Below are 144179 nucleotides of genomic sequence, written 5' to 3'. Positions count from 1 at the left end.
TTAAAACATTTGTGATAGTAAGAAATGGATCGTAGTGTGACTTGTCCCAAACTCATGACGGTCGTTCATGTTCTTTCAGTGCTTAGATAAAAACAGGAAATGAGTCTACCTGACAAGTTGTTACCATAGAGGGTGAAGGAATTTATCTAGAGACCACTGGGCATTCCAGCAAAATTCTGTAATTGCACAAGAATTCACCACAATACACAGAGCTATTTGCTGGATGGAGTTGTGTCCATTTATCAAAATATGTACAGTTTCTCACTGCAAGGAAAATACAAAGCAGCGTTATCTAATTGGTTCATCTTTATGTCCCTACATATTTGGTCATTTTTTAAAAAGCTGACTTACGTATCAATAAAAATGCGGGGAATTGTATTGAAAGAAGAAATATGTAAACATCTTGAGTCTGGTTTCTTAATGATATTTTATTTTTTGTTTACTTATTAGTAAGGATATAAGCTTTGGTCTATAGATAGTAAGCAAAATTTTTATGAAAATGCTTGAAAACAGAGTTAACTGATTTATTCTGTTTCAATATATTCAAACCAAAAATTACGCTCCTCTAATAAAATTGGTGGAATTCTATGCAAGCTGTCTTATAGAACGTTATGAGCTAATTAAATTAAATCATGGGATGGGATATGACTCTTCCCTCCACCTTTCATGCCCCTGCCACCACCTCTTCTTTCTTCATTTTTTAAAGTACTTTCCTAAACTTTGGACATCAAAGTATGAGAGCTGAAATACCATATTCTGGGTTAGCTGGAGAAATCTATCATTGCTCAAAAATTCTCTCTATTTTAAACTGCAAACATATATGATTTAGTATTAAAGGGGTTAGAAATGTTCCAGTTAGTATTCATTTTGTGTAGGAAGACTAAGGAATGATATCATTTATTAAATTATTTTATGGAAAAGAAGCAAGTTTTAAAATAGTAAATGTTTATCGGGTGCTTATTTTCCACATTTAGGTTGACCTAAATTGCACTTGCCAGCCTCATGAGCTAAAAAAACTGAACATAATGTGCGTTTTGTGTCAGATATTACACAAAAATATGTCTCTCTTGATAACTTCCTAACTAAATGCTTATAAGGATATTATAGTTATCTACATTTAATCACAATAAATCAAGTGGTTTTCATATTCTAATTATCTTTAAAATCTAGTAATTAATCATTTCAAAATTAAATGCTGTGAGTACATGGTATAAGGGAGGGGGAAAAAAAGCCACTGGGATTCAGTGTCTTTGAGTGACTCAGTCTATTGGCTCTTAGTTTCCTTACCTGTCAGATGAGGGAGTTGGGTGTAAGGTCCCTATCCTCTCTGAAGTTCAGATTTCTAGCAAGCTAAGGTAAATTTACTGGTTCAGAAGATGGGCAGTTTTATCTATCGGTATCTTTACATGTGCATGCAGCTGTTGTAAATATAGTATATACATGTATGGAGGTTCCTTAAAAAAACTAAAAATAGAACCACCATACGACCCAGCAATCCCACTACTGGGCATATACCCTGAGAAAACCATAATTCAAAAAGAGTCATGTAGCACAATGTTCACTGCAGCTCTATTTACAATAGCCAGGATGTGGAAGCAACCTAAGTGTCCATCAACAGATGAATGGATAAAGAAGATGTGGCACATATATACCATGGAATATTACTCAGCCATAAAAAGAAACAAAAGTGAGTTATTTGTAGTGAGGTGGATGGACCTAGAGACTATCATACAGAGTGAATAAGTCAGAAAGAGAAAAACAAATACCAAATGCTAACACATGTATATATAGAATCAAAAAAAAAAAATGGTTCTGAAGAACGTAGGGGCAGGACAGGAATAAAGACGCAGACATAGAAATTAGACTTGAGGACAAAGGGAGGGGGAAGGGTAAGCTGGGACGAAGTGAGAGAGTGGCATGGACATATATACACTACCAAATGTAAAATAGATAGCTAGTGGGAAGGAGCCACATAGCACAGGGAGATCAGCTCGGTGCTTTGTGACCACCTAGAGGGGTGGGATAGGAGGGTGGGAGGGAGACACAAGAGGGAGGAGATATGGGGATATATGTATACGTATAGCTGACTCACTTTGTTATAAAGCAGAAACTAACACACCACTGTAAAGCAATTATACTCCAATAAAGATGTTAAAAAATGAATTAAAAAATATAGTATATACATGTTTTTAATCAAATAATATAAGAATATCTGCTATGTTTTAAGATTCCCAAAGTTAATGAAGGACCACAAAATATGAGGCGCATGTACAGTGCTTGCAGTACAGCAATCACCCACTCAGACCATTGAAAATATGCCTGTGGGAGTCACAGTGGCAGAGTTTTCTTCCCACACCAGAATGTCGCGTCTTGGTATAAGGGACTGCCCACTGCTGCGTGTTGCTATAAGAACAGGACCTAACAGTGATATTCAGCTATTTAACACATCATATGTGATGAATACCGATCAATCAGAATGGACTCCTGCCATTCTGGAACCGGGTCCTGGAAGCCCTTGCTGCACCAACTGTTCATGCTTTAGTTGCTGGCCAGTGGGCTGTCTGAAGGGTCTATTGGGAGGAGGCCAGGGCTGCAGGAGGACGTTCAGGGTAGTTGGGGCAGAGGCTATTTACCAAAGACTACATAAATATTTCATTATTTTGATAACCATCGTGGCTATTTTCCTGTGTTAGGGCTGTGTATCAGTGGGGTACAGGTGGCATAAAAAGCGTAGCCTGAGAGAATCTTGGGTCACTCAGTTTTCACCCACCGTTCAGACCAGTCTGTTCTTTCAGAAAATCTGCCTCAGATGTTCTGAAGTTTCAGCAGAACGTTCTTGTTCTTTCTAGTCCTCTATCAATTCTGTCCTAGCCTCAAGATCTACTTTCCTACAAACAAACAAATGAAAACAAAGAGAAACTGCCCAGGATTTGGGGCCAGAAATAACCGCTTTAGAACTGGCTTTCCTACTTATTCACAAAAATGCTTCGGTTTTGAGTGATGTAATTCATCTCTCCGAGCCTTCTCTATCAGTGTAATGGGAACACCCCTCCAGCCTTACCAGGGGAGCTGCAAGGATTAGTGATCACGTACATAATGTGTTTAGCATTGTGCTTGGCATATGGAAGGACCTAGATGAGGAAAAGCTCTTATTATTGGTTGCAGAAGTATTCCATTTTGAATATAAAAGGGTGTCAGTAGACTACCCTCCTGCCATCCCCTGAGCCCAGGGGCTATACCAAGTATCTAGAAGTCCTTGGAAAGCTGCTTACTGTGTTCTTCGTGCTGCCTTGTTGGGCAGCAATCAGGGTGGCACAGAGGAAGAAGCCAAAATGGAAGGACTTGCCTCTGCTCCCAGGGCTGGCCGTGATTTTGTAGCTAGATAAGTGCTTGGTTAAGACCATTCGCTGCTTCATTTTTCATTTAAAGTATATTGGAGCAAATCACATGGTCCCTCTGGGCCTTCTGTATCTTCATCTTCAGAATGAGAATAATACCTACCCTATCTACTTCTCAGTGTTATTGTAATAATAAAGAGGAGACCACATGTTCTTGATGCTTCAGGGAAAACCTATATGTAGATAGATATGTAAATGCTTGGTAGTGGTATTCTCTGGGCAAGCCTGATTTTACAATTTTTTGTATGTCTTTGTATTCTGGCCTCCTCCTTCCCCAGTGCACAGTGCCTAATCAATGAAAGTCAAACACCTCAGTGGATATTTATTAAATGTTATTGAAAGATTATTAGTCCATCTTATTGCTTTTTGGAATAATGTGTATTTTTCAAATCCTTGTCAAAAATACCCCAAACGTATAGGAACACATACATCAAAATCAAAAGGTAAATGCTGGTTTTATCATTCTTAGGGTCTAAATTCCTCTCAGTTCAGTTCTTAAAGAAGTATGTTTGCTCTGTCGGGCCACTGGAGGACTATTTAGCTTTCTATTTTTCTCTTATAAATAAGTTAGTTTAATATAGGGGTGAAATAAACACTACAGAGGTTCTTCCTGAATATGTGGTTGAAAATTACTTGTGGAGTCTCAGATTATAATTTTGAAAAGAAGATGACAGCCACAGGAGGTGAGATGGAGGAACTGATATTACCATGTGATCTTTGGAATGTCCATTTCATTGGGTGCTTTGCATTTTGGGTACTTTGCATTCACTTCGATAGCTCATTTGAATGGCCGTAGATATCACTTGGCAATTATACTATTATAAAAGTGGCTATTATTCCTTTGTTTGATTTTCCTATACGTTAAATATTATTTTTGGTTATTTATATATTTCATTTTCAGATGTTTGACGTTGTGTTGATCTGCGACAGAGACTCTATTTTACTTCCATTTCTGTCCTTTATGCATTCGTTTTTTGAATTTTCTTCCTTTAAAATGTCTACTTGCTACTGTATCCCAAGGAACTGGGAAAAAGACCAAGGTCTTTTCCCAAGTTATCATTTATATATGGGTGTGGAAATCACTTAAGTCTTTTGCCTTTCATCTTCTTTCGTGCTTTCAACAAGTGTTTCTTGTGTTAGATTTCTTCTGTGATAAACCTTTCATCATTAAAAACTGTGCATCTTCCTTACTGAAGATACCATAATCTAAGAAAGCAAGATATATCCCCTTTAACCAACCAAAATGATATTTTTGTTTTGTTTTTTTTTGTTTGTTTTTTTGTGGGTTTTTTTGCTGTATGCGGACCTCTCACTGTTGTGGCCCCTCCCGTTGCGGAGCACAGGCTCCGGACGCACAGGCCCAGCGGCCATGGCTCACAGGCCCAGCCGCTCCGCGGCATGTGGGATCCTCCCAGACCTGGGCACGAACCCGCATCCCCTGCATCGGCAGTCGGACTCCCAACCACTGCGCCACCAGGGAAGCCGCAAAATGATATTTTTAAAGATGTAACATTTGTGTTTTCTGATAGAGCTTCTAACTCACTGAACTTTTCTCCATTGATTCTTGTCATAAATTGTCATAAATAACTTGACATTTGTAGTTCTTTTCATTAATATCCTTCAGTGTTTGGCCTACTGATGGTCTCAGTCCCATCCTAGTAGAAGTCAAGCAGTTTTCTTCCAAGGACATTACTTTTTTGTTACTCAGTGATTCACATTTGAGTAAATATCTTATTTTCTTTGTTACTAACATTGTAAAAATGCAAGAGACTATATCTTTTTTGCAGGAAATTGCTTAATTTTTAGTTATTAAAGTAAAATTTAGGAATCCTGTTTTGCAGTGAGTACAAACAGATAAAAAGGAAGTGTCTACTTTGCTATTTAAGATTTGATAGTAAGTAGTATTTAGCTTTCTTGGAAATAAGCACATTCTGGTTTATAACCATGATTCTAAAATTTAATTTAGGTAAATAGAGGAGACTCAGCAGTGTTATAAAATTATTAATTTTCATTTCCAAAGCTTTTACTCAAGATATAGTTACATGATAAGCAAAAATTACTTAGTATAAATGTTAATTTCTCAAAGGATAGATTGCAATAAAGATACTGATACAGAAGTAATTTTTTGTTTTTTGTTTCAATTTTGCTCCCAGTTCCAACTGCCTGATCAGAGAACTTGGGTAAGTTTCCTACTTATATTTTTGACTAAAATAACGTAGAATTAAAAGAAAAACAATTTACAAGTTGCCATACAGACAAGAATTCTGAGCCCTTTCCATAAAATGATATGGCTTCAGCAGATAGATTTCCAGCTTTGTCAAGCTGCAGTTATAATTGGGCATTTAGTGTGCTATAAATTGTTTACAGAAAGAAGTTTATTCTCTAAATCTGACCCATTCCATGTAATTATACCTTGATGTAGAACTCTTTCTGGGCACTTTAGAGCATGTTGTTAAAGGGGACTTCAAGATGGGTCACTAAGTGGAAACAACCATTATTTGGGGGAGCCTGACCAGCATGTTAAAGATACTTATGATAAAGCCTTCAAAAGGATAAAACCTGAACTTATGTGTAGACACAAGATGACATTGGAATTCACATTCATATAACCTGGGGCAGAACTTGGTTCTGGCTATGTGGAGTCATAAGACTAAATGTTTAAAAATCTTTATCTAACTAGTGAATGTATCCTTTCGCATTGGGTCCATTTCCTCAACTCTCTTTTTTTTTTTAAAGTTTAAAAAATTTTTATTGGAGTATAGTTGATTTACAATGTTGTGTTAGTTTCAAGTGTACAGCAAAGTGAATCAGTTATACGTATACATATATCCATGCTTTTTAAAGATGATTTTTCCATATAGGCCATTACAGAATATTGAGTAGAGTTCCCTGTGCTATACAGTAGGTTCTTATTAGTTACCTATTTTATATATAGTAGTGTGTATATGTCAATCCCAGTCTCCCAATTTATCCCTCCCCCTCAACCTTCAATTAATGTTTCCAGATACAGTCAGCTGACATCAGTAGGGGAAAACTTTATTTTTTATTCAAGATACAAAGAATACTATTTATTTACTTTTCACTACCAAATAAACCTTGAGTCAATGGAAATATATGTAAATAACATATATTACAAAATCTCCTCTAAGTGTATGTGCTTTTAGTCCTTCATTCTCCTCTTCACTCAAAATTATCCTGATTCTGAAGTATGGGCAGAATCTTGGAATGTAGTTAAATTTTCCTTTAGTCACCATATAATTATATATAAATTATTTTAAGTTAGAGCACTTTGGCAGTTACCTATTTCCTCTATCTGATGTTAGTTTTCCTTTTAGAACAGAAGTTCTTCTATTTTATTTCTTCTGTGGAATATGTGATGAATTGTGATTTTTCTCATCCTATCAACTTTTAAGGATTAAGTTCACTTATTTCCAAAGTATAAGAGTAGAGAGACAGAAACTTCCTTATTAGGCAAAGCTGTGCAGTAGACAGCGTTGTTCTTTCATTATCCTGGCTTATATTTCCAGTGTTTCTTGTCTGCCTCTCCTGGCAAAGGTCTGTCCAGAATATCGTACGTCATCGTCCTCATTATTTCTAACGTAGAGTATTACTTGCTAGTAGCTTTGCTGTTAGGCGCTTCAAGCATAAGGTGCTGTATCCTACACAAATGGCCAGTGCTTCTACCAACTTACAAAGCCAGTTCAGATTTTAAGTTAGACACCCTTTCCTGATAGTACAATGGTATAGCAACGGCCATTGCAATGCTTTGGAAACACTCCCATTCTTTGGCTCATAGGTTTTTCAAAGCAATAATTTATATTTGTACTGTAAAATATAGATATTAGTGGAAAGTAGTAAAATATTAAAGTTTATAATTTTGAGTGGTTAAAAAACCCTATAATTTTATAATCATGACTGCAGAATGTGATATGTGGAATGAGACAACCATAAAATATGAATATGTATTTCTCCCCCAAATGGCCATGATTTTAAGATTTCTCTAGATTATCAAGTGAATAAATATAGAAAACTACCAAATCTACAAACTTTCCCATCATAAGTTATTTATGAAAAGTTAGTTATTTTATGATAAAGCCATGTGTAATCTAATTTGTGAAACATTAGGTCACATAATTCATGGTGCCATTGGACATATCATTTTGTATAATCAGATTGTCACTTTAATAGTTTTAATGAGAAACTTCTTTATGTCATCAATTATTGGCTGCCAGATAAAAAATGTTAAGCTAAGTGCTTCAGACCCAGTTGATGATATCTTGCCTGCTGAAATGTTTTTACAAATACTAACTTTATTTGACGAGAGAGATAGCTACATTTTTTGGTAGGAGCTAGGGAATTGTGTCTAAATATTAGTTTGCGTCAGTATAAAGTTAATAGCCCCTTGGGGACTGGAAGGGGGTGAAATGACTTCCTTTTCCAGACATCTGGCTGCAGATACCATCAACAACTACAATATATGTAAATAAAAATTACTGTTCCATAGGAAAAAAGCTGTCATTTACTGATCGGAGATTAGCCTACGACATTAATAGGACAGAGGGCAATACGTTTTTAAAATATATGATGTGATTTTTCCTCCTTTTTTCCCCCATTCTCAGCAAATGTCCTCTTCATTGTAGTACACCTTGTTCCCCCTTCATTGGTTTCTTCATAGTTGAAAAGTATATCTAGCTAGATTCTGTTTCATTTATCCCAATTCATCTTGATTTTTAAAATACCAAGTCAGACTTTAAAATGAATGTCAAAACTTACCACTTCTACAAAATGCATGTTATTCCAAGAGGAGTATCACATGAGTCAGCCCAGATAGCTAGAGAAAGTTGAGGTTTGGACCCATACATTAGATAAAACTCATCTTAATCCAACACCTTAATCCAAGATATGGACCAGGGCTGATTGTTGGTCACAGAATGGCTAAACTACCCCAACTAGCAGATGTCTAAGTCACTTTTTTTAAAAATTAATTTTTATTGCAGTCTAGTTGATTTATAATGCTGTATTAGTTTCAGGTGTACAGCAAAGTGAATCAGTTATACATATACACGTGTCCACTCTTTTTCAGATTCTTTTCCCATATAGGTCATTACAGAGTATTGAGTAGAGTTCCCTGTGCAATACAGTAGGTTCTTATTAATCTATTTTATACATAGTAGTGTCTATATGTCAATCTAAGTCACTTCTATCTGTCCTAATGGAGAAACTTACTCTTTTCAGCTGATGTCAAGTGCTGTGAGAGCAAATCTTTGGAAGATGAGAGGAAGGATTCAGTGATGGCTTTTATGTTGTTTCGGTGGTTGCTAGCCGGAAAGAAAGTGGAGAGGGGGTGTGTGTCTGCGTATGTGGTGTTAATAGCTACCCTCAGCTCCCTTCCCATCTTTCTTCTCTCCCTCTTCCCCACTCTGACTTAATCCTCTTTTCATTTGACACCCCAAGCCAAAGGTGGGGGGTGGCTTATAAGAAAGGCGCTTGGGTAACCCCTATTCTTTTTCTTATTATCTTTAAGAATGTTGTTACTTAGTCATCAAGTCCGTACTATATTTTGTTATTTCTTAATGCTTTTCCCAAATTGAAACAGTTTGAGGTGAAGTAATCACAGTGATCTTCCTTTAAAAGGAGCTATTAGCAGCTACTAAAGCAAGACACATTTCTCAACAGCCAATTGCTCTTAAATAACTTGAAGGACTTGTAGTTTATACGTGCTGGAGATGAAAGCCGAGAATAATGATAGTCATGAGTAAGCTATTTTCCATATAAAAGGAAAGTGTTTCTACAAGATGTATTGCCCCAGGAATCCGAGTGTGTCGGCAGGGCGGACACTCAAATGATTTAAAACCACTAGATAATGAAACTTTACTCAAATATTAAATGTACATAAATAAAACATTTATAATCATCACCCATGCACTTATTATTTTTCCCAATAAATATATGCGGTCATGCCCCTTACCCCTGCTTGTTACTGCTAATCAGCTTGAAGGCCAGAGGTCATTTTTCACTCAGACAATTTATTCCATGGAGGGTGGAATATCAGAATGATTTTCTGCAAGCAACAATTAGAAGGAATAAATGCAAATAAAATAGTATCATAAAATATTTCTGGATTGATTTTTAATAAATAAAATCCAAAGTAATATGAAAATGCTAATGCTCTGGTTAGAGGGGGATAATGACCATATTCAGCAGGGACAGAGTTTCCTTCAACCTCTATGAACAGCAGCATCATTTTATATCTCTGCCCTGTGATCAGTATGTGTCAAAATCCTTCATAGTGACAAATGTGCTGTCCGCTTGCATCTGTGGAGAATGTTTTAGCAGCTGAGTGATTATGAATCAAACCCCTGAGCTTATAGCCCCTACCGCCTCCCAGTGCGTTCACATTTGTCGTCTGACAAGTAAATGTATCTTGACTTTCCTCTGAGATTTTTTTTGCACCGTGTTTGATGAAAGACATTTGGCAAATTGGCAGTGGTACCCTGTACATTGCAATTTGTAGCTAGCATTAGGAGTCTGGGCATGAAATGAGAGGGCAGGCTCCAGGATAAAGGGAAAAGAAAGAAAGCTAACTACAACATGAATAGTCATTTGAAGAATCAAGCATACAATATTCCCTTTGTAAGAAGAGAATCATGTTTAGGCCATTCGGTTAAGATTTTGCTCCAGTTTAAGAAGTCAGTGGTATTCTGTCCAGCTGTGTGTCCGCGGAGTATAAATTTTGTTAATTTTCTTTTTGAGTATGAAGTGTTGCCTTTTATTTTTAACCTGGACTCATAATAAATTGGAACTCCAACTCTGTCTTACCATCTTATCAGCAAAAGAATCTTTTTCTTGGGTTGATCGGTTGCTTGAATGTATAGTTGTTAACATTTTTAATCCTTGCATGGGGTCTTCTGGTCTACCGCCCCCGCCTTTTGAGAAACAGAGTGCAAACACCTTTTAAACAGCTTTGTGAGTTCTCCAGTGGCATAGTGCCCTGAGAACCAAATAAACAATGGGTGAGTTGATTTTACAAGATGGCCTGAGAGTTTGCTTTTTCTTCTTAAAAATTCAGTAGTAAGCAGCTTCCAAATAAAATGTGAGCATGGGGGAAACAACATTTTGGGAGGGTTGAAGGAAAGGTGAGAGAGTCTGTCTAACTATAGACAGGATCAAGCTGCCTTTGAAAGTAAATGCCACCCTCTGTTTGTGACTCTGTCGAATATGTGTGCAGGAAGACAAAAACTTGAAGATTATAAGCAAAATAAATTAGGTTTTTTGAGGGGAAGAACCAGGCAGGATAGTTTTTCTTCAAGAATACTGCTCTAAGAGTTTGGTCATACTTACAATGCCCGTGCCAGGTTATGTGAAGTTATGATAATATATCATGAACTGTCATTTCAACTTAATCTTTGTCCATGACAAATGAATATTTCACCAAAATTCTTTGTACATAATCACACTTAAAAATCTAGTATATCCAGATATTAATTTAACATAAAGGACTGTTTACACATTTAATTTTTTCTTTCTGCATTGCATACATTTGGCTAAAGCTATAACTTTGGAACACCTGATGTTTTTCATGCTGTGAGTTCTTTTCATGGGACTCCCTACTTCCTATGTTTTTTATTACCTAGACAAGGCATACAGGATCTCTTGCTATAATTTCCAGTTTACTATTTTTTTTGACTGTTTATTCGGAAATCTCACAGACCGAGAAGATGGTGGACTTGTGTCCCAAAGAACCATCTTGCCAGAGTTAGATTCAAGCTTCTTTTATACTAAAAAAGGAGGGAGTAAAGTCAAACATTTCCTGGTTCCAGCCAGCCTCTGGAGGGGATGTATTAATTTCTTCCTTCCTGCAGTCAGTCATTCACAGGTGGGCCTGGTGATCGTTGACAGCATGATACTAATGCTGTCTCTTAATTTAATAAAAAAATCTAACGGTTTTATTCTCTCTCATGTATTTCATTGCTCAATTGTATATCAAATTATTACAAAATGGTCTAACTAAGGGCTTATGGAAAAGTTCACTTGGCACTTTGTAAGCTTAATTCTACCTTTGTTATCTTTGAGATCAATGAATTCTCTCATTTGTTTAATATTGGGACACTACAGTCTCTTTCTACAGCCCCTTGCATTCAGCAGATTTGATGCTTCCCTCTTATTAATCTGTTCCTGGTTTGCTAGAGATAATTACAGAAGGAAGGATGTCTGCCCCATCCTTCATGGTCTTGTGCTTTTGCCTTTCAGATGTCAGCTATTGAAAACATGGCGGAGAAGCTGGAGAGCTTCAGTGCCCTGAAACCTGAGGCCAGTGAACTTCTACAGTCGGTTCCCTCCATGTTCAACTTCAGAGCTCCTCCCAACACCCTGCCAGAGAACCTCCTGCGGAAAGGAAAGGAACGCTATACCTGCAGGTAACTGCAAAGTTAATCATGGCCTGCTTTCCAAAAATCTCCCCTCTGATTTCAAAAGGCCCTGCTGTTTGTTTTGGAAATTATTCTTGATTGGATGATTAATAGCAACCATGATAGATCTCAAGCACTTCAAAGTACTCTTTATTTAGTGGGATATAAAAATAGTGGTTTAAAAAAATTATTATTAAATGAAAATTTTAACACAGGCCATTTGGTTGTGATAAATGAGGTTGGAAATGGTCCAAATGCTATCTACTTGTTTCACTTTGATATTTATGAATTTTCTTTCACAGTTAATTATTTTCATCCAAAGGTATAATACTACTGTCCTCAAGCATATATTTATTAATTGTCATGGCATTGAAGAATAAGGCTGTTAATGAAGGACAAATAAGGTCGATAAGTGAAGAAAACTAGTTAATAAGTTTCTTGTTACTCATCAGTAGTAGAGTAAAGCTCTTTTTTGGTTTCTGTTTTCTTTTTTAATAAATCATACTTACAATTTCTGAATTGTCTTCAGAAATTTGTGGCATCTGACTCAGGCATATCAATTTATCTGCTGTTTGGAAAATGTGTCACTTTCTTTCCAGAAAAGCTTTTATAGGAACATACCTTGATGGATGAGGTCTTAGAATCTTGTCCGATCTGATACCACTCAATGTACAGAGAGTTGTCACTGTGCCTAACATGTAAAATGAGTTGAAACATTTGAAATCTGTTTACATCAACCCGGAATCACAGGCTCTTGTCATTTTTTAATCCCCTTGTCTGGTTCAGTTTTGTGAAGGTAAAGATACAGAGTTAATAAAAGAGGAGCATGGGGGTCATCAAAACTCAAGTCTGTTTTCATAAACTGCTTGCTTATGCATGAGCAAATTCAACCGGATCTCATAACGCAGTCTTTATTTGTAGAGTTATTTATATCTGTAGAATGGCTTTGTTGCAAATTTTAAATACCAAAGACATGTGAGTTCCATGCAAGATTAATTAATTCAGGAATAAGCATCTGGCTTCTATGCAGCTTGAGTGGAATACAGTCAATTGTGCTGACTTTCTCTTATAAACATCTTTTCATAATAGATACTGTGGCAAGATTTTTCCAAGATCTGCGAACCTGACACGGCACTTGAGAACCCACACAGGAGAGCAGCCTTACAGGTTTGACAATGATTTTTACTAAATGTCTTGATAAATATTGTAATAAAGGAGGCTCATTGCCACAATTTTAAAAGAGGCTATTTTTGTGAATGTCTGTCTGTTCAATTTTGAGTCGAAGAAGAATTAACTAATGGCTGGGGTTAAAATTTAGAAAAGTCCTAATTTCTTGAATCGTCTTCTTATATCTCAGTTTAAAAGTTCTAGCAGTGTCTAGTATAGAATAAGCGTTTAAGAACTGTTATACATTTTTAAAATTAAGTGCTCTCTCTCCTCAGTGATTCATGCCTTTTTAATTGTCAATAATCATAATCTTGCAGCCTTCCTCTTCCAAGCCTTAAATCTCTGCTAGGAATTAACAACCCGGATATATCTTTGTTTTCCCAGTACAGCTAAGTCAATGTCTACAGGTCCCATTAGGAGGTTTAAAGAATAAATGTTAAACCTGGAGAGGAGGAAGAAAAGGGAGCTAGGGGTAGAACAGATAAAATAGAATATATTATAGGAAGGGAGCAATTCGGTCAACAATTTCTCAAGTGCTTCTTAGCTTATTCTCTTAAGTGTCAAAATTAGCCATATGACACATGGCACCTGTGTTTAATTTTAATATTATTGTTTACTAACAAACGAAACTAACCACCATTCTCCATTCCAGTTTTAAAATATCACCTACATTGTTGAATGTGTATGCCTTGCACACAGTATTAGGTACTCATGAATATTTCTTCAAAGAATGAATGTTATTTATTTATTACTTATTTATTATTTATTTATTTATTTATTTATTTGAAATTCTTATGCATTGCATATGTGTAAAATTATTTTTGTCTGAATGCTTTTGTCATTAAAATAAACGAATTATCAGCTTTCAAAGACTTTTTTACATACGAGGATAAGAAAATGGGCAGACCAATGTTCATTTGAAGAGTGTTCAAATTTTAGGAGAAATTTTAGGAAAACTGGAGGGACTTAAACTCAGAAAATAATAAAGTATTTTCTTAAATTCTTTGCTTGCCTACATGTTTTGTAAATCACTAATCATAAGTGATATTTATAAATGACTTTATATGTGATAGAATGTGCTTGATATAGTAGGTCTCAGAGAGATATAAAAATGGGAAGTGTTAGATGATTTCCCTTTTTTGAGAAAATGTCACATCCAAGGAATTCTGCTTAAGTGGAGGAAAGGTTTCCACACTTACATTTTGTTATGGCCAAGGGTCTGGTATGCGACTATGATACCATGCTCATTTTACTCTTTTTTTGTACCTGAATTCAGTGGTTTCATTCTACCCTGTAAACGGTGCTATTATTGTCCGTATATTTTTAAAAACGCAAACCAGAATTTTTCATAGCTGAAGACCTTAAACAGTTATTTGTCCAGCTCTTCTGTTTTACAAGTAAAAAAATTTAGATCCACAGATGCTAATTGCCTTCTGTAAAGTCTGGTATTAATAGACCCCAAATTAAAACCCAGTTCTGGAACTCTCAAGTCAGCGTTTTTAATCTCCTACCATGATCTGAAAGGCTCCCTTGACCCCTGTGTTTACATCCAGTAACCAGGAAGGCTTAATCGTGTATGCTCACGCGTGTGTTATGTATTGCTCTTTAGAATTTCTGAAACTTAGGCTCTGAATTGAGCTGTTTCTTGACCACCAGCTAATTTACTGGAATAGAATGGAATGATTATTATTTAGGAGCACTCAGACATTTGGCCAAGATATTAGCAGAGGAAAGATACAAAGTAACAGATGGTTTTTGGTTAAAACTTCCTTATTGACTGATTCTGTTAGAGTGGATGATATTTATTGGATTTACAGCTTCTGTGCCTATAAGCAGACAGTTGGAAGCATGTCAAAGACAAAATCTCTCTTCCTCATGATTTGTGCAGAAAGTATTTTGAGTGAAAATTTTTCTAAAAAGTTTGATGGGAGTTTAAGTTTTCTCTATCAGTGTTTCCTAGGTTATTCTGCTTAGGACAACACAACTGTGCTAACTGTACCATGGTTCTCCTTGCAGTGGGCCTTGGAAGTTCAAAGAAAGCCAAGAGTCCATATATATTTTTTTTCAAAAACAGAGGCTTAAATATTACAACTACTATCAATGTGGGATTTTACCCATTTTAAAATTAATATTATTCATTTAAATTTGAGGAACCTCATGATGCCAGAATGGTTTTTTAGGAGGGAAGTTAAGTCAGCCCTTGAGTTGGTTTACTGATACTATGACAAAGTAACTAGTTTAACAGATTTATTTCCCCACCGAACTAACTGGACATCTGGCATCATGTAGAGACAGCCATAAAGCCCAAACACTTTGAATGGAGTGGGGCAGTTTCTGATGTAGAGTCCCTCGAACTGCTGAGTCTGCATTCAGAAGTGGGAGAAGGGCCCTTCACACACGGAAGAATGAGTTTCGGATTTTTTGGCTGCTAAGTTAGAAATTTTCACTTGAAAGTTATCTAGAGAAAGTTGATTTTTCCTTTTACGCAACACACGTACCAAAAAATCATATAAACAGACGATGCACCCTTTAAAATGCCAGAGAAGAAAATCTTGTCATTTATCACTTTTCTTCCTCACCATAAGAGCTGGTGGGAAGGGGAGAGGGTGGGAGGCTACATTTTTATTTTGTGACTGAGGGAGAACTTCAGTAATTTATGATTTTTTGTCTTAAATATCATGGAAGGCAGAAACAATTAGCCAGGCAATAATATGTACTTTCCTGAAAAAACTGACCTGGTTCAGAACCACCACAGACTCTAGGAAAAATAAAAGTGGAAAACTGGGGGGAATCCAGAGAGGGGGGGTTAGCAAAGACCTTGGGTTTTTATCCGAAAAGGAGAATTTAGTGGTACTCTTTCTTTTGTGACAGTTTAAACGTTAACACAATAAAGGCTTTGGGGGCCCCTAATAACTATAGATTATGAAAATCAGTATCTTTGGTATCAGACTAAACTATTACATTGCCCCAGTTTTAAGAGTTTGGAAACTTTATTGTTATTTTGGAGAAGATAACAGAATTTCTCCTTCAGGATTAGCAATTGAGAAAGTGAATTTACTAAGAAATTATTTAATCAGGCTCAGAAGTTTCGAATTAAAAAATGATCTTTTTACTTTATTTGAACAATATGTGAATCTGTTTCATGTTTGTTTACAGAAGATTTAATTGTATTGTCCTAAGCAGAAGGTAAAACAAAACTACTATTTCTTAATATTTTTAATTTTGTGAGCTTTACTTGAAGTATTAGAACTGATTACCTTCATAAACTTGTGATTTTATTATGGTGTTTTATGAAGTATTTTATTATGGTTTTTTATGAAGTCGTGAACATCTTTAATGCAATCAAAGTCTGTTTATTGGAATTGAAGTTTTGGCTGTGTGGATAGTAATCTTCTCTACAGTGATAATTTTGGAGATCTGGTTTGCTTGTCTTGAGAACTCTCTTTCGATTTGCTTGCGAATATTTGTTCTGTGTTTGTTTTTCAGATGCAAGTACTGTGACAGGTCATTCAGCATATCTTCTAACCTGCAGCGGCATGTTCGCAACATCCACAATAAAGAGAAGCCCTTTAAGTGTCACTTGTGTGATAGGTGTTTTGGTCAACAAACCAACTTAGACAGACACCTAAAGAAGCACGAGAATGGGAACATGTCTGGTAGGTCATCAATTGTGTTTTGAGGAGGAGACGGTAGCTTATTTTTCTTATTTTAAAAGACAGCTGTGATCATTCTCCCGTTCCACTTTGACACGAGAATCAGATCCTGTTGTGCAAATTTGCAGCACGTTTCCCTTGAGATTTTTGAATGAAGTGAATGATGTGATCGTTGAATAATATACAACTCAGAGCTTTATGTGGATGATTTTATTTTCTCCTGGATTCATCTCAGTGGGCAGTCTCAAGCGAAGAGAACCATGACCCGAACTCACCGGAGACTCATGAACCAAGATTTCCTAAATTGCAGAGAACGATCTTTCCATCTATTGGCACAGAACGTGGCCCCCAGCCTGGCAGGATGACCACAGTGGAGCCCCAGAATGCCACGCTCTTGAGTATTAACCTAGAAACCATGGCTTGCTTTTGCAGAAGGCTTGCAGTTCAGAGGACCTCTCCAGGGGACCTTGATTAGAGATGAGTGATTGAAGACTGTCAACATGATCAGAGTAACCCGTAGCGAATGATAGTGGTGTGTGGTTTTGGTCACAAATTCCAATGTAGAATTAAGTTAAAAGTGGCAAAAAACTAGCCTTCCCTTAACCCAGACGTACCAGCGCATAGTTAGCAGAAGACATGGTAGGTTTTCTTGCCTTTGGCTTCTAATGCTTAGATAATAAACGATTAACGAATGCTTAGCAGCTGGCATGTGTGTGTGAAACCAACTTATGTAGCCATAATTTGTTTCTAGAGAATTAAGGAAATGACTTAGAAGTGAGGAGAGGGGTTGTGCATGCCGCTCCTGAAAAGGATTTTAAGAACAGAGAAAAGTTGGGTTTATACAAAGTAGTAATCTTTACTGAAGGAATTTTTTTTTATTTTTGCGGTACGCGGGCCTCTCACTGTTGTGCCCTCTCCCGTTGCGGAGCACAGGCTCCAGACGCGCAGGCTCAGCAGCCATGGCTCACGGGCTCAGCCGCTCCGCGGCATGTGGGATCTTCCCGGACCGGGGCACGAACTTGTGTCCCCTGCATCGGCAGGCGGACTCTCAACCACTGCGCCACCAGGGAAGCCCTGAAGGAAATTATTTTATTATTAATCCGTCCTCTATTGTACGGGAACATTGCTTATGATTTTGAATGAACTATATACTCTTCGTTTCCCTTAAAGCCAAAAATCTAATGATCATGGTTTTAAAATATTGGACTTTAGAGGCAGAAGTCTAATCCAATACACAAAAGTGGCTACACTTTCTTACAATATAGCCCTATAATTTTTCTAGTCAAAATTATTTCAGAAAATAAATAAGTTAAAGATATAATGTGTCAAATTTGAATACTTGTTTTTTGGTCCAGGTTATAACTTTGTTAAGCTGAGGGGTGTTCTAACCTCTTGTTTTTGTCATCTAGACTATTGTGATGAACTATTAAACTGTAGATATTTTGTGGGCATGCTAAACAGCATGAAGCAAATGTTAGTATAAAGTTTGACCACATGTTATACAGTGTTTATAATTTGTAAATTTATGGAAACTTTAGAATAATCTGTGATACAGGTATTTTGATTCTAATTTTATAGGTAAGGAAGCTGACAATCATTCTGTAATCCACAGACTCAATATTGTCCTCTTAATATTATACCACAACTGTCTCTCGACTGGTGTGTTCTGAGTCTACCCACGGCTTAATCCACCAAATCAAAATGCAGTATTTCCAGCATGTGTTCAGTCTTTATTTGATAACATACTTTAGCACAGGGGCAGTATATACATATTGACTGCAACCAGGTATACAGTTTCTTCTGCAGAATGTATGTAAGACCTTTCTATAATTTGCCTCACCCCATATTCTCATTCTACAAATTAAAATGTTCCCATGTTACAGTGGGAAAAGGAGGAAGCTAGTGGGAGAAACGGCATCTTTGGGTGACTGTATCTCACTATTTCAACGGTTCAAAATAATCCCCATTCCTCACTGGCATGGGTACTGTGGTAAAATTGGGAAGACTTTGACATCCTAAAGTTATCATTATTAATATTCGAAAAAGCCTGTTTTCGGAAACAACACTGATCAAATGAAGAAGGTATGAGATTCAAAATAAGTTGCGCTATAAATAATTGTCTTTTTCACAAAAGGCTTTCTCTCCCCTCAGGTACGGCCACATCGTCGCCTCATTCTGAACTGGAAAGTACAGGTGCGATTCTCGATGACAAGGAAGATGCTTACTTCACAGAAATTCGAAATTTCATCGGGAATAGCAACCATGGCAGCCAGTCTCCCAGGAACACAGAAGAGAGGTAAAGCTTGTTTTTTCCTCTTTAAAGTCGATGATTTCACAAATGAACGTTTTCAAATACATCTGCAGTGCTCACTCTTGTGACACGGCTTTACTCCTGCCACCAATGGCTGGTATTTATTTAGTGCAGATTAAATACCAAATGGTCTTCTAAGCACCTTATATTATTAGTTAACTTAATTACCCTAATAACCCTATGAGATAGCAACTACTGTTATATAATTTTATGAGTGCAGGAATGGAGACATCGAAGGTTAAATAATTTGCCCAAGGTCACCTAAGTAATAAATGGGATTCAACTGGGCTCTGTGGTTCCAGAGCCCAGGCTTTTACCACCGTTCTGTTCTGCCTCTCTTGATAGCTAATTAGAATATTTTATCAAAACTTTCCAACTAGAAGGGAAAGCCACCACAGGGGTTCAGTTGAATCACTGGCTAACAGTGGTTACTATTATAGATCATATGATATATCATGTATACAGAGAGTATATGACTATATATATTATATGACTATATATATATATGTATGTATATATTTATACATACTGTAGATACTTACATATAAAATACTTATTGAATGTCATCCAGATATCTTTTTAGAAACCGTTTGTGACTTCTGAATAAGATTCTATCCCTTCCTTATATGCTGTCAGGTGCATCCTCATTTAATTCTGGCGTGTTTGTTTCAGTGGGTATAATCATCCTTGTTTTTAAGGTGCACTAGCTCCCTCTTGTCATTATCAACATCAAGCACATGTGGCTTAATTCATATAGAAAAACTTTTAATGATGCTGATAATGATAATGAATACTTATCTAGTATTTTACATTTTATGTGATGTAACTGAAACATTATTTTACCCAAACTACTGGGTTTAATTTTTCTTATCTATGTTACAATTAAATATCTGATATTGAGAGCTATGTTGTTCTGAATATAACTATCCAGTGGCCTATTAAATTCGGATGCTGCAATGTACATTTTAATGTAACAGGAAATTAATGAAAGGTCCATGACTTTTTATCATGCAAGTGTTATTGTTAGCGTTCTCTATCTTTGATGCTATTAAAAGTCAAAGTTAATTGTTTTAGATACTTTTTTCCATTAAGGCAAGTATCAAATAAACATTATTTTCCAAGATAACATAAAAATATATGACGACTCTGTTCTTCAACTTGTATAAAATTGTTTCTAAGGGAACAAGGAGAGAATATCTGCTATTGCATGACTCTTCCCAGCCTCTCAGAAGTCTGATAAAACTGTAACTTTGTGCAGTTGGATGTCTTTCCCTCTGCTTGCCCGTGTGTGTGTGTGTGTGTGTGTGTGTGTGTGTGTGTGTGTGTGTGAGAGAGAGAGAGAGAGAGAGAGAGAGAGAGAGAGAGAGAGGTGAGGCAGATATCAGAAGTACAAAGTACTAAGGACAAGTAAGAAAGACAGTCATGATCTTTTGATAATTTTGACATTTTGTTAATGATACTTACATGATACAAATAAGAAATAGCGAACAAAAAGCACCATTTGTGTTCTGAGACTCCTATTCAGATTTCGAGCCCTTAGCTGGAGATTTTGTGAACCATAAAGCTGCAACATCTGGCTTCAACATGTCTAAACAGCATAGAAGTAAGAAGACTGAGTCATCCAACTTTTCTCCGCTCAACTCCTATCAGACTACTTTTGATGAATAATTTAACCCCCATAAATTGCCACATTTGAAAGCATAATTAACAAATAGGTTTTCTTAATCACGTTGGCTTTGTTACTTTTGGTTTTCATCCATGCACTCTTTTGTTCTTTTACTTTTTCTTTCATTTCTTTAAAACAACAATTTCGATCCATTCAAGCTAGCAAGTTGGCAGTGTAACTGGAAACTAATAATTTTTGTCTGTGCAAAACATGTTTTCATCATTCTTTGATAAAAGAGGTTAAGAGACGGATTGTATAAAAAAACTTAATGATGATATGACTTTTTCTGGTCAAATGAATTTTTACTGTGTGCATCTGTCACATCCACAATTGTTTTATTTATGTATTTTTTTGCCCTGAGAAATCTAAGTATTAAATTGTACTCATTTTTTTTAAATGTGGGAAAGTGATGGGGGTCTATCGCTGATACCTGATTTTCCATAATCTGAAAAATAGTTACATTAAATGTGAAAAGTGTACATGACTGTAACAATAATTTAGCAGTCTCAGCAAGTTTTCTGAATTAGTAAATAGGTAAAGGAGCAAGACAAAATTGAAAGATTCTGAATGGCCCAGGAATCAGGACACCTGGATGCCTAGGATGATTTAGTTTCTATCAAGCTTTCTGTACTTGGGCAACCGCCTTAACTTCCCTGATCATATATCTTTAAAAGGAGGAAGTTAGGAGGAGAGATTCAAAACATTTATAATTGTTTTATAACAGTTTCAACTTTAAAACCTTACAGCGAAACTTAAATTCAAGTTACACATATTTTAATGTTTACTTTAAAGCCTGAAAAGCTTATCCTAGTTTCATAAATGCCCTCCAAAGTTTTAAACGGGGACTTCTATGTTATTAAGTTTCTTTTATAATTAAACTTTCGAATCATGTATTGCAATCCTTGCCACCACAGACTCAAATATTACAGATGGCTTTTTAAATATAATAGTCTTCTTTTGCATCATTATGTTATACACACTTGCTAAGTAAGCGTCAAGAGATATTTGTACAATTACATTTTTATATCATTTCCCACCCCAGTGTTATCCTGGGAAACAAGGAATTTTTTTACATTCAGATCATCCAGGGTAATTTGAACAAAGTACGAATAAACGAGCACTCAAACACTTTCAAGTCTCAGTAGAGTGTTTAAGTGCCGTATACCCACCAGTGTCACCTAGAAATAGCAAATACTGGTTAGTCCTTGGCGGTTATTTTAACATTTTCTTTGAACTCTTAGATTCACTTGAAGCATGTGTATTGAAGCTTTGGCAGTGTTGCTCAGGGGTATGAGTTTTCCAGAAATCTATTCTTTTAAATGGTGCATACTTATATGGTAATTAGGTAATTTTACTTAGAGAAAACCTTTGTGTGCTTTTTATATCCTATATAACAATATCATTTATCAAGCAAAGTCCTGATAAGAAATAGGAGACCGAGATTATTTTCCCAGTTCGACCAGAGGCTCTATTTATAATCTGAATAATCACACAATTATTTTTTTTCTTCATTTTCTCATTTGCGAGGTTACATGGTTTTCCCATGGTTGCCATAAAGCCTAAACAATAAAAAGTTTGCTCTACAAATGTTGAAAATTAAATTGTTGCTAGGAAGACGTGATAATAGAGCTAACTGCACGTTTACAAATGATACCAGTAATTGAACCTCTTTCTTTTTTATGCTTTTGAAAGAATGAATGGCAGTCACTTTAAAGATGAAAAGGCTTTGGTGACCAGTCAAAATTCAGACTTACTGGATGATGAAGAGGTGGAAGACGAGGTGTTGTTAGATGAGGAGGATGAAGACAATGATATTACTGGGAAAACAGGAAAGGAACCAGGGACAAGTACTTTACATGAAGGAAACCATGAGGATGACTATGAAGACACCAGCGCCCTGGAGATGAGTTGCAAGACGTCCCCAATGAGGTGAGAAGCAAAAGTAGATCCGCATAGGGTTACCATTCCTGCTGCTCTGTTCTTCCATTAGTGCACTATTCCAGGTGATAAGCAATTTGCGAGCAATAAACTATAAAAACTAAACTTGAATTAGCAAGGCATACACAGTGGATTAATTTTTAAAAGATGGAAACAAAGTGGCCATCAACATAATCCGCAAGCATGAAAATACATCAGTATTTGTGAAACTCTGATTAACCTGAGGAAGGAAGGGTAAAATGAAAGCTACACAAGTACACAATCACTTATTTAGACTCTACCTATTTCTACTCAAAGAAAAATAGAGATTTCAACGTTATCTAATTTATTCAATTTATCTGGTGTGTTATTATTCAAATATTATTGAGATAAATTTCACTTTACTTGATATATTTGGAATCTATATAGATGATAGATATTTAAATGGAAAAAATTAGCCCAATAGTTAAATTGATGGGAATATTATATTTTCATAGGGATAATTGGTGCCAAACGAGTATAATCGTAACTGGCTTTATTTTAAATGGAAATTATAAACATATGAACTCTGTCTCCACTGCATTGCTGACTTCCCATGTCATTGACTTTAATTCTTTATCTCAGATATACTCTTGCTTTAGTCATGAAAAATCTGAAAAGAAATATATTTATAAGATAGAATATTTGTAAGCTTTTTAAAGAACCCAAGAATTGACGCCGGCTACTTTCTACTGCAAATATAACATGTTTGACAAGTGTATAGACTCAAATGAAAAGTGATTTGGTTGGATATCAAACTGAAAAAGAAAAAAAAAACCCTCTGTGCTTTCCCATTGGTTCATTTTAGGTATAAAGAGGAAGAATATAAAACTGGACTTTCTGCTCTAGATCATATAAGGCACTTCACAGATAGCCTCAAAATGAGGAAAATGGAAGATAATCAATATACTGAAGCTGAGGTGTCTTCTTTCAGTGCTTCCCATGTGCCAGAGGAACTTAAACAGCCGTTACACAGAAAGTCCAAATCACAGGTACATACTCTCCTGCAGTATAGCATCCTGATGACATTGTGCCTTTGACACCAAAGGCAGATGCTCTTTGCGATGTTCTAGAATCTGAGCAGGCTCAGGTGCTTTACTCAAAACGTTCAAATCTTTGTCTATGACCGAATCCAAAATAGTCAACCCCTACAGTAATTAATATGACTGGATTCTGCACAGAAATTTCTGTGTCAAACCCTGACCTACAATAATCTTCCCTTTCCTTTGCAATTACATTGCCTTTGTATAGATGGTCCATAATGTTCGCTTGCACCTATTTGTATATTACTTCAGAATTATTTTCTAATGCTTTGTGTCTATAATTTTTGTCAACCTAATTGCATTTTGAGATTTTTGGAAAGTGAATTCTGTCCTCTATTTTTGTTTCTTACTGTACATAATTAATAAACAAGTCATCTAATGATAGAATTTAGGAGTAAACAGAGGGTCAGAGATGAAATGAATTGCCAAAAGTCTGTAGCAACTTAATGGCACACCTGGAGATAAACCCTATCGATTTTTATTGAATGAATGAATGAATGAATGAGTGGTACCCAAGTTCATTGAGGTCTATAGCAATCTATCAGCACTATGGCGACCAAAATAAATCCATTTAAGGATCTATAAATACCACTGAACATAGCCTCAGTTCTTTTTTCACAAAAAAGGGAAGTCAGTCCTTTCTACTTGACATCTGCACTCAGCCAGGTTGTTTATTCAGGTCCATTTCTTTCTTTAGAAAGAAAAAAGAAACTTTCTGTTGTTATATCTGTTGGTCACTTTGGTCTAATTGTTTGATCCAGAGTTCATTTTAGAGGTGGCCTGACATATCAAACCATGTGACCATATTAACTCCTACATCTAGAAATTTCTTATTTGGATGAGATGTTTTGCACTGGTCTTAACAGCAAATGTGGTCATATCGCAACTAAAGTGGGGAAAACATTCCAGTGGGATAATACAAGTTTGAAAGTATCAGTAAAGTCAATAAAAAGTCTTAAGATATCATGTATGGTAATAGGCAACATAAATGTTCTTTCTGAATTGAAGTGAAAGCACCCAGCCTCAACTCTGGAGTTGCCTAGCTTTATGAGCTTGAGAACATCACTTCACAACTATGGGTATCATTTCCTCACTGTAAAGTGGGGTGAGTGGAGAAGATGTCTAATATCCCTTCCTGCTCTATCATTGAATGAGGATAAAAATGAATTTTTCATTTTCTAACATTAAAAGTAAACCAGCCAGAGTAGACATCTCATTTTCACGTGGAGACAGCCATAAGAAGTGTCTAATATATTTTTTTAACTCTTGATTTCCCGTTCTTCCTTGCTAGTGGATCAGAGAAACTGGGGGAGCCAGCTTTTCTTTCTTTTTCTAAAATTTCTTTTAATTATTCCACCCCAAATTATGACATTATAAGGCACAATACCTGAAAATTCCTGAAACTGTCACAGTGATAGAAAGCAAAGGGTCCTGGGAACTTAAAGACAATGGAAATGATGTATTTCAGTACCAGCATTTTGATATATAAAGTCCCGGCCCAGCTGGGCTAACAATTACCTTCACAAGAAATACTTGCATTTTGCAATTTTAGCTCATATTTTTATTATTACTTGATAATGTCATATATATGTCAATCTGAAGATGGTCATGCCTTTTTGCAAACTGACTTTGTTTCATGAGACTTTATTCATTCATTCAGTTGTCATTAACTGTCAGTTATGTGCTCAGCACTGATCCTCGTGCATGAAAATGTTTATTTCCTTTGATTACCAAAAGGCAGACATTCCATATTTATCATTTTCTAGAATCTGAATAGATTCAGATGCTTTACTCAAAACTCATATATTTACTCTGTGATTTTTATAGTGATTGAATCCAAAATAGTTGACCAATACAACAGTGGCTGCCTTCTGTATAGGGTTTTCCCTGAAAAACTCTATCCTACAAAAATTCGTTTCATGATAACAGGTACTATTTACATCAGGGACACTAAGCTAAGCACTTTATGTAAGTTAGTTCTTGTGGTTCCTCCACAACCATTGGAGCTAAGTTTTTGTTATTATTATCCACATCTCATATGAGGGAAGTAACCTTGAAAGATTAAGCAACTTGCCCAAGGTCACGCAGCTAGCTGAATAGAGGCAGGTTAAAAGCCAGGATTAAAACTCAGGATTTCGGGACTTCCCTGGTGGCGCACTGGTTAAGAATCCTCCTGCCAATGTAGGCGACACGGGTTCAAGCCCTGGTGTGGGAAGATCCCACATGCCCCGGAGCAACTAAGCCCGCCAGCCACAGCTACTGAAGCCCATGCGCCTAGAGCCCGTGCTCCGCAACAAGAGAAACCACCACAATGAGAAGCCCGCGCACCGCAAGGAACAGTAGCCCCTGCTCGCCGCAACTAGAGAAAGCCCACGCGCCACAATGAAGACCCAACGCAGGCAAAAATAAATTTAAAAAAACAAAAACAACCTCAGGATTTCAAAATTTTCTCTTGTAATCCCTTTTATTTTTCCACATATCAGAATGAGTTAAAAAAAAAAGAATGAGTTTTGTTAAAACCATTTCAGAATAGTGTTCATCTTGATCTCTAAATGTGGGTATGTCGTTGGAATAAAGTTCAAGGCTCACTTCACCCACACTTTAAACCCTACAAAGGACAAAGACTCTATGTTTTATCCTTGATTCCCTGGGACCTAGCACAGTGCCTGGCATAGAGTAGATGCTTAAGAAATATTTGTAACATGTCTGCGGAGATTTTGTAGAGGTCCGGAAGGCAAATAGCATACATAAAAGTCAAATGTGTACATTGAGAGCAATGACCCAGCAAATCAAAATCAGTCTGCGAGAGCAGATTTTCTAACTGAATGCCATGATTACGGAAGAAACCACAGACCGGCCACATGTCTCAGCACGACTCCCAGAGATGAAATTCTGCTTAACAACGGAGGCATTTTGTCTTTGTTTACCGACGGTGGAATGCCTTTGGCAGGACTTTAATGATTCCTCTTCAGCAGCATTTTGACAAGCAAGTTTAGCAGTGGATGAGACCAACAAATCAACAGTGAAAAGTTCACTCCTAAGTCAAGACCAAACATTTCATTTGAATATTTTACTTGGCAGCAAATGGGGAGATTCTCTGAATAGCTATTTGGACTTTGACGTGATAATAAGGAAGAAAGAGCACTTCTTCACAGAGCACCCCTGTGCACCTTCTGCTGGCAGATACTGGAGCACAGGGGTTAGAACTTTGTTGGGTCTTTTGTGTTGTTTCATTTTTTGGTAGAACCGATTTGATTTACCTCGACTTTCAAGGTCTTTGAGTGTCAGCATTGAATACTTCAAGCGTGGAGGGGAAGTGGGCAAAGCATTCAAAGCTGGGCAGAAATAAGTTTTACTTATGCCTCCTTCCCTCTAGGCGAGTGACTTTGGGCGAGTCATTTCACCTTCAGTGCTCTCAATTATCCAGTGCAGGAGTCCTTGGGACTGTTTCCCCTGGACCACAGTACTGTCAAGGCAGGCCTGTCTCTTATTTGTATTTGCAGTTTCAGTTGTAAGCATTCAGTAATATTTGGGGTGAGTTGAACATGTGCATAAACAGTGGATGGATGGTTATTATAGTTAATGGTCGGGGAGGGGCATGGCTCCTGTTTCTTAATGGGGGCGCTGTTGTCATTCTAGGTTGGGTCATTAATTTTTTGTTCTGCAGATCGTGTCACTATTGTGGCCCCGAGGCAACGAAGGCCAGCAGTAACTCCATGTCATTATAGCACAAGAAAATGTCCCGCACTCTTCCAAACACACCCGTGAGGGATGCTCCTTCTCAGGGTCCCTTCTCTTTGTAACATTCACCAAAGATATCCTTCGAATGAAAAGTGATGTTTTTCAAATGCCATTTACCGAGTCTCTCCTTTTTACCTCAGGCATATGCTATGATGTTGTCATTGTCCGACAAGGAGTCCCTCCATTCTTCATCCCACAGTTCTTCCAACGTGTGGCACAGTATGGCCAGGGCTGCGGCGGAATCCAGTGCTATCCAGTCCATAAGCCACGTATGACATTCCCAAGGTCGACCAGAATGGGACCAAGTCCAACGGTAGCATGGCTTTTTCACATAGGACTATTTAAAAGACTGCTGAGCAGAATGCCTTATAAACCTGAAGGGTCACTCATGTAAAGTCTGGGGACCTTAAACTGAATGATTAAAAAAAAAAAAAAGAAAGAAAGAAAAAGAAACTATTTATTCTCGATATTTTGTTTTGCACAGCAAAGGCAGCTGCTGACTTCTGGAGGATCAATGCGACTTAAAATGATTCAATAAAAATGAAAAACTTGCTGGGCAGAAGGCGTCTTCCCATTCACCTTGCCCCTGGGAGTGGGTGGGTGAGAGGAGTAGTTAAGATGGCAGCATTGATACGAATGAACACTCCATAGAAACTGAATTCTTTTTTGTACAAGATCACCTGACACATGATTGGGAACAGTTGCTTTTAATTACAGATTTAATTTTCTTGCTTTGTTAAAGTTTTATGTAATTTAACCCTTCGAAGACAGAAGTAGTTGGATGAAATGCACACTTGATTATTATAGAAACTGATAACAGGGAGTATTTTTTTCCCCATTAACTTTTGCCTTCTTTAAGTACATTGTTTAAAACGAGGGAACAAGGGTATGTGTATATTGTAAACTATGGATGTTCAATGCTCAAAGAGGTTAAGTCAGTGAAGTAACCTGTTCATCACCAGTACCGCTGTACCACTACGCTAATAGAAGGTTTGCCAAATCCTTGTAATAACATCTTAATTTTAGACAATCATGTCACTGTTTTTTAATGTTTAATTTTTTGTGTGTGTTGCGTGTATCATGTATTTATTTGTTGGCAAACTATTGTTTGTTGATGAAAATAGCACTGTTCCAGTCAGCCACTAGTTTCTGACGTCCGAGGCACACCCCTTTTTGAATTTCAAGGACCAAGGTGACTCGACCTGTGTATGGGAGTGCCAAATGGTGTTTGGCTTTTCTTAACATTCCTTTTTTTGTTGTTGTTTTGTTTTCCTTCTTAATGAGCTAAATACGAATAGATGCAACTTAGTTTTTGTAATACTGAAATTGATTCAATTGTATAAACGATTATAATTTCTTTCATGAAAGCATGATTCTCCTGATTAAAAACTGTACCCCATATTTTATGCTGGTTGTCTGCAAGCTTGTGCGTTGTTATGTTCATGTTAATCCTATTTGTAAAATGAAGTGTTCCAGACCTTATGTTAAAAGAGAGACGTAAATAACAGACTGTATTCAGTTATTTTGCCCTTTATCGAGGAACCAGATTTGTTTTCTTTTTGTTTGTAGTCTCATTTTGAAATAATCGGCAAGTTGAGGTACTTTCTTCCAATGCTTTGTACAATATAAACTGTTATGCCTTTCAGTGCATTACTATGGGAGGAGCAACTAAAAAATAAAGACTTACAAAAATGGTTATTTTTTCCCACAGTGTGGTATTTTCCCTTCTCATGCAATTTTGGTTTCCCTTTGGGATCCAGTGATTTAAAGATATGCTGTCTGGGACTTTGATGCCCTAATAGATACATGGAATGTAGAGCATGTGTGTATAGTTTTGAGATGACATGAAGGATAGCCCTTGGCCCAGAGGGACTTGGACTATCTCCCACTCATTGCTCTGGACTTTCTCCATGTGGTACAAAGTCAGGGCTCAGGTGCAACACCACATGGTCCGTGGGATCACCCCATGTCTGCAGTACCCGTTTTAGTTAGGACAGAGCAACCTACAGTTTTTCTTCTCGATTTTAGCTAGTGCCTGCCAAAAGGTGTTCTGTTTCTTATTTTTGTTGTTAATTACCCAAATACTGTTGATTGATTCCCAAAGGGGTGGGGGGACCCTTTAACTTTTCTATGATCATTTTAAGTCTTTGCCCACATGCAAAATATCATATTTTCATGGTTAGAATCAGAGGGTAGATTTGATTTCGAGTTTTCTTCCTCTACCAAAAAAACCCACAAAAACTGCATATTGCTACAAATTCTTCAAAATAATCATTTAGCAGTTGCTCCGTATTCCATCAGGTTTGATCTACTATGATGTCTTTAACCATTCAGATTTTGTTGAAAATTTATGTTTTCTGCTTTTCACTAGTGTAAGCAATGGTATTTTAATTTTTACGCACGTAATTGCTTCTGTGTGTTCATATATGTACACACGGAGTTGGAATGTGAGGAGTGGTATTTCCATACAATAAATTCGCTGGTGGGGGAGCCATTATGAGTATTTTTTTGCACCTTAAATATAATGCCAACTGTTTTAGAAGATGGTTATTTCAACTTGGCCAGCTGTAGAGGTTTGAACAAGGTCTGCATATTAAATAAGTATGACACGTGGAAGTAGATCCAGACTAATTTCTCCGTTTGTTTATTTATTCATACTAAGCCAAAATGCCAGATACAGGGAAACCTCCTCACATCCTTTCTGAATGTCAATAGTATAAGAATTAAATATGTGGGGTATAAATATTGATTTTTTAAATAGAAAGTGTGCACAGGAAGTACTGAGAAAATATACTAAATCTATAAATCTGGTGTATACAGAAGGAGAAGAAGAATCTAGTGTTTGAGACATAGAACAGCACATTCGAGAAAGTGGAGACTGGGAACGTGTTGTGCATTTTCCTTTGTTTTAAAGAAAATACTTATAAGTTCTGAAGCCATTCTAATACTCCCATCGCTACTGAATTCTTGTTAGACTCTCTGAGCATGACATTTCAGTAGTTTGCTAATGCTTAGTGCCTCCAAATTCCAAAGAGGCTTTCAAGCCTTACGTTTCTGCTTTCTTTTGCATTCATCTCTCCAGCAGTCCACCGCACGGCCCTGTGGGGAGGCCGTGAGATGTGGTAGAGACAATATTGGATTTGGAAGCCGAAGGCCTGGGTTTGAATTGTGGCTCCATTACTTTAGCGGCTTTGAGGTCTCGGGCAAGTCACATACCTTTCAGAATCTCATCTGTGAAACCAGGGTAATAATACCTGCTTCTCCTGCTACTGAACTGGGTTTCTGGGGATGTTGAAAATCGAAGTACATTTTTAGAAATATTTGGCAAAAGTTCTACACATGCAGGCGCTTCATAATTTTTATGGTGGTAGTTAAGAGAACAGAATGTGTGTGTGTGTATACACATGTACACAAACACTGTGCTAAGAAGAAATGTTTAGACTAAAGCAGAAATCTGTTCCAGAGTGTATAAAGGTGGATATGGACCTTTTTTGGGAAAAGATGTTAGAGATGTTTCTTTTTAAGTTTTTTTTATTGAAGTATAGTTGATTTACACTGTGTTAATTTCAGGTGTTCAGCAAAGAGATTCAGTTATACATATGTGTGTGTGTGTGTGTGTGTGTGTGTGTGTGTGTGTGTATATATATATATATTCTTTTTCAGATTCTTTTCCCGTATAGGTTATTACAAAATATTGAGTATAGTTCTCTGTGCTATACTAGGTCCTTGTTTGTTATCTACTTTATATATAGCAGTGTATATTGTTAACCCCAAACTCCTAATTATGTTTCTTGAACAAATATGTAGCTTTGAAAAATAAAGAAAACTCAGCCCTTTGAAAACATGAGCCATGGAGTCTGATTGTTGAGAGCTCTCCAAAAATTCAAGGACAGTTAAGAAAACACATTCAAAGAATACGCACACTCACACTTTTATTTTCAGATAATGACCATCAACCAGTCTTTTTTTTCTGCACAGAATAAATAAAATGAGTTATTCGTTTTTTAAACTGCCTGTTACGCCAATGTCATGCTGGGCATGTGTATATCCATTAGCTTCATTAATCATCACAGTAAGCCTGCATGCAGGAAGTATTATTCCTGTTTCACAGATGAGGAAACTGAAGCTCAGAGAGTTTAAGAACCTACTTCAAAGTCACCCTGCTAGGAACTGGCTGGCTGAGAATCCAGGAGTGCCTGCCTCCTTAGCCCACACTGAGGCAAGCGTCTCAGAACTCCTGGTTCAGGCACAGCTAAAGAACTCCAAAAAGGACTGTTCCAAACCAAGGCTATGTGCCCACAGAGAGTAAGGCTGTTGGACATGCAAATGTGCCCCGGAGAGATTTAGTCGTCTGAGTCTTGGCTGTGAAGAGTTTGAAAGGTGAGCGCCAAGCACTGGTTCCCGGGCTTTTTCTATTCAGGTTATCTCAAGTCAGAACCAATGAAACTAGTGCTTTTAAAAGATCCTAAATGCTTCCTTAATAAAAGAAGGGCCTGAGTCATCTTGTTTGCAAATTTTTAGCAGGTATCTTGAGTTTCCTCCTAATCCTTTTTGAAAAAAAGCTTTTGAAATTAGTAACATGGCATGAGTTAAGCCCTTTTTAGATGGTTAGCGGCCTCATCATGAGAGAAATCAAATGTGAAAGCAAGTATAGCTAAAATGTGTACTCATTTCATTTTCCCCAGGTTCAAAGAATTCTTAATGGAAGGATTGTGGAGAGAAGTGGGAAGAGTAAAATGAAAAAAACTAATAGACTGGGTCCAGGAGCCCCAAAGAGAGTTTAGAGAGCCAGCCAGCTCTTCCCCCAAGTGACTTAGGTTAGAATTTAATTGTTTATTATATGCTGCATAACTCATTTCTGAATACAGGAGACTGTCCTTGGTGCAACATTTAGAAAGTGTTTAAAATATTTAGAAGAAGGATGTAGGGTGGCAACTATAAAAAAAAAAAAAATCCAGAAATTAACAAGTGCTGACAAGAGTGTGAAGAAATTGGAACTTTTGTGCACTGTTGGCGGGAAAGTAAAATGGTGCAGCCACTATGGAAAACAGTATGGCAGTTCCTGAAAATATTAAAAGTAGAATTATCATATGATCTAGCAATTCCACTTCTGGGACATCCAAGAGGAATTGAGAGCAGGATCTCAAAGAAATTTTGTACACTCATGTTCGTAGCAACATTATTCACAATAGCCAAGAAGTAAAAGCAACTCAAGTATCCATCGATGAATGAATTAAACAAAATGTGTAATATACAAACAATGGAGTATTATTCAGTCTTAAAAAGGAAGAAAATTCTGCCACATGCTACAACATCGATAAACTTTGAGGGCATTATGCTAAGTGAAATAAACTAGTCACAAAAAGACAAATACTGTGATTCCACTCATTTGAGGCCCCTGGAGTAGTCAGATTCATAGAGCTAAATGTAGAATGGTGGTTGCCAGTGTCTGGGGGCAGGAAGGAATAGGGAGCTGTTGTTTAATGGGTATAGAATTTCAGTTTTGCAAGATGAAGAGAGTTCTGGAGATTGGTTGCACAATAATGTGAATGCACTTAGCACTACTGAATTGGACACTTAATATGGTTAAGATGATAAATTTTATGTTACGTATATTTTTACTCCAATTAAAAGGAAAAGAAATAATACAATCTCTCTCTCTCTATGGTTCTTTAAGGTGAAAGAACATAATTCTATTCAACTCAAACAGAAGCAAATTAAGGGAGCTCTTAATTGGTGCATATAAGAGAGCTCATAACAATTGAAGGGAAAGCCGGGGACCCAGGCCTACAGCATAACACAGAACCAGTGGGTAGGCAAAGCTGGAGCCCACCTCTTAGGCTGTTATCATCAAGATGAATCAACTACCATTATGTTCAGCTTTTTTTTTGTTGTTGTCAGTCTGGGTCTAGATTAAAATTCTAGAGATAGAGCATGAAAATGGCTCTACTTAAAATCCTACTTGATCAAGAGAACCATTAAACTCATCTAAAGGTACGGGGCAGGAAAGGCCAGTCCCCATATAGCCAAAATGAGAGAATCCTCCCAAATAAGTGGGAATAAATTATGGATGTCAAAACCAACAACTATCCACACCATCTGATTGATAGGAAAACAAACAAATATGTGAGGGCCAGTATTTTCATGGCAGGACACAGGGTTTGGTAATGTCAAGGGTAATCAGAGGCATAACATGATAGCACATGCAAAACAAGAACTGTTCCAGAAAACATAGGACTTAACCATCCTCAAAGGAATACTTGCTTCAATGAATTCTTGAAGTTAGGATTGTTGTTATATTTTTTTAAAGTGCTTCAACTATGACTCCTACTAATGACTGTACCAGGACTGGCAATAAAACTGTAGCCAAGTAGCCACGTGTTACTGAGAATTAAAGTAAATTGATTCATAAAGGTATTTTGCAGACTTCTTTGGGGCACATGCAGTAATCATGGTGAGTAAGTAACTAAAGCATTTGTCTCAATAAAAAACATTCAGTAAGCCAGTGTCTAGAAAGGAAACCAGAAGCCACTCTAAATATTTTAAGCAGAGAGGGATTGAATGCAAAGGGTTGCATACAAAAGCATTGGAAGGGCTTTGACATACATACACTACTATGTATAAAATACATAACTAATGAGAATCTACTGTATAGCACAGGGAACTCTACTTAATGCTCTGTGGTGACCTAAATGGGAAGGAAATCCAAAAAAAGAGGGGATCAATGTATACGTATGGCTGATTCACTTTGCTGTACAGAAGAAACTAACACAACATTGAAAGCTTTGGAAGGGCTGAAAGAGCAAAAGGAAGAAAAGGATGCAAATCAGACTAGGAAGTGGCCTGTGACCCTCATCATGGAGTTGTGGAGCCAGGGCTGCTGCTGCTGGAATCTCCCTTCCTGCTGCCTTCTAACCTCCCACCAGTGCCTTCCATTGCACGTCACTGGAAACCAACCGGCAAGGGAGTCTGAGGAGTGAGGTTTTCAAGCATCCAGGCTCCTGTGATAAAGATGAATGCTGGGAAAGGTGCTGAGTGCCAACAGACCGTATCTGGCATGGGACCACCGAAACTAGATATACATACTAGTTTAATAGGAAAATCCTCCAATAACTTCCCACTGTTTTTAGAATGGATATCAACACATCATGGCCTGCAGAGCCCTCCATGACCCAGTTTTTGCCTACCTCTCTAGTCTGTATTACTGAACAATCATGTTACAAATGACTGGAAGTTATATACGGTAACGTTTTACTGGTTAGTAGGATTTTGCATGAATTTCACTTGTTTTCTTCGTTTTGCTTATCTACGTTTTTACTTTATCTAAAAATAAACGTGCATTAATTTTTAAATAAGAAAAACATTATAAAAACAAACAAAAAGCTTCTTCTAAATTATTAAACAGGACAAAAGAGAACAAAAAGGAGGTTTTGTCTGACGAAGTGATGTATATGCTTCAGATCATCAACTGTGAGTGTTGGATGAGGCCAAACTGCTCACTCTGTAAGTGACAACAGTGAGATCTAGAAAGAGCAGTGATGGTTTGGTCCAAGGTCCAAGGTCACAGAGCTGATGTGGAGTCCAAACTCAAGTTTCTGCTTTCTGGACCACTTCCGTGTGAACCATTCTCAAGGTGAGGAGTGGGGTATGAGTGGAGTGGGGTGCAATTCTAGTGTTCTGTGAGAGAGCTGGGGTCAAGCGTTTCTATAGTGAGTTCAGGGGTTAGAGTACCTCTGAATGTGCCTAAATCAACACCAACGACATAAGTGCTAGACCATGTTTTTATGTTCAACATAAAGAAAAGGAAACATGTCTTTAATGCAACACACTTATTGTACATATTATAAGAATAGAGTTACGGTAGCCACTTCTCGCATGTAGGTTCGTGTCGATTTCATTTCAGTTTCGAGTTCTGAATGCTGGTCAGAAATGGGGCTCATTTGACTAACTAACTGAATGGTATTGAGCTCATCTAGTCAAGAAAGGAGTGGTCAAAGGCATCTTGTTTAAAAACCCTGCCCGAATTTGACATCTCAGAAGGCAAAGCTGACTTTTAATACTTCCTCTGCATTATTTCTCTGCAGGATAAAATCTTGGCCTTTTCCAATCATCTCTTTTAGGCAGCAGCATCTCTAAAACAGGATAAATAAGTCAGGAGAACAAAGAATCAGAGAGTCCCCCAAAGAAGCAGAGTTAACAAAGATAGCAGGAGGCCAGTTAGTGTCATGACCTTGTCAAAAAAGATCTCCTCACCACCAGCATTGAAGTCATCCTGGTCTGTGACAGTCACATTCTCCTCACTTAAAATAATAATGGATTATACTAGGAGGGGTGACATATTAAGTGATTTCAGTCAGCATTATTTTGAATTAGTGAATCCGATCAGCCTTTTCTCTGCGGTAGCAAGGGGAGGCCATATTTTTTGAAGAGGTCAGAGTGGGGTGAAGATGGACAGTAAGGAGACAGATTTGAAGTACTCTCTGCATGGGCAAGACTGGGGCTTATGAAGCAGAAGATGGTAGCTGCAATCCAGATGTGGTTCTGTTGACCCAGGATGGGAAAATGTGTTGTAACAAGGAGAAATGAGTGCAGATTTTTTCGTTTTGCTTTGCTTTGCTTTGTTTTTGTCAAGGACCGATTCTTTCATCAAAATTCATTTGCTAAAGACAAAAGTAAGGATTAAGGTCTTCAACTGACAGACTTAAAAACTAACAGAAGGATAAATTGGAAATCTCAGCGAAGAATTTTTGATAAGCAAATCTATGTGACAGTATAAATAGGGAGATTCATTTAGCTCTGTGTCTTTGTAAACCTCTTGAGAAAAATATAGGGGCCAAAAGATAAAGATTTAAATTGTTTAGCCCTGAATTTCTTTAATATGGTCTTTACTAATTTAGTGTCTACTGTTATTTAAACTAGTAAATGGGTGACATTTTTTTTTACTGTTCTTTCATTACTTAAAATCAATAATTTCCTCTCCATATTCTTCCAATAAGTCCAAAAAAATTTTAAATTGACTAAAAAGCAGTTTGCCCTTCATTTTTTTTCTTAAAATGCCATCCAAAGATATATATTTGAAGAATAATTAGAGAAAGTAGAATTTCTCTCGTTAATATGTTCACATTTGGAAGAGATTTGGGATTATCACATAGGCTTGATTGTCTGCCGCAGTTCTCGGAAAAGCAACAGCAATTATGGGAGGGCATGGAGGTAGAGTCAGAGACCTGGAATTCTATCATTTTTGTCACAAACTTGCTGGTGACCTTATGCAAGAACAGCTATTCCCAATTTTAACAATTTAACTGTCACCACAATTTTTGCTCTATCTGTGTACCACTTGAGTCATTGCTTAGTTTAACTTTCTTTTTCTTGATTTATTTTTTTATACATTGATAATTTTATCTTAAAAGAACATATACATAGAAACCTACTTTTCATAAATATCACTTAGTAAAAAAAATAAATACAATGAAAAACTACAGCAATATTACTAGATTGTAGGGAGATGCTTGTAGTCAACGTTACTACTCTCTGGGTGTTATTGAAAAGCACATGTTCTGGTTAGGGAGGTCCATGTGACTAGTTCTGTCTGAAAGACTGCAAGGGGAAGTGACACATGGCACTCTTAGGCCAAATAATTTAATTGACACTACACGGTTCTCTTCATTCCCTTCCTCTGATGTGACAAGGAAGAAAGCTGCAGGTCCCAGATGATGCAGCTATAAGATGATACCCTCAGCCCTGTCATCTGAGTGGTGACAGCATAGACTTGCTTCCACTGTGAACACCAACCCATTGAGATATGAATGGTGAATAAGAAATATACTTTTGTTCAGTTCAGGCACTGAGACTTTGAGTGTGTTTTCACCCACAGCAAAACCTGACCTATACTGATCAGTACAACACTGTTGCCCACTTAAGACTGTGGTCTCTTTGTCTACTTGTGTTTTGTTAGAAAAGGGGGATATTAGGAAGTGTTAGAATGATGTTAGAGAAATCTTAGCTCTAATTTGAGACTTTCTTCTTGATTATGATGAAAAAGTTAAGAATCATTAAAAGAGAACAATTTCTTAAAATATACTGGAGAAAATATGAAAATTCTTTGATCCTTTGTTCCTTTCTTAAAAAAATGATAGAAAATACTTGGCTCTATGATGATGAGAGAAAAACGTGTGAAGATGGCAACTGCTCAGCATACAATCAAAACATTTTAGTGGGTCTTATTTTAAAGCTGTATGATATTATGCAATGTAGCACAAGGGTATTTTGAAGGGCAAATATTCCTTTAACAATATACAAAACAAAGTGGTACTTGGTTGAGGCAAGCCTGTCTTGGTAGGGTGACATCCCCATAGAGACCTCGTGTTGGAAAGAGGTCCTCCATGAATAGTCTGGGTGAACTGTGTAGAAGGGAGAGGGAGAAGTGTGTTAATATCCTCAGACACCCTGAGATATGTGGTGAAAGAATGGAATAGGGGAGAGCAGATAACCCAGGGAACCAGTGGCAGAGGAGGTGAAAAAGTGTCTCACTTGGGTCAGGTTGTAGAGGGAGAGCCAATAAGGACTTACTGATGGTTTGGCTTGTGGGATATTCAAATAGTACCTAAACAACAATTATTATTTATTGAATCCTTAGTATGTATCTAGCACTGAAGATAATGCTTTTATTTCTTTTGTTACAACGATCCTACCAATGAGTTAATATTATTATTCCCATTTTATCATCTGGAAAACTGAAGCTAAAGCAGTTAAGAAACTTACCCAAGATTGCACAACAGGTTAATAAAAGAGCTGTGAATGCACCCAGCTGTATCTGTCTCCAAAGGCTCTGAACTCAATCACTCTTTTATCCTGGTGGCAAGGGATGCTATTTTACCTTCCCATTGATTAACCAGCAATTACATTTTTTTACAAACACTTTATCCTTTTCCTTTTCTTTTGAATATTTGGAATCTGATCATGAAGACAACCTAAGATATATCCATGTGCTTAGAATTTTGTCTGTGTAAACAGAACAGTTTGCAGAGGAATGCAAGGGTTGAGGGTTGCATGAACAGTCCAGCTATGCAGAGTAGGATGGATGCCACTTAGCTTTGACCAATTATTCACATATGTCTTGAGCATGAAAACTATTTGTTGGTTTCCTACAATTATAAGTGGAACAGTGTAAGGTTCTGGGTCACTTCACGGTAGGTGGTTGCTTTCAAAATAAAGTCATTTCTGTATGTACACGAGTTGAGTTTGTGTGAGCGTGAGGGGGCAGAGAGGGAATTCAGAGGGGCAAGTGAAAAGGTGGATGGATTAGAAGTTGACTAGTGGGATATGGCACCATCAAGTTGGCTTTAAAGAGAATCCCAGTAAAATATGTCATAGCAAGAGAAAGCACAGTGGAAAAAGTTCATGGTTGGAACCAGGCACACTGGGATAAGGATTACAGCTTTGTTATTAATGCAGGACCATGGGGGAATAGTAATAACTACCACATAGGGGGGAAGAAAGTTGCAAATATTGTTACACATGAAGCTTTTGGTACATAATTCATGTGCTATTATAATCCTTTCTGTTTTTTTCTTTTTAATTTTTATTGTTATTTTATTCATCTTTTTGCATAGGCAATATCTGCTCTTGGTAAAAATTTAAAAATTATAAAAGGGAGCAAAGTAAAAAATAAATTTTCTTTCTTCCCTTATACCCCAGCAACCTGGTTCCGCTTCACAAATGCAAATCCTGTTGTACAATTCTTGTATATCTTTCCAGAAGACATGCATATTAGTCCTTTTATTTCATAGATGGTAGAACACTATATGGATTTTTTTAACTTAATTTTTCTTAAAAATCATTGCATCTAAATTCAAATAAAGTTATCTTCTTCTTTTCCTTGTTCTCCCCTCCTGTCTTCTCTTCTCCTTTTTCAAGTACACAATATTCCACTGTACCATAATTTGACTACCTAATCATCTACCAATGACCATTTAAGGGTGTTTCCAATATTTTAGTACTGGAAACAATACTTTAATGAATATCCTGGTAAGGAGTCATAGAAATGCAAGGTCAAAAAGTGTGGGCATTAAATTAATCTCTAAAGAGTTGTCATCATCATTGTGTGAGAGTGTTTCTGTATATCAAAGTAACAAATAATCTGATAGCTTTGTCAATCTAAAGTGATAAAACATAGTGTATTTCTTTACTATGAGTGAGGTTGTGTGAATCTTTCCATATGTTTAAAGACCATTAGTTTTTTTATATTTTATGTAAGGTATCTGTTTAGTTATCTGTTCCTATCCTTTGCCTGTATTTCTCTAGATTTATTCGTTTTGCATTCCAAGGAGCTCTTTATTTAAGTAAACAGCCTTTCATTTGTGATATTATAATTTTTAACTTATCTTTTGCAAAGATTATTTCTGCAGTGAAATTCATCAACCTTTTCTTTCTTTTATGGTTTGTTTTTATGTAGAGAGAAGTTTCCCACTCTGATTATTTTTAAATTATATTTTGTTTTGCCTCAAGTTTGTTTTGTTGTATGATATAAGGTAGAGATTATATTTAGTTTCCTAAACATCATTTAATAATAATTGATCTTTTTACAGCTGATTTGAAATGTCACCTTTTCATATACTAGATTTCTATATGAATTTTGCTTTATTTTGGGAGATCAGTCTACCTATTGAGTGGCCAATAACACTGTTTTAATCAATATAGCTTTTTAGAAGGTTTTATGGTAGGGTCAAAGCTGTTCTGTACAACCATGTAGGTTGCACAGAACTCCTTTTTCAGGACCATTTTTTACATAAATTATAGGGTTAATGATGCCCACCACCCTACTCCATGCCAGAACTGTTCAGTGCACAGCCTACACAGTTAATGGGTCAATCCCATGCAATCGTTTAACTTCTTCAGAATTTGCTAACTATTACTGTTTTTTTTTTTTAAGGAATTTTAGAATTAACTTATTAGTTTTAAAAAGTCCTATTGACTTGTTTTGCAACTGGGACTCATTCAGTTCACAAATTGACTCAGGGAGAATTGACACTTACCTCACACCATACCAAAAAATAAAATTATTTCCAGCAGAATTGTATGTCTAAAAGTAAAAGCTAAACAACAAAAATTAGACATGACATACAGTAAGGCTATCTTCATGAACTTAATGTAAAACATCTTTCTTAAACGGGATGCAAAAATTCTAACCAAAAGTGTAATTGGTTAGAACATTTTGTCTTCCAAATATATGATAAATTCATACTAATCAATACACAATGAACTCCTCCTAATCAATGAGAAAAAGATAGATAATCTCAATAGAAAAATAGGCAAGAGACTTAGATACTTCACAAAAGATGATATCTAAATATTCAACTTCATCAATAAGCAAGGCATACCAATTAAAGAAAGCCTTAATGAGATACCCTTTCCCACACTTTAGACTTACTAAAATTAAAAAGACTGACAATACCAAGTGTTGGTAAAACATAGAGCAATGGTAACTCTCACACATTGCTAGTTGGAGCATAAATTGGTACAACTACTTTGGAAAATTGTTTAAACCTCACCTATGAAAAGTGAATATATGCTATGCCATAAGATCCAGCTACTCAACAGAAATAGGTACACATCTGCACCATAATTCATGTACCAATGTGTTCACAGAAGCATCATTCGTAGTAACCCCAAACTGTAAATTATTCAAGTATCGATCAGAAGTAAAATAGATAAATACACCAATGACTCTGTTATTTGTATACAGGAAAATACTACATAGCATTAAAAATGAAAGAGTTCAGCTACATGAAACAACATGGATGAATTTCACTCAACATAATTTTAAGCAAAAGAAGCTTCTTTTACTTCAAGAGGCAAAAGAATACATACTGTGTTATTTAATTTATATGAAGTTAAAAAAACTAGGTAGTACTATTCTATGAATTAAGTAGTCAGGATAGTGAATCACTATAGGAGGAAAGGGTGAATGCTGTGGTGAGCGTAAAAAGGAACTTTGGGGTACTAATATGTTCTATTTCTTAACCTGGGTGATGGTTACATGGAAGTGTTCACTTTATGATAATTCATTGAGGTAGGACTTATGATTTGTCCCCTTTTATAATTGTGCATTAAAATATATATGTATACCTATGTATACATATAGATATAGGCTTTTACCTTAATCAGCTTATTATTTAATTATTATCAAGTTGAAAAATCAAATTATTACGTACCTTATAATAAATATTTTTAAAAATCCTTTGGCCTCCTGTCTGATTCCCTTTTCCTGCTTTCACATGCACATAATTTCAAGCCTTTTAGGTATTTAAATACTCACCTATAAATAACATTCTTATATTGCAATAAGAATTTATTATATTCTATGCTAATATATAATATTCTTATATTTATTATATTTATATGTGATAAATTATAGTTATCCATTGGTTTCAGTTTTAGATACTATCCTCAGATTCTTGCTATAGCAAATAAGAATTTAACTGTCTCACATAATCCTTCCATACTCCTTCCTCCCATCTCCCCAGCATGGTTATATAACAATTAGTAAATAGCTCAAAAAATTGTGTTTAAAAATTATGATAATGAATATATTTTAGATTGATTATATCAATATTACTCATAGCTGACCCATGCATGACATTTTATTTTGTATTAACTCATTTTCCTGGAAGTAAGACTTGCCCTAAAATCTCTAAATTATATCTAAACTTTTGAAATCTGATAGTTCTTGCCATTGAAACTTCTAATTTAATATATTCACTCTATACGTTTCCTCTAATTTATTTTCCATAATTTATTAAACTCTGAATCCTTCAACTATTGTCTGTATGCTGAAGACTCATCAAATGGTTCTATTTGTGCCAACTCATCACTGTCCTCTGCAAAACTTCCCTCCAGGATGTTTCCTCTGTGTTCTGGTTCAGAGCATCACCTGATAGAAACACCTGCCCACCTGATCTGCCACATGGGATCTTTCACCCAGGTCCATCAGTTCCTCTTCACTAAGTTCTCTTGTATCTGTTCCATGCCTTCTTTCTCCTTTTTTTCTCGTTGGCTCTGCATTATTTTAACCCTCTTCATCTCTTGTCTCTTGCCTAGCTGATCGAGTAGACTTCTGACTGATTTCCCTGGTTCTAGTCTGTTCATACTCCCATCAGCCCTTCATACTATCAGCAACTTTATTTTTCAAATCACTAGCCTGATAATATATTTTAAAGATATTTATAATGCCGTGCTAAAAAAAAAAAAAAAAAAGATAACACGGAAAAATTCTTACGATACCATGATAAAGTAAAATGACAAAAACAGAACTGTGTATGATGTAATTAAAATTTTATAAAAGTTAGCATATACATTGGAAGAAAATACATCATAATGTTACTTTGTATGTGGAGCATGGAAGGATCTTTGAATCTCCCTGCCCTGCACTGAGGAAAAAATTTAGAAATTTTGCTGACTACCATGAAACCATCTGTGGGTATACACGCAGAATTCTTCCCAAGGAAGTCTCGGGATGCTTCACGGATACCAGTAGCATGAAGCATACGTGGTATGTATTGTAGTTTAGCGAGGCAGACAATGGAGGGAACCACATTCTGGATAAAAGAAGCAGCACTATAAGAGCCCAGAGCCACAAGGAAGAATGCTGGGTTCAAGGAAGTGCAGAGGACTGTTTGGATAGGGATGCATATGGGGAGGGAGTAGCAGATGAAGCTGGAGAATCCAGATGACTAAACATCCCTAAAGCTACATGATGACTTTGGATTTACACTACAGTTGACCATGAGAAGTCACTGACGAGTTTAGCCAGAATGTGATCAAATTTAGAACATAGAAAGCTCACCTTTGGGGAAAAGACTGCAATGGGCAAGACTGGAAACTGAGAGAATAATTGGTTCAATTGTTCTCAAACTTTTGCAACTGTTATCCATAGTACAGTCATAATTTTTAATTTGCAATCCAAGGGTGGCATTGCAATTCATAATAAGAAATATATATTTGGTCTTCATCTCCAATTCTGACACAGAGCTTTAAAAACTCTTGGAATTTCCTAAGTGATGAGAGCCAATAAATGTATGTTGTTATGTTCATGAGGTGACTAAGTTTGGACCACACCTGAGGATGGAGGCTGGTTGCTATTGGAGCCAACCATGTGATTAAAAGGTTGGAAATTTTAGTCCCACCCCTGTCTTCTGAGGATGGAAGAAGGGCTGGAGTTTGAAGCAATCAGCAGTGGCCAATGATTTAATCAATCACGCCAAAGGAAAGAAGCCTCCCTGAAACCCCCAAAGGACAGCGTTTGGAAAGCTTCCGAGCTGATGAACACAGCACGTGGGGATTTGAGAAGAGTGGCTAGCTCGAAGAGGACATGGGAGCTCTGTGCCCTTTCACCATCCTTTACCTTATGCACATCTCTTCCATCTGGCTGTTCCTGAGTTCTATCCTTTTGTAATAAAACAGTGATCTAGTAAATAAAATGTTCCTCTGAGTTCTGTGAGAAGCTCTAGCAAATTAATGGAACCTGAGGAGGGGTGGTTAGAATCTCTGATATGTAGTCAGTTGATCCGAAGCACGGGAAACAACCTGAAGTGGGTTAGGGAGCACTCCTTTTGGACTGCACTTTTTTTTTTTTTTTTTGGTACGCAGGCCTCTCACTGTTGCGGCCTCTCCCGTTGAGGAGCACAGGCTCCGGACGCGCGGGCTCAGCGGCCATGGCTCATGGGCCCAGCCGCTCCGCGGCATGTGGGGTCTTCCTGGACCGGGGCGCGAACCCGTGTCCCCTGCATTGGCAGGCGGACTCTCAACCACTGCACCACCAGGGAAGCCCCTGGACTGAACTTTTAACCTGTGGAACCTGATGCTAACTCTGGGTCAGAATCAAGTTGAACTTTAGGACACCCAGCTGGTGTTGGATTGGTGTTGGTTGCTTGGATGTGTAGGAAAACCTCCCTCCACCCCCAAACACACACCCTGGAATTGCTGTCAGAATCCATACTAGGTAATACATATATCTATACTTGTGAATGCGTATATGCATAAATATAAATGAATCAAAAGTTTCAATAAACAGCCCTTGCCTTCAACTCATGCACTTCACTTGATATTTTTTCTTCTCTTCTGTTTATTCCATTTTTTAGAAAGTACTGGTCATGGTCCATTGCAAGGATTTCATAACCACTAATGGATCTCATCCTATAACACGATAAAGACTGAATTTGGGGGGTGTTATAATAATCCATGGGAGAAATTGTGGATGTGTATTAAAAACTAAACATGTCTTAAGAACTGTCTGGAAGAATGAAGGGGAGGGACTGGAAGTCAGTTGGGATTTAAGAAGTAGTGTCAATAGCAGCTGGTGAAGGACTAGATATGAGATAGAAGGAAAATCATAGTCAAGAGTAAGTTCCAGAGTTTTGTTTGGGGAACTAGGGAGAAGGTAGGGCCATTTGTAGAAGTGAAGAATGTAATAGGAGGAACGTGTGTGAAGGGGTGGTGGTGCAGAGTGAATAACTAGTTTAATTTTGGCCATTTTGAGCCTGCGGTGCATGTAGACAGTAAGATGGTATTGCCCAATGAAAAGAATTGTCTGGATATAGGAAAATGGGTCTGGGCTGCGATCAGTTGAGGTAAATTATGGATTTGGTAGTAAAAATCTATAAACGATAGGAGAGAATGTAGAATGAGAAGGAAATAAGGGCAGAATTCTGGGAAATATTACTATTTAGACGATTGATGATGGACTAAGCACCCATGAAAGACCAATAAGAAAGGGCAGAGAGGAAGGAGGAGAACTGGGAGAACTGGGAGACAACTGTGGTATTCTAAGGGACGACAGTCTGGAGGAGCGATTGGCCAATAGTGTCAAATGGAAAGAACCGGAAAAGGATCATTGATGACTTTAACAATAAGTGTTTCTAGAGAACGGTAAATACCGGAAGCCAGCTTACAGTAGCTTGAGGCAGGACAACCTTTATATTCCAGGCAAGAGTATCAATGGAGGCAAACATACTGTATATCTAATATCTATCTGTGAACCAATAGAACAAAACTGTTAAAGATGTTCTACCGTTCTAACTTGACAAATACACCTGTATAACCATCTGGAAGACCAGGTTTGACTTTTTTTTTTTTTTTTGCGGTACGCGGGCCTCTCACCGTTGTGGCCTCTCCCGTTGCGGCCTCTCCCGTTGCGGAGCACAGGCTCCGGACGCGCAGGCTCAGCGGCCATGGCTCACGGGTGCAGCCGCTCTGAGGCATGTGGGATCTTCCCGGACCGGGGCGCGAACCCGTGTCCCCTGCATCGGCAGGCGGACTGTCAACCACTGCGCCACCAGGGAAGCCCAGGTTTGACTTTTGGGCTCTTTGATTCCTCAGAGTTCTGCTCTGGATTGTGGTAGCTTGGAGAGGTCAACCTCAGCCTGCAAGAGCCCTTTTTTGCTCCCACCCCATAATCTCCATACAGTGAGGAATCCTGCACACATAACCTATGTGCGGCCCCAGCCTGTAAGTCAAAATTCCATCCATACCTCTTTCCCTGCCACTATCCCCATTATGGCTACCCGTTGGTCCTTGGGGTGTGCCCAGCAACAGGGGTGGTCTGTCTTCTAGAGAGCTGACTGGAGAAGCACTCCCCAAAATAATGGGTGAGCAAAAACACATTTACATGCTTGCGGGGGAAGAAACTAACCTTGGGGGAATAGTTGAGAGCTTGAAGAGACTGAGTGACTGACAGGGCAAGTCCCTGCAGGAGATAATAGGGGTCAGGATGTAGCAGAGAGCAGGGACCAAAGGAGGGCCTTGGCCTCCACAGGAAGAGAGAGAAATTATGGATCCAGGGTAATTTGTAGGTGGAGAGGGAGTTTGAGAGTGCTCATGCTTTATGCTTTCATTTTCTCTGCGAACTGGGAACCCGTCTCTGTGGAGAAAACGTAGTTGAGGTTGAGAGGGCGCTGAAGAGAGAAACCCTGCTGAATACGGTTGTTTTCTTAGAAAAATCTCCATTGCAGTAGCAGGGAGAGGTGCTCAGAGAGGAGTGAAAGACCACCAAGTGGCCATCAAGACCGAGCTAAGTTTGGAAAAAAAAAAAAAATTCCAGGTTGCTACAAACTGCGTGACTATAGGATTTGGATTTTTCTTGGCTCTAAAGGAACAGGAGACATAATGTTCACTACAAGGTAAATGCAGGATCTTGCTCAGAGGTGGTTTGGTGAATATTTAATGGGTTATTACATGATTATTTCTGAGATTTTTCCTTAATATCAGGTCACAGAAAATGGAAACGGAAAGGATCTCCTTCCTCTCCCCAAAGCAAAACGGCTTACTATAAGGGACTCATTTCCAAAGTCCAACATAAGGAACAGGTCTCCACTTCCCTTAGGAATTATTTCATAGCCTAACAGTTATTGTAGCCAGGAAGCTGATTTTTTTCTCCTCTCGATATTTAGTCCAAATTATATTCTTCTTGATTTCAACCTATTATTGTTAGTCATTTCCTCATGGTTAACTTAGGAATCTCTATCCCTTCCTGGTATTTGCACCTTCCAAATATTATGTCAACTTATCACCTGACCTGGCGATAACTGTTTAAAAATATACATTTTTGGTTTATATATATAGGATGATGGTTTTCCATCCTATAAACACACTATACATGGATGTCTAGGGACTCGAGAAAATACACTTTTGTGTGAGTGAAAATATGTAGGCCATATATACCTGATACATGTAATTACAATCTTCATAATCATTCATTTTAGATTTTCCAACTTGCACATGTGGAAATGTTCAATTTGTAATGTGATTATAACACAAAAACAAAGCATGTTTGATACCTGTGGCTTGGTCGTTTCATGGTAAGTGCAGAAAATTCAAAAAACCGTGTTACATTTCATACTCCTGGCCAAGTCAAACTCTGAAAGTAGCTCTATAATTCTTGGGGAATCTCTTTAAGCAGACTTGTGTCAAGGTCAATTAGAATCCAAACAGCCTTTTTCTAATTGGGGTGAGGTATGCAGCTGAACAATTCTGTCATTAAGCAAACCCCTTATAAAGGTTACAACTCCAAGGCAAACCTCAGCCCCAGGGCTGAATAAACACAGGAGGGTGGGAGTGCAGCATTCCAGGATTGGCACTTTCGCCCCAGAAGCCCTGGAGAGGGGCGTCTGGGATTTCTTTTTATGCTGTTGCCATCCACTTCTCCCTCCACCCCTGTCTCTTCTCATACTGGGAAAAGATATAACAGAATTAAGGGGGTAAACATAAATTTTCCATTAGCTTTCGTCTTGTCAAGAAGCCATATTGCTTTTTCTTTGGGGAGGTGAGAGTATCATTTGAGAATTTTACAGAATTGTTTCAATTTTTGGGTAAGCCCACGTGTGCTGTGGAATTCTAGGCTTATCCCAACTTGAACTCTTCGTTTTTGGATTTATTTCCTCCTATCTCTCCTCATGTCCCCAACCACCAGCCACCATTCACTACTACCTTAAACGAAATACTCTGTACAATTCATCTATATCTATCTGCCTATCTATCTGTCTATCTAATTCATCATCTACCTATCTATATCTTTGTTCATGCGATTGCCTCTGACAACAATTATCAGCCATTCATAATACTTTGCACAGGCTTGAGAAGTTTGCTGACCTGGTTCAGACCCTGACTCCACCAGTTATAGGTGGTGTGATATTGGCTGAGGTATTTAACTTCTCTAAATCTCACTTTCCTCAACTGTAATGGGATATAAACCTTACAGATTTGGGGCGGGGAGGGAAATTAAATTAACTTATACTAAGTGCCTAATAATAATAATTAATACCTCATCCTGTGGTATAGGTTGGGATATTGAGAAAGACTTTGGAATGGAGATTTGTGTGCAGGAAATTTATTAGGGAATGTATTTGGAATCAATACCATTGGGAGTGAAGGAGGTAGGACTGGAGAGGGGAGAGAGAAGTGGAACTGGGATGCAGTTACAATGACGATCTCAGCCCACTTTGTGGAGTGCTTTGGAGCTGACATGGCCTTTAGAGTTGTCCCAAATTGTGTCAAGGGGCTGGTCCTATATATCCAGCATCAACAAGTCATTGGAGGAGGGCTGGTCCCGGGAAGGGAACATGGTCTTGGGTAAGGTGACTCCTCTCATCTGAGGGCAATTTTCAGTAGCTGACAGGCTGAATGATTAATATTGAAGTGGAAAAGAAAATATGCACAGCACATCCCAGCATCCATAGAGACCACTCTTGGCATAGCTCAGATCTACTTTCTGGGAGATGATTCTGATGGACATATTTTCATGGAGAAACTTAAAAGAAAAATGTTAGCAAGATGGACTGCAGCTGCTACTGCTATAACTGGTATTGAGGTTGCAACAGATATTCATTATCTCCCACCTCTGTCACTCATTTTAAAATTCCCTTGGTTAGTCTATATGCTGGTCTAGGCGACTTACCTTGTGAGGATGATCCAGACTCTCATCTCTCAGCGGTCTGATCACATGGTCACCATGACTTTGTCTGTGCTACTTCACTTCTCCATTTACCATCAAAATTGGTGAAGAAGTATCAAGAGAAACCCAGGTAGATCACATGAGTACCAAACATATTCTTCCCTGCCTCCTTTGTGTGATGGCAACTCTCCCTCCCCTGTTGATCAGGGTTAATTATCCCTGCTAGCATAGTCATCTCTTTCCTTGCTGCTGGTCTCTTGACATGATAAGCGCAAAGTGAGTAGGCAGCAGCTGTGGCTTAAAGTTTAATATAACGTTCCCTGGTAAAAGCACTTCTAAAGTTTAATATAATGTTCCCTGGTAAAAGCACTTCCCTCTGGGAATCAGGGCCTCTAAACCTGCACGTATGGAAAGTACAAATTCCCCAAGTCAATGAGAATCATGGTAGCGGGACCCCTCTTACTTCTACTCCTTGGACCTTGGACTCAGGTATTCTATGCATTGAATGTATCATTTCCAAGCTGGTCCCTCAACTACTCTTCCATCATCCTATCAGGCCAGCTAGGTGGTGTGTCATGAGACATACCCAATGGATCCCATTGTCTTGTGCCCAGCGCTGCACTTCTTTTGCTGTTGAGAATCCTTGGTCTTATGCAGTGTTGTGTAGTGCTAGCAGTGAAACTCTGCACAGCCTCAGCTAATGGTGCTAGTTGAGGGCCTCAAGCAAAAAAGGCAAATCCATACTTAGAATATATGTTGAATATAGGTAGAAGTGGTCCAATACTATCATCAACTTCTCCAAAATTGTTCTCCTTGAAATATGGTACCATATAGAGCAGAGGTCCCCAACCTTTTTGGCACCAGGGAGCAGTTTCATGGAAGACAATTCTTCCATGGACTGGGGGTGGGGGATGGTTCAGGTGGTAATGCTGAGCGATGGGGAGTGGCAGATGAAGCTTTGCTCACTCGCCCACCACTCACCTCCTGCTGTGCAGGCCGTGGACCAGTAAGTGCCCATGGCCCGGGGGTTGGGGACCCTGATATAGAGGACTCAATATTATTCTCCAGTGATGACTGTTTGGACATTTGGCAGCAGGTGTAGCTAGATCAGCTTCAGTGAGGGAGAGCTTGTGCTTTTGGTCCTGTGCAGAATCTCCATTCCTCCCATTCTTGCGTGTACTGTGCAAGAATGGAGGCTGCCAGTGACAGGAAGGGTGATGTCAAATAACTGAGTCATTTTTTCTATTTGGTTGTTTAAGGCCTCTTCTCTGGCAGCTGCTGTCTTGTGAGAGACATTATGTGATACAAAGATCTTCATACTTCATGACCACTCACATTAATCTATCCTTATTCCTTTTTCCTAACTTCCCTGTCCCTCACCTGCCAATCTTTCTCCATCAGGGTTCAGAATAACCAGTCAAATTAGTTACAAGGCTGTATACATTCTAACCTGAACTACTTATTTTTTTATACAAAGTGGGTGACATGGTGAACAGGATAACTGAGTTTACGCCCAGTTCTCATTAAGAGAATTTCCTATCACCACTCCTTTTCAGTACTACCTATTAGTGAGGCAGTAGAACAGTTGTCATTTATTTTGGGCTTGCATAAAGAGTCTGAGGTAACCCATCCATGAATCCACCTGATGGGAAGTTCTGATGTGTCCCAGATCACTGCCTCTCAAAGATCTTCACTGACTGGCCAGTCTCCTAATTTTTGTTGGGTTAATTTCTAACCTGGAATGCATGTGTCTTATCAAGATCTCCAATACACTTGCCACTTCTTGATCATTCTGTCTAATTAACATGACATCATCAATATGCTGTACCAATGTGATTTTCTGCAGAATATCTATATGGTGAAGGTTTTTGGATGATCCTCTGACAGCGGGTAAGAGTTAACCCTGAGGACAAAATAACACATATACACTGTTTTCTGTCTCAAGTGAATATGAACTGTTCCTGATCTTCCATTCTGATACAATTAGAAAAGAATGCACTTCACCAGATCAGTGGCCATATTCAATGTACCTGAGGCCTTATTAATCTGCTCTAGCAAAGATACCATATCAGGCATAGCAGCTACAAGTAAGGCTACTACTTGGTTGAGTTTTTAATTGTCCATCCTCCTCCTCCAGGATCCATGCTTTGCCCAGTTTCTAGACCTGTGCTTCCAACATTCACTTGCAAAAGGTCAAAAGAAAGCATTTCGATAACTATTAGATGCTCTCTCACCTGCCTCACCAACATTGGTGCTCATTATAAAAATTGTTGCCAACTTGCTTCTGTTATTATTTTGGTTTCTATCACTGACACTGTTATCAGGAAGCACAGTTCCAAGGTCACTACCAGTGAACATTTTAATGATTGCACCAGGACTACAAGTCAAGTATCACTGGTGCTCTCTTTATCATCCTTGATGAGGTTTTCAATGCTGACTGGTGATCTAGCACCAAGATTCTATTTGTGAGCTTGAGTAGATGATAGATAGATAGATAGATGATAGATAGATGATAGATAGATAGATAGATGATGGATAGATAGTGTCACCTCTCCCTCTCCCTCTCCCTCTCCTCTCCCTCTCCTCTCCCTCTCTCTCTTTCTCCAGAATTTGACTACTTTCACCACCTCCTATTACTCTTCTCCAAGCCACCACTATATCCTGTCATGGTCCATAGTGCCCTCATTATCTGGACCCCAGCTCCCTCTCCACACTCCCCTCTGGACAGGCTTCTCCTGACTCACTCCTCTCTAGCATAAATGTCACCTTAACAGACAAGTCATATCTGCCCAACTTATCCTAAAGGCCACTTCCCAGTATTCTCAATCTCCTTACATTGTTACATTTTCTTTCATAGCACTGTCACTATCTGACACTATACTAGACATGTATTTATTTGCTCTATGTTTATCTTCCACACTAGATTGTACTCTGTGTAAGGGCAGAATTTGTTTTATTCCATTCTTTATCCTTAGTGTCTAAAACTGTACCTGATATACAGTAGTCTTCAATACATATTTGTCGGACTTCCCTGGTGGCGCAGTGGTTAAGAATCTGCCTGCCAATGCAGGGGACACGGGTTTGAGCCCTGGCCCGGGAATATCCCACATGTCGCAGAGCAACTAAGCCCGTGCGCCAAAACTACTGACCCTGTGCTCTGGAGCCTGCGAGCCACAACTACTGAGTCCACGTACCACAACTACTGAAGCCCACGTGCCTAGGGCCCATGCTTCGCAACAAGAGAAACCACCGCAAAGAGAAGCCCACACACCGCAACAAAGAGTAGCCCCTGCTTGCCACAACTAGAGAAAACCCTCGCACAGCAACAGACCCAATGCAGCTAAAAATAAATAAATAAATTTATTTTAAAAATACATATTTGTCAAATGAATGAGTGAATGAATTATTGACTTCTTAGTGTTATCAGATATTGCACTGATGATCTCTGTTGGACATATTTGTGGGTTCTGTGTAAACCAATGACAGAATCCACAGACATTTATTAAATTCAGAATTGTCTTCTCTGAGTTAAATTTGGCTTGGATTTTAAGACGAAAGGCAACACTCTGTTTTCTAAGTGCCCCAATTTCCTTTTGCATTGACATCCCTTTTGGAGCACCTATTGTACTGTGAACTCTGCTCTTACAGAGTCTATTGTTTGCCTTGCAACCAACATAGAATTCCTTGGATTTAAGACAAAAGGGATTAAAAGACATATCGTATCAACTCCTTTTCCAAGGTTTCTTTTCAACTCTTGGCATCTAGATTCTCACGTATCCCCATGACCAATCTGATCTGGAGACTGTTAGGCATCTTATTCTCTCCATAATCTCTCTGCTACCCAGCTGGGTGTTAGAGGAAATGAAGAGGGGCAGCGTCACTAAAATTAACTTATTCTTTGTAAACATTTTGGATAGAATTACTTAGTGTGTGATGCATGAGGATCTTAGCATTTTTGTTGCTTTGAGATGTTTGTTATCCAAATTCAAATAATATTTACATAATTTATTTAGACATAGATCCCTGAATTGGCAAATCTACAAAGAAGTTACATCTACCTGTGCTTCAACATTTATTTAAAGTCTTTTCCTTGTGTCTCTATGCAATATCTAGAAGATTCCCTAGGAGATTAATGGATAGGAGAGAAAACATTAATGTTTCATAGGTCAACTTTAGAAATATTTAAGTTTTAAAATTTTGATCAAGTCTGGGTGAACACCTCATTTCTTTTTCTTTCCTATTTTTCTATATTTGATTAACAATGCTATTCTACCAGAATATAAACTCCCTGAGGGCAAGAATTATTTTCTATTTTTTTCACCCTGTATCTAAAATATCTAGAATAGTTCCTGGCATATATTAGGTACTTGATATACAAATTTCCTGAAAGAATTAAAATCTGTTATTTTTCCTGCTTGTCTGACATGTCTTTATACCAATGTTTAGTTATACCGAACATAACCTACATAAAATTTTTATTGCTTTTCATCCTTGGAGAAATAACCTAACACTTTTTAAAGTACACTTTTGATTTTAGAAGTTTTCATAAAGGGTCTTGCTTTCTCTAATTATGTTTTGGGTTTTTAAGACATGTGAAGTTTTCATCATCTCTGAAAATGTAAGGAAATTAGAATTTCACATCTTCAGAATGCCTGGTATTAGATCTAAATCTTTCCAATAATTCATTTTCTCCATAATATATATTGAGTTATATTTTATGTCAAGCACTGTCCTCATTTGACATTAGTAGGTGTCCTCATTGATTTTATATTCTGGTGGGAAAGACAGACATTGAACTAATGAATTCAACTGAGTTGAAAGTTGCAAGAGTGATAACTGCATGCCATGGGAGCAAACATTCATGGGGCGGGAGGAGGGGGGGTGACCTCCCTGAAAACATAATACTTAATTTGAAATGTAAAGGCTAAGCTGAAGTTATCTAGCCTAAGGGTGGTAGAACAAAAGTGTTCCTGGTACAGGAAGTAGCAAGTACATAAGTCCTGAGGGGATAGAAAACTTGGTAAATTTCCATTTTTGGAGGTAAACTCTATGGTTGGAGCACTGAGAGCAAGGAGCAAAGTGGTATATGATGAGGCTGGAGAGGTTGCCAAACCCAGACTGTGTGGATTCTTGAAGGATATTTGAATTTGAACTTAGAGCCTGATAAATCTTGTTTTAAACATGATGACATGATCAGAACTGGTTGGAAAAATTGCTCTAGCTGCAATGTGGAAAATGGGGTTAGAATGACCTTGGAATGAAATTTGGGAGACATTTGAAATATTTCAGGTGAGAGACAATGGTGACTTGGACTAAGGTGACATTAATAGTGGACATAATAGTGGACTAAGGTGACATTAATACCAAGGGATGATTCTTCAGTCTCTGCTCCACTTCCAGCAGCAGGGTATTCACTCTCATGTTCTAGAGATGCTAGTGACTGTCTGCCTTATACTCTCTTCTAAAAGAATCTGCCCATTGTCCCAGTACTTGGCCAAAGGTCTTGGTAACTGGAACAAACCCACTTAGTACAACAAATTGAATCAGTTGTGGGAAACTGGACTCAAGAGCAACCAACAAAATCCTGTTGGAAAAATTTGAATCATAAAACCCAGAAATGGCAGAGAGATGCTCTTGGGTCCTAGAATGTTGTTGGGTAACAGAGTTGTTGCTATGGCCAACCAGAGCCACAGAAGCCAGAGGCACAGAAGCCAGAAATTTCTGAAGATCAATTCATCCTGCAGAGAGAAGAATGTAGTAGATTTAAAGAGAGAAAGAGAAAGATGAGTCTGTGTGGTTCCCAAGAGGAAGAGATGGGGAGAGGAGAACTGACACTCTTTTGGTTTTTAGGAAGCCTGCCTGTACTGTCTGCAGTTGAGTCCTATAAGTGTCTCCTTACTCTTTTTTTCTCTCAATAATCTACTTAGAAAATTATTCTACAGTAAAATTTTGTTAATTGCAGCCATTTAATACCTATCTCGGATATTTTCATAAAGAAGATTCTCATTTTTACCAGATCTATCCGGTACATTTTTCTGCTATACATTGAGCTGCATTTTTCTTCCTGTAGCTTGTGGGGTTCTCAGGAACCATGCTGAAGAAGTTTAACGCCTCTGCTATATCACTGTCCACTAAAGATCATGGGCCCATCATGTCTCCAAACCTTCTCTTCTCTACACAGCACATCCATAGTTACTTTAATTGTTCTTAACATGATTCAATTTTCAGACCTCTTCCCTTTTCTGTCATACTTATCTAAATACCTTATGATTTGTCAATCCTTTTAGAATAAGGAGTCCAGAATTAAATGAAACACATCACATACAATTTGACAAGCTCAGAGAAGCATAAGGCTATCACTATCCACTGTAACTTTGCAGTTAACTAAAATTTCTTTCCAGAAAATTTCTGTGTTTGAGATATTTTTTAACATAAATAAGTTTCTATAAAATGTACCCTGAAGAAAACGATTCCTTTGGATTAAGACACTGTCAACTGACAACACGAAAATGCTCTTTTACAACATTAAGTTGTCACCAGCTACTCCAGCCTCAGCTTACATTCTTTCTAATGGGTCAGCTGATATTTCTCTCTCAAAATGAATTGTAAAACATACATTTTGAGAGAGGAAAGGGGAGTCCTGAGCCAGAATCCAAGCAGCACTTCATGGAAGTTGGGTGGGGACTAAACTTCTAAGTCAATGAGAACACTGGGTGGATTGGGTGCGTTTGAAAGAGGGATCAACATAAGTAAGGGCAATAAATGAGAGGTGGAAAGATTTAAAAACAATTCATTTCTAGGTAGCAGTTCTCTGCTAACAAGCCACTCTCCAAGATTACTTTGAGATGGCTGCCTTCCTAAGAGCCTGGGGAAAGGAGAGTAAAGTGTATGCAATTTCTGTACTCGTGGTCATAGGGGATTGCCCATAACCAATGAGAATGATAAAAATGTAACAAAAATCTTTACAATGCCAGTGACTGGATGTAGATCTATTAGTCTCTAGAGCCAGGCCTCATGGACTGGTATACCACCTTCAATGTATTAGACTAGGTGATACGTTAATATCTGACCTCACAGATACTTATAGAGGAAGGTCAGTGACCAATTGTTAAATTTCATTTTCTTTGTGTGTGTGTGTGAAACAGGCAAGTGTGAGAAGACATTTTCCACAGTTACAGATGACTCCAGGGGCAGAGCCAGGAATAGACACCTGTTTTTCATCCATATTTCAATTTCCAGCCATGCCGAGCCCTGCCAATTGGAAACTGAGCTGGTGTGTGCTGGCGATCTGTCCGTGCTCACAAAGTGAGCATGAACTACACTTTCTGCAGCGAGGTACTATCATCCGCGTCTGACAGGGTTGCCTGTGTGGGTAGAAGGTCTGCTAGACTGTGGCTGAAGTGAAAGAAGACATAGGGTTTCTCACTATCCTTCTGGGTATGATTAGGGAGAGAAGTGCTTTGTCAAAATAAGAGATGAAAGTAAAACTTCTTATACCTTCTCATGTCTGTCTTGGAGACACTCTGTAGCTGAAGGTTTCGTTTAGCTTTCATAAGGTTACAATGCTTAATCTCAGTAGGGTTATCAGTTCTGTCATGTATTATAAACCCTCCAATCAAGGCAGTGGGAAACAGTGTTTCTATTTAATACCCGGAGAAATGGTGGAAGTCAGCGATTGATACCAACACAATGATGGGAAAAAGTGTCCAGAGGTGCTACTCACATAATCTCATTTTACAACATCTTGAAAATTCAATAGAAAGGACTCCGCTAACAATACCATTACACACCACTGATTATTGTTCTCAAATGTTCCTAAAGCTCTAAAAGCATAACCTAACAATAAAAATGCTCTATAAATACATCCCAACAATGTACTTAACTCTATTTTTTCTTTTAAAAACAAAAGCACACAGTGTTAGTCACAAGTCGTATAATTTCACTTAAGTAATTTCTTGACTAAAATTACATTATCGTTTCTTAAACGTTATATAAATATAAATAAATGAACTATTCCTTGACACTGGAAAGTATTTCCAAATAATTAGGAAACGTGGGGAATATTGCACTTTGGGTTAACTACCTACTTAATATGTGATCTTTTTTGCAAGATACATCTTGTTTATCATGAGCTCTATGTTATTTGAAAAGGCATTTGGGGGAAAAAAAATTTCCTTGCAAAAAAACCCATAAGAATATAAGTTTTCAAATTTCCTACTATAAATGTGTCAGTGATTCTTGGTTTTATCTTTTGCCATTAAGACTTTTTGAATATTTTTCAAATGGGTTAAAATTGTAGGAAGTTACTGCTATATCCTGTCTAAAAAACAAACAAACAGCTGAGAGCCGTACATGCAAAGTATACTCCAGTTCTTAAAAAAAGATTTCAAACTAGTTTAGAAAAATATATTTTGTGCTTCCCGTTTGTGTTCACACCATGGAATAAGGAGAGAGTACATACCAGTCTACATTATTGAGAGAAAAAGGTCAATATTATTTCCCTAAGAATATTATATTATTTCATTCTGTAATGGAAAGAACTAAATATTTTTTTACAAATAAATATTTTTGACTTAATAACATTAAAATATATAACTGTTAATTTTTTAGTTTAACAAATTTCAATTTAAATTATTTTAATACTATTGACAATATGGAACACTAAAGTTAAAGCTATTCTTAAGACGATTTTCAAAGCCATTGGAAAAGTCTGTGTCCTTTAAAAAAATTCATATTTATATCAACACTCATTTTCAAGTGTCTTATGGAACTTCTTAAAATTAGTTGACTTAAAAATGTAATGGAAATTAAAATTTAATGGTAATTTAAAAATGAAATCTACATATATTATTTTTAATAATGTCCTGAAATATTTTATATTATTACATTGTATTAATTTCTGTTGTCAAAGAATCTGGTGTATTATTAAAATATGTATCTAGACTATCTTTTTCATAGCTTGACTATCAAGACAAATTTCTAAAACCTGTTTTCTACTAAGGATCTGCAATATTACCACCTTAAAATTCTTTTGAAAATGATTACTTTAGGCTATATTCTTAGATGGTAATTTTGTGTATTCAGTCAGATTTGTTTACAGTTTTTATAAACAACATTTACTGGAGAATGCAAGAAGCACCAGAAGAGAAAGTTTTCACTCCCTCAAACATAATAAAATGATCAAACGTTTGGAATAGAAGCAAATTGTAAAAACGTGTCTTAAGTGAGCAGTTTTGCCCTAAGGAACCAAGACTTTGTGTTTGATGATTCTTCCGTAAACCTGAGTTTATTTCTAAAAATTGATCCTTTTAATGTAAGAAAGTTGATGGAGAAAGAATTCCACTTACGAGTTTTTCCACTAGACACTATAAAACACCATCATAGCACCTTGCATTTTTGGTCTCTGCAGTTGAACCCCACAGTCGAATGTTGTCAGATCTTATTTTGAAAAATGTTGTTGTGTCTATAGGACGTAAATCATTTGGATGAAAATTCAGGTCAAATAGAAAAACCTGCTTGGTCCTAGAAGCTCCATTTGAGTTGAGCAGTGAGAAGGCCAAAACTTCAATGGAACATAAAGAAAAGAGAGGGGAAAAGGGAAAAGGCAAGAGTAAAAAGAGAAAGCAAAGAAAGCTAGGTTTGATTTGGAAAGACAGATTCCACTATAGACTTTAGTGCCGTTCCACCCAAATGATGTTGGCTTCCCCCCAGCTACAAGGATGGCTGGTCTGCAACGTACCCTGTATGTGATCACCCTGTTGCAAGCATCTGACAGTTAGTTGAGTAATTTTTAAATTTTTCCTTTAGATAGCAAGTATTTATGACTTTTTCTTTGCTGAAGAAATTAAGACTGCCGCCTATCAATAAAGAATACTTTTCTGAACTAGGTGTTTGGATATTTTTTAAAAGGATACGAGAATAAAACTTTTATTAACTTGAAAAATATGGGCAGGAAAATTTTTAGAGAGCTCAGTCATCCTTGATGGCTCATAATTTGATAAAAGCTGGAGACTTTTCTGTTTCCAGATACAATTCTCATAATGCAAAATTATTCTTTACTGTTTTCCATTATATTTGCAGATTCTGTGCCTACCTAAACTCTCATTTTACATTGGTTTATATTAAAACTCTAATGAACGATGTATTCACTTTGCTGAACAACAAAGTCAATCCGGAATGTGAAAGCACTTATGGAGAACTCTTTTTGCATAAATAGGGGGCTCGTGTGGAATTCAGTCTTATATGTGCTTTATCTTTCTAAGGACAACAGTTCAAGACCAGTGTTAAAATCGGCAGGAGAGTACAAACTCAGAAATTCTAAATATTTTATGGATGTGCATGGAAATAATGTTTTAAAACTGGAGTCAGAAGCAGCTGCTGGAGGAAAAATGTTTTTTTTGAGTCACAGTCAACAGCAGTCATATTATGTCAGGTTAGCTCACACCATTGTGTGCATTTACAATGCAACGTTTGTATGCTTCCATTGGTTTGGGAAAGAAAATTTAGAAGACTTAAAACACACAAACAGCAAATATAAAGAATCCTTTCTAGTTCTCGCAGACAGTATGACTCAGTAGTAAGAAACACCGTTCTGCTTGCAGAATCTACACTAAAACATGATTCTATACTTTTAAAAGTAAATCCAAACCGTGAGTCTTAAACCAGAGAGTCCCCCATCCATAAAATAAGTACAAAAAATAAGACAAGTTATAGTTTTCTGTTTTTTCCCTTTGTTTATATCACAAATGTCCCTTACTACTTACATAGATTTAGGATAAATTCCACTGGAGATCCTTAACAAATGAATAACCACTCATTATTCAGGTAGGTCATTCACAATTCTAAAATTGAACAATGGCATAGAAGCAAATTATTTATTTTTCATAATCTCTGGATTAGACATGTGAATGTAGTAATTGAAAAAGGAAAGTAATCAAATGTAGTAATTGAAAAAGGAAAGTAATCAAAACTGAAGATAAATATTCAGGTAAAATAGGATATTCTTCAAGATCTCATTTGGAAAAGAGATAACTGATAATTATTTAAGTGGGACCATTCCTCTTCAATTCATTTAAATTGGTTTTTACGTCAGCACCCTTTTCATGGTAAGAACTGTTGTTCTAGCTCCCTGGACTGACATAAAAATAATACTTATCAATATATTTATTGGATTTGGGTATTAGATGAGTCTAAATTACCCTAAAGTCTCAAATAAAATAATGAACCATATTATTCATGCTTTAAGAAATAACTCAGTAATATCACAACCAATACAGTCTGGAAATTAGCTTTTATATTAATATTTTAAAGTTATTTATACTAAATAGTGTCCTCGAGTGTTGGTGATGTTGACCCAGTAATTAATTGGGAAAAAAAACATATTGTTCATCTTTAACATTCAGGAGAGAACTAGCTTCTTATTTCATATAACTCAATGAAAATTTCCAAATTTGTAAGTCAGTCTCTCTTCCTACCAGAGTGTATGTTTGACCTTATTAAACCATGAGGCTTTAAACAGTATATTTTGAGTGTTTTTAAAGATACTGAACAGACTAAAATAATTTATATTGTTGAATGCTAAATGAAACGATTATATTTTAAGTCTTAATTATCTCTAACCAAGGTTTAGATTTCTTAATTCACATCATTAGTTAACACTCCAATATTGGCTTTATTTTATCCTGGATCTATGGTCAAGCAGTGTCTGAGTCTGAAGTGACTCTTTAAATGCACACCTGAAGTTGCAATTTTCTTTCTTTTCCTTTTAATTATTAAAGATGCTGTTTCCTGCTTTTACTTGTTATTAGTTCTGATACCCAAAAGGAGCCTCTGAGCAGTGGGTTCAAATCAAAGCCAAACATTTCATCTGGTCTGTGACTTCCCTTAATCAGCTGTCCCATAAAATTACAATTTAAAACAACGCCAGCCCCCATTGCCCCCTGCAAGTTGTAGTTCACGTTAAAGCCATAATATACCATATAACTTGGCAGTAGAAGCATGGTGAGCTGGGGGGATATGGAATTTGATGCTGACTTCACTGACACTCTGCATTTCCATTTTGACCATCTTGTTATTGACTTACTCTGTATCCATCAGCCTATTTGGATAATAAAACATGAAACAAATGCTCTACCTTTACATCTCTCTCTCCCTCTCTTTTTTTTTTTTTTAAAAAAAAAAACATGTCCAGGTTGTCTGAAGTCCTGGAGATTTTCCCTCAGGTCTTTCTTTGGCAGTTTATTAAGAAAGTGTTTCTTGTATGTTTATATGAGAAAACTCACTTCCATTTGCACATAGCTCAGGAAGAGCAAGGAGGTTTCATCTCCTTAAGTAGCTTTCATGTCTCTGCAGCAGCTCTGTGGTGAGGTCTCAGGCAGGCTCAGAGAGAAAGTATGCCATGATCAAAGTGGAGATGTCAACTCTTGGTTGCAAAAGTGAAAAGTCTGCCATCCAGATATATGTGCAAAGATCACAAATGACCAGCCATGCATTGCCAAAAATCAGAAAAAGATTTTGAGTTATTTATATGCGAACTTCAACTTGTCTCTGGCTTGGTCTGAGAAAAAGAAATATGTAAAAATAGACAATGTAAAAATACATGTATAAATTTTAAAAATGAATATTGATTTTTCTATTAGCACTTTTTAAAACATTCATTGATGACAGGTGATGCCTTTAGCTTGGATTCAGTTCTGCAGGGAGCATGGTCTGCGTTTGGAGGACTCTATAGACAGAAGAGTGAGGGTGAGGTGGGATACAAAAAAAAAAAAATGGGATTGGAGGAAGATGGTGGAAGAGTAAGACACAGAGATCACCTTCCTCCCCACAGATACATCAGAAATACATCTACACGTGGAACTGCTCCTATAGAACACCTACTGAACGCTGGCAGAAGACCTCAGACCTCCCAAAAGGCAAAAAAAAATGGTTACTCAGTCAAACATTTGGCTTCAAAAAGAATCATCTAGTGGTCTAACACAAATGTGAAAGTATTTCAAGGAAACATCAAAACATTCTAAAATTATGATTAGGGTACTTTATTCTGTGAGATTGAAGACTTTAATTTTAATTTTCATTCTGGTTAGGGTTCAAATGGGGTAACCATCAATTGTCTCAGTCTGAGAAGTAGACTTACCTACTTTTCTCTCCTAAGGTAAGAAATAATTCAAATATTCTGATTATATTTAATGCTTAGAAAGCTTTCCATTCCAGATCTGATTGGTCTTAAACTGTTGTATTGCTTTTTCCTTGGAGGCATAGCTAATGAATAGTTATTACAGGTTTTTTAAATTATTATTTCTGTTTTCTAGTTGTGTTCATGAAGCAAAGAAGAGAAAGGCCCTCCTTTCCCATTAAGGAAGATGTAAATATTGAAATATGTTTTTATTAAGTCTCTCACAAGTATACGGTCACTATTTCTCATAAATAGCGTATGTACAGATACAACAGCCCACAAATGTGTCTGATTATTGGGCCATCAATTTCACTCTTATCAACTAAAGTAGTTTGACTTTATTATTTACATGATTCTTAAAATATGCAGGCCACCGACCACACAAATAAACATGTGCTTTTGGATCAGTAGAAAGCCTGGTGTTTATGAACAGGGTTCTTTGTATTTTTAACAATATCTGGCACATTTAAGCAAAACTCTTTACTGAAACATGGAGCCTGGATGATTGTGTGCTTCTTGATCTATGCTGGGCAGGGGTCCCAACCTCTGCTCTTTAGGCAGACAGAAGTACAAAAATCTGTTATTGCAGTTTGACATTTTCTTTGCATGATTAGGTCAGTTGGTAAATCTCCACTTTGCAGTTCTTAGAAGCCCAGATTTCCTGTTACAAAGCAATGTGGTTCTGATTACAGCCTTACTGAAGTCCAGACGTAGTACCTACGTTCTGCTAGCAGTTCTACTTCTCATTTTCCATGTTAACACCAGCAACTTATGGCCTTACCTTCCTCTTCTTTGCCTGCCACGGTTGGGGAGATTGAGAATCCAAGGGGTCGTAGTGAAGGAGGTGAACACAGAGTAAGTATTATCCACATTATCAGTTCTGGTAAAAATGTTTTTAAGTTGGTAGAAGAGAATCGTAATGAATCGAACTCAAAGAGAAAGTGATTGTCTAGTGCAGAGCTGTAGTGCATCGCTTTTGTGTTTTAATTCTGTCACCACCAACTTCATTTGGTGAGACAGTTGTCATTATCTTTCAAAGGAACATTGCCAAAGACTTCTAGATGCACCATAAAAAGCCCCAGTCCTACCCAATATTAACATGGTGAATCTGGTCCACGGCAGCATCTTTGCTCACCTGAATTACACAGCTTCTTATATAAATTAATATAAGCTTCTTCATAAGCTTATACAGACGTGCAAGCTCACTGATAAAGCTTCCTAACTTGTCTCCTTCCTTTCATTCTTACTCTCTTACAATCCATTCCTCACAGAGGACCCTGAATTTTCTTTAAAAAATGAATGTAAATAAGATGTTTTCTTTCTCCTGCTAGAATCCTTCCTCCAATGACTTTCCATTGCACGCTGATCAACATCTAAACTCCTTTCTGTGACATCAAAAACCTGCTAGAATCTAGGCCGTACCATTTCCCTGACCTCAGTTCCTATCACTTCCTCTTTGCACACTGTATTTTATGCACAATGACTTTCTTCCTGGCTCTTCCTTGAAGACTATCTACTGGTTGTTCCTTATTTTTGAAAGACTTTTTCTCACTCATCACAGTTCTGACTTCTCAGCCATCGTTTAGGTCTCAGCTGACTCATCATATCACCAATGCTAACAGTTCTTTCCAGGGCCACCTTATCTAAAGAATCTTCTGAGGGTTTCTCCTTCAACTACCTTATTTTATTTCCTTCACAGCACTCATTACTCTCTAGTATTATCTAGTTACTTCACTGGCTTACTTATTTTTTGTCTCCCTATACAGGAATGTGTACTTCCTGAGTTTTATTCCTTCACAGCACTCATTACTCTCTAGTATTATCTAGTTACTTCACTGGCTTACTTATTTTTTGTCTCCCTATACAGGAATGTGTACTTCCTGAGGAAGGGGACTTTATCTTATTTTTGGTGGGCCATTGCCTGGCCTGGTAGAGCCACTCAATACATTTTTTGTTGGATGGATGGATGAATGACCAAATCATTGAATTTATTGAAGCCCACTGGCCAGAAAAAGCCCAGGACTGGTCTTACTTAATCTACTACAACTAACTCAGGGCCCATTAACTTTCATCCCCTAGTTTCTATAGTTACCTTAATTCTTGCCAGAGCCCTACATTCATTTAATTTCTATTAGTGCCTAAAGAGAGAACCCAGCACAAGCTAGGTACCTCATGAATGTTAGTGGAATTGGAATCTGACATTTTATTTTAATTAAGTTGAGCAACTTCATACTTGCCATATAACGTATTAGCTCTACTAAAAAAGCCAAGTTTCCAGAAAATTACTGGTCACACTCCCCTTGTTTTAATGTCAGCAAGGTACCTTGTCATGATTTCCAAAATGTAAAGGCTAAGCAAGCTGAGAGATAAAGAGAATAGTTGGAGTTTTTATGGGAACATTTTTCAAAGAGGTTTTGTATATTACTGTATCTGCTCACATAGAATTCCTTTAAGGAAGTATTCTTACAGCCCCTTTGCCAGACAAGATTACTGTCAGGTGACTCACCCAAGCCTGGTGAGCTGGTAGGAAAGGAAGTACCGTGTTTCTAATCTCCTGCCCCACTCACAGCCCTTCCCTTCATCTCCTCTAACTCTGCCTTCCTGCCCATTTGCTGTTTGAATGTCTTTGCTCTGTTTGGTTCCCTTTAGATTTTTTTAAAGTTCAAACTTATTTTCTTGTTTTCAGCATATTGTTTAAAAGCATACATGAACAAAAGACCTGGGAGTGGGAAGAGAGTGGCCTTCGGGGAATAGGGAAGAAAGGGGATGGGGAGAGACTGGTAAGAATCAAGAGATCCTCTGAAGTTCAAGAAACCTCTTTACCAAAGAGGACAAAGGTCAGGGTATGGTGAAGTAATTCCTTTTCAAAGGTAGCCAGAAGGGAGACTGGAAATGACTAGTGCATTTACTCATCACTGATGGCAATACTCTCTTCATTGTGCGGCCCAGACTTTAACGTCCTGCTTCAAAGCCATCCTGTGAGCCATCCAGTTGAGGATATTAAAAAGCGCTGGCTATTAAACACAATTTGATTGGCAGCTAAAGACATTTTCAGATGTGATGGAGGAAACAGAGGCACTTATTTTCTGGTTTCACATCTCCATGACGCATTCTTTAAATTTTTCTAAGAAGGATAAAATCCATTTTTAAGAGGGGTGGAGTTGTAACTGACCCACGAGTGTGGCAACAACACGTGTTCTGATTTTGTAGATGGGGAACCATGGAGTACAACAAGGGGGCGATTACCTCAGGGTGATTCAGGCCATCGGTAGCGGGCGGGGAAGGGGGCTCCCGACTGGCCCACTGGGCTGCTTTGCCTTGCACCCAACCTTACAGCCCAGCTGTAAATTTCCATGAGCATAGGCAGGAAGACAATTACAAAACTTTGAAACGCTGTTCATAAAAGGTACCTCATAGACCTTTTTCGGGGGCATCTGGAAGGGTTCGGGGTAGGAGGAAAATGGGCCTCAAATGGCGGAGGAAATGCTATGAGGAAAAAAGTGTGCAGCTGGGGGGATAAAAGCCTCTACCATGTTAAACAAAAGAAAAATGCAAAACTATGGGGGCCGAAAGAGTGTAGAGGTTACCCCTGTCCTTCCACTGTACCATTTAGCCAGTCACAGGCGATGTACTGAGCCTGTTCACCATCCCAAATTGAAGCTAATACTTGTCTTGCAGCTTGTCTTGAGGTCTAAACTGGTACTCGATTCACAGGAGATAGTCAGTAGTTGATAGTTTCAGAAATCATAAGATAATTTGAGCTGTGTTAAAAATGAAGGTTTGCTAGTAGTTTATAATAGGAAAACCTCAGATTCCTTTCCAAATCTGCAGCAATTGAAAGTTATCCTTATATAGGAGATCTTCAGCCACACAGAAGCCGAATTCAGCAAAAGCCCTTTCAAAAGATATTTCACTATTTTACTTGTAGGTTGAACATGGGCCTGAAAATCAATGAGAATATGACCATTTAGAACATCTGGAAAAAAATGAAATCGGTTGGATATCAGGTCACTGGATTGTTCCTGGGTAAAAGAGGTGAGGAAGATTTTCTTTTCCTCTTAAAAAGCAATGTTATTTACCTTATGAAGTAAATCAACCATGTGAATGTTTGTTTTTAATTTTCATCTACTTATATTAGCAGCATATAGACACAAGCTGCATATAACCTGGTAACTTGTTGCTATGTTGTTTTCTTTCATATAACTGTACTAAAAATATAGATAACCACAGATCATAGTTATTAATCTGTGTTTTCATAGAAAATTTCCTAGATGAAGATTAAACTTCAAACTTCTTATAAATTCTCCAAGCCAACTTATAAGTTTTTCTAAGGATGTTTTCAAGTGTAGAAGTAGCTTTTTGCGTGTTTATGAATTTTATAAGTAACTTGTATAATTGATTAAAAACAAACGAACACAAATGCAGACTATACAAGAAGTTCTGTAGAAGAAAGAAAAAAATCTCCTGAGTCCATTACCTACAGATAATTGTTATTTGGTATATATCATCCAGACATTTTTCTACGTAGTTAGTCACAGTCTCTTCCTATGTGAAATCACACTGTGCTCTTTTCAATCTCATTTTAACTTAAAATATACCAACGGCTTTCAATACCAATAAATGTGTATTTGTAGTATTTTTAATGATTTGCATAATGGTCCATTTGTATGGCTATGTCTTAATTTATTTAACCAATTCTCCTTTTGAGACAATTTAAGTTTTTATTTTCCCAATTATTTTTACTATTAAGACCTATGCTTGTATTTGACTGATTGCTTCTATAGGGTTAATTCCTAACAGCAAAATTACGAGGTGAAAGAAAATTCACACTTTTAACTTTTTGATATATATTTCCAAACTGCCCTCAGGAAAGTTCTTCCACCAAATGCCTCAGTGCTAATGAGTGGCTGTTCTCTCTTGTTAACATTGGACATTATAATTCTTTTAAATCTGTGCTTATATAGTAATATAAAAGTACCCCATTTTAATTTGCATTCCTCTGTTTACTGTGAAGCATGATTCATTTTTCCCTATGTTTAGTGACTGAGAGTCTACATTTGTGAATCGCTTGCTCCTGACCTTTGTCTAGTCTTCTACTGGCCATTAATCCTTTTCTGAGACTGATTCTTAACAATGTCTCGTATATTGGAGCTACTGCTGGTCATTTTGCAGATTTATAATTTTTCAATTTAGAATTCATGGCGTCCAAAATTCCAAGTAAAAAGTGACAAAGTTCGTATGGGCAGCAAAGTGCAAGGGACATATAGAGAAAGGGATGGGCCTTGGGGAAAGATCCGAGGTCTCCCTTGATATTATTCAAAATAGTAGCTAAATTACAACATGAGGGAATAGAATTATGCATAAAAATATATTTCCTGATAGTTAACATTTCAAAGTGTTGGCTATATTCTAGAACAGGATGCTGGGATCTTCTGAGGGACTTTGTAAATGAGTCGCATTACGTTTCTGTCAGGCGTGAATAATCCAAAGGGATGGGCCAGATGACTGCTCAAGAGGTCCCTTTGCCCAGAGTGATTATTTTCTTCTATTTTCACACTTGAACTTGAGCTTTTAAAAAGACTTAGCTCAAGATTCTTTTCAGGAAATTTCAGCTAATGCTATCTATATTGTCCTTCTTAAAGGGCTTTAAAAAATTAAGAAATTCTAAACTATATTTCTAAACTTAAGGACAAATAGAAATAGGTCTGTCTTTCAATTCTTCCTAATAGCAGAACACATACATATAAAGTGTGACTATGAGTCATCTTCCTAAGCTTTAATTTCTTACTGCTCTCTTGTGGCCATTCAAATGAACTGTCCAGATACGTGTTATTTTCTTTTTCTTTTTTTTTTTTTTAACAGATCTTATTAATAGGAAAATTTTTTTCCAGCAGAGTCATCAAATTCTGTTTGTGTAGTAAATTTAGTGTCTCTGACATTTGAACATCAAGGCCACAAAATAATTCTTTATTTTTTTAATGAAGTACTTACTGCAGTGGGGTCGAAGAAGAGGAAAGGCTTGTTTCGCGCTGATTTTTTAGTAAAACCAACCACTTTGTTATTCATCTATAAAGTCACCAAAAGGCTGAAGTTTGAAATATTTCTGACCATTCTGAAGGTAAAATAATGCAATTCCCAGCTTGTTCCTTTATTGGGGTTTTGGGAATATCAGTAGGGTCTAAGTTTAGTCATCATAATATAAAAGTTTCTTTTTATGGAAAAAAAATTCAAAGACTGGCTATGTGTTATAGCACAAATAAGATAAAGTTAAGAAATAAAATCATTCTGTTACATTTTGGCCATGTAATACTGCCCATGAGTAGACAGGACCCAGGAATTGCAGTCTCAGCAGTCTTAAGAAGTCAGAATAAATTGAAATGCTTTACTCTCCCAAGTCTGATTGTCAGTCATGCAAATTATGATGCTGTCTAACAAAGCTCTAATTCATTTGACTTCAATTCCTACGACCACATCTATTCAAACACAGCAGGTTTTACGTACAATTAGTAGATACTCTGCCATAATTAGCATATATATATTTTATTCATGGAGCTAATTCTTCTGTAAAATGAGGTCCATGCACTCCAGGCATTAAGCTATAGAGATAGAACTGAGCTCAGATTGTCCAGGGTTAAGTTACTGTAAATCTGTACTGGAGCAACATTTTTATTGCAGTCCTGGGGATACAACAGTAACCACCCTCCCTCAAGGCATAGCCTCATAGAGTTTACAGTCTAATCTATGAGACAGACGTAAGCTGTGAAGGAATGAAACTGTGAAGGAATGTGGAACTACAACCATGATAAATACTAGGAAGAAAAGAAATGTGAGCAATCTATCTGACCAGGAAGGTTAGATGAGGCTTTCCTGATGATGTAATGATACAGTCAAGATGTCAAGAAGAATAGGAACTGAGGCGTCATAGAGTAGAGAGAAAGCAGAAGGACCAGGGTGTGCAAAGGCCCTGCAGTGAGAAGGAGCAAGGAACTTTTAATGAAATGAAAGAAGGGTCAGTGACTTGGTAGTAGGAAAGCAAGAGGAAGCATGAGAAGATTTAAAGCTGTTGAGATATGGTTTTGTGGCTCAGTCAAGGGGTTAGTCTTTATTATAAAAGTATAAGAGGGCTTCTCTTGTGTTTGAGAGTCCGCCTGCCGATGCAGGGGACACAGGTTCGTGTCCCGGTCCGGGAAGATCCCCCATGCCGCGGAGCGGCTGGGCCCGTGAGCCATGGCCGCTGAGCCTGCGCGTCTGGAGCCTGTGCTCCACAACGGGAGAGGCCACAGTAGTGAGAGGCCCACGTACCACAAAAAAAAAAAAAAAAAAAAAAAAGTATAAGAAAGACATCAAGATGCTCTAAGCAGATAATGACCGTATCTCCTTGTGTTTGAAAAGACCACTCTGCTTGATGTGTGGGGTCAGAGTGATGAGAAGATGACACTTTGAGAGCTATTGCACTATTCAATAACACAGTGACTGCTGGTTGTATTTACTAAGAGAAATGCCAGAAGGTGACAAGTTTGGGGGAGAAAGATTGGGTTTAAGTTGTATGTGAGATACACAAGTAGAGATATTAAAAAGGAAGGTGGCTATGTCCACCAAGAATTCAGGGGAAGGATCTGTCATGAAAATATATATTTGCATGAACCTGGTATTCTAATGTGTGACTTTTATGAATTGCTGAGGGATAGAAAAATGATACAAATAATCTACCTTGTAAATAAAACAGGAAGAACTTAAACAAAGAAAAAGAGAGAGAGAAAGTGTCTGCAAAGAAGAGTGAGAAAAATTATTGGAGCGGATAGAGTAGATTCATGAGAACATGGTGCCACAGAGATCAGTGGAAGACTGTGATCACAGAAGAAAAAAATTGTTGCTGTGCTGAGCAGCTTAGAAAGTAATAAATGGTAACAGCCAACACCTGGAGCATTTACTACTATGTGTCAGATATTTTTTCAGGGTTTTACCTATATTAATGCCTTGAAGTCTTCCACCTGTATTATGATACAGATACTGTCATCACCCAGTCCTGTGGGAGAAGAAAGTGAAACATGGAGAGGTTAAGTACCTTTTTTGAGATCACAAACAGAGGAGTTAGGATTCAAAACAAGGCAGTCTGACTGCAGAGTTCTGTGTTTTGTTTACCGCTACGTAGTTCTGCCTCTTGACAAGTCAAAGATAGAGAAAAAACTGTGTTTGACTTCAGTGACATGAAGGTCTATCATGACCTTACCACAGACTGTTTGAATGGAAGGACAGGGCCAGGCTAACAACCACACTGAGGTGAATTGCAGAGTTGAGAGAGCAGGGGGAGCGGAAGAAGTGGACACTGCATTTAGACACAGCTAGAAGAGCAGCTGTCCAGAATCATGGCTCTGGGAAATGTAGTTTCGTGTGTGTGTGTGTGTGTGTGTATATATGTATTTCATTTCTTTATTTTTTATTTGTTCTTATTTTATTTTATATTAAAAAAATTTTTTTTTGGAGTATAGTTGATTTACAATATTGTGTTAGTTTCAGCTGTACAGCAAAGTGAATATATGTGTGTGTATATATATATATATATATATAGGTATACATATATACATAAAAAGAATATACATACATATGTATATCCATTCTTTTTCCACGTAGTTTATTACAGAATACTGAGTAGAGTTCCCTGTGCTATACAGTAGATCCTTGTTAGTTATCTATTTTGTATACAGTAGTATGTATATGCTAATCCCAAACTTCTAATTTATTACTTCCCCCCACATTTCCCCTTTGGTAACTGTAAGTTTGATTTCGAGATTGAGAAATATAGTTTGAGGCAGTCCCAAGATAGAGTCATGCAAATAGGACTTTTTGAGGCCAGGCAACTATGGAAGATTCCAAAGATTCCTATCATCTCTAGCTGGATATGAGGGAGGAGTTCTGAAATGCATCAGGCTCTTAGTTCTGTCTTAAAGTCAGACAAAAATCATTGGATTACCTCTGATATTAAATTCCTGAGGTTCAAAACTATTTTATTCATCTGAGTATCACTCCTATTCTCAAACTCAAAGCCTTATTCCAGTGCTTTACCTTTAGCATGGAGCAATGGGGTTCTGGGGAAAGTCATTCTGGGGTTAGAGGACTTGAGCGCTTACCCTGCTCTCTATGGGCTGTGACTCTAGACAAATCCAAATCTCCTGGTTCTTCAGTTGTACAAGAGGAAAAAACAGCCCCTTCCCAGTATTGCTGTTAGGGTTAAGAATCAAAATACTTTGTTAGCTACACAATTCTACACGAACATTGGGTGCTAATATAGTAAACTTATTGGAAGAGAGAAAGAAGGAGAGAAGGAGTGAATGACCCTGGTCTGAGAGTTTCATTAGATGAAAAGAAATATAAATCTATTAAAAATGTGGGTACATAGTAGGTGTTCAATAACTATTTTTTTGGTGGATTAATTGATTTTTTTTTTCCCATTTGGGAAGGGTTAGAAACAACAGCATGCATCCAGTGGGGTCAAAGATCACCCTGACTTTGGCCTGAGCACCATTCACATGAGCACATTGGCCAACAGAGGAGGAGTTTCATGTCAGCAGTAGTGATAGAACAGGCATTTCACATAAATATTTGTTGGTTGATTGATTGAACTGGGCATATCATCAACACTGCAGCGCAAAACATTTCGACAAGTGATCTTGGGAGATTTGCAAGGAACAGGCTTGCCAGCACTTGGGCAGGCAGGCATTTCCTGAATAGTCACACTGCAATGCCCCTAATGAATTGCCCACCAGTGCCAATTAAATATAGTTGTAGTTAAACCTTCAGCGTGGTAGAAAATGATCTTTAGGACAGCTTCGGATTCATGGGGAGTAGCCAGTTCTACAATGCTATAGTTTCACCCATAATTTGAGGAAAGAGAGGTGGCGCAAGATGAAGGACAGCTGATTGATGTCTGCATGGACTATAGATTCTTCCTCCAGAGCAAGTCTGAGAATGTTTAAATTTTTAGAAAGAGAGAGACTCCTAGCTCTTTCAGATGTTACACAATGTCCTCTGAAATTTTTTCTTCAGGTTTTTAAAAATATCACTTTTTTAAGGTATTGACTTTTCAAATGAACAAAACAAACACACAAGAGCAACAAAAACAATGAACAAAGCAAATGAACAAAAGAGAAGAATAATGAAATTAAGAGTGAGTACCTGTCTATATTTGGGTCTTCAGGACCTGAGAGAGTTAATGTGAAACATGAAAAACTAACAGGAATTTTCTTCATCACACCTCTGGGGGAGATTCCATGAACCCTTCGTCTTAGAACATACCCAGCTTTCGCTGACCATATTCCAGATGTCTCCAAGTGCAAAACCACAGGGATGCCTAGTAAGATCAGGCACTAGAACACGTCAAGGTGAAACGTAGATTTTCTATGTGGTTGCTGATAGGAGTAGCCCAGAGGAAGGTTGTTTCTTTTTACTTTCTCTTAGATGTGCATATGCTGTGTGGGCAGGGGCCCTTGAGATAGTTGCTTTTTGGAGCCTGGTGTCTTACTCCATGCAAATTCCAATTTACAATGAGAATATTTGGACATAAGTTGTCCACTAAATTAATTTAAGCCTGGAGCTGGGAGACCTTCAAGTAGGCATAGGAGTAAGACATGGAGATTAACTTCCTTCCCACAAATACATCAGAAATACATCTACATGTGGAACAACTCCTACAGAACACCTACTGAACACTGCCACAGACTCCTAAAAAGGCAAGAAACTCCCCACATACCTGGGTAGGGCAAAAGAAGAAACAGAGACAAAAGAATAAGGATGGGACCTATGCCTCTGGGAGGGAGCTGTGAAGGAGGAAAAGTTTCCACACACTAGGAATCCCCTTCACTGGCAGGGACAGCGGGTGGGCGGGGGGGGGGGGGGAGCTTCGGAGCCACGGAGGAGAGCGCAGCAACAGGGGTGCGGGGGGCAAAGCGGAGAGATTCCCGCACAGAGGATCGGTGCCGACCAGCACTCACCAGCCCAAGAGGCTTGTCTGCTCACCCGCCAGGGCGGTGGGTGCTGGGAGCTGAGGCTTGGGCTTCAGAGTTCAGATCCAAAGGAGAGGACTGGGGTTGGCTGCGTGAAGACAGTCTGAAGCGGGTTAGTGCGCTACAGCTAGCCAGGAGGGAGTCCGGGAAAAACTCTGGACCTGCCAGAGAGGCAAGAGACCATTGTCTCAGGGTGCATGAGGAGAGGGGCTTCCTGTTCCGTGTACCCACCGATGACAGCACTGTCTAAGTGAGCTGCAGAGACAGGTGCAAGCTATGGCTATTATCTCTGACACAGAGGCGTGCATGGACCACTACCACTGCCACTGCTGCCACCAAGGATCCTGTGTGCAAGTGCAGGTCACTACCCATACCCTCCCAGGAGCCTATGCAGCTTGTCACTGCCAGGGTCCTGTGATCCAGGGCCAACTTCCCCAGAAGAACACACAGCATGCCTCAGGGTGTTGCAACGTCATGCCCTGCATTCCAATTGTGACTACCATACTCCTCCCTCTCCCCAGCCTGAGTCAGCAAGGGAGCCCTAATCAGCCACTGCTTTAACCCCCTTCTGTCTGGGCAGGGAACAGACATCTGAGTGCAACCTACACACAGAGGCGGGGCCAAAACCAAAGCTGAGCACCAGTAGCTGTGTGAACAAAAAAGAGAAAGGGAAATTTCTCCATGCAGCCTCAGGAGCAGAGGACTAAATCCCCACAATTGGCTTGGTAAACCCTGTATCTGTGGAATACCTGAATAGACAATGAGTGTTCCCAAAACGAGGTGGTAGACTTTGGGGGCAACTGTGGACTTAGGGTTTGCTTTCTGCATTTGATTTCATTTTGGTTTTATGTTTATCTTAGTTTAGTTTTTAGTGATTGTTTTCATTTGTGGGTTTGTTTATTGGTTTGGTTACTCTCTTCCCTTTTGTTTTTTCTCTTTTTGTGAGGGTATGTGTGTATGTTTCTTTGTATGATTTTGTCTGTTTAGTTTTGCTTTTACCATTTGTCTTGGGGGTTCTGTCTGCTCATTTTTTTCTTTTATTTTGTTTTGTTTTTCTTCCTTTTCTTCCGAGCCTTGCAGCTGGCAGGGACTTGGTGCTCCGTCCGGGTGTTGGGCCTGAGCCTCTGAGATGGGAGAGCTGAGTTCAGGACATTGGACCACCAGAGACCTGCTGGCCCCATGTAATATTAATCAGTGAGAGCTCTCCCAGAGATCTCTGTCTCAACACTAAGACCCAGCTCCACCCAATGGCCAGCAAGCTCCAGTGCTGGACGCCCCATGCTAAACTACTAGGAAGGTAGGAACACAAACCCACCCATTAGCAGAGAGGCTGCCTAAAGTCATACTAAGTTCACAGACACCCCAAAACCCACCACTGGATGTAGCCCTGCCCACCAGAGGGACGAGATCCAGCTCCACCCACCAGGACACAGGCACCAATCCCCCCTCACTAGGAAGCATACACAAGCCACTGAACCAACCTCACTCACTAGGGGCAGACACCAGAAATAAGAGGAACTACAAACCTGCAGCCTGTGAAAGGGAGACCCCAAACACAGTAAGTCAAACAAAATGAGAAGACAGAGAAATATGCAGGAGATGAAGGAGCAAGGTAAAAACTCACCAGACCAAACAAATGGATAGGAAATAGGCAGTCTACCTGAAAAAGACTTCAGAGTAATGATAGTAAAGATGATCCAAAATCTCAGAAATAGAATGGAGAAAATACAAGAAATGTTTAACAAGGACCTAGAAGAACTAAACAGCAAAGAAATAATGATGAACAACACAATAAATGAAATTAAAAATACTCTAGAAAGAATCACTAGCAGAATAACTAGTGGCAGAAGAACAGATAAGTGACCTGGAAGATAGAATAGTGGAAATAAATGATGCAGAGCAGAATAAAGAAAAAAGAATGAAAAGAATTGAGGACAGTCTCAGAGACCTCTGGGACAACATTAAATGCACCAACATTCGAATTATAGGGGTCTCAGAAGAAGAGAAAAAGAAAGGGTCTGAGAAAATACTTGAAGAGATTATAGTTGAAAACGTCCCTAACCTGGGAAAGGAAATAGTCAATCAAGTCTAGGAAGCACAGAGAGTCCCATACAGGAAAACCCAAGGAGAAACACACCAAGACACATATTAATCAAACTATCAAAAATTAAATACAAAGAAAAAATATGAAAAACAGGAAATAACATACAAGGGAATCCCCATAAGGTTAACAGCTGATCTTTCAGAAGAAACTCTGCAGGATATATTTAAAGTGATGAAAGGGAAAAACTTAAAACCAAGATTACTTTACACAGCAAGGATCTCATTCAGATTCAATGGAGAAATTAAAACCTTTACAGAGAGGCAAAAGTTAAGAGAATTCATACCACCAAACCAGCTTTACAACAAATGCTAAAGGAACTTCTCTAGGAAGGAAACAGAAGAGAAGGAAAAGACCTACAAAAACAAAAACAAAGCAATTAAGAAAATGCCAATAGGAACATACGTATCAATAATTACCTTAAAGGTAAGTGGATTAAATGCTCCAACCAAAAGACACAGACTGGCTGAATGGATGCAAAAACAAGAACTGTATATATGCTGTCTACAAGAAACCCACTTCAGACCTAGGGACACATACAGACTGAAAGTGAGGGGATGGAAAAAGATTTTCCATGCAAATGGAAATCAAAAGAAAGCTGGAGTAGCAATTCTCATATCAGACAAAATAGACTTCAAAATAAAAACTATTACAAGAGACAAAGGACACTACATAATGTTCAAGGGATCAATCCAAGAAGAAGATATAACAATTTATGCATCCAACATAGGAACACCTCCATACATAAAGCAAATGCTAACAGCCATAAAAGGGGAAATCGACAGTAACACAATAATAGTAGGGGATGTTAACACCCCACTTTCACCAATGGACAGATCATCCAAAATGAAAATAAATAAGGAAACACAAGCTTTAAATGACACATTAGACCAGATGGACTTAATTGATATTTATAGGACATTCCATGCAAAAACAACAGAATACACTTTCTCGTTCAAGTGCACATGGAACATTCTCCAGGATAGATCATATCTTGGGTCACAAATCAAGCCTCGGTAAATTTAAGAAAATTGAAATTGGATCAAGTATCTTTTCCAACCACAATGCTATGAGAGTAGATATCAATTAAAGGAAAAAATTGTAAAATATACAAACACATGGAGGTTAAACAATATGCTACTAAATAACCAAAAGATCACTGAATAAATCAAACAGGAAATCAAAAAATACCTAGAAATAAATGACAATGAAAACACGATGGCCCAAAACCTATGAGATGCAGCAAAAGCAGTTCTAAGAGGGAAGTTTATAGCAATACAACCCTACTTCAAGAAACAAGAAAAATCTCAGATAAACAGCCTAATCTTACACCTAAAGCAGATAGAGAAAGAAGGACAAAACCCCCCCAAAGCTAGCAGAAGGAAAGAAATCATAAAGATCATATCAGAAATAAATGAAAAAGAAATGAAGGAAACAGCAAAGATCAAGAAAACTAAAAGCTGGTTCTTTGAGAAGATAAACAAAATTGATAAACCATTAGTCAGACTCATCAAGAAAAAAAGGGAGGAGACTCAGATTAACAGAATTAGAAATGAAAGAGGAGAATTAACAACTGACACTGCAGTAATACAAAGGATCATAAGAGACTATACTACAAGCAACTATATTCCAATAAAATGGACACCCTGGAAGAAATGGAGAGATTCTTAGAAAGGTACAGCCTTCTAAGACGGAACCAGGAAGAAATAGAAAATATGAATAGACCAATCACAAGCACTGAAATTGAAACTGTGATTAAAAATCTTCCAACAATAGCTGATTCACTTTGTTATAAAGCGAAACTAACATGCCATAGTAAAGCAATTATACTCCAATAAAGATGTTAAAAAAAGAAAATCTTCCAACAAAAAAAAGCCCAGGATCAGATGGCTTCACAGGTGAATTCTATCAAACATTTAGTGAAGAGCTAACACCTATCCTCCTCAAACTCTTCCAAAACATAGCAGAGGGAAGAACACTCCCCAACTCATTCTATGAGGCCACCATCACCCTGATACCAAAGCCAGACAAAGATGTCACAAAAAAAGAAAACTACAGGCCAATACCATTGATGAACAAGGTGCAAAAATCCTCAACAAAATACTAGCAAACAGAATCCAACAGCACATTAAAAGGATCATACACCATTATCAAGTGGGGTTTATCCCAGGAATGCAAGGATTCTTCAGTATATGCAAATCAATCAATGTGATACACCATATTAACAAATTGAAAGATAAAAACCAGATGATAATCTCAGTAGATGCAGAAAAAGCTTTTGACAAAATTAAACACCCATTTATGATAAAAACTCTCCAGAAGGTGGGCATAAGGAACCTATCTCAACACAATAAAGGCCATGTATGTTAAAGCCACTGCCAACATCATTCTCAATGGTGAAAAACTGAAAGCATTTCCTCTAGATCAGGAACATGACAAGGGTGCCCAATCTCACCACTATTATTCAACAAAGTATTGGAAGTTTTAGCCATGTCAATCAGAGAAGAAAAAGAAATGAAAGGAACCCAAATTGGAAAAGAAGAAGTAAAACAGTCACTGTTTGCAGATGACATGATACATAGAAAATCCTAAAGATGCTACCAGAAAACTACTAGAGCTAATCAATGAATTTGGTAAAGTAGCAGGATACAAAAGTAATGTAACGAAATCTCTTGCATTCCTATACACTAACAATGAAAAATATGAAAGAGAAATTAAGGAAACACTCCCATTTACCATTGCAACAAAAAGAAAAAAATACCTAGGAATAAACCTACCTAAGGAGACAAAAGACCTGTAGGTAGAAAACTATAAGACACTGATGAAAGAAATCAAAGATGATACAAACAGATGGAGAGATATACCATGTTCTTGGATTGGAAGAATCAACATTGTGAAAATGACTCTACTACCCAAAGGAATCTACAGATTCAATGAAATCCCTATCAAACTACCAAGGGCAGTTTTCACAGAACTAGAACAAAAAATTTTACAATTGGTATGGAAACACAAAAGACCCTGAATAGCCAAAGCAATCTTGAGAAAGAAAAACAGAGCTGGACGAATCAGGCTCCTTGACTTCAGACTATACTACAAGGCTACGGTACTCAAGACAGTATGGTACTGGCACAAAAACAGAAATACAGATCAATGAAAGAGCATAGAAAGCCCAGAGTAAGCCCACGCACATATGGTCACCTTATCTATGATAAAGGAGGCAAGGATATGCAATGGAGAAAAGATAGCCTCTTCAATAAGTGGTGCTGGGAAAACTGGAGAGCTACATGTAAAAGAATGAAATTAGAAAAATTCCTAATACCATACACAAAAAAAAGTCAAAATGGATTAAGGACCTAAATTTAAGGCCAGACACTATAAAATTCTTAGAGGATAACATAGGCAGAACACTCTATGACATAAATTGCAGCAAGATCCTTTTGTGACCCACCTCCTAGAGAAATGGAAATAAAAACATAAATAAACAAATGGGACGTAAGGAAAGTTAAAACCTTTTGCACAGCAAAGGAAACCATGAAAAAGATGAAAGGACAACCCTCAGAATGGGAGAAAATATTTGCAAACGAAGCAACTGATAAAGGATTAATCTCCAAAATATACAAGCAGCTCAATATCAAAAAAACAACCCAATCCAAAAATGGGCAGAAGACCTTAATAGACATTTCTCCAAGGAAGATATACAGATTGCCAACAAACGCATGAAAGAATGCTCAACATCACTAATCATTAGAGAACCGCAAATCAAAACTACAATGAGGTGTCACCTCACACCAGTCAGAATGGCCATCATCAAAAAATCTACAAACAATAAATGCTGGAGAGGGTGGGAGAAAAGGGAACCCTCTTGCACTGTTGGTGGGAATGTAAATTGATACAGCCACTATGGAGAACAGCATGGAGGTTCCTTAAAAATCTAAAAATAGAACTACCAGCATCCCAATCCTGGGCATATACCCTAAGAAAATCATAATTCAAAAAGAGACATGTGGGCTTCCCTGGTGGCGCAGTGGTTGAGAGTCCGCCTGCCAATGTAGGGCACACGGGTTCGTGCCCCGGTCTGGGAAGATCCCACATGCCGCGGAGCGGCTGGGCCTGTGAGCCATGGCCACTGAGCCTGCGTGTCCGGAGCCTGTGCTCCGCAACGGGAGAGGCCACAACAGTGAGAGGCCTGCGTACCGCAAAAAAAAAAAAAAAAAAAAAAAAAAAAAAAAAAAAGAGACATGTGCCACAATTCAAAAAGAGACATGTGCCACAATGTTCATTACAATAGCCAGGACATGGAAGCAACCTAAGTGTCCATCGACAGAGGAATGGATAAAGAAGATGTGGCACATATATACAATGGAATATTACTGAGCCATAAAATCAACAAAATAGAGTTATTTGTAGTGAGGTGGATGGACCTGAAGTCTGTCATACAGAGTGAAAGAGAAAGAGAAAGAGAAGTCTGTTTTCTCAGAAAGAGAAAAACAAATACTGTATGCTAACACATATATGTGGAATCTAAAAGAAAAAAAATGTTCTGATGAACCTAGGGGCAGCGCAGGAATAAACACGCAGATGTAGAGAATGGGCTTGAGGACACGGGGAGGGGGAAGGAAGGATAAGCTGGGACGAAGTGAGAGAGTAGCATTGACATATATACACTACCAAATGTAAAATAGCTAGTGGGAAGCAGCCGCATAGCACAGGGAGATCAACTTGTGCTTTGTGACCATCCAGAGGGGTGGGATAGGGAGGGGGTATGGGGATATATGTATTCATATAACTGATTCACTTTGTTATACAACAGAAACTAATGCAACATTGTAAAGCAATTATGCTCCAATAAAGATGTAAAAAGAAAAAAAAGAAAAAGAAAAAATAATTAAGCCTGGAGGTCTGAAATTAAAAGCTGGATGCTGCAACATAGCTCCAGTTGAATGTAGGACTAAATGTTATATTTGAAATATAACAGTGTGATTAGTTTTAGCAATAACATTTTAAAAGACTAGTATGTTATTAGTGTATGGGCAGTCAGGCCCCTAAATACCCTTGCAAAAATATTCATGATGGGCTTCCCTGGTGGCGCAGTGGTTGAGAGTCCGCCTGCCGATGCAGGGGACACGGGTTCGTGCCCCGGTCCGGGAAGATCCCACATGCTGCGAAGCGGCTGGGCCCGTGAGCCATAGCCGCTGAGCCCGCGCATCCGAAGCCTGTGCTCCGCAACGGGAGAGGCCACAACAGTGAGAGGCCCGTGTACCGCAAAAAAAAAATTCATAATTATACCCGGTTACCTGCATGATGACAGCATCCACATTCCTTCTTGTAGGTAACAGACACTTACCGGGACTTTATACATCTGTTGGAACCCACTGGTGAAATTGCTGCTTCTCCCTAGTTGGGGGAGTTAAACGCAGATGCTTCGGACACACAGGCTTTCAGAAGATGACTCCATCCTCCTCTTTTAGCTGCAACACCCTGCCTTGCTCAGTCCTAAGACTTTTCCTTAGCCTACAGAGTTTTCCTTTTGCCCTCTTCTAATGTGGCAGTGTTAACTTTAGCTTGCTCTTGTTTGACTCATATCTGACAGTTCCGTATTTTCTGTATAAAATTTGCATTAACTTATATGAAAGAGAAAACTGCACTTCCATTTTTAAAACCAGACAACTAGGTGATTTGTCACATGCATATCCAGCTATCATGGTCATTTTCGGCATAGTTGGTAACATTTCTTTCCCACTCCAGAAAATATCCGAATGAAAAATGGTAAGAATGATGTTATAACAGAGATGACAGTGAATCCACTTTAATGTAAAAAGAAGACACATATAAGCCTTGGAATTTTGGTATGAGTAATCACCAGTGACACACTTCCCAGTTGGTTGCCACCATAGCTGAGTACTGTTTCCTAGAACAAGTGCCCCAAAGAGAGGTTTGACTCAGAATGAAGAGTCAGACCAGCTAATGGGTTAATGGCTCTGTGCCTACCACCTCCTCATAACTCTCACCTCATAAGCCTCAAAGACCTGGACTGAGGGGCTAAGGCAAGAGATCTGTGCATGTGGACTGTATGAGAAGCCTCAGGCTAGGGAAGGAGACAAAAGTCAGGCAGACTCTGACATTTCCATGGCTGTCCTGACAGCGTTCATTCTAGCTCATTACTCTCTAAGTGTTATTAGATTATTTTTCTAAATAAAAGTGTACTTCAGTAAACATTAATCTCTTCATTATAATTGTGTCAAGAACTCTTAATTTCCACTAAATACTTTTTTAGTACTTTTCGCCTCATTTCAAACTATTCATATATCCAAGTCTTAAATGAGTATTTAATAAAATATTTATTGAGCATTTACTACATTCTAAACTCTATGCAATCTCTGCAGATGCAACAATAAACAGGATAATTTCTGTCATCACAGAGTTTACATTCTTAATGGGGAAATAGATAATTAAAAGCAATTATAACACAGTTTTATAAGTGTTATAGAGGGTAAGCACGTGGTACTGTTGGGGCAAATAATAAAAGGCACCTAATCCCATCTGCAAGTAAGAGTCCCCTGACTTCCTGGAAGACATGATAACTCAGCTGTTGTCTGAGGGATGACTAGGCGTTAGTCAGGCTAAAGGATCAGTGTTAAGGAAGTGAGTTCCAGTCAAATGGAATGCCATGTGCAAAGGCCTCAAGACAAGGGAGAGATGGTGCATGCAAGGAACCACAAGACGTTACCTATGTCTGGAGTCAAAAGTTCAGGATGAGAAGGCTCAAGATTAAGTAGAAATCAGAAAATGTAAGACCTCTAAGCCATGTTAAGAATTTGGACATGGACTTCCCTGGTGGTGCAGTGGTTGAGAGTCCGCCTGCCCATGCAGGGGACACGGGTTCATGCCCCGGTCCAGGAAGATCCCACATGCCGCGGAGCGGCTGGGCCCGTGAGCCGTGGCCACTGAGCCTGTGCGTCCGGAACCTGTGCTCCGCAACGGGAGAGGCCACAACAGTGAGAGGCCCACGTACTGCAAAAACAAAATAAATAAAAAATTTAAAAAAATTAAAAAAAAAGAATTTGGACTTTATTTTAAGGGCAATAGGAAGCCATTGAAAAGTTACATATGTGGTAAGATTAGATTTATATTTTAGGAAGATCACTTGGATATTACTGTAGAGGATACGGGAATCCCTTGTTACCCACATTATCATTAGTGCAGCTTATATTGTCTCAATTCAGGGGTAAGGAGACTCAGATAAATTTTTATATAAATCTGCCACTATCCAAACCTTTGCTGATCACTATGCCAAATAGATTGAGAACTTAATGTCCTTCTCTATCTGAATTCCTGCTGTGCAAACTGAGGAATCAAACAGATTCAGAAAATGAAGAACATTTGTAAATTTATGTGGAGTAATAATGGAGGGTAGAGCCTAATCAAGGTAGTAACTTGGCAGTGGCCTGAGGATTTGGGGGGTATTTAGAATAGAGCATCAAGAGGCCATTGTGATAGATTCTATAGAGAGGGAAGTTCGAGCATTATGAAGGCAGAGAGTGAAGAATGATGTGAAATTATCTGTTTGGGAGGAGTCTATGGTGTTTCTACTGCTGTGATAGGGAACAAAAGAAGAGGACTCATTTTTGGTGAAGGGAGTATGGAGATCACGGGACACAAAAAAATATAGATTCTATTTGGGACACACTGAATTTCAGGTGTCAGTGGGAGATAAGTGAAACTGTCCAGTAAGCATTTAGATGTTTGAGTCTAAAAGTAAGGAAAGGGATCGGGGCTGAAGATACAGAATTTCTAGCTATTGGCTTATTGTTGTCCACTAAAATCCATCTGCCCCTTCTCTCTAAGGATGTGCCCAACCAAAATCCACATTTTCCAGCTCTCACTGTGGAGTCATGTGGTCATTTGTCCACATTCTGACCAGTGCAATATGAATAGACGTGATGTATGTAACTCCCATGTCGTTGGTTTAAAGAGTAGTCCCTACCCCTGAACTTCCTCTTTTCTTTTTGCCTCCCTCAGGTCCTTGAACTTAACAGAAAGCCAGCTTCAAACAGCAGACAATGGTGATGCAGATGATTCAGGGATGCAGAGCAAAAAGACAAAAGAAGCTGGGTTGCTGAGTGACAGCGTAGAGCAAGGCTGGACCACGCGCAACTTGGCTCTTAGGTGAGAAAGAGATAAACCTCATTATTTAAACCACTCTTCTTTTCATTGTAGCTTAGTCTCCACCCTAAAGAACAGAAATGGTAATCCTATAGGAGTATATTAGATACACCAGGGAAAAGTATGTAAAGTGAGAAAAGAAAAACCCTATGATAGGACCTTGCAAAACAACATTGAAAAAGTAGGCGGACAAGAATCCTGAAAAAGGAGGTGAAAGGTGTAACCTGAAATACAGGAGGAAATCAAGGGGTGTGTCTCTTCATGTAAGCTTAGGGAAGATTGTTTCAGGAAGAAGAGAGTGGTCACTAGTGTCAAATGATGCTAATAGGTCAACAAAATAAGAACCAGGGGAAGGGTCGAGGAGGCCGTTGGTGACCTCCATAAGAACAGGTTGGGAGTGGTGGTGTGAAGAGATCCAGAGAGGTAAGAAAATGGAGTTTACACAGACAGCATTTTAAAGAAATTTGGTGTGGCAGAAAGGAGAGAGAGGGAGCCAGAATTATGGATGAGAATAGGATCAGCAACTAATAGCTAACATTTTCTGAGTGCTTATGAGGGGCCAGGTCATATTTCAAACACTTTAAGTATGTTTTCCCATTCGATCCTTACAACAGCCCTATTAAGTTGGTTCTACTATGTACATTTTACGGAAAACCAAGGCACAAAGATGTCAAATAACTAAATTTTGGGAGCATCCTTAATCAGCTTGTGCTATAGCAGCTGGTCAGACAGCTTAGGGAAGTTATATATGCTTGTTCTTTCTATATGCATAACATATAGCATGGAATATGCTATACGGAAGCATACTGGAAGCTTCCTTCTTTAACTATTTTTGCTGAATATAAGCTGAAAGTTAAAGTGAGACCCAACAAAATGTTTAACACCAAGGCAAAGAGAATCAGTTGCTCCACCCCAAGCAAGGCCCAGAACCTTTTCTATTTGCCTCAGTCTCTGAGCCCTGATTAGTTAGGGAAGGATGCTTCCAGATGTTCTGCACTGATAATAATCACCATCATCTGTTAGTCACAACATGAATTATAGATTTGATTTGTGGGTCCATTTGGAAATGCTTGCCCTGGATGCCAACATTATTAACCTTGCTGTTTATTTGAAATAAGTACCTGGGGATCTAGAAATACAGCTAGGAAAACACAGAAGAAAGGATTTCTGGGGAGGGGTGAGGGCCCCATTGCTGTTGTGGTGACTATGAATTTATTGTGGTATTTATCTGCACAGTTACATGATTTCCTCCAAGTCGTGTTCAGCCACTGAGATGAATATGATTAGAGGGAGGTGGTCAGGGTTCTCTAGTCTTGGACTTCTGCCAGTAGGTGATGGAAGAATAATGAGCAAAGTGGTAAGGATATTAAAAACAGAGATGTTGAAATGATGGACTGTGAGACTTAAGCTGTGTAGAAAAGGAAGATATGGTAGAGTTGATCAAGAGACTGAAGCAACGTCAACGATTTTGCAAATAGGTCCATGAGAGCAGGCATCTTTGACTTCCTGATTCACTCCAAGAAATCCAGTGTCTAGAACAATATAAGATACCAAGTGGGCTCTCAGTACTATTTGTTAAGTGGCATAAAATTGAGATGAAAGACTAAAGTATTGGAAATAATTAAGCAACAGTCAAAGAATAAGAGTTTGGGGTCAAACCCCTATAGAGTATGAATTTGCAATTTAAGAGCTAGACCAGTTTCAGGTAAAGATTAAGGTCCCAGATTTACAACTTGGTGGTGGGTGCCTGAAGGGCACTGTGCAGGAAAGTAAGTCACTGGAGATGAGGTCAACATTCTGAGGGTTTGTCTGAGTTGAACACACATTTTTCCAGGTGCTCAGAATTATAACAGAACCTGTGGAAGGGAGGAGAATTATAAACCCAGGTGCCAAGGCAATCAGTAAGTGAAAAGGTATGATTGGATCTGAAGACAACACACTGAAGGACAGAGGATGGTATAAAAGTCAAAGACAAAAATTCCAGCTAGCATCACTCAATAATAATAATGCTTAATGTGTTCCATTCACCTGGCTGAAGTAGCTGACAGTGGATACTTTATAGCCCGATTTACCTGTTTTCATGGTCTAAAATGAAATATTGATTGCCTGTCTGGAAAATTATTCCATTCTCTGCCATGTGACATGAATCTTCCTTCTTTTTTTCCATATGCCAAAATTGGATGAATCTATAAAGGTGAATTTATTTGACAGTAATGATCAATCAATCAAAAAAATTCAAGCCAGTTTCCAAAAATGTATATTGTCTAGTCTTTGAGTTTCTGATATTTGTCTAATAATGTGTTTGCAAATTCTTATTACTATTCTTTCTAGATAATAATTTTCTATTTATTTTTTATTTTCTTTGCAATGGTATGCATAATTTAGAGCTGTGTATGTCAGATATCTTTAGTAGGCCGAAGTGTTTCACTTTTTTATTGTTGTATGTTGTTTACTTGTTGATGGAATTTGAAATTAACATTATCCAAATTTGTCAATACAAATATTTCCTTTTTAAATGACCAGTTTTTATTGTGATGATACTGTGTATAGTTCTACTTATTTTGTTGAATGTCTTGCAACTGAAATTTATCTCAGCTTTTTTATGATGCCTAGAAACAAATAAAAGTCATAGGTTCCTTCGTTTGTACACCTGGAAGAGAAAATGGAAAACTGAGGCAATCATATCAATAATTTAAGTATATAAATGACTTGGCTATTTCTTTCAAAAGTGTTTCTTCATCTGTGTTACCTGGATATTTGTTTAATTCTCCTCACTCTTCTCTTTCCATAGTGAGACAGTATCTGAATCAGAAACCAAAGAGGTTTCTAACACTTTGGTTAAAGAATGGGTGAAAATGTTCTGATGACTGTGCTGTAATGTGTAGAACCTGTCACAGCCAAAAAAATATTAACAAAGGATCCTTTACCTTGACTCTAATTAGCTAAAATTTAAGGAACAGGATCCCACCAGTGAGTAGACCATTTCAGAAAGAGTGTTTTCATGCTGAACTCTTGATTCCTTTGTCTTTGTAAAGCTGAAAGTCACCAGACACTGATAGCTTGTTCCACTATTCTCTAGTATTCTTTTCTTTTCATTACTTCAACTATGCTAGTCAAATGAGTTTCCATGGCCCCGTCCTCAAAAGTTGTACAGGGCATGATGGCTTGTTTTGCTTGGCAAAATTCTCTAGAACGTGATTCATTGTCTGCAGGTGATTCATGGTTAGGAAATTAATTCTGAACCTGCCAGTGATTGAGGTTGATTAAAGTCCAGAAGTCCCTGCCGTCTATTCACTAGCACTCTTTGTCAACTGGAATATTTCTATAATAAAAAAAGAGCCGAAAGTAGATGTGCTTGATGCGTGGAATTTACATGCATGTTTGCATCTTTTGAAAGAGCTACTCAAGACTACACAATTTTAACACTTGGCATGAAAATCACTGTAAAAGTGTCTGACTGAATGAATCACATTTTACAAATAAATATCTGTCAAATGGTGCAATTACTTCAGATCCAGTCATTAAGCAATAAAATAAAGCAGTAAATAGGATACATCTGCTGCAAAGTGCTATAGAAATGTGAGTTTCCTTCTCAAGTTACTTGTCTTTTAATATTTTGGCCTAATTGGTGGAATGATTCACTAGAAACATCAACCATTCAACCTAATCATGGTACCAAAAAAGGAGGGGAAAAAGGCTTCCTATACCAGTCAATAGGACAAGAAAAAAAAAAAAAAGCCCCTTACCCAAGAAAAGAAAGCATAAAACAGGGATGGGGCATAAAGCATTGCTTTTATGTGCCACTAAAAGGAATGCTTTGAGATGAAGGATCATGCATCCTTTGAAAAGCAATAACAGCATCTCAAGGTGTTATCTAGCTTCCTACCATTAAAAAGTACCTAGTTATGCCCATGCACATAAAAGTAAATTTAAGGAGATAATTACCTTTGTAAACCCACTGAAATTCTTTAAGTGTTTGTTTTTTCTTAAATAAAGTAAATAAACATGGATGATATTATCTTCACAATTCTCTATCACTTTGTCAGTTGTTACAGAGTTTATATTGATAGGGAGGCCAGGCAACACATTAGGTAGTTATGATCTCTTGACATATGGATAGACATCATAAAATATTAAGATTTCTTTCTCCAGTTGTCCTCCCTTCTATATGAGTAATTATAAAAAGGACTATAAGAAAGAGGAAACCTGTGGAAATTCAGTTTGGTAAAATATTTAAAATAAGTTTTTGTTGGGATTTGATTATGAAAAGTACATTTTGTTGTTGTTGAAACTTTAGAAAAAATAAAAAAGCACATAATCCTTTCATTCAGGTAACTAATGTGGGTGCCTAGGTGTCTTGTGATTTTTCTACATTTTTCATTGTATATTCTTAAGCCTGGACCAAAAGAGGCTTCCTTTGTTTCTGTTTTCTCCCTTGTACCTCTGTCACTATGATAAAAACAGTATGCTCAGACTATCACACTGTTCTGAGGAGGATGAGAAACATGTGGAGCAGAGCTGTTCCAGCCAATCCACATACCAATAGTGATGCACAAATGCATGAGTGATAATAAACAATTGTGGTTTGGGTGAGTTGTTATGCAGCAATAGCTAACAGATGCAATGTGCATATAAATATGTGTGTATGAGTATATACATATATGTGAATATATGTATATATACATATATATTTAATAAAATCAAAAGCATAATGTCCTTTAGCCTGTTTTTTCACATAATGTATGTTAATTGAATTAATATAGAATAACTACACTATCTCAAGTATAAATAAATAATTATTTCCATTTTTGTCTTACCGCTAGAGTGTGAGGTCTTTGAAAGCAGACACCACTGGATGCTAGTGCCTGGCCAGGATCTGTCTAACAGTAAGAACTAAACAAGTATATACAGACTAAGTTAAAATCTTCAGACACTGTTTTAATGGTTGCATTTTTTCCATTGTATATATGCATGCATTGTGATATTTCTAACCAGTCTCTTATTTTTATTTTTGTTGAAATTCTTTTCTGTGCACATTTATGATTATTTCCTTAGGAAAAAATCTTAGAAGTAGAATTTGGGGGCCAAAATATATGTAAAGGATAGCTATTTAAATAAAATCCTTTTTATCAGCATCTTTGCCATCACAATTTGACAAAGGGTTTTGTTTTGTTTCTTTTTCTTCTATCTTATTTGATTCATAATGTGGCCTTTCTAGATTAAGGTGAGAAAAAAAGTGGTCTCAGATTGTTCCTCATGCAAGGGAAGGTTAAAAGTGGGTATATTTTCCCCCTTTAAAAAGATAACCTGTAACCTCACCCTATTCTATCATTTTCTTTTTGCTGCCTTTTAGGCTTTCTTTCATGTCCGGTCAATAAAAGTCTATTGAGGTTCTATGTGTGGGGTTCATCTCTCATCAATCTCTTCTCTAAAGGCACTGCCCCTCCTCCTCCATTTCACACCCAGGGGAATGTATACATGGAGTAGCAGAGTGCAGCGACTACTAAAAGTAGGTTGAAAATTCCAAAGATAGGACTTATCAAAGAGAGGAGAGTGGCAATCTTACCTTCTTTGGGCACACTCCTTTTGTCTAGCTTGAGGAGACTTTTCGTTGCCTTTCAGTTTGGACGGGTTTTAGAGCAAAGACCTGGACGTTGACCAGAGACCTTATTAGCAACCATAAGTGAGGGTGGGCACGCCACCGCAGAGGAACATACACCCACACCATTATACTGAGCGGTAGCCTTTCAAATGAGTCCTAATTATGTCTGAACCTCTTCCTTCCTCATCTCTAGGGGTCATTCTACAAGCAGACTTCATGGTAAACAAAGACACTTGCTTTCTCATGGTACCTGTTCAAGTATAATAGACTTGTCAATCCACGTTAACGTTATTCCCACATTCTGCTAAGCACTATATTTATTACAAAACATAAAAGATGATAGGCTGACAGTTTTTTTTTTCTTTTTAGTACAGACACTCGATTTTACTATGCCCAGTCTATTTTAATTGATGTGTATTTCTATAGCTAAAGAAACTTCCATTCATTTTTTCTAAACTATACTAATTTCTATTTTAATGCTGTTATTATGTTCGCTTCAGGGCTGTAGTTAAGGAAATATGATCAGAGAATTTAATTCTACCTTGAAACAGGTATACGGTTAGTAAATGTCAGAAAAAAGAAGAGGGGGTGGGTTTCTTTTAGTTTCAAATAACTGTAATTTTGGTCCACTTCTGATAGCAGAATTGTCTTGGACTAATTTGGATATAAGCCATTTTAACTGAGTCGAAACATTTTCTCCAGGGTCAGAATTTGATTCCGTGCTTAGAATAAAAGCTGAAAGGATTTTGAACTCTGCCCCACCCCCAATAAACACCCACGAAGGCCATGGCTTGTCACTCTTGTATGAAGTTGTGCTTGTAAGCAGCCTATTTCAAACCAAAATTACAGTTGGAAGTACCATATTTCAGTAAAGATTTTCCCATTTATCCACAATCTCCGATTTAATAAAAAAGAAAAAAGCCACTGGATTTTGAAACAAATTAGAAGGGGGAAATGAAAAGTAATACTCTATTTACATTGGAAAGATTGGAGACATGATTCAGAGCCTACCCTGGTCCCCTCCTCCACAAAAAAGACCAGATTTATACATATATTCAAAATGATATGAATAATTGGACAATTATTCAGATATTTGGCCTGAAATATTCAGACATACTACATAAAAGTGTTTTGGTACTTTTGGGCTTGAATTATGGAGGTAATTGGACCAATCCACTATTTCACTTTGCCTCTGTAAGTATAGCAGTACCTTAACTACAGTCTAATTTCCAGGGTTTCTGTTCCTCCACAGACACTTTAAAAATACTGGATTTCAAATCAGGAGACCTGAGCTTGATTCTCTTTCACTCTTCTTAGCCATGTGATGCTGGACAAGCCACTCTCCTTCGGGGGTGTCTGTTTCTTGATCTAGAACAAGACTGTGATGTGTACCCTACACATTTCATGAAGTTGAGAAAGGTTAAATAACATGACAGGAGGAGCTACCATTTACTGGTCATACACTATTTCATTTAATTTTCACAATTATTGCAACTGTGTAGAAGAATCGATGTTCAGAGAAATTGAGAACGTTGCTAAAGTCAAATAGCTAGAATTGCCCAGAGCCCAGACTCAAACCCCTGACTTGGATTCTAACGTACATGTTATATGGTCTCTCTAATGAGACAAACTCCTGCACATGCATAAAGGATTATTTTTCATATGATTTTAGTAAGTGCAGTGAACCAGGCAACCTACAATGAGTTGAACACACTGCCATGTTGGGTGGGTATTTAAAATTTATGTTTTTCACCTTTGTTTTCAGCAAGGATTCTAGGACACTTGAACAAATGACTTTTCACGGTGTCACTGTTGGGGCTGTAGCCATATGTTCATGAAGGACATGTGAAACCTGTTAGCTTTGGCACCATCAGCAATAATAACTTTGCCGTTTCCCCCAGCTTGGGAATCAATCCCTGGGGTTGGATTTGCTAACAGCAGCATGAGGTCCCTTATCTAATCAGAGCTAGACCTAGCCATATTTCAGTGCATTTGACAAGGAATGATGTTAACGGTCTTAGCTGAAAATAAGATATGCATTTGACATTTGAATATCACACAGCAATATGATTGTCAACTAAATTGCCAATAATAGGTTTAGTAAAAGCCTAGTTTAAAATAGGGTAATGGTTTTACTCTAGAGCTTTTCTCCCCTGCTCACCATGTTACTTACCCACACACATGTATATATGTGTTGACACACTTATATACTCACTTATCTGTGAAATAATAACGATACGCCTGTGAAAACAAGCAGGTTGTGTCAGTTTTAAATATGGAGAAGTCACTATTTTTCCACACTCAAGATTTTCCCACATACTGTTGAATAAATAAGAAATCTTCCTGTTTGGATTCCAGTGGTGAGAATTTCCCCATATGTTCACCATCTCTTTACCCTTTAGATATTTTTGAAGGTAACAAAATAGTACATTCCATCCTCAGTAAATTTCCACCAAACTTTCTTATCACAGGTGAGGATTTTAAGTTAATTAACCAGAATCCTACACAAAATGTATGCCGAGTAGGCTAATTACCATTTGCATTGCTTAAAAAGAAGGAGTATTTGCAATGAATAAAGGGCATATTTGACCTTTCTACAAATAGTAGATAAGGTATAATATATAGCATAACTCCATGAAACGTAGAAATGCTACGTATAGGCTAATTTTACATTAAGCTATTGCTAGAAAAACTGCAAACGGTGGTCAGTCTTTGACAGATCTAAAAATACAGCCATGTGGATCAAATTTTCCAGTCACAGCTTCATCTTTGTAGATTTTCGTTCATTTGTAAAAATCTTGCTGTTTCTGCAGAGGAACTGATTAGACTGTCCACTTTAGTGCCGAGCAATGTATTTCTGAAAATGAGCTTTAGCCTACAACAATGCAGTCTATTTGCTGTGTTTTTTTTTAAATCTGTCCAAGACCAGCTTTTAGGCCTTACATTTCAGATTTGACAATTTGCCTTCGGCATAAACTCTCTCTTAGTGGCAGCTCCTTGAATTTTCACATAAATAGTTTTCCAGCTGAGAACTGTATCTGTGTAGCCATATCATTGGAGCATACACTTTTAAGCCTCCTCTAATGATTAATGTACATTTCCATGTATTGCTCTCACCGAGTTTTGCCTTTGACCTCAGGATAGGAGAATAATATTATCCATGTTCACTTCAACTTATAAACGAATGCTTCAGAGCAATTGACCTAGAAGAGGAAAAGGTCCTTGGAATATTTTACAAAAATGTCATTCTATCAAGGACTCCATTTTTCTCTAGGACTTCAATCACATCTGAAAGGGCTTTGTTTTCTAGGCCACCTGATTGGTTTAGCAACTTAATGCTCTGTTATTGCTAAGACACCATTGGCAAAAGGCTTTGATTATTTGTTTTGTCCCATATCATTAAACAGTGAAATGCCCCAAATAAATACATTTTCTAGATAACTGAACCTTATTCCATTAAGTACCCAACGTTTTATGTTTAAAATTTGTTCATAGTTTGGTAGAATTTTCCTAAAAATTTTTAATTCACCCGAGGGCCAGATTTAATAGATGCTAATTGTGGTGTCTCCCTGGCTTATAATTTGCTTGCCTACAGGACCAATGGCCTTAATATTGAGGTTGGTCCCTCAGAGACCTTTTTGATTTATGTGAACTCCTTCTCATGGACAAAGCTGATTGACTCATTGTTAGATACCTGACCTAAACGAAGTAATAGGGTCTCAATCCATGATTTTCAAATAAAACTAAGCTATATTCCCTGGAATTTACACGATGGGAGCTCCAAGAGGTAATGCTAAGGTACTCCTGGTGGCCGTCATCCACAACATGGAGGAATCCGGTCTGCAGTGGAAGAAGATGACAACCGGAGAGGCCAAGGTGAATAGAAAGACAAAAGATGAAAGAGGGGCTCCTGGGGAAGATTGATTGCTTTGTTCACTTATCTCTGAAGCTTAGTTGTACCTTCCTGAAGTTAGAAACGTAGTCTTCTCATAAGTTTCCCTCATCATGTAAGCTGGTTCCCATTGAATTTCTGGCACTTGAAACCAAACAATCCTGATAACATCATCACATGCTTGTATTGTCTACAGCTGATTCAGGCAAACTTCTGAACTCCATCACAAAACAGATTAGGTGATTTTTATGCAAACCTCAGTCAATGTAATTTTATGAAGCAATGGAACATTTTACAGAAAACTTTTTTCTTAAAAATGGCAATGGCATTGATCTTCCTAGACATAGCATACTGAATGCACCATTATATTTTCTTGATAATGTGGAGCATGTATATGAAAATAAATTAATTGTTGCACTCATCAGTAACACATTCAAGAGCTTTTTGAAATAGGAGAGGCTGTTCGTACCCACACTAAATGGCCCCAGACAGCTGTGGTTTGTAAGATATTGGGTCTGATTTATAAGAAATCTCTCATTCCTTCACTGGCTTTTTGTTGGCTCTCATCTCCTGCCACTAGAAAGAAGTGGTTTGAGAAATAACATGACCATTAGAAGTAGAGAAATCTGGGTTGGTCAGAATGTGTACTCTTTTACTTACTAGCTGTTTGACCTTGGGTTGGTTATTTCAATGCCTGACCTTATCTCTCTTATTACAAAGTTGGCTTAATAGTAGACTTTTTCTGCTATTAAGAAAGAATAAATTAAATAATACATGTAAAAAACATATTAGGAGTTCAATAAAAGTTATATAATTTCTGGTAACTACGTCCCCCCAATTTACTACTCCTAAATTGTCCTGGGCTAGGAAAACAAATCTGAAGATATGAAATCTGAAGTTTTGATGGTGATTAGAGGTGACGCATTTAAAAAACCACTTTAAAGATCATTTATTTAAAAGCTTACTTAATTAAAATCCGCTTGACCATATTAATTGTTCTATACAAAGTCCCCATCATATGCTTAGACAAATGCTTCCCCACCCTTCCCTGAAGGATGCCTGTTTGTTCATTCCACCCTTGGGCGGCTATGGTTATTAGAAAGTTCTAGTTACATTGAGCTCATTGCACCCTGGAATTGGTTCCACCCATCATTGCCATGTAGGTGGAAGTATGCATGTTTCTGATTAATGACTGTTCAGATATTTGAAGGATACTCTCTTGTCCCCAAAACTTGTTTCATCCATGTTAAAAATGGCTACCCATTTTACTTCATCTTCTTTAATCACCTTCTCAATGTTACCCAGTTTATCATTTTGAACTATTGTGTAGAGGTGTTATCTGAGTCATTTGGATTAGAATCAGATTTCTCTCAGAGCAGCCCCAGATTTCAAACAGAGAGATGTTTGTATACTGAATTAGATTGTCATTAGTGAACCTAAACTACAGACTAGTGTCCTTCCCAAGAATCAGTTAGGAAAACTCGTTCACTATCAATCAAAGCGAAATCTGATCTCTTTTTACTTTACCATAGATATATATCTATGCACAATTATAAAATTCTTTCCCTTATCCATTTTTGAAACTAGATTTGGCACTTTTCTGTGATTTTCCAAGATTACCACATGGTTCTGTCTTTTCAGTTGTAAGTGATTTTAGCACATTGAGCGGGCCTTATTTAGAACATGTAGAATACTAGGTATTCTTATAATCATGATTGTCATTTTGATCTAACTCTAATCAATTCATTAGAGTTAATTGGATTAAAATTCTGGAAAAATTTTACCTTCAGAGAATTACTTTCTCCACGTCATTAACAAAAATGGCTTCAAGTAGAGATACAATATTTTCTTGATGGCTTTTCTCTCTATATCACTGAAAACTGAAAAACTCTATTTGATACCTTTTCTGTGTGTGTGTGTGTGTGTGTGTGTGTGTGTGTGTGTGTGTGTGTTAAGGGGTTAAGGGTCAAGTAATTTAGAATGTTAACCTAAATGACCAGTATGAGAGTTTAAGCCAGCTGAAAAAGTTTAAGGGAAACATAAGAGAGCACCCTCAAGTTTAATAATTTGCAAGAAGGGTCTCAGAACTCACTGAAAGTGATTATCTTCATGCTTACAATTTATTACATGGAAAGGATACAGATTTAAAACCAACCAAGGGAAGAAGGGCATAAGTCAGAGTCCAGGAAAAGTATCAAATGTGGAGCTCCCATTGTCTTCTTCTTGTGGAGTCATAGATGTGTTACTTTCCTGGCATTGATGTCTGACAGTTCACATGGAATGATAACACATGGAGTATTGCCAACCAGGGAAGCTCATTAGATGCCAGAGCTGCTGGTGTCTTGTTCTTGGACTTTCCAGACTCCAGAACTGTGAGAAATAAATGTTTATCCAGTGTATAACCATCTAGTGTATACCATCTGTTATATCAGCTCAAGCTGACTAACACATTTATCATTTTTCTCCACAAAATATGACACATAATAAGTGTTCTATAAACATTTTTGGAGTAAGTAAATTAATGTATTACAAAACTTCTCTTTTTTCACTAGGCTCTTACTACTTTCGTATGTTTAACTTTCTTAGAGTGCTCCTATCATTTTTCATGTATCCTCAGAAACTCTGAACTTATTTTAAAAACCAGATTTCTATCTTCTCTTGTGAAATCAGGAGCCCAAGCAGAGTCCTAAATAACAACAGTTGTTGAAGCTCATGAGTGTCTATTCCCTTCAGACTGAACAACACCTCCAAGTTCGTCACATTGTATTTTCTGCTATCTATTTCCTTTATGGTAGCCATCTCTTCCTGATAAGAATGGATTAGTGACCCCCTTATATGAAAATAATTCTGACCTATTTTGAGGTTTCAAAGATAGTCTCACTGGGGTAATTACCAATAATAGTCCATTTAGAATAATAAAATGACAAAAGAAAATACATTTTTAAACAGACATAAAATTACACCTAAGAATAAACTCAATTAAATTGAGAGTATCTATATGTATAAAATTTTATTGAGAAACATATAATTAGGTTTGATTATATACAGATGTATGTCATGTTCCTGAATGCAAATATTATAAAGGTGTAAGTTTCCCCAAATAAATGTACAAATTTAAAGCAATTACAATAAAATGGATTCTAAAGCCTCTATGGAAGAATAAATAAGTGAAAATAAGCAAACAAACAAGGCAATGAAAGAATAAATAATGAGGAGAGCTCTCAAAATTATATATCATGTTATCCAAAGTATAATAATGATTCTGGTGTGGTACTAGTGTAAGGACACATGAATTAATGGAAGGGAATAGAAAACTGATAAAGTGACCCAAGACACACTCATCATTTTACTCAGCCAAATTGTTGCTACTTCGAGAACATCTTGTGACAAAAATTTGAAATTCATGCCATATTTGAACACAAATGTATTACTTTGCATATATAAGTCAAGTAAGAGTGATGAATAAATAGCCCTAGATAACCAGGAAAAAAAAAATGTGTTTTCTAATATAATAAAGAATCCATTTTCATTAGTGAGAAAGAATGGCTTAATTAATTGGGAAGAAGGATGGCATAATTTGTTGAATTAATTAGAAATTTTTATCTCATAATATATATATATATATTTTTTCTTTTTTTTTGCGGTACGCGGGCCTTTCACTGCTGCGGCCTCTCCCGTTGCGGAACACAGCCTCCAGATGCGCAGGCTCAAGCGGCCATGGCTCACGGGCCCAGCCGCTCTGCCGCATGTGGGATCCTCCCGGACCGGGGCACGAATCCGTGTCCCCTGCATGGGCAGGCGGATTCTCAACCACTGCGCCACCAGGGAAGCCCACCTCATAATAATTTTAAAAACTGCAGATGGATTAAAATGTTAAAGAGGATATAGTTTTAAATTCATAAAATAATAATGTATAGATGAAGATAAATCTGATTCTTGGTAGATACCCAATGTAAATAATCAAAAATTTAAACGTTAATATATTCAAGTACATAAAAATGAAAAACTGTTTTCATAAAATGTCATAAAGTAATGGTAAACTAGTAAAAATTTAAAAATGAAGTAAAAATAGAGAACTGTTCTTATTTATGAAGAAATTTATAAATTAATAAGGTACATTAATAAGAGGAAAATTGATAAAAGAAAATAACTGGCTACTCACCATACAAATTATGAACAACACAAGAAAGTGTCTACATCACAAAAAAAAAATTGAAGAAATGATTTTTCACATGTAACACTGACAAAGGTGAAAAAAATGATCATATTCAGTTTTGGCAAGGGTGGTGGGAAATGAGGACAACAGGATAACAGCTTTTTAGAGAGCAATATGGGTATGATATAACAAAAGCCTTAAAAATACACAGTTGAGCCAGCAAGTTCACGTGTAGGAATGTACTCTAAGAAAAAAATCTGGTATATTAAAAAAGATTTATGCTCATTTTGTTCTTTGTAACATTGTTTACGCTGCCATAAAAATATTCAGCAATAGAAGTATGGTTAAATAAATTATGATCAGTGAATGAATTCGATATAACCATGAGAAAGTGAATTGAAAGAATATAACCAAAGTTTTATAAATATATGTAATTACACATTTATAAAAATAGAAGTTACTAGAAGAAAATACACAAAATATTAACAGCAATATGTAGAATTTATTTTTCTACTTTACCATATTTTTTCAAATTTTAAATTTCCTTTTTATTTTACATTTTTAATTATAAAATGATACATAAATACATTCTTACATAAAAAAACAGAAACAAAGTATAACAATGAAATGAAATTACCCTATAGCCTCAGCTGTTCCATTCGTTTCTCCAGAAGAAACTATTATTCCTGTGTGAGTATCTCTACGGACTTTTAAAATATTAGATATGTATTATTATTGTGATCAGAGGTAAAGGCTAGTTTAATGAGTGTTGATCCAGACAGAAGAGAATAATCTTTCTCTTATACCCATAGGTCTAAATATTAAAGGCAGTAACTATGACAAACCATATAATAACATAGGGAGACCATATAATGGACTGATACCATCTAATGATATTAGAGAAGACGTCTTGCATTATACTCAGATAAATCACTAGCCTTGGTGATTAGAAAAACCTTCTAGCAAAGGTAGAGAATACAAACATTTCCAAAAATGACAATACATTTTATCAGGAAGAGATGTATTCCCAATCTTTGAGCTTTTGCCTTAAACACAACAAACATTTTACATAAATTAGTGTTCATTTTTTCCCCAGTTTTATTGAGATATAATTGACATACAGCACTGTATAAGTTCAAGGTGTACGGCATAATGGTTTGATTTACATACATCATGAAGTGATTATCACAATAAGCTTAGTGATCATCTCATATTGACAGAAAACTAAACGGGAAAATTTTTTTCCTTGTGATGAGAGATCTCTTAGGGTTTCCTCTCTGAACAACTTTCATATGTAACACACAGCAGTGTTCATTATATTTATCATGTAGTACATTACATCTCTAGTGCTTATTTTCCTTATAACTGGAAGCTTGTACCTTTTGACAGCCTCCGTCCAGTTCTCTTCCGCCCAATCTCTGCCTCTGCTAACCATAAATCTGATCTCTTTTTCTGTGAGTTCATCTGTTTTTTTTGAAGTATAATTGACCTACAGCACTGTGTTAGTTTCTGTTACACAACACAGTGATCAGATATTTCTATACATTTCAAAATGATCACCACAAAAGTCTAGTTACAATATGTTATCATACAAAGATAGTATATAGTTATTGACTATATTCCCCACACTGTACATTTCATACCCATGACTCATTTATTTTGGAACTGCAAGTTTGTACCTATTAATCTCCCTCCTCTCAGCCCCCTCCCCTCTGGCAACCACCTGTTTGTTCTCTGTATCTGTAACTCTGCTTCTGTTTTGTTATGTTGGTTCATTGGTTTTGTTTTTCAGGTCCACATATAAGTGAAATCATACAGCATTTGTCTTTCTCTGTCTGACTTATTTCACTCAGAATAATACCCTCTAGGTCCATGCATGTTGTAGCAAATGGCAAGATTTCATTCTTTTTTATGGCTGAGTAATTTTCCTGTGTGTGTGTGTGTGTGTGTGTGTGTGTGTGTGTGTGTGTATACCACATACATTTATTTTCCTTGAGATTCTTTATACTTCTTATATTGGTAGGCAGATTATTTAGATCACATTTTTAAAAATAGCATTATTTCTTCAAATATTTTTTCTATTCCTTTCTCTCACCTCGCTTGAAATCTAATTACACATGTATTAGACTGCTTGTTTTTGTCTTATAGGTCACTGATCTTTTTTTCTGTGTTGCATTTTGGGTAGTTTCACTTAACATGCCTTAATAGTTTCTACTACTTCAATAATTTTTTTCAAGAGTCTATTACTGTATTTTTTATGCAGTGACTAATATAATGCCAATTTCATCTAAATTATTTTCCATTTAATTTTTATTTTTCATCTTTAGAAGTGGTCTTTTTCATATCTTTAATTTTTCTTTTCATCACGCTCATGTTTTTGTCTACCTCCATAAACATATGGAACATATAACTATTTCAATGTGCTTTTCTGGTAATTCCTTTATCTCCGTCATTTCTAGGACAGTTTTATTTTTTGATTGATTTTCTCCTGGTTAGAAATGATATTTTCCTGCACATTTGCATGTCTGGTAATTTTTATTTTTAATGGATGTTGGACGGTGTAAATTCTCTATTGTTCGTAGTTGGACCATATTGTATTCCTTTAAATAGGGTTGAATTTTGCTTTGGTGTGCAGTTAGGTTACTTAAAATCGATTAGATCATGCTGAGACTTGCTTTTAAACTTTTCTAGAATGGAAGCAGAGGATCCTTTGGTCTAGGGCTAATTCAGTCCACCACCAGTGCATAACCCTATCGAGGATTCTACCCTATTATTGTAATCTAATGTCTTCCCACTCTGGCTGGTGGGAACTCAGACTACTCTCAGATGGATGTGAGCATCAGGAATTGCTCTACCTACTGCTTTCTGGTGGCTTTTTCTCTGAACTTGGATTATTTTCTCTCAACTGGCACTGATTAGTACTCAGCCAGAAACAGAAGGTTTCCTCTGCAGATCTTTGGAGCTTTGTCTTTGTGCAGGGAGCAGTCTTTCACTGAAATACCCTCCTTTCTGGCCTCCCTGAACTGTTTTCTCAACTCAGAAAGGCTGTAAGGCACTTTGTATTTTTCTTCCCTGATTCGCAGCCTGGAAAGAGCTCCAGGCATTAGGCTTGAATGACTGTATGCTTCATCTTATTTGTTTCTCTTCTCTCAGAGATTATAGCTCTCTGGTTGTGCTGCCTGAAAATTATTGAAACTTTCTATATCTATCTATCTATCTATCTATCTATCTATCTATCTATCTATCTATCTATCATCTATCTATCTCTCTGTATATATTCAGTTGACCCTTGAACAACATGGGCTTCAACTGCGGGAGTCCACTTATACATGGATTTTTTTCAATAAATACTACAGTACTGCACAGCCCGTGGATGGTTGAATCTGTAGATACATATGAAATCATGGATACAAAGGGCTGACTGTAAAGTTACACGTGGATTTTCGACTGGGCAGGTAGTTGAGACCACTAACCCCCAGGTTGTCAACCGTGTATATTCCCCCCACACCCAGGTTTTCCAGTTGTTTAACTTGAGAGGGTAAATCTGGGTCTGTTGCTTCATATAAGACTTATAAGACTAAGTCAATACACATTTATTTTTATGATGGAAAATTAAGCTTTTGAAAACAGGTATTTATCTGCTAAATGAATTAAGCTAGGCAAGTTACTTAACTGATCAAAGCCTTAAGTTTTTTGCACATAAAGTATTAATGCTTCCCTACTTGATGATTGGATTGTAATTAGGATCCAGCGTGAGAGAAGAAATACTTTGTAAAGTGCAAAGCTCTATGCAAATAACAAAGTTGAGAAATGTGGTTGGGATGGGGTGATGGAAATGTTGATGACTGTTTCATTTGCATAACTATTCAAAGACTAAGACTATGTTTTAGAAATATTTACTGACAAAAAATCCTGTGAATAATAAGAATAACACATACTCTGGGTCTTGTAGTGAGCAAACAGCATCCTTATCCAAACTGGTTTTAAACAAAGAAGGAGTGTATTTACTTTTTAACTGAGAAGGCCAACTAGTGGGTCAAGCCCAGCCAAATCCAGCGTTTCAGTGTTGTCAGTTTTCTCCCTCTCTCTTGCCTCTCCTCTACTTCCTTCTCAGACTTTCTCCAGGTGGCAGCAAGATGGTTGTTGGCAACTCCATCTCATATTCCAACAGCTTGGCAAAATGAGTAGACAGAATGAATCTTTCAACAATTGTTCTAGCAGAAAATTTCTGAGTCTAATTTGGGTGATTTTCCCTTTTTCTGAACCAATCACTGTGACCAGGAGAAAGTGATATTCTAATTGACCTGAAATCAGGGACATTTCATTAGATACTTAGGATTCAAAACTCAACAGAATGTGATCTTTGATCTTTCAAATTTAGTATTTGCAGGGTACAATGAGTCACAAATGAGGGTATGGTCAGTTCTACTCAATTAGTGAACAGGGAGAAGGCCACAATATGTTTTCTATGTTTTGGTACTTTCTTTAGCATCCTTGTTTGCTTTTGTAATACCCTGTGCCACTTTGCTATGTGGATAAATAGGAAAACAGGCAACAGGAAACAAGCAAGCAAGTTTTGACCAAAGAACCTACATAGCAACAGAAAAATGCTAAATCGCAACACTATGTAAATTACATGAATACAAGGGAAAAACAATACTAGCATTGACCCACCTATGTCTTGTCGCCTCTTCATATATAATAGACTTACGTGATTTTTTAATACTATCCGACATTGTTGTTATTTATGTTTGTGCCCTGTTTCCCATACTAGACAGTTAACTACTTGAAGGCAGAGAAAGACTCTTTTACCTTTGCATTCTCACAAGTCCAAGGACAACACTTTATCCATATTAGGATTTCAATGAGTTATTTGTTGAATGAATGAATAGCTAATTATTTATGGTATGTGAGGTATTAGTCTAATTGCTTTATATATATTTATTCATGATATCCTCCCAGCAATCCTATGAGATAGATTCTACTTATTCCTTATTTTACAATTGAGGAAATTAATGCACAGAAACATTTCCACTTGTCCAAGTGTTTGTGAGTAAAAACTAGGTTTCAAACCCAGGCAACCTGATTCCAGACTGCTCTATCTGCTGCCTTAAAAAAAAAGTTATTGAAATACTTTACTAAAAAATAGAAGACAAAAAAAAATGAATGTTGTACATGTTAATAGTCAACAGCCATTGGCCATCTATGAAGGAAACAGAAAGCATATACTTAGCTTAGAAACCGTCAAAGCACAAAGGTGTTATCCATTAATTGGATGAGTCGAATGATGATGCAAGGAAAATCTTCAGCACTAAGCTAAGGGGATCACCTGAGTGGTTGTTAGTATTGTATGAAGGCTGAGAAATGATTCTCTCTTTCTTCTTAGGTAGCCACGTAGAAATAAACAAAATTAAGTAACAGGTTGCTTCAACTCTTGGTGATGCAAAGGAACCACATTCTGAATGCAGTAGATAACAAATTACTTGATTCATACAATAAAGCTTAATACACCTCATCTATTGTAGAGGAAATCCAAGGTTTTAACAATAGCAGCAGTAGCTGGTAAGTACAGGACCACCACTAGAGCAACCTACAACTCTTGCTTGCAACTACCTCTGGAGTTATTATTGTTTGTCTCTTTGATCTGTGATTATTGCTTTTATCTTAACTCCTGTCTTTGAATAAGTTGGGTCAAATCTAGTCAATAATCATGGAAGACTTCAGGAAAAATTGTAATTTGAGTAGTTTCTCTGTGCTACCCCTTTACTCTCTTTTTCTTTGAGTATTGTCTTAGTTTACTCTTGTCTGTAAGTCTTTGAGTATTGTCTTAGTTTACTCTTGTCTGTAAGTCAAACTTAAGCTGAAATAATAATAAAATTATTTTACTTGTGTTAAAGGAGGTTTAGAGGTAGGGCAATCATCTCTTTGCTCTGATGCCATTGTGTCAGCTTCTCAGGCTGATTCTCCTCTTGGTCACAGAATGGCTGCCAGGAGCAAATGCCATCCTTATTCATGGAAAATGGGTGAAAGAGTCTGGCTACCTGTGACAATATCTTGAGAAATGGAAAGAACATATTACATGGAAATAATTTACGACGGGCCACAAAGTCTTTGATTCAATAATGACTACAATCACAGTATAAATTCATGAACCATAAATTGCAAAGCTACCTAATTAAAACCTTTAATGAAAAAGCTGCTGACACAAGATTTTAGAAAATCTGAAGCACTGGATTAAGTATGAGCCTTTTTGGAGGGGAAGAGAGATAATATGAGAGAAAAAAATTACATGCCTGTTGCCATAAAATTTAAGTTATATCTATAGTTAATCATTTTATAGTCATCATAAAAGAATCTCAGCCTATTTTGAGTGAAAAAGCAAAGAGTTTTCTTATGATACTAAAGGTTTACTTTAATAGTTATCTTCCAACAACGAGTGACTTGAATCATTGAGACATTAATTAGAATGTCATTCAATTTGTTGTAGAGAATTGTGTTTGTTCTCTCAGCATCATAAACACTTTGTTCTTCGAGGTTAATTTTGCTTACCAATCTTGTGACGCATAAGTGATGGTCACACTGTTCCTAATGACAAATCAGAAGGTAAGAGTTGAACATTTTCTTATTGAGTCAGGAACATGTTTTGAAAGCATTTCTCTTCATGTGAGGGAATGCACGACTAACAATTAAAATAAGTGACTAATAGATGCATTTAAAAACACAATGCAAAATCTTATTTTTCTGTACCTAGAAGTCTTCAGCATGTCACTTCTCACGTATCATTAGTTACTCACACACGCAGACTCCACACAATTTTATTAGTACAAGGTAAAAAATTGTTATATTTTATCAAGCTGCTGTACTCTGGTTTGTGAAATCTTGGATAAATGAGATGGCTTTCACCTTTCAGAGTTGTGTTACATGCTACTGATCCTGTAAGAGCTACATTCAGGGACCTTATCATCTATTTCAGAAAACAATATCCACCCATGAGCAATAGATAAGGATGTAAAACTGTGAGTAGTTAATCCCAAATTCTGTGCTGGAGATTTAAGTGCTACAGGGTACAATCCAATAAACCAGTAGGCTCAGTGCAACCTAGGGTCTCCGTGTCTCTGAAACTCCCTCCAGTCCAGGATTTTCGATAAAGACCCTAAACGCAAATAACTAGTCATGTGTATTTGGCACTTAGAGTCACAAACAAACAAAAGAACTTTGAAAATTGCATGTTTAACTGGAGTTAATATAAAATAGCAAAGATTAGATTAAAATCTAAAAAGCCAGAGAGGTTCTTTCAACTCATTCTAAAGACGCTCATTGTGTAACAAGATTGTGAATTTTATAAAATAAATATTATAAAATATAAAATAAAATCTTTGATGTTCTAGATTCCTGATAATTTTGATACTATATCAATTTATGTCTGTGATGTCATTTTCTTTTTAAGAAAAATAGGAAATTTTCATACTTCCATCAGGGAAAAATCCTTTAGCTTAGAGAGTCAAACACTTCAGACTGTCAATCAACACTGTCAGAAGCTATGGAAAATCAATAATAAATAAAACCTATAGTCCTTGCTCTCAAAAGTTTATAACCTAATGAGGGAGAAAATAATGAGGCATTTAAACTCACAGAAAAGTAGTGAAAAAGTAAATCACATCTTCTTGTGAAAATGTTTCCTAATTCCAATATGGTTTTAAAAATCTAAAGTAATTCTTCAATGACTTGTTTTACTTGCCTAATTTTAGACATGGACTACACCAGGATATTCTTGAGCCTGGGAAGTATTTTATTTCATAGTTATTTTCTAATATTTATTTCCTCTCTTGAGTCTAAGAATCCCACACCTAGGAGTTAGGGCAATCTTAGAAAGTTTTCTATTGAGATTTCAGAGGAAATTCTTTTGAATACTTTACACATACTTGGCTCTCAAGATCCTGTTCACTTAACCCTGTTTCTATTCTAAGTGAAGGTCAAATTATAGTTTGAACTTTTCATTAGGGTTTGCCCCGTCTTTGACATTTTCTTTTAAATGTGAAGTGGTCTTAAAAGACCTACAAAGAATATCTATCTATCTTACACCCTGCCACGGTTCCCCTAGACATTTGAGTTGGCTTACAAATCAAAGGAAAGGAGAAAAAGGAAAATAAGAGGAGCAAGCAAGCATGAATAGGGTAAGTGCTTCGAAAAGGGTGAAAAAGTCTGTGTTTTTGTTTCTGTTTTACTTTGTTTTTCCAATGAGAGAAAGAGAAGAAAAATCATTTGCTCTTCTGCCCAGATCACATTAAGTCGTGAGCTTGCGGTGGAGGAGGTGAAAATAAAATAAAGAACTCCTGGGTCTCCATCCTGTGCTCTAACCGCTAGACTGCCACTTCCTGCTTAGTTTTCAGAAATACATTTTATCGATCCTAAACTTATTTGATATATAAAATGAGTTTAATAAACTTGGGTCATATAAAAATAAAATATGATTTATCAGTCAAAAGAATTTCCTGGGTAAGGGCCACTGCCTTACCTTAGGAACATACCCCAAACCACATGGTTTCTCTAACGGTGCCTTTTAAAAATTCCTGACCTCCCACCACTTCTGCTGTCACAGATTTCCCCTGTTTTAGCAGTACTCTCGTATCCCATCAAACTGCTTTCAGTGGCATTATTTATTTGGGTAAAAACAACAGGAGTATCGATGAGGGACTCATCAATTACAACTCAGACAGAAAAATGACTAGAATTATCTGGTTCTGGGGTTACTTTCTTTTTCACTTCATAAAACATCCCCAATATTCACCACATGTCAACTTCCTGACTGCATTTCAACCTGACCATTGTGTTTGTCAGTTTGAATAACTTTTACAGCCCTGTCTCTGTTTGTCTGAAGCTGCTGGTGGTGGCTTGGGTTTCACCCCTTGGTCTTCGAGCTTCAGCATGAGAAGCAGAGCTTCACCACAATTTCCTCCCGCTCTCCCTGACTGCCATGTCGCCCTGTGCCCTCAAGTCAGAGCCCTGGGAGAGGAATGGCCCTGAGGGAGAGGAGCTGGGGCCCAAGGGCTAAGTGGTAGGTTTGGGATGAGCTGGAAACGTGCTTCTAAACTGGTCTGAGCACCTTAATCGGGGGAACCTGACCAAAGCAGACAAGAGCACTGGTCTGAAAGTGACCTCAGTAATCTGAGCAGTTACTTAGTGTCTCTGACCCTCAATTCTCTCCTCTAATTAAAAACGACAATAATAACACAGAAAAGATGATGTCCACCCCATGTACTCACTGATATAGTATGGTGATCAAATTTCATCATGGATGGCAAAATCTTTTTAAACTCTTAAGCACTTCACAAATTACCAGCTTTCATTAACATAGATTCCCTGAACACTGTTAAGCAGTTTGTCCCAGGACCGTGGCTGTGGAGTTAGCTGCCTTGAGTCCAGTTACATGGCCCCCTTCCTCCCCAACCCTACCTTACAGCAGCCCCTGCAAAGGTAGCTGGTATCTGATATCTATGGATAGCTATGATATGAAAGCTGTTGTCTACTGCCCCACACCACATGTCCTGATTAAAACAAAAACTCACTTGTTAACATTTCCCTCTTTCTTTATTCTTTAATCTGTGAAAGTTTTTGTCATAGGTTGGATGCTGGTGGTGTAGAAAGAGTTATCCCAAGGTATTTCTCTTGCAGGAAAAGATTTAAGACATCTGTGGATGACGTGCTAAGGTAGTCATTGGCAATCTCTCTTCCATTTCCGGGTTGGCTCATTGTTTACCTAATTGCCGGTAATAATATTTCATTGTGTAAAGCATGTTGGCACCAGGGGCCCGAAGTTCCAGTTTATTGATGGCTCAGAGTTTATGAATGGATGCCCTCAGCAGGTTGCTGCCCTGATGAATGGCAATTACTGTGACTCTCACAGAGGCAATTGTAGCCAGAGCATTTACTCCTTTCAAGTAATTGCCCCTGAGAAGCTGAACAGGTAATTGTAACATCTGAAAACCATGCTTTTGGCTCAGAACCAGAGTATTAATCTCCATAACAGAGGTGTTTTGGAATGACCCAAAGGAGTTGTTAAAGAATGGTCTCCAGAGTGTTTAATTTTAAGATGAACTGTAGAAACCTTAGCAAGATCCCCACCCCCTGACCCATGAAAATTAAAATGTTGTAAAGACACCCAAGTAACAGTTAGGGGTGCCCATCTTTTCGAAGCTGTAATACCCTATGGTGATTGGTTGCTTTTACACTTTATACCTAAATTACTCCTCCTTAAAATGCTTTAAGCACTCTGTTTCAGCCGGGCTAATCTTCCCATTAACCCCCAAAATGTTATGTGTTCATTCTAGTCACTGAATATTTATTCAGACCATTCCTTAATACCATTCAATAAATGTATGCAATGAAAAAATGACAAAAAGAGTAAAATTATTTGAAATACAGTTTAATTTTGCTCTATGTTTTAGGTGAATTTAGTTCATTACTAACAGCCCTTCAATACAGAAAGTGCTAACATCTTGGAGCCATGCATGTGTATTCTACAGAACCAAAAGAATTTAGACCTTCTACTCTATTTATTTTGGTGCCATGGGAGAAATGGTAAATAGGTACATAGTATAGCTTCTTTGCTTAAAGGTAACTTTGAGGAAAATATTGCACACAATTGGAAAGAAATATAATGAGAATAATCCATGATGGTTTTTGGGAAAGAAAAAATAAAGAGTAGCAAAAAGGACTGTAAGTACAGAGGCACACCTACAACTTTGAGGTCTTTTGTGTGGAAGGGAGAATCAGGAATATTTGAGGGATGACATTGAGGAAAGGAAGGAAATTATAAAAAAGAAGAAAAAACCTTTCAAAATATATAAAGTTTATGAAAGATCATAAACTAGCTTTGAATTCTGGAATACTTGATGTTTAAACACTTCTCAGATTGTTGCCCAGTGTGTTGAAGAGAGAACAGCCAGGTGTGCTCTCCTTAAAGGTGATATGAGTATCATCATTCATAGTGCCAGGGGGTCAAAAAGTGTGTTACTATCACCATATTCCAGACTGATTAGTAATGCCAAGAGGAATGATTAGAAGACTTCAGACTGAATTACCGGTCAGTTCAGAAACACTCGACGGTTAGAATAAAAAATATAAAAAAGTGATTATGAAAGTAAATGTGGGATAAAATTATGAACATGGGTAAAATTAAATAGGAAGTAATTCTATAAACACATATGCACACATGCACAATTAGAAGGACCTAAAGATACCCAAATAAAGTTATAGTTATCCATGCAACCCTAGACATAAATTAAGGAACTTGATTTACCTTAAGGCTTCAAGACTCAAGAGTTTTCTTCTTATATATAATCATGACCTTGTTCTGCTAATTAGATGATTGGAACTGAGAGTTTTAAGGCTCACAGAACGAGACATGAATTTTAGAGAGCATGTGTTACAGACGCCTGCCTTAAGGCAGATAAATATCTGAACCAAGGATAACAAATAGGTTTTAACTTAGAGGCTGATTCCAATCCATTTGTAGTTGACTGGCTAGAGCAATGAGTTGAGGTGGATTCTGAGGGCAAGTTCAAGGAAGGAGTACTGAGTCTGATGGGTAAAGTAGGGCCTAATTTGCTCAGGCTCAGGAATAAGAACTCAGACACATATAAGGGTAGAGGCTGGCTTGAATGCCATGCATTAGTTCTTCTTAGTCCAAGCCGTTTAGGTATGAAGAGGATAGCATACAATACAGATATTCAGTCAATAGGTATTCTGGGGTATAATCATATGGTGCAGATGTATTTAACCGGCATTTTTTTTGACCCAAATTGTCTTCTATATCCTGAGGAAACCTAAAAGGTTTCATGCCACAAACTCCTTGCCCTTCATTCTTTTAAGATTTAGGAGTTTTAGAAAAAAATGGGGTGTGCAGAAGCAAGAGACATGTTCTTTTTTTAAAAAAAATTCATTTTATTCAAGTATAGTTGATTAACAATGCTGTGTTAATTTCTGCTGTATAGCAAAGTGATTCAGCTATATATACACATTCTTTTTATATTCTTTTCCATTATGGTTTGTCACAGGATATTGAATATAGTTCCCTGTGCTATACAGTAGGACCTTGTTATTTATCCATTCCACATATAATAGTTTACATCTGCTAACCCAAAACTCCCAAGCCACCACTCCCTTACCCTCCCTCTCCCTTGGCAACCACAAGTCTGTTCTCTAAGAGAGACATGTTCTTTAAGTGAATGATGTGTCATGTCATTGGCTATTCCTTACCCCCATGCTCTTGTTATTCAGATGGCTGTATAGTCTAAGGCCTCTGCCTGGTTCATTATTTTTTCCTTAACTAATTCTACCAAGTGCTCAGTTAAGCCATGCAGCCATAAATGGTAACAGTCAATTATTTTAACTGCAAACTATTTATACCTAATACCAAACAATTCACACCTAATGAACCAACAAGAATTATTCGTATTAAAGATGCGTCGATTTCATTTTGTGGTATGCTTTATATGATCACAACAATGAACTCTGTTCGTTCTAACTCCTTTTTCACAGAGGCTCACCTCTTTGGCGTAGTCTTCTGCCACCTTTTAAAGCAATTAGAGGACATTGAAATCTCCCATAGATTCTCTTGACCTTGAACTATTCTCGTTCTCTTCCCATGGCCTCTTCACTCCTTCTGTGTGTCTTTTCTTTGCTCCTTCCCTTCCACCTCCACCCTAATGTATTTGTTTATAAATTCAGCAAACATTCATTGAGAATTACCTTTAACCAGCTGACTAATATGTACCAGACACTGCAGTAGGCACTTTTGTGTACTTTTTCTTGCTTCTTCAGAGCAGTCAAAAGAGCTTAACATTACTATCCCCAGTGTATGTTTGAGTAAATTGAGGATCAGAGATGTCAAGTAACTTGTTCAACATCTCACAGCTGGGAACCCAGGCTGGGATTAGAGTTTAGCAGTCCTCTTTTCGGTGATCCTCTTTCACTTGCAAATCACTGCTTAATATTTTGACGTCTAACATGACACACAAAACATTGTCCAAACTTTTACAGAACTTAAAAATTAGAAATATACCAAACTCATTATCTACCAACTTGATGCCCTATATCTACCAAATCATGTAGTTTCATTCTGTCCCCTAACACCACCACCAATAGCCTGGTCCTGCCCTTGTGACCTCACAGTTGGGACCAAATCCTTTTCACTAACACCCTAGACTGGGTTGTATTCTTTCTTGTATGTAACCTGCATGCAGATCTTCTTTTCTGCTCAAAGACCTGGAGTGCTACTTCACCTGGTTTATCAAGTATCACTTAAGTGGGTATAAAGGCAAATATGTAATTTACAGTTTATTCCACATATGTTGATTATTTTCTATCATAACCATTCATTCAATAAGTTATCCTAACTGTGTAGCCCTTATTAGGCTCTGTTTAAAGAAGAATCACTTTGGGTCAAGATGCTTTTGGAAAAAAGTGAGAACCTAAGGCTCAGATGCCAAGATCTATGATACAAAGTAAAAAATAGTCCTTCAATAAGAAAGGTGCAGACTAAGAGTTCATGAAAGAAAACAGCTGGGTCAGTTAGGAATCATGATGGAAGAGGCAGCATCTGAAGTAGACCTTGAAGGAATACTTCTTGGGCACGTGGAAATGAGAGAAGGGGCTGAGAGTACATTGTAAAGACGTGGCCTGTGGAACTGTGTGCAGTGCAGGGATGCCGTGGAGAGCAGTGTGCCTGGCGTTGCTGGAGCGAGGATCACCTCTGCTCTGGGACATGATGGGGGGAGGTCAGTGCTGCTCCTTGGCTTTGGAATACTCTTCACCTCCTGAATTCTGCTTGTTCAGTTTCTGGGATTCCCTCAGAATGAAATTTTTTTCTCATTTTTTTAAATCACACCTGAGGCCTTTTCCACACTCTCAGAAATTTGATTCTATTGGGTGTGGTCAAGTTTGCTACAATTTCTGTGTGCTGACTGTCTTCCCAATTGGACTACAGCCTCTTCATGGCCAAGGATGCAGTTTTTTATTCAAATCTCACATAAACAGAGGCTTGAGCTGAGCACAAAGCAGGCATTCAATAAACACCAGATGATTTATTGGGTTACGAATGGATGAAACTGTCCACAGAAAGTGTGGTTTAAAACTGTTAAATGAATATTTCAGATTTATCCCAAATTGTTAGCTATGGAAAAAAACTAACCATCAATTTAAGAAAGACACAACCAAAAAATTCTTGGTACACCCTATTTCTGTTAAAGATATTTCTTCAATCAAAAACACTCATGTTGGATAAGTATTGTGGTATGTATCTAGCTTTGAAGATCTATTGTAGGAAAATAGGAAAGAAAAAAAAAAACCTTAGTCATTTCGGTTTTAAAGCAACTTTCTCAAACTTCTGTTGAAATGATTCATACCTCATTACCTACTAAGATTGGGTCATATGCTTTTTGACCAGAATTATTTTCACAAATACGAAGAAATATATTTCATGTTTCCCCATTGAAATTCAACCTCATTTATCAATGCAGAATTATCACCAGATTAAAATTCAGAATCTAAAACTGCTGGGTAATTTATACAAAATCAGTCATTGATATCTGCCTATGGAATCACTTTGGCAGAATTAAACTCAGCCAGTTAGAAGAATAACTCATGGGAGAACTGTCAGAAAAGATGAGAACCCAAATTACATACGTGCACCACGAACGTATAGTGTGTAAGCTGACACTGGAACTGGTAAGTTTCATGAGTCTATTATCTAAGAAAATTAAATGAAGAACATTGCATTCTTTCTCTGACTTATACTTGGTCTGACATTGATTGTTGCTGCCTCTTGACTGAGAATGTGTGCCATTCCCCCAGAGAATGATTACCTCTTCCTTCCCATCCTGGCAATCTGCTAAATCTCTTCTCATGTGAGAGAAACTTTCACAAGCTACATATTTCGTTTTTGGTATTTCCTATCGTTATTTATAGTTTCATGCATATTTTCTGTCTTCCCATTTCAACTGTGACTTCTACAGCAAAAGCTGTCCTTTGTCTTTCCATTCACTCCGTCCCAGTGTTTTGAACAAGGTTTATGAGTTTTTGAAGAAAACCAGTAGAGGATGAGATATAGCAACTCAACTCATCTTTTAAAATATATCTCTAATGAAAGTGACACTGCTTTTTTTTTTTTTTTTTAACTACCGACTTAGTCGAATATCTCAAACCATCACCTATCTAGAAATGTGACCCAGGATAAGATTAAAGTATGGTATAATGGCACAAATTCTAGATTGTACTAGGAGTGCCTGCTACAGAACATACACTGTTTAGCTGTTCATACACATCCAACTGTTGGATGTGGGTCTGGATCAAAAACGTTCAGTGAGTTACAATTTTTCTGTCATTGAATAATATTGCGTTTGGTTGAAGGTCGGGTTTCAACTCCTGAGAACTTTACGTGTATGCTCTCAGTTTTGGGTGGAGTGCTGTTCCCAGAGCATCACCACATGGATCAAATTTGAGTTCTTGGGCTTCCCTGGTGGCGCAGTGGTTGAGAGTCCACCTGCCGATGCAGGGGACACGGGTTCGTGCGCCGGTCCGGGAAGATCCCACATGCCGCGGAGCGACTGGGCCCGTGAGCCATGGCCGCTGAGCCTGCGCATCCGGAGCCTGTGCTCCGCAACGGGAGAGGCCACAACACTGAGAAGCCCATGTACAAAAAAAAAAAAAAAAAAAATTTGAGTTCTTCCCAAGACACTTACCTTTAGCCAAAGCAATCTCGCTGAACCATTGATTGAGATTCCTGGCACTATTCTTGTACACTTTCCCTTTGACTTTGCAATTTTGTGGCAACTGCCTTTGCCCTCAAAAGCTTTGTTCTAGAAGATGCATATTAGTGGGAATATATTTTTTTCTCACACAATCTGGTTGTAACATTTAGTCAAAATTAATTAATATACAAAAAAAATTGCAGGTAATCAAAAGTGCTTTGAAATACGCTTCAACATTATGTAGATTTGCAGTTATTCACATTACCACAATAAATATCTCCTGACACACAATAAAATAGGTTTCAAGATGATAATAAGCATATGTACGCATAATTCAACTTTCACATCACAAATTTAGTGCCAAATGAATCATGTCTTTGTGAGAAATACTTTTTAGACATTCTAATAAAAGTATATTTTACATATAAAAATTATGAACATGGCTCTGTGTGGTAATGGGGGGAGAATTCATTAAGAAAACGACACAAGTGCTGGATGTTAAAGAATAAGTAGGATTTTTCCAGGGGAAGAGAAACAGTTTAAGCATAGGGATCTGCATGAGCAAAATGCACATTCAGAGAAAAAATTCAAAAGTCAAAGGATTCTATTAATTACATTGTATAAACATGGTCAAAGAGCTGAGAAAAAGTAACAATGAATAAAAGGCTGTCCCCACTGTAGTCATCTAGTAGAAAAAACAATTGAAATAACTCATTTATTAAAAATATAAATGGGATGAGTGAGCGCTCATCTAGCAAAGGTGGATATTATTGTGGGGCTTCAGAGAAGGGAGAGAACAGGGCAATTGATATAAAAAGTCTTCTCAGATAAAATGGAATTTGAACTAGCCCCTGAAAGATGAGGAAGAATGTGAGAGGTGGATCCAGGAGGAAAGGGCATTTCTGGGAGAGGAGTGAGTATGAGAGTGAATAGAAGCGGGCAAAGAAAGTTTGTAGACCTGTGCAGATGCCGTTGTGACAGGAAAGAGGGGCTCTTTGGTTGCTAGGTGGGGTAGGAGGGCATAATAACAGTAAAAGCTGAGATGGTCATTTGGAGTTGAGTAGCAGAATTGTTTGAATCATGGGTCGAGGACTTTCAACAGTGAGGGGTGTCATGATTTGATGTGTGTCTTGAGTTCATTGGAGAAACCACACTTAGAGGTTTTGGGGAGTGATCCATAAAGAATGGTCAACTGGGACTGTGTTTAATGTAAGAAGACCAGGCTGAAGATGGAACTTGGGAAAGTCTTTCATACACAGAAAGGGAAGAAATAGAGAAACTGAAAAAGATTCAGAAAGAGACTGCAGGGAGATGGGAAGAATACCTTTTGTATCAAATGTTCATTTTTCTTTGAAAACACATTCAGACACGTCACCAGTGAATTTGTGGCACTTTGGCCTGTTGGACCTCGGCAAAGACCTGGCATGTATACCAAGCAACTCTTTGAAGGGTTGGGATAATGTAGTACTCTCAACTCCCTGCTTTTATTCTCTCCTTCACCATGTCATCGAACCTCTGTGTTGTCACTGTCTAAAACATCTCCATATGTAATTTTGTAAGTAAAACCACAAGGGCTAATTCTGTACTACAGCTCTTAAAGGATTTCCTAATGCCCTGTAGTTGTCAAAATGAGGGGCAGAAAATGACTAGAATGGTATTCTAAATAGTCCTAAGAGAGATTATTTTAGACCCATACAGAGTATGAATCTAAAACCTATTCTTTAAGATAGTTTAATATCAAGCTAATAATTAGCTTAGCACACTATCATGCAAAGTATTTTCTAGACATGTGCCCATTTATTAGCATAAAATTGTTCATAATATCTTTTTATTTTCTTTTTAATTGTAAATTATAGGCTTTACCATTTGAATTTCTGATATTGGTAATTAATGCCTCCCTCTCTCTCTCTCTCCCTCTCTCCCTCTCAGTGTTGCTTTATTGTTAATCCTATTAGTATTTAAAAAATAATTAAAATTTGCTTTTATTGAATTTCTCCATTGCATGTTTGTTTTCTATTTCATTGATTCCTGCTGTCACATTATGATTTCTTTTCTACTTTAGAGAGTTAATTTTTCAACATTTCTTTTTTCTAGTATACACATTTGAGGGTATATATTTCTTTCTAAGCATAACTTTAGCTGATGTATTTCACAAGTATTGATAGTTATATGTTTATTAACCTTCAGTTAATTTTTTTCCCAATTTTCATTATGATTTCTTTGACCACAGTTTATGTAGAAGTGTGTTACTAATTTTCAAATATGTGGGGACTTGAAAATGTTTTTAATGATTGATTTGTAGCTTCATACTACTGTGATCAGATAACATATTTTAAATAATTTCAGTCTTTCAAATTGGCTAATATTTGTTTTATGGTTCAGCATATGTCTAATTTTGGTCAATGCTTCAAGGGCATTTGTAAAGAATATGCATTCTGCTGGTGTTGAGTGTGTAGTTTTATAGATGTCATTTAAGTTAAATTTGTTAATCATGTCAATTTTTGGGTATCCTTACTAATGGTTGTTTATTTGTTTTTATCAGTTTCTGAGTGAAGTATATGAAAGTGATTGTATATTTTTTAATATTTCCTTCTAGTTCTATCAATTTTGCTTTAACTAAGTAGAGAGAAATTTAGAATTTGGAACATTAAGAAATTCTTATTTTAGATCTAGTAATGATTCCTATTTTAAAGTCTACTTTGTTTGATATTAGTATAGCTATACCAGATTTCCTTGGTTTTGGGTTTGTAAGATATAATTTTCCCATCATTTAACTTTTAAACATTTTTATATTTAAAGAGTAAATATCATATGATTTTGTTGTTGCTTTTCTTAGAAATACAACTTGATAATATTTGTATTTTATTAGAGCATTTACTCCACCGAACTTTAAAGTTATTTCTTACATATTAGGTTTTAAATTTACCATCTAAGTATTGTTTCCTATTTGTTTCAACATTTCTACATTCCTTTTCCATTTTTCCTTGCCTTAATTTCTCTTTTATTAGCTTGTTAATTATGGATTTTCTCTTCTTTTCTTTTCTTTTGTCGGTTACCCTAAATATTAAAAATTATTCTTGATTTTTATCATTTAATATTAATTAGTTTTCACATTTCCTAAACAATGCAAGGACCTTAGAATACTTTTACTTCATTTATCACCCTCATGCCTTTTATGTATTCTTAGTGTTGCCACATATTTTAATTCTACATGTTTTCAATTCGATAAGGCATTATCTTTATTGTTTTAATCAGTCAATATTTATTTAGATTTATCCTCATATTTACTCTTTCCATGGCGCATTCATTATTCCTTCCCACATTTCCATGCTTTCCTTTGGGATCCTTTTCCCTATGCCAAAGGAACGCCCTCTAATATTTCCATCGGTGTGTATCTGTTGATGATACATTATCTTAGGTTTTGGTTGTCATAAAATGCCATTATTTTGCATCTTTGACAATGTTTTTACAAGTTATAGAATTCTCAGTTGTCAGTTATTATTTTTAGCACTTTTAAAAGGTCATTACTTTGGTTTCTGACCTTCATCATTGGCTGTCAGTCTTATTGCTAGCTTGTAGGAAATATGTCTATTTTCTTTAGACTATTAAGATATTCTCTTACAGGGAGATCAGCTCTGTGCTTTGTGACCACCTAGAGGGGTGGGATAGGGAGGGTGGGAGGGAGACGCAAGAGGGAGGGGATATGGGGATATATGTATACATATAGCTGATTCACTTTGTTATAAAGCAGAAACTAACATACTATTTACAATTATACTCCAATAAAGTTGTTAAAAAAAAAAGATATTCTCTTTATTTTGGTTTGAAGTTTCACTGTGAATGGCCTAAGTGGTGTTTTCTCTGTATTATTCCATCTGGAGTTCACAATACCTTTAACCCTGTCTAATGACATTTTTGTTCAGATTTAGAAAATTCTCTTTTCTTTCTTTCTAGAACTTCCCCAGCCCCCCACCCCCCGCCCCATATTGTATATGTTATTTTTTGGTTTTGGGGTTTTTTTTCCATCCTTTTTTCTCTCCATGCTTCAGTCTAGATATAATTTTTTTTTTCTGATCTGTCTTCCAGTTCAATAATCCCCTCCTCAGCTATGTCTAAGTTGACACTAACCTCATCTATTGTGTTCCTAATTTCAAATATTATATTTTTCATTTCTATAATTTATATTTTATTTCAATTCTATGCTGAAATCCTCTTATTATTTATCTTCTTAAATATATTAATTATGGTTATTTTATGAGTCTGTGCCTGATAACTACTGGATCTGGATTTCTCTGGAGTTTTTTCCTCTTTCCTGTCTTTGGTTTGGTTTAGGTTGTTAATTTTGTAGGCAGTTAAGGTAGGGACAGATAATTTTAAACTATCAAATGAACTTTAGTTTTTGCTAAGTTCAGTCTAACTCCAATTTAGCCCTACACCAAAAGTGTGGCCCTTTGGGGTGTCCCAGCTGAAAGCCTGGGGTCTTTTGGAGGACTCCTTGTTGGTGAGGCCTAAACTCCAATTTTTGCTACCCAGCTCTTCCAGAAGATCTGTTCTCCCTCTCAGCCTCTTACCTTCTGCTTGTGCATCAGTATATAGTGGGGAAAAAATTGTCCAGGACATTGGGCTCAGCTTTCCACCTCTCTATATTTCTTTTATCTTGGAAATTTTGACTTTTGTTATCCTCACTGCCTTAAAAGCTCCCAATTCCTAAGGATAAAAATTGTCTATCTATCTATTCAGAGATAAAGAGAGATAAAGAGATGTAATTATGTGTATACGTGTGTCTGTGTGTTGTCCATTTTTTCTTGTTTTTGGTGGGAGAGTTCATTTGCGATAAGCTAGTTCACCATTACCAGAAGATGAAAATGCCTGATATTAACTCTTAAACACTCACTGTTTGTTTGTTGAAAAAAAATTCTCTAAAAATAGTTTGCAAAAAATCCTGATGTGTAATCCTGAACTTGAAAATGTGTTCATAGAATTAGTTGTTAAAACAGAAATCAGGAAAGAAAAGCACAGGGGTGAGGGAGAAGACAGAGAGTTTTGCCAGAGAAATTGGAGGCAGAGAAAGAGAAAAAGGAAAAATAAGAGGTGATACCAAGGCAGAGGTGGAAAAACAGATCATTATGGATCTCGTGATAGGTTTCATCCTGTGGCTGCATTTCTGTTTTTCTGATTTTTTTATGTCATGTATCTTTCTCGTGTCTTTCCCTTCTTGTCGCCTCAGTTAAACGGTCTGGGAAGTTCATGGCCAACCCAGTCACTGGATGTAACCCACTGTCCTATATTCAGACTCTTTGTTGGACTGCAGATCTAAGGCATACACTGCCAGCACTTCTTGTATGTACTCCAGCTGGGAATGGGACTGACTGAGCTCTCCTTCTTTTCCCTCCTCCACCTCTGACCCTCTTTCAGGCCTTTCTTGGTGTTCCTGGCCATCTGCCTGACATCCAGAGTTGCCTGCATTCTGACAAGACAGAGTGGCTCACCTAGCTTCGGAATAACATCAGAGGTGCCAACAGAAAGTAGACCAGATACACCATCCAAAATACCCCTCCATCATTATTCCAAACCCTGGACTAAGCCAACAGTTGTTCCAAAAATACATCACTATATTTTGGCCTGAGTGTCACTTCCCCACTTGGCATGCTAGGGCTAGAGAAATTGGAACAGAGATTTCTTGTTAGCCTCTCTCATATTTTCTCCTTTGGGATATACATCTTTTACTTGTTCTATCTCTAATATGACACAGTTGCCCCAGGTTTTACAATTATTTATAGCATATCAGAAAGAAGTGAAAGCTTCACATTTTGTTTCCCATCTTCTCCAAAAGAATTGCAGCCAAATTGTCCTCTTCACATAAACAAATACTTTTGAGTGGATAGATGATCAACTAAGTGGATATCTGTTGTATATTTGTACTTTCGTATTGTGGTTCACAGAATTCCCCAACTACATGTGTTTTCTCTTTTTCTTGGCTAGTGCAATTGTACCCATCTTTTGGGGTCCTCTCAAATCTTGAAGCCTCCACTCACCAACCTAGTTCTCTTGATGTCTTTTGTAGATTTAATAATTAAAGCAGTTACTTTTTTTTTTCCATCCACGATTAACCAAGGATTTACTTTATAGGTACCAAAACCATCTGATATAAGGTACTTTGCCTCCAGAAATGGATGGAAAGCTCCTTTGGAACAGGAAAAAGTCCTCTCCATAATACCTATGCTGACCCCACATTTATAGTTTACAAAGGATTGTCATCTATTTAATATTTCCTTCCTTAATCCTCAAAGATCAGAGTAGAGCCTGGTAGTGACCTTATTTCAATTTTTGAAATGATGAAACTGAAATGCAGAGAGAATAAGTGATTTCTTCAAGGTTCTATCCTTGCTAAATGAAGAATCCAGGATTGAATTAAACATTGTTATTCCAAATCTGTAACCCCTCTACTGTAGCATACTGTTTTCCACTTTTAAAAATTCCTTTCAGCCTCCAACAAAGTCTTTCATAAGTTATAAAGGCTCAACAAAGAATGAATAGATAAATGAATAGATATATACTTTTTTCAACTCACTATTTATATATCTATTTAGACATAATATTTGTTTCAAGTAAAAGAAGAATTCCACTAAGAGAATAGAATACATGTATAAAGATATGAGCATTAAATGCAAAAGATGGATTATTTCTAAGTTACAGATCAGGCTGCTCCCAGACTTGGGTAAACGGGCTCATTTACAAACAAGCCACCTTCTGATCTTGTGCCTTAATTTACTTTTATCTTATACTTTCCACTAATAGGCCCTGCCGTGTGCATGGGCATATGTGTGGACATCCAGAAAATATGTGGATAACACAGTCATACTGATAGCATCATCATCTTTCCTGACCCAGATCTCTTGGAGATGCTGTGAGGCATTTTGAGTAAGTTCATATTACAGGGAAAAAAAAGTTATTTTTGCAGGCTGAGACCAGATCTTCCAGGAACTGGTTTCTCCAGTTCCTGGAAGGTTTTGAAAATGTTAGACTATCTGTACATTGCCTTTCTGACATGTCAGTAGAGATTGCAAAGTATTATCACCACCACTAATTTACTTTTCTGACTGAGAAAAAAAGTGTGCTTAAAAAAAAAGAGAAAAGAGAGAAATCGTAATGATAGGTTCTTGAACGTTATCAGCGTTAAAATATATTAGCTTTTGTGCTAGAACAGCCTGTTTGGTGCCAGGAACGATTCGAAAGCTTTATAATACAAAATGGTGAGGTTTTTAACACAATGTAGTCTAGACAGAAATTGTGTGAGAATACAGTCAAATCATTACTGTGAAGTTAAAAAACAAAATAAAATAAAGGATGCAAGATTACTTTTAATTACTTCTTGCTGCCAGATCCTGCCCCCCTAAACTAAGCTGCTTTTAACTGTTATTTCTTCTGTCCCAGAAGATTTTTTTTCAAGTAACTACCCTGGCCACAGGCAGTGATTAAAACACTAGGGTTGAGGCTGCCGTTCTACTTGTGCCCAAGTCCAGATTGGCCATCAATTCTTCAGCTCAGCTCTGCATTGCCAGTTCTTCAATATACCTGTATTGGGGAATTCAGGGCCACAGTCCTGCCCAGACCAGAGCCATTGTTTCCTAAGTTGGCAGGCCAGAGTGCTGCTGCAGGTCAGGACGGTGTCCTAGCAACCAAGTGACTCACCTCTTAAATTATCTCATTATTCTCTTACCCTAAACTGGGAGAAAGCTCATAATTTCCTTCCAATATATTTTCCTGCCACAGTTTGGTTTCTCTTTTAATTATATGCAGGGAAAGAGGTTTTCATTGTGGTCGTGGCTTTCTTTTCTTACCATTCCGAGTCTCTTAAATTAGAATACATTCTTCATGAATATACACATATATATACACATGCACACACACATATAAATTAAAACTTCATCTGTTGCTTCCTTTAATCTCTGTATTTTAAAAATATACCTTTTTTTCTGTTAGTTTAGGACCAGTTCCAACTTCCAGTCCCCAATTTAGATTACATGCTCTGAAACTAACTCCAAACATTTACTGAGTTTGAAGGTCACAGTGCTATTGATTGATTTCTAGTTATAATGTATGTTGTCCTAACATGAGTTGTGCTTTTTTTCTATAACTTTGGGCTAGATCCAAAAATGCAAGGATCAAAGCATCTGGACTTGTTGCTTTCATGTTTGGCATACAAAGGGGCTGGCAGTCACCAATGTGGTCTTGGCTGGGCCCTACTTGTTTTCATTCTCTGATGTGAAACAGTTGGGAATCGCAGACCCTCCAACAGCTAGAATGGACTCAATAAAAATTGGCTTAATAATCTGCCAAGCATTTGGAAGTGCCAGTCTCCACAGTTTTTCAGCAGTTATTGGCCATGACATGTTTCTTTCTTTTTTTTTAAGGAAAGAATTTGCTGTGAAATTAGTTTTGAGATCAACATTTGCAACAGGTAAACTATTCATCTTAGTAAACTCACTTTATCATCTTTGATCTTATTTAATTCATTATTTTACAGATTTCATTTTTCTTACACGATGGTTCCTCTTAGCCACTTTTTTGTTTCTCATGAAAATCAAATGTGAGATATAACAAATAATGAAGAGGGCTTAAATAGTTGATAATTTGATCCAAAGTTCACTAATTTTAAAAAGTTATCTAGTCATCTTAAAGTTTTCACTTACTTAGATGTAAAGCATTCCGTATTAAATAACTGAAATTTGATTCCAGTAAAAAATATTGATCATATTTATAAAGCTCTATCATATATGTGAACATCTACATTGATTAAAGTGAAGAATTTTCCAAACAGATATCTTTAAACTAAACTCCAAGGAAATGTTCTTTATGTTGAATTTTATTGCTGCAAATACTATTTAAGAAGGTGGAATTGTTACCTAAGGCTTGTAAATATTTTCATTATTTAGAAATTCCATTGGCTCTCAATATAGTTTTTAAGTATATCACCATTTTTATCTTTCTCCACTACCTTGTTTTCCACCAAAAAATAGTTGGAGCTAACATACATTTTCTATGGATTGTTAAGCTCTTCCAAGAGAAGGCTGTAACAGGGTAAATTTAATAGCATTGGGGATGGGGTAGGGAGCCAAGTTGGGAGAGCCTATTAATATTTTTGTAGTTAAAATAGAACCCTAATTTGAATTTGAACTTCTACTCTAGCCTTTGTAATTGGAGAAAAGGAAGCAATAATAAGTCTAAAAACTGGAAAGGAAGAAAATTACCACTATTTGCTAATGATACATTATTTACCTAGAAAATTCAAGAAAATCAATTAAAAAGCTTCACAAGCAAGAAATGCATTTGATAAGTTTGTTGGGGAAATGTTAAAATTCTGAAATCATGTATAAAACAATGGCAAGTTAAGAGATAAAATGGACACCGCTTTTACAGTAATAATAACAACAAAAAGTGAAAGATAGAAGAATAAATTAACAGAAAATGCATAAGATCTTTAAGAAGAAAATCATAAGATGCTACTGAGGCAATAAAATAAGATTAAAATAAACAAAAATGTGACAATAAATAAATAATGCTTTTGGATATGAAGACACAACATCTCAAAGATTTTTCCTTAATTAATCTATATATTTAATGTTCAATTTATAAGAACCTTTTTCAGAAGCAGACATACTGTTTTTAAAGTTCATGTGGAAAACTAAACAAGCAAGAAGAGCAAGAATAATGTTGAAAAATGAAAATAATGAGGGACTAAGCCCAATGTAGAACCATCTTATAATGCTACAATAATTAAAACAGTGTGATGCTGGTACAGGACCAGACAGATTGATTAATGGAATAGATCAAAATGGCCATAAATAGACTCAGATATGGATAAGCATCTAGTATATGATAAAAGTGGCATTACAAATCAGTAAGGGGAAAGGGTTTATTCAGTAACTATGCTGGAACAACTGAGTAAACATCTGGAAGAAACTGGTATTGAATCCCTACCTCACATGCTACATCAAAATGAATTCCAAAAAGGATTGAATATTCAAATCCACAGGAGAATGTTTTTATAATGAGTGGAGAAGGCCTTTTTGATTGCATAAATTGAATTCAACTGCATGAATAAATTCAACTAAATGTAAAAGGATCTTCATGGATTAAAAAACATAAAACAATAAATACAAATTAAAAGCTAGAAGTGTATAAATTATATAAGAATAAAGCAATCATTTTCCTAATATTTGAAAAGTTCCTTTGAATAGTTAGGTAAAAGTGAACACAAGGAAATTTGAACGAGGAATGTCAAAGTCCGTGGAAAAAGGAAAATAAATGGCCATATAACAAATAAAAAATATTTTCATCCTTATTTATAATGACAGAAAGTTAAGTTAAAACTACATATGGATCTGCCTTTTGCTTTTCAGTTTGGAAAACAAAATCTAAAATTTTACGTTTTATTAATAAGAATGTGGAGAAACCTGCTTTTTCGTAAATTGATGTCAATAAACTGCAGCGATTTCTGTGACAAGCAATTTGACGGCACCTAAAGTTTCTAAATGTGTGCGCCCTTTGACCAAGCAACTCTGCTTCGAGGAATTCATTGCACAAATATGCATGCTTATGCACAGAATGACATGAACCTGGATATTTATTGCAGAATTGTCTTTAACGGGAGCATTAAAACAATCTAAACGGAATTTAATGGGAGATGAGAAATAAATTATACTACATCCACAAAGTAGAATATTACACCGTTGTTAAAAAGGTGAAGCATAAATTAGGAATTTTATTTTTCTAATATAGAAAAGCAGTCTGGTGCTACCACAGTGACACCATTATACCAGCAAAGATCCAGGCTGCTTCTTTCTTTCTCTCACTAATTCTCACCATGTGGCTTACCATCTACTTATTACAAGATGGTTGTTCCCTTTCTAGCATCTTCTTACTGATATTTCAGGCAGAGAGAAGTGACACTGTACACTCTGCAGCGTTCCAAAGAACATTCCCCAAAGCCCCAACTATCAATTTCTGTTTTCCTCTCATTGGCCAGAACTGTATTGAATAGCTGTTCAAATGGCAAAGTATCTTAGAAATATTGTATTTTAGCAAATATTGTATAAACTGAGGATCATAAGTAAGAGTAAAGATATCCTTTTTACTGTATAATCTTTTCTAACTTGAATTTTAGACCTAGTGCATACATTGTTTATTACAAAAATATTAATTAAAAATTATACCTCCTTTTAAAATGCTTTGTAGTGAAATTCTTCAAAATTTCTAATTCACATAATTTTCTTAATCAAATGCTCTGTATTAAAAGGGTAATTTCTACCATACAATTTGCACTATTTAAAAAATTCATTAACCCTTTCCTGGAGAAGTTTGTGGGCTAAACTTCAGTTTTGTCACTTATAGGTAGTATGGCTTAGAGCAAGTTACTTGTAATTTCTTTAAGCTTCCTTTTCTGGTGTACAACATGGGGATAAGGTTATTGTTGGAGCATTAAACTAGATAATGTATGTGATGCATTTAACATAGTACCAGGCACAGAGTAGATGTTTCATAAATGGTACCTACTATTTCTTTTACCATTAAAATAATTACTATTCCTGAGAACATTCATATGGGACTCTGTGCATTCTCTCTAAATGGGATAATAATATAAAGATTGGCCCATTTAGAAATAATACAGTAACAGGAGATCTGTAATAAGGAACAATAGCGTATATTATGTCTTAACCACAGTCTGAGAGCATCCTAGTTTCTACAAGCTTCATATCATGTGATATGAGCAGTTAAGCCACTAGCCTCAATTCTGTAAAACAGATATGTATTCTCTAGGTTAAATACTATTAATGTTAGGTCTGGACACTGCAAGTGAACAGTCATGAATACATTTCTGCCAAATTTAAAGGCAATTGAAACTTCTGACTCAACTATAAATTTGTAACCCTCTAACTAATTCATTGGCAATTAGTTGCAAAAACTGACTTCTCAAAAAGTCAAAATGAGTCAAAATATAGAAAGGTTGTAGTTAATATTAGTGAGAGACATATTTGAAAAGTGAACCTAAGTCAGGACAACATACTTGCACTTCGATATTCATGGTATGCCCAAATTCTAAATAGCACTATTGGTATACGTCCCACAGCTCAAATGCAATATATTATAAGTGAAAAAAACCCTAAATGTCTCCTTTGGATTGTTAATGATTTTATAGATTAAAGCCATTTGGTAAGCAGTTGGCTTTCTTTTGTGATCTCCTCCCCACAAAGAAACAAAGATTCTTCTATCACCTGAAAAGACATTTTTGCCTGTAGGGGTGAAAGAAGAAAATTATCTGGATAAGTAGATTCTGTCTGGTCTGTGAAGCTCAAACACTTTTCATCATATCAGCTACCCATCAGATTTGTTCCTCAGGAGAAAGAGAGACAAAATATTCCATGTCCTGGTTCTCAAGGACTGCCTACAAATAGCTTTTTAAGTTAATCTTTGAAAGCAGAGGTCTCATCTACTGCTATAGCATAACTAGTGCAACATTTAACACAGTTGACTATTTCAAGGTCTTACTGTTTTCCTTTCTTAATTAAATATATATTGAACTTGAAGAGTGTCTAATATTGATTTAATACTATGTGTATATGAAGTTTCAGAAATCTTTGTAAATCAACAATATATTCAAAATTCCCACTTTTTGGGAAATTGGATATAACATTTTCAATATACAGGCAAGGTAACAAATAGATTTGATTTACCCCAAGGCTCTTGAAATTCTAGAGTAACAACCTTAAAAAGTAACCAAGTTTTAGTTGTTTAGAAAGGTTGTCTTTAACGCTTGGCCAAAATATGCAAGTCTTGCAGTTTTCCAAACCATTAACTGTATCAGTAACACAGATATACAGGGCAGAATGTTGAAACCAAAAGGAGCTGAATATGTTTCTTTGTGCTCCCTTATCCTGTGTCCTTCACCAGCACGACTGTGTCTCATACATTTCAGTCTTTAAGATGTTCACTGAGCTTCCCCCTTCCTTCATTCCAAAGCTGCTGGGGTGGGTTCTGAAGAGGGAAGGGGCCACAAGAACTCTGTGGCACCAGGCCATAAGAAGGAAGCAGCTAAAAATCATTGAAAGCCTTCTATATTTGCATACGAACACTGCTGTTTCTAGAGTAAACATTTTGACATTTATTTTAGATTTTTTTTTAGGTAAAAATTTTAGGGTTGGAAGCATTTCTTTCATCGTTTCTTCAAAGCACCAGCAAACTTTCAGGTTTTCAAAATTTGCACATATAATCTTTAAAATTACGAGAGGCACCTCTATGAGGGAGCATATGTGAGAAATAGGGAGGGGGCTGGGAGCGAGAAGGAAAGAAAACAATGTTAGGTTATACAACTCTTGTATCCTTAAAGACAGCTTGGAGACATGGAAACCATATGTGAACTTTTAGCTAATAAAATAAAATGCCAAAATGTGGTGGCTAAAGCTATTGCACCCAAAATGTAATTGGACATATGCTCATTTACTTGCTTATAATCAAAACATTAAAAAAAAAAACTGTTTTGAACTCAAGCTAGGTGTCAGTGTTGGACTAACTTAATTCACATAATTATCTTACATGGAAAGAATGCATTTGTGCCATGGTGTTATTATTACATTAAGAAAAGTAAACAAAGAATAAGCTGGAATAGATAATACTTAAGCAAAACCAAAAAGTTCCTACTGCCCATGCTGAAGAAAGGAAAAGAACATGTTAATTTTACACTAAGCTGAAGCTATTTTCCAATGAACGTGGTAGTTGGCTAGTGTGCTTGCTGTAGTTGATCAATCTCTTGCAAACGAATGTCAGTCTATTTAGGTAATCAATGCAAATTTCATTTCTTCATTCAAAAATAACAGCTTTTACAAGTCTAGTGAAATGGTCAGTATGCCAGACTTGGTTGCTAAGCTCAGTTTATGTACCACATGGATTTAGACTTCTCATGTGAATTCATTCACGAATATCAAGATGGTATTGGGCTTCCCCTACCCGAAGGCCCTTTTTAATTCAGTGGTCTGGTCTATTAAAATCTTAGAATGAAGCACAGTTATTAAAAAATAAGATCCTGAAATAGGTCATATACACAGACATTAGTTAAGGATTAAATGTAGAAGAAAGAGCAAAAGTAAATCAGAATTTTTAAAAATGTAAGCAATTATGAGGGATAAGAAATTTGACTTAATTGACATGAAGAATAAAGAACTATTGACGTGTTTTTATTATCTCAGGAAACATTTGAGTAGGGACTTTACAGGAGGTCAGATGACAGAATTAAATGGGAAAAGTTAAAGATCAAGTTCTGATACAAACTGAGTAACAATGACAGGACGTGACACCAGACAATGCTCATGTGCTGCCATTACCTCGTGTGTTGTGTATCTAAATATATGCTTAGCAAGGAATTCACAAGCCGTGTATCTGTATATAATCAATAATTTACTGAAAACTTATTTCATACTTAGGATACAAAGAATTATCATCGGGTGAAGTTTGTCAGCAAAAATATTTTTAGATAACATAAATTTGAAGGTAGATTCATGAGGGACCATCAGTGGGGAGGACACACACAGGACGTGTGGCTGTAAAAGCAGAGTCCCGATGGCTGGTAAACAAGGTAAGAACTGGAAGGAAGGACATCGGTGGGGCTGGAGAAAAATGTTCATGTTAGGAGATAATGTGGAAAATTGAGGAACACTTTAAGGTGCCCAAAAGAAAAAAAAATACATTGACTTGAATGGAAATCTGAAAATAAGGCTGGTTGATTCAATACTTTAAATTCTACAAATTTAAAGATTTAATTAGTTGTTTTTTTTCATGTTTGGGGGTATGAAGAATAAGCTGGATGGGGCTTCTGGAAGGCATGTAGAGGGCCTTGTGGTTAATTCTGTGGTTTTCTATTCAAGATGGACTAGAGCAAGGCCTTTCCATAAAGCATTAAGGCATAGTGTTGATTTGTGGCAACAGTAAGGGCAGCAGGGACTCTGCCTCCTAGTGTGTAGCCACTGTAGAATGGTGTCTTCATGGCGTCTAGAGCACAGAAACTCAACTGGTGAAAGGGTAATCAGTGGATTGACTGAAAAAATATGAACCCAAAAAGTTAGGGAAAAGAATCATAAGATCATATCAATTAATAGAAAGCTAAAGATGACAGAGTAAAAATGAAAAATCGACTCATTTAAGTTTCCCTTTCCATGGGAAAACAATCATGTCCTTAGAAACAGAAGAGAAAGAGATCCCTATCCAATGCAGAAACCAATTCTAGGGCATCTCTGTCACCTCTGAGTTTACACTCAGTGATAAGGGGGAACTAGAACTTCCTAAATCAGTTACCAGTGTAGCTGCCAACTCTAAAGCTCCCTCAGCAAATTCTCAGAGCTTATTAAAGAAAAATTTTAGACAGAATTGAGATGAAAATGTACAAAAAAAAAATTTAAGCATAGTTTACTGATTCTTCTTTAAAGTTCCAAAAACAAATCCTGAATACAGATGACATATATTGAAATATAAAAATAATATATAAGTATATATTGGAGTCTCCCATTTATTAAATACTAATTATATGCTAGGCTATATGTCAAGTGACTTAATTATACCACAGTGGTTAAAAATATAGGCTTTGGAGTCCAACTGCCTAGGTTAAAATTCTAACTTTGTCATTACTAACTTTGCTACCTTTAGCTAGGTGTTCTTTATCTTAGTTTTCTTCCCTTTACAATCCAAAGAGTAATATTTGCTTTATACCTCATAGGATTATTGTGAAAATTAAATAGAATAATATAATAAACAAAGTGCTTAGACTAGTGACCAGCATATAAGAAGTAAGCAATACACGTTAATCATCACAGTGCTACAAAGGATGTAAAAATTGAAGCTCATGGATTTTAAGAACTTTGTCTAAGTTCATCCACCTAGTTAGCTGAAGGCTGGGATTGTAACCCAGGTATGTCTTGCTAGTCTGTCTTCATAGTGCTTCATTACTCGATACTCACAACTCAGCCCTCTGCCTTACCATTCAGTGAAATGGCCCGCCAGGCCTCCGCACACAGCAATGGGTCAGCCTCACAGAGCTCCATTTCCCTCCGGCACTGAAGACTGTCAAACGTTCATTACTCTGCCCTGACCTCTGCGGAATTCAGTGAACCTAATCTACAGATCCAGAAACTTAACTCATTCAAAAAAAGAAAAAAAGAGTTCGAATGTCTCCAGAAGAACCAGAATGGCTCTTCACTTTCTTTGTTTGCTTAGGATCATGTAACCATCCAAGGAAAGCGTTTAAGGTTTTGGAGAGGGGTTGATTTTCAGTGTTGAAAAAGATGACATGATAACTGGACAGAGTTGGGTCCAGAGCGGGCAACAGCATATAAAATCATGAGACACTTCAACCATCCTGTTAAAGTTAGAAAAATCCATTACCAAGTTGTAGAAGGAAAACAACTTGCGGAAATATCATCGAGGGCCGACCGTTTCCAATCACTGGTACTCCATTCATTATATGCTTGAGTGGTTCCAGCAACAACAGAAGACCGTGCACTGTTACAATGCCAAGGACAAGAAAGGCAACTCAGCCTGTCGGTCTGACTTCCCCTCACAGCAATCCGAACATTTCAGGCTTCGCTTCCCTTGCCCAGATGAGTTAGTCACTGGGGAAACGAAGCCCCAGCCAACGACTCCTTTCTCAGAGAAGACTCACTGCTCTCACAGACCATGGCTGCTCCCACAGTCATGGGCTTAGCACACACCGACTCTATTTGGAAGGGACAGGAATGGCTTTTCATTCATCTTCATTCTAGCTTCCCTTAGCTCCTTATTAATTCCACTCAGTACTCTGTAATAACCTATGTGGGAAAAGGATCTTAAAAAGAGTGGATATATGTATATGATATGTAACTGATTCACTTTGCTGTACCCCTGAAACTAACATAACATTGTAAATCAACTATACTCCAATATAAATTTTAAAAAAGAGCTTCCAATAAGTTCAACATTATCTTTGCACTGTGCCTCTAATTCTTATGCAAAACTGTTTCATTGTCTAGACAAGGAAACTGATGCTCACCATATTAAGTTTAAAAGAACATGTACTAGCAAGTGATAGAAATGGTGCTTGGACCCATGTCTGCTGAGTGCAGACAGCAAAGCTGAGAGTTGTTTGGAAGGATGAAAAATCCAGGCAACATTATAGAACCTATACTAGAGTGTAGGGAAAATGACAAGTTTTGTTTGAGCAAATCCAAAAAATTGGTGCCTCAAGGGCTTCCCTGGTGGCACTGTGGTTGAGAGTCCACCCGCCGATGCAGGGGACGCGGGTTCGTGCCCCGGTCCGGGAAGATCCCACATGCCGCGGAGCGGCTGGGCCCGTGAGCCATGGCCGCTGAGCCTGCGCGTCCGGAGCCTGTGCTCCGCAACGGGAGAGGCCACAGCAGTGAGAGGCCCGCGTACCGCAAAAAAAAAAAAAAAAAAAAATTGGTGCCTCAAAAGAAATGGAAATTTTCTGTGAAGAGAGCATCTGGATAAGACAGGGGGAGAAAAGAAAGATTGTGTAGTAAATATTTTCTCATAAAAGAATGGGTGGGTCAAGGAAGATAGAATTCTAGCTTGCCTGGAGGTCCCACATATGAGCTTTAAGCAGACATATTGTCAGTGGCCAAAATGAATAAAATATGCAGTCACACTGAAGCATTCCTTTAAAATTCCCATTTGACATGCTTATTCATTTGTATTCTACTCAAATCTTTACTGAAATAGTTAAATTCTTGCTGAGCTTAAGCACACACATCCCAAACTTGCTCTGTAAATTTAGTTAGCAATATGTTTATGAGTTAAATCTTTCTCATGAGATCTTAAACTTGGCGAAGAATTTAAATATTAAGTCTAGATAGTGTACTGATGTGAAGACACTGCTATTAAGACTATATTTAGACTAGATGTTAAAGCCACAATTATCCAAAAATAAAAGTTGCTCAGTCTTGAGATGGCATTATTTGATTCACCTACCTGGTAATAATTGCTTAAATATGATGGAGACCCTTATGAAAAGAATTAGCAACTGGGGTTTATCACTCAGAGAAGTCTTGAAAGCTCTCCCACGATAGTCCAGAGCTTTTGTTAGAAACCTATGCTCTTATCACAGGTTCTGGATTAAACTGTGGTTAACCTATCCCTTACCCTTTGTGTTTTCTAAAAAATTTGTACTTAGAATAATAAAATTGGCTTCACTGATTCACTCTCCATTTTCCATTCTCTTTAGGATTTTGTTCTAGTATCTCCAGCTCAAGAAGGAATAAATTTATTCAGGGCTTGAGTTAGGGAACAGCTGGTATTGAAAATGTTTCTCTTCTTTAAGCCCTCTCGCTTCCTTATCCAAACAGAGAAAAGACAGATCTGTTTTCTCCTACTCAAAAAGAGTGGAGTGAAATCCAAATCCTCCAAAAAAGAGACAGAATGCTGTTCTACCTCACTATTCACTCCTACTTCAAACTTTAACTTTTGGACTCACATCATTTTTAGAATGTTAAACCATTTTTCAGAGGCATTAGCCTCCCAAGAGGTAGGTCAGGATTAGTTCCAGTTGAAGCAACATTTAAACACGCAAATTTTTGAAAAACAAAGCAAAACAAACAGCCTGGACATCCTTTTCTCTTCCTTTTCAGACAATGAAGATATAACATTGAAAACAACCCAGTTCACAGCATCTCAAACTGTACTCCCTCGACCCTCCTATCCTCAAAAGAGTTTGGGAAGACGTGAGGTGTTGAGAAGTTGCCAGTTAAGAAGTCCGTTTGGAAGCCACTTTAAACCAAAGTTGTGTAATCAGAACTGTGGGTCTTAAGTATGTGTTTGAGTAATGTTTTAAATGACATTAACATGGACAGTAAAATTCTTGCATTGTTTTTTTCCCTGGGGGCTTATAATGCAAAATTTCATTGACTAGAGCCAGTTTGGTAAATGGGGCAGAAAATGCCTGTAGAACTGATGCAATGTTACAAAGAAAGTGGAACATAAGATGGCATATAACCCCTTAATGGCATTGTTTCCTAGATTCTCCATGTGCAGCAAAGTGGAGATTGTTGCTGCTTTTAAGGGAACAGCTGATTACAATGAAAGCACCAGCGTGTACGTTTCCTGGCACACAGATGACTATGCGGCACCGATTAGAATTCATTTCATCAAGCTTTAATTTCATGTTCAGCCCATTAAAAGTTCCATATCTCTTAAATATGCTGCCAGCAACCTGTTATCTGGTATAATGAAAAGCAGTGTAACCACTCACCAAATAAAACCCCATATAAAACCTAAACCTCAGTTTCACTTTTCAGGCACTACTTTCATTGCTTCTTCCACCCACTCTTTCTCTCTGCCAGAGCCTCTAATGAGCAGCAACTCAGGCCAAACCCTGCCAAGTGTGAGCAGGTGGGGTTGATGGAATGTGAAATGTAGTTTGCCTATAACCAGACTACCATTTGCAGGCAGGACCACATGGGCATTAGGGAAAGAGAGAGAAAATTTAAGCAGGATGTTTACAAATAAGACTGAAGATAAATCATCCTGTTTAATAACACTGCATTATTCATTTGAATAACAATCACTATATTTAAATTAATAATTAAAGAAATATTTCCGGAAAGACTTTCTTTGTACTTTGTTAAATGTAAAATAAGTAGATTTCTAGAGGGAGGAGAACATTTCTTTCTCTCTTCACGACGCCCAGAAAAGCAGAAGCTGTTTGGATGATATGACCATTCATTCATGCATTTACTTTAAAAAAACAAACAAACAAAAAATTCCAAAATAATTCATTTTAGTTACTTCTCAGACAAATCAGTGGATACAACCGTGGGGTTTATGAAACAAAAACAAGATTACTGTTACTTTGATTTGATTATCTAGTAAATTTTTTAACAGAAAGATCTTATATTTTCATGGCTAATACTCTGTTTGGTTTAAATTATGCTTTATGTATGTTATGAAAACGAAGAAATATGCTAAGGAAACTCAAGGGTGAATGCAAGAATCAAAACAGATGACGTGACTCAGAAGGTATTTTGAAAGTGGTGAAACATTTCACAGACTTACAAGCTTATTATTATCTTTTGAGGTAAAATGGTGTAAGGGAGAGAGTAGAAAAAAGTGAAAAGTCAAGTATAATCTATGCAGCTAGCCAGTGTGTGGCCCTGTGTAGGGCATCTACCTTCTTAAAAACTTAGTTTCTGTTTATTTAAATAGTCCCTCTAATAACTGCCTTATCCACCTGCCACCCAAGCTTACTGTGAGAGTCAAAAATATTTAAAAACACCTTTTTGAACTGCAAAGCACAATAAATAATTTTGAAATTTATAAAATGTGTTCTTCTTGATTATAGTCACTCTCTGGGAGAACTAAAACCACAGCTAAATTTCGGGAATAGGGAAATTTCAGAAGACTATTTCATACAAATGCAGGAATTCAAGTGCTTCAGAAATTTCATTTATAAGTGGGATTAGTATAAATAAAAACCTCTGTTTAATTAGATGTCTTTGAACTAGAAGTATAAACAAAATACAATTTATAGATTTCTTAAATGACTTGTTATATTGATAATAAATTATTTTTAAATTTGCATTTTCCTTTTAATACATGTAAAAGAATATACATAATATATGTATTACAAAATGATGTACAATGTAATAACAAATGTGTTATAAATCATAAGAACACACATACCCAACAACCATGGGCCTAAGAACTAGGACATAAGCAAGAATGTGTATATTACACAGTCCTGCTAGGAAACATATGAGATACAAGGGTCTAACTGAAAAGAATTAATACTGGGGACTTCCCTGGTGGCACAGTGGTTAAGAATCTGCCTGTCAATGCAGGGGACATGGGTTCAATCCCTGGTCTGGGAAGATCCCACATGCCGCAGAGCAACTAGGCCTGTGTGCTACAACTAACGAGCCTGTGCTCTAGAGCCCGCGAGCCACAACTACTGAGCCCACGTGTTGCAACTACTGAAGCCCACTCGCCTAGAATCCTGTGCTCCGCAACAAGAGAAGCCACCGCAACGAGAAGCCCATGTACCACAGCGAAGAGTAGCCCCCGCTCACTGCAACTAGAGAAAGCCTGCGTGCAGCAACAAAGACCCAATGCAACAAACAAACAAATAACTAAATAAAAGAATTAATACTGCACCAGCAATGACTGAGTTTCCATATCTTCTCCAATTATTGTGTCGTCAAATTCTTAGTTCCTGCCAACTGAGTGGGTAAAGTGATAGCTATCTCATTGCATCTTACTTTTTATTTCCCTTATTACGAATGAGATTGAACTTCTTTCCATAATTTTGCTTGGCGAAATGTTTCTTCTTTTGTGAAACTCTTGTTCCTATCTTTTGCCCAATTCTCTATAGAGTAATTGTATTATTGACTTACGAGTTTTAAAAATATATTTGAGACAATCATCTTTTGGTGGTTATATATACTGAAAATATCTTCCTAGAGCTTGTGACTTTATTTTCATTTTCTTTTAAGACACAGAAGTTGTTAACTTACTGTAATCATAGTCATCAATCTTTTGTGGTTAATGCTTTTTTAAGAAAGTCTTCTTTATCCTAATTTCAGAGGGATCTCTCTTACATTTTCCTCAAAGAAATTTTAGCCTTATGTTCATAGAGATATCTTTAAACCATTAGCAACTATTTTTAACATGGTGAGAGGAAGGAACCAATTTAATTTTTAAATATGAATTTACTTTTTTAAGCTACTTTTACTGAATAGTCTTTCATTTCCCCAGTGATATGAGGTGCCACCACTGTATTAATCAAGGTTTCTTCTATGCCTGACCCTGTATTCTGTCCTATGGGTCAGTCTGTCTATCCATGTGCCAATACCACAATTACTTATTTACTATGGCTTTAATCTTAATTCTTAATATCTAGTAGGACAAATCACCCCTCTTTATTATTCTCCCTCATGAATGTCTTAACCAATCTTGGCTCTTTTCTCCTCTATGTAAATATTAGAATCTGATTTTAAAATCCTACATAAAACTCTTGTTAGAATTTTAATTAGAATAGTATTAAAGCTATAGATCAGTTTGGGGACATATGATATCTCTACAACAGTGACAATATCTACATAGAAAACATCTCTTCATTGATTTAGGTCTTGGTTAAATTATTTGGATAAAGTTTTAAAATATTATTAAGTCCTGCATGTCTTTTGCTCGAATTCCCCCGATAAATTATATGTTTTATTGTTATTACAAATGACTTTTATAAAAATACACATTTTCTATTCTTTGTTTCTATTCCATAATGATGCAAGTGATTATTGTATTTTAATTTAATATTCTGCTAACTTGCTCTATATACTCATATTATCCTCAACAACTCAGATTCTTTTGGTGTTATTAATTCCTTTTTGATGTCTTTAACTTCTTTTTATTTTCTTCCTGAGTACAAACTAGGATGGTTGAGGCTTGCCTTTATAGCCTAATATAAATGCAATCAATTGTGTAAATACTATAAATGTGCTTGAGAAGAATGTATATGCTATAATTTAGGATATAGTATAATGTATATTTCTACTACATTAAGCTTACTAAAACTTTTCTATGTCTATATTATTTTTTTTCTGCTTTGACCTAGCAAAATGATTAAAAGTATGTTGAAATTCCCATTATGAAAATGGATTTATCAATTTTACCTGGATGTCTATTCATTTTTTTTCTTTATATATTTTGAGGTAATTTTATTAGGTTCATCCAAGTGGTATCTTTCTATACGAATTGAACATTTAGTATTAGGTAATGATCCTGTCTATACCTAGTAGAGCTATAAAAAAATCTTTGAATGCATTTACTTTGAAAAAACATTTAAGTCACTTTTAAGTGTACAATTCAGTAGGATTAGTACATTCACAATATTTTGTTACCGTCACAACCACCCATTTCCAGAATTTTTTCATCAATCCAAACAGAAACTGTGTACCCATCAGATAATAACTCCCGATTCCTTCATATGCCCAGCCCCTGATAACCTCTATTCTACTCTGTTTCTATGAGTGTGTCTACTCTGTGATTTTACCTATTCCTCGTACAAGTAGAATCATACAATATTTGCTCTTTCTGTCTGGCTTATTCCATTTAGCGTAATGTTTTTAAGGTTCATCCCTCTTGTAGCATGTAACCTAGTATAACTTTTTGTCTTAAAGTCTATTTTTACTGATATTATATTACTTGCCAGAATTCTTTTAGCTAGTGTTTGCCTGGTATGTCATTTCAAATCTTTTACTATCAGCCTTTTCTTTCTTTGTGCATTAGGTGTTTCTCTTATAATCTATTGCTACATATAACTTTATTTCCTTAATTAATTCTGAAAAATCTTTTACCTGAGAAATCAAAATTATGATTACTGACATTTATTGGTTGATATACATATTTATTTTTATATCCAGATTATATATTATTTTTCTCCTTTCTTAAAGTCTTTTAAAAAATTGATTGAGGTTGAGATTTCTGTTATTGCTTTTATTTTCCTTTATTATGTTTTTTTCCTGCACTGCATTGGCCTTTGTAACCCTTATTTTATCATATTTAACTTAACAAAATCTAAAGCTGAACAACGAATTAATCCCTACTTTACACCAGAAATGTCTCAAAAATTGTTTCTAGTAGTCCATATTGTTTCTTTAGAGACCTTTGTCTAAGCCTCTAATATAAACCAATAACACACATTATATAATTTTTTTTGGAGAATAAATGAGGAGTGTTATGGACCAAATGTTTGTGTCTCCCCTCTCCCCCAGTTCATATGCTGAAATCCTAAGCCCCAATGTGATGGCAACAGGAAGTGGGGCTTTTGGCAAGTATCAGTAATTGGGTAGTGAAAGTGGGGACCTCATGAATGGGACTAAAGGGCCTTTTTTTTTTTTTTTTTTTTTTGTGGTACACGGGCCTCTCACTGCTGTGGCCTCTCCCATTGCGGAGCACAGGCTCTGGACATGCAGGCTCAGCGGCCATGGCTCACGGGCCCAGCCACTCCGCGGCATGTGGGATCTTCCCGGACCGGGGCACGAACCTGTGTCCCCTGCATCGGCAGGCGGACTCTCAGCCACTGCACCACCAGGGAAGCCCTAAAGGGCCTTTTTAAAGGACCTTAGAGAGCTCTCTTGCCCTCTTCTGCCATGTGAGGACATAGCAAGAAGATGGCCATCTATGAATCAGGAAGTGGGCCCCCATCAGGTACCAAATCTGCCGGCACACTGATCTTGGACTTCTCACTCTCCACTCTGCAAAATAAATGTTTATTGCTTAAACCACCCAGTCTATGGTAGTTTATTAAGCATCCTGAACAGACTAAGCCAAGAAGAAAAAACATTGTGAGCTGGAGACCATAGCATATAATAGCATGAATTTGGATTTTTAAAAATATGGCCTCAAGTTCTGGCTCCACACTTATTTGAGCTTGGGCAAGCTTTTTACAACCTCTAGGCCTAAGTTATTTCTGTAAGTAAGATGGGTACAGTAATATCTACTGTGAAGCATTAATTTATTTATTTACTCATTTATTTATTGAAAAATCTATGTTTGAACTAATATATGTGACTCTTTTGTACCAAATGCCGGATGTGTAGTGATAAACAGAATGTCTTTACTTCCTGCCCTCATAAAATTTACAGTCTTGGATACAGAATTTTCTTAAAACATCATACAAATAACTGAGACAAATTCTCAGAAGAAAGAAATTGATATGCATTAAGAGGCTGTTTTAATGTTGTGTATGAAATGTATGAAATATAGTAAGCACTCAATAAATGATGGTAGTATTATTATGAATAATAATTTTCCATAACTTTAGAGTGACTATTTATCATAAATAAACAATAAGTGAACAGCAAGTTATATAATGAAATACTCAGTTATGTGTTATAGGCATTACATTTTTCTTAATGATGTCAAAAAAGTTGAAATTTGAATAATCATCTATGTGATTTTCAAAAGTAGAACTCAATGCATCAAGAAATTGGTTAAATATACTTTTACCAATATCTTTTTATCATTTTCACCAACTATGTAGAATTCCATTTATATGACAATCATCCTGTCTCTTCCAAAAGAGCAGTTCAATATCTAAACTCTATTCACAAATTTTCATAATTTATTATGCTTCTTTTTAATTGAGCATCATCATTTCCTCATTCCCTCATTCAGTAAATGGACATTATTTAGCATTTACTATGGACCACATGTGTATTATACGAGGAGTCATGTCATGACATTTTGCAGTGGAATTTGAGAATTGGGCAGTTAGGAGGTGGGGGTAGCCCAGAAAAAAAGGAATGTGAGATGTTTGATGCAATTTATCAGATTATGAGTCATGCCACTTTGTTTTATTTTTTATAAAAACAGAATAGAAATTGATTAATTCATTTATTCACCACACAATTATCAAGTGTCTACTACGTGTTAGGCATTGCCCAAGGTTCTGGGAATGCAACAATTAAGATTCTCTCCCTGCTCTGAAACTGTTAACAGTTAATTGGGAATTATGGATGGGTATAATCCAGTGTGATATTTGGAAGGTGAATATAATAGAGTATGATGTTTAGAATACTTTATTATAAGGATTCTAAAATGATTCTTAGACCAGGAGAAGCAAATCTTATCAGATTCCACCCACTATTCCAACTGTTTTTGTCTGCTTTAAAAACCAGTTACTCTAAAATGGTCTCTTAAAAAAATATCAAGATGAAACTATTGAAACCATGTCACAGAAACCCGTTTTTGCAAAAGATTTGAGAAATAATCATTATGCTTATAATCTGAGGAGAGAAACAAAGGATATTTTGGAAATTGATATTTCTTGGTACATTCAGTATTTATATCCAACTCAATAAATGTAATCTTAAACTTATCTATGGTTTCAGTTCACCTATTTTTAAAGGAAGCAGTAAATCAGCAATTGTGTAGACAAAGGGAAAGAATTCTCTGTGGAAAGCAAATAAAAATTAGAACTTTAAAGTATTAGGCACTAAATCTAGTTCAGCCATGGCTTTATTTTTCAGGAATTAAAATTCGCTAGAATATTTGACATTCAGCATTTATCAAATTCATCCTTAAAATGACAATGATTGGCTGATCAAATAGTAATTGGATGAGCCCAATAGTACAAATAATTACTGAGAAGATTGAATAGGCTAACCCCAAAGGGTTGACATTTGTCAGCTCATAATTATTTCTTGAGTTTTCTGCTCTGCATATGTGACAGCAGTTTTTGCTACACTGGATTTCCTTTGGGTGTTTCATATGTAAACGGTGGTTCTTTGTGGAATCAGAAAAGATTGACATAATTGGAGCAAAAAGTTTTTAAACTGGGAAGAAATGGTAGGATCGATGATACAATGACAATAAAATATTTTCACTTTAATTTCTGTCTTCATTGAATCTGCCTATACTTTCATCTTGTTTATTCTATTTTTCACTAAAAATGGGGGATTTTATGGAGTCATGGAGAGCTAAACCTTTTATAGAAGTTTTATTTTTTCTCTAGGTGAAATACTTATTATAGATGGAATTAGTGGCTATGTAAATATAATAATTTTACTTCTTACCAAAGTAAGGTACATCAGGAAAAAAGTCTACAAATAGAATATCTTTTATTCACTTTTCCTCAAATGTTATTTGAAAGCTCCAGTATAGTCAGAGTCTAGATAAAAGGGGGTGATGAAATATAGCTCAAATGGTGCTCCAAATAATTTTGTTGTAATGCTAGGTACACCCTTTATCATACCAAAACAACAATAACAACAAAATAACTTTTAACAGGAAGATGTGTAAAGATTACAGATTCCTGAGGCTGGGGTGAGGGGAATATAAGAATATAGATCTGAACTTATGGGACTTTTTAGTGGATGAATTAATACTTGGAATAATCTTTTACCTTAGAGTGAAAGATGTGCAGAGACTTGCTATTTGTTCATCAAACTGTTCATCTTTCCTTCTTAGGCAGAGATAGACTACATTTCCTAGCCACCCTGGCAATGTAATGCACATAGGACTCATGTAAGCCATTTTTGGAAATGACTTATTAAATCTGACAAAGGAGCCACTATTCTCTCCCTGCATCATCTCTCCTTATCTGTAGGCTGAATCTGAAAGGCCCTAAGCACTCAGAGAAGGGCAGAGCCACAAGGGAATAGGAATTTCTCCTTGGAAGAAAGCTAGCAGGAAGAGCCACTCAACCCAGAGCTCTACATTAGACTATTGCATGCCTGAGAATAAACTTTAATCATATATTAAGTCACTAAAATTTGGAGTTCTCAGTTAGCCTATCATGGCTAATTCAGAAAGATTCCAGGAATGAGGAGAAGTAGAGAGGTTACCGTCACCAACCTAGAATCTGTATTATTTGTGGGCACATGAAGCATGAGCTGGAGGGATATCAAAATGTGTACCTGCCCTTGCTAATAATGTCAAAGTTCCATTACTAGAGTGGAAATTCCTCTAGGATTCTTTTTTAAAATGCAAATATTCCAGGAGAGGAAATGTACTTTCATGAGGCCATTTTCCTACATAACATGAGAAACGGGAGTAACATGAAAGAAAAGAAGAATGCTAAAGAAGCAGGAAAACAGTAGGAAAAGCCAGGTAATAACAAACACAAACTTCACTTATTCTGTTTAGGGGCATGACGTCAAAGATAATGGAAAACATATGATCTCTCTTGTAATCTTTGGTTCTGTGAATAGTGCAAGATGGACTTAAGGTGATGCCATCGTTTCTTTTTTTTTTTATATAGCTACTTTTTATTTTTTTTAAGAGGCTTTTACTTTTCTTTATTTTTTTGGTTGCATCGGGTCTTAGTTGAGGCATGCTGGATCTTTCGTTGTGGCGTGGGCTCTTTGTTGTGGTGTGCGGGCTTCTCTCTAGTTGTGGTGTGCGGGCTCCAGAGCACGTGGGCTCTGTATTTTGTGGCACATGGGCTGTCTCATTTGGGCACGCAAGCTCAGTAGTTGTGGCGTGCAGGATTAGTTGCCCCGCGGCATGTGGGATCTTAGTTCCCCAACCAGGGATCAAACCTATGTCCCCTGCATTGGATTCTTTACCACTGGACCACCAGGGAAGTCCCAATGCCATCATTTCTAACAAAGTGGATTATGCCACTTAGTTACTCAAAATCCTTTGTACCTCCCTTGTGGTATTTTTCACTTTCTGACCTCAGTTAGGTATCATGTAGGGACCTTAAGATATAAAAATGAAAAAACAGACACAGTCTCCACCTTCATGGAGCTTGCAGTCTGGTCATGGAGAAAGACATGACACATACAGTAAGATAGGTATATAAATACATAATTGTAGCTGCATAATTTAGCATAAAGTGACATGAGCGCTATACTGGAGGTAGCTGAGTCACATGGGATGGAAAGAGAAAACCTCTGGATAAAGCAAAATTTCACTCTGAAAGGATAGTGAGTTAGGTAGGAGGGGAGAGAGAGAAGACTCTAGGTGAGTGAAGAAAGGAGATGGAAAACATCCAAATAGAGGAGCCAGCATATGTACAAGTATGCAAAAACTCTGAGATGGGAAGGAACATGCTATACCCAAGGGACAGAGAAGGCCAAAGGTAGTATAGAGTGAATTAGGAAGGGAAGGACAAGACATGAAGATAGAAAGGAGATGGATCACACAGAGCATTGTGGGCCATTTCAAGAATTTTGAGTTTTATCCTAAGAGAAATGGGAGATCATTGAAGACTTTTAAGGAGGAGAGTTTTGTGAACTGTTGTGCTTTTAAAAGATCCCTTGTGCACCATGGAGAATGCATTTGAGGGGAAAGAGTGGGTTCAGGAAGATCTGTTTGGAGGTTGCATCTGAAGTCCAGGCAAGAGATGATGGCGGTTTGTACCATGGTGGTAGCCAGGAAGACAGAGAAGTTTGAAAAGTCAAGATACATTTAGGGGGTGAAATCAATAGGGATGGTTGAATGTGAACATTAAAGGAGAAGGAGTAGACAAGGCTGACTGCCAGGATTCAGACTTGAGCCACTGGTGGTTATTTTTTCTGTATTGCATATACTTCTCCTGCTTCCAGTGAGCTTCAAGAGAAGAATAATTTGTTTTGGTCAACTTTTTAGTACCCAATCTAGTAAGGCAAATGCAATAGATGTTTAGGATGTTGGAAAAATAAATGAGTGAATGTACATATGCATAAATAAATGAATGCATGGCATCTTGAATACTAAATTAGTTCATAATCTACTCAACTGAAGTTTCTAAGGCTGGTTACAATCTTTGGGATATTAATTTATATCTTTTATCTATGCATTATTCTCCTTTTTCCCCTCCTCATTCAAGGCTCTGGATTACATTACTCAATAGACATTTAAGCTTACTGAGGAAACTCTAAATCTAAACACAAAGGCACTGAGGCTACTGAGACTCACAAAATCTGAAGGGGCCATATAGGTGGGGACTGCGAACTTCTTAGCTACAATCTGTGAATTACTGTCTCTATGACCACACTTCCTAACCAACATCTTAGCAACGTTGACATTGCTCTAGGGATAGAAGAACTGCTCAAAATCCCGTGGGTAAATTACCATTTTACCTGGTGTAAGGGAATAAGTTATTTAACTTATTATACATTTGGATTTGTTGCTTAATTTTCATACCTATAATATATGCTTTGTGACTGAGACTGTGATGGTTAATTTTATGTGTCAACTTGGATAGGATATGGTGCCCAGTTACGTGGTCAAATATTATTTTTGATGTTTCTGTGAGGGTGTTTTTCGATGAGATTAAAATTTAAACCAGTGAAGGGACTTCCCTAGTGGTGCAGTGGTTAAGAATCCACCTGCCAATATAGGGGACATGGGTTTTATCCCTGGTTTGGGAGGATCTCACATGCTGCTGAGCAACTAAGCCCATGCACCACAACTACTGAGCCTGTGTTCCAGAGCCCGTGCTCTAGAGCCCGTGAGCCACAACTACTGAGCCCATGTGCTGCAACTACTGAAGCCTGCACACCTAGAGCCCATCCTCCACAGAAGGAGAAGACACTGCAAATGAGAAACCTGCTCACCGCAACGAAGAGTAACCCCCACTCGCTGCAACTAGAGAAAGCCTGTGCGCATCAATGAAGACCCAATGCAGCCAAAAAAATTAAAATAAAAATAAATAAATAAATAAATTAAAAAAAACTTAATTGAATGGAAACTGAGTAAAGCAGATTGCCCTCCATAAGGTGGATAGGCTATATTCATTTGAAGACCTGAATAGAACAAAAAAACCTGGCTTGCAGCAGATGGTCCCAGAACTTAACTACAATGTTGGCTCCTTTCTAGGTTTCCAGCCTGAAGGACTTTGGCCTTCATCTGTAGTATTGGCTCTTTTCTGCATCTCCAACCTGCTGGCCCTGCCATGCAGATTTTGCTCTTGCTATCCTCCATAAGGATGTGAGCCAATTCCTTAAAGTAAAATTTTTAATATTTCTTTATCTATATATCCTATTGGTTCTGTTTCTCTGAGAACTCTGTCTAGTGCAGAAACTAATACTCATGAATGCTTTTGAAGAAGTCCTTATGTTGTCTCAGGTATCTAGCTTTACTTAAAAATATTATTACTAATTAGCCACAGTCTAGTTACCACCCTTATAGATTTATTTAGACTAATGGTTCTGTGTCCACAATGAAATTAAACTAGAAATGAATAACAGAAAATATATGAATAAACTCCAAATATTTGTAAAATAAACAATCACTTCTACACATCTCATGAGTCAAAACAAGCCACAGTTGAAAGTAGAAAGTATTTTGAACCGAGTAAAAATGAAAATAAAATACATTAAAATTTGTGGGATGCAGCTTAAGCTGCTATTAGAGGAAAAACTATAGTTTAAAAGCTACTATAAAGGGAAGAAAAAGTTTAAAAATCAATTATCTGAGCATCTACTTTGAAAATATAATAAAAAGGAGAAAATTAAATTCAAAGTAAATAGAAGAAGAAAAAAATAATAAATAGAAGAAAGAAAATAATATAGATAAGAGCAAGAAAAATTAAATAGAAAACAAACAATATATAATAGCAATTAGATAAAAATCTGGGTTTAAAAAATCTTGATAAATGTTTAAACAATTGATAAATCTTTAACTAGAATGATCAAAGAAAAAAATGAAAAATAGAATTACTAAATGACCCAGCCAATCCACTACTGGGCATATACCCAGAGAAAACCATAATTCAAAATGACACATGCGGGCTTCCCTGGTGGTGCAGTGGTTGAGAATCTGCCTGCTAATGCAGGGGACACGGGTTTGAGCCCTGGTCTGGGAATATCCCACATGCTGCAGGGCAACTAGGCCCATGAGCCACAACTACTGAGCCTGTGCTTCTGGAGCCTGTGCTCCACAACAAGAGAGGCCGCGATAGTGAGAGGCCCGGACACCGTGATGAAGAGTGGCCCCCGCTTGCCATAACTAGAGAAAGCCCTCACACAGAAATGAAGACCCAACACAGCCAAAAATAAATAAATAAATAAATAAATAAGCCAAGCATTTGAA

General features: G+C 37.0%; 1 protein-coding gene and 1 long non-coding RNA gene across 14 annotated transcripts in view; both read left to right on the top strand.

Annotated features, from left to right (window-relative positions):
• Nucleotides 1-29041, top strand: part of MECOM (MDS1 and EVI1 complex locus) — a 566735-nt gene extending 537694 nt beyond the window's left edge. For 7 of the 11 annotated variants that reach the window (XM_067737973.1, XM_067737972.1, XM_067737981.1 and 4 more), the window contains 8 exons: nt 5552-5578; nt 11649-11815; nt 12896-12973; nt 16460-16629; nt 18778-18922; nt 22296-22532; nt 23368-23551; nt 27484-29041. In XM_067737973.1, coding sequence (XP_067594074.1) covers nt 5552-5578; nt 11649-11815; nt 12896-12973; nt 16460-16629; nt 18778-18922; nt 22296-22532; nt 23368-23551; nt 27484-27618 — 1143 coding nt within the window. In that variant the 3' untranslated portion in view covers nt 27619-29041. The remainder of the gene's footprint in view (nt 1-5551; nt 5579-11648; nt 11816-12895; nt 12974-16459; nt 16630-18777; nt 18923-22295; nt 22533-23367; nt 23552-27483) is intronic. The other 4 variants (XM_067737975.1, XM_067737974.1, XM_067737982.1 and 1 more) reach the window with 2 other exon arrangements.
• A 33521-nt stretch (nt 29042-62562) lies between these two features.
• LOC137224888 (uncharacterized) lies at nt 62563-132162 on the top strand. 3 transcript variants are annotated; one of them, XR_010943554.1, is made up of 5 exons: nt 62563-62817; nt 65891-65997; nt 83083-83229; nt 121040-121086; nt 131291-132162. It is a non-coding gene; the product is annotated as an uncharacterized lncRNA (long non-coding RNA). The 3 variants fall into 3 exon arrangements; XR_010943555.1 differs by lacking the exons at nt 121040-121086; nt 131291-132162 and adding an exon at nt 111489-111604; XR_010943553.1 differs by lacking the exons at nt 121040-121086; nt 131291-132162 and adding an exon at nt 85061-88252.
• Nucleotides 132163-144179: the final 12017 nt, after the last annotated feature.

The sequence above is a fragment of the Pseudorca crassidens genome, chromosome 5, assembly GCF_039906515.1.
Source record: "Pseudorca crassidens isolate mPseCra1 chromosome 5, mPseCra1.hap1, whole genome shotgun sequence".
In the NCBI taxonomy this organism is placed as follows: domain Eukaryota; kingdom Metazoa; phylum Chordata; class Mammalia; order Artiodactyla; family Delphinidae; genus Pseudorca; species Pseudorca crassidens.
Note: the sequence above shows the minus strand (reverse complement) of the source record. Positions and strands in the feature narration are given on the sequence as shown.